Source organism: Varanus komodoensis, unplaced genomic scaffold (genome assembly GCF_004798865.1).
Source record: "Varanus komodoensis strain SLA01 unplaced genomic scaffold, ASM479886v1 scaffold29_1, whole genome shotgun sequence".
NCBI classification, from domain to species: Eukaryota; Metazoa; Chordata; class Lepidosauria; order Squamata; family Varanidae; genus Varanus; species Varanus komodoensis.
This window is the reverse complement of record NW_025335759.1, coordinates 6966536-7088613: the sequence shown is the minus strand read 5'-3', so window position 1 is coordinate 7088613 and position 122078 is coordinate 6966536. Positions and strand designations below refer to the sequence as shown.

The window sequence follows — 122078 nt, the reverse complement described above, 5'->3', positions numbered from 1 at the left end:
ATTTTAGTTTAAATACTACAGCTAAGTCCTCACAAGCAGTTTATTTACATCTGGGAAGTCAGCACCCTTGTATCTGCTGAACAAACAAAAAATCCTCTCAGATACTTGTTCTGATTTGTGCAGATCTAAGGTCCAAGTATACAGATCTACTATAATTTCTACAAATGGGATCACATGAGGATATTTTGTTGAAGGGAGATGATTTTGCTCACATGATCTATCTGCTTAAAAAATCAGCAATGGGGGCAAGACTCGTATCATCATCATCATCATCCTACTTACCACAGGTCTTTGGAGTAAGTCTTGGCCTGCAAGCCTCTTGCACTAATCTTTTAACACACACACACACACACACACACACACACACACACACAGAGAGAGAGAGAGAGAGAGAGAGAGAGAGAGAGAGAGAGAGAGAGAGAGGTATTCTTCCACATCCTTCCAAAAAGCCTCCATGCAAAGCTAATGGACAAAGATATGAACTTGGTAGGATGAATTTCTTCTAGGGACATAGCTACCATATATGCTGGAGTATAAGACAACCACTGAACACAAAAATAGCAATGCAAATATTGGGGGTCATCTTATATGCCTGACATATATAAACAGCCCAAAATATTAATCTTGTCTTATACCCAAGTTGCCTTATATACGATGTATACAGGAATTTTCTGAAACATATTTCTTGGTTACTTGTTCTGTATGTTATTACCATACAGCAGGACCCCTGTATCTGCTGTCTCAGTTATCATGGTTTCACTTGACCAAGGTTGACCATCAGCCCTCCACATTCACAGCGGTTAGGAGCACAGGTCCCCCATGAAAGTGGAACAGCCACAAATATCTCTAGGGAAAAGCTGTGAATATCTCTAGGGAACTAGACACTCTGTCTGGGAAGGCCATGCCCTTTATATTGGTATTGCCAGCTTTATTCATGTGTTTGTCTCTCAGTGGGTGCAAAGACTCTAGAGATATTTGCAATTTCCCCACTTTTCCAGGGGTCCTGTGCCCCTAACCCCTGCCAAATGTAGTGTTCTCTGCTATCCATGGTTTCAGGCATTTGCTTGGAACCTATCCCCATGGTTATGGGGGGCCCTGCTGTATTTTTCTGAAATACACTTCCTGGTTGCTTGTTCCACACATCATTACCTCACCTTATACGCCAATATATATGGTATTTTTCTGAAACATCCTTCCTGGTTAATTGTTCCACATGTTATTACCATATATATCAGCATATAAGATAACTCTTGAAACCAAAAATAGAAATTAAAAAATTGGGTATTGTCTTATACAGCCAACATATGATAAACACCAGAAAACCTGCCCAAAATATTGAGCTCATCTTATAAGAAAGTTGCCTTATACACCAGTATACTGGGGGGTTTTTTCCCCAGAAAAAGCAACAGGCTTGTAGCCCTTTAAAAGATAACAAATTTGTTATGAGATAACCTTTTGTTGACTCAAGTCTATTTCATCAAATGCAGGTAAATCTTATAACTCTGAAATAGTTGGTACCTAATGTTAGAAACAGAATAACATATAATCTCTCATCATGAAGAGAGGGTGGGGGCAGGGATACTGAGTCTACAAAGTGTTGACCTGATAATGTAATAAAGTTAAATAATAAACTTTTTAAAAATGCCAATGTTACTCAAAGTAGGTACTCATCAACTGAACCTTTTTACCTTTAATTTACATTTCTTCTTCTTTTTCCTTTTTTTTTTTTTTTGTGAATACTATGTAATGTTTGTGAAGCATTTTGTTTGCAACAAAGTTTCTTAAAAATAGGCACTGTACTTCCAACAATTCTCTAACTACAGTCCCATGGTCTAAGACAAGACTGCAGTCCTAAATGCACTAACTGTAAGCATATCTATATTTGTTCGGAAGTATGATTCAATGAGTCCAATATGGCTTAATCCCAAGTGAGTATGTATGGAACTATAGCCTGAACACAGCCAAACTTCAGAATAGACAGGCATAGGGTTGTACATTCAGTAAAATGAATGGTCTTTGTCCTCATATGAAATTAACTGGTAAAGAGTGTTGATACTTTAAAACACCAGTTTTATTCTTATACACTTCCATATTGTCACATTGTTGTAAACTCGTGCTTTTATTACCTCTTCATAAGTGCATTATAATTATGGAAGAGATAGGGTCAAGACTAATGCTTATTTTCTAAAATCAAGTGTTCCAAAATACTATCAGTAAACAAAGTGAAACATTTTAGCTTATAGAGCATGAATATCTTTCATGCATTCTGATGCTTTTTCACCATAATATATAGCTAGCAAGGTAAAATGTGTTATGAAACAAGGTAATGTGCTAATTAATATTGTACAAAATATACAGCAAAACCATATCTCAGTAGCCACATGTTGCTCACAAATAGACAAAATGCTCTTTCATGGGCAATTTAAGTGAATGCAAAGAAATACACATTGAACAGGTGGCTCAACATAATATTGGTTTTTCCCTTCTCTCTCAGTTAGATCTGGGCAAGGAGGAATGGTCAACCCCTGAAATTACCCACCCCCACCCCCGCCGCCCAATTGCATATGAGATGGAAAGGAGCAGCATGCAAGGGATGGCAGAGTGAAGGTAGTAGAAAGAGTTGACAGATAAAAATTCTGAGAAAATTATTGGACAAGTAGAAAGGTAAAGGTAATTTTTTAAATGTAGTTAAGGCTCAAGGATTAATATCTTGCCCTATGAACTTTGTCAGCTATTTATGAAAAATAAATTTTAGATGAAGCAGTACTAAATGTCCCCTCCTTTTTAACTGTGAAAACAGAAAACATTAAAATAAGCAACATAGTTTTGTATATGAATTGAATACTGTTGCAAGTAAAATGTATCAATGTCCACATAATTCAGGGAGTACAGAACATGTGTTTTCCCATTTGTGATATTATCATTTTCAAACTAAGAAACAGTCTTTCTGTTACTTCAGGATAGGTATTCTGTTACAGAGCAATTCTTGGTCATCTGTACCTCACCCACTACTCCTGTTGCATATGGTTGCTTAATGTTCTGCATTACTTGTGCTAGCGATATTTATTCAAATTTAATATCTTACATAGGCTTTTATAGTTTGAAAATGAAACTAATTAATCCATTACAGACTTCCATGCAATTAAAAATGGAGATAAAGAAAGGAGAGTACCTTAGCACATGAATGGGAAGAATAGATGCGGTTCTACTAGTAGATGTCTAGATGATTTACAGTGGTAAAGAGTTTTGAGTCACAAACATTTAACAATAGCAGCAAAAAGACTTCCCCTCCAAATATATTTTGCTAAAATTAAGAAAGCTTGGTTGTGGTGGAGGTAACTAAGTGATTTTTGGTGATGTTTGTAGGCAGCCATCTGCATGATATAATGGCAGCCTGTGGCCCTTTATATGCCTAGTCTGGGTGTGGCACTGTGATGCAGTCAATGCACAAAATGTGCATTTGGCACTGCTGGATCACTACCATCATTGTCTATCGCAGATGAGGCAGACCCTGTGCAACAAAAGAGGTGTGGGAAAACAGCAGGGACTTCCTGGCATCTGTATTTTCCTTGAAAGTAAATTAGGTTCGATGACTTAGTTGTTTCCAACCTTCAAGTGACTTTGTACCTAGGAACAGGCCATGGGACAACCTCCTGGAAGACTGCCTAGCACTGGGGAAATGGGATGTGAGTGGCAACCCAGGAAAGAGGTCCTTTCAGCCTACAGTTTCTAATACCAAGAAAACCTGTTTAATGGTTATCCCAGCAGCCAGTAAGAAAATGGGTTAACTGAATTTTCAGTGGGAATGGATAGGGCATCAAAAAGGTGTCTGGGGATGAAACTGTGCCAATAGGTACCATCTTGCCTCCCCTGAAAACAGGGATTAAACCATGGATATCTCAAAAACAGTGGCAAAAGGCAAGAGTGGTACATGTGAGAAAATAATTGGAGCAAAAAAAACCTTTTTAATATTTAAAGATGAAAACATATTAATTCAAAGATGTGGCAGATTAATGGAGTGAAAAAAGAACAAGCAGGAATATATCCACTTCCACCTAGGTTATAGGCCACAATAGAATATTAGGAAATAATACATTGAAAAGAATGAGGAAGGAAACAGCCAAACATTTGATCTTCTAGTTAAGTTAATGGAGAAAGATATAGTGCAGATAGCAGAGAATCAAAGTTGACTGAATAGGGCACAGCTAGAACTCTGAGCTTAAACTGAATGCAGAGTGTTATTGGAAATGGGGCAGCTGAAGTGGGGCAGCTGAATGCAGAGTATTATTGGAAATGGGGCAGCTGAAGTTAAAAACTGAACAAGAAGAATAAAAATAGATATACTGAGATAGAATGGATGAAGAACAGAACTTTGAGGAACCCCAACAGAAAACAACGGTAAGGAGAATGAACAATTAACACAAATTATTAAAAGGATAATTTAAAATAAAGTTAAATCAATTGAGAATTGAATCACACAATTTGGAGAACAAAATAAGGGAATACCTCTGTACTAAATACAGAAAAACTTGAAGATCAGAAGATAATTTTTGAACTTTGTACAATAATATTACAGATTTTGAGCAAAGTTTTTCCAGAGACTAGTTTAGTTAAAAGCTGGATTAAAGAAGAGCAGGAAGTTGAGTTACTAGATTTAAGCAAGATACCAAAGGTGCTTAAATACTAATGGGAGTAGAGAGATTTTCATTTTTTAAAGAAAAGAAACCAAATAAATCACTTGCTTTAAAACAAGAAGGAAAATGAGAGAATAAAGAACCAAAGGAGGAAGAAAAATGCAGGAAATAGTTACACAGAAAGGTCAGGACAGGGAGAAGTTGCTTGAGAAGTGAAATGTCAGATAATAAAATGGTATAAACAAAGAGATCACCAAGAAAGAGATCTCAGAAGAAATGGGAGATTAGGAATGTTGTAAAGGAAATTAAGCCAAAACAAATCAATATTGTCAAATGAAAATTCAAGAGGACTTACAGGGTAGGAAGAATGGAAGAAAGTTAAAGAGCAATATATAATTTTCTTCACCATTTAATATAACAGTAGGTATAATAAGGGGCTAGAAATAGTGCCCTTATGTTTAGCTTTAAGATCTCTCATAAATTGACCATATCTTTGAGAAGCTTTTTCTTCAATTGATTTTGCATTTACTATTATGCATTGATACATCTTGCCTGAATTGTACAATTCACAAAGATCTCACACAACACAAAACTTTACCATACCATACAAAAGCTTACCCTGAAGCTTTTCAAAACCTTGAAACCATTACATCTTTCTCCACTAACCTGTATTCTCACATGGTGGCTCTGACATGTCCATATACCTATAGATAATTCCATATCTACATTAACACATCATCAACATCATCAATGTACTTTGGCATCATGGAGCTCCCATATGCTAAGCATCTGTACCAGTTTTCACTATCAGCAGGGCAAAGATGCCATGTAGCTTCTTTTTTCCACCCAAGGTTGCCACTGCATGATTTGCCTAATTAGCTTGTGGCACACAGGATGTCGTGTCATCTGAAATCAGGTAGGTGTGTGGTAAGGGTAGTTTCAAAACCACCCATAACCCATGATTTGTTGCAGGGTTCTGAAAACCATCCTTCTCTGCAAACCTTGCCAGTTCCAGATGACATGGCAACTTGTATACCTCAAATCATATGGCACACAACTGCACGTGAGGAGCAAGGAATAGAAGCCACCATGGCTTTCTTCCCTAGCAATTGTGCAAATTCCTGGTGAAGGAGCTTAGCATACACGAGCCCAGGCCTCCTATGGGCAATTGGCAGGTGACATTTGAAATCAGTGGTGGAAGTTCCTTCAATAAGCATTCTACAGATGTAAATAGGGTGGCCAGATGTAAAGGAGAATAGGGCTTCTGCTCCTTTGTAACTACAACAGAGGGAATTTCAGCAACTATCACTTGTATGATAATTCACACCTTTTCTTCTACACACCCCTCTAGCACAAGGGGTGATCCTGGTCTTTTGTATCTGGTCATTCCAGGCCTACATGCAAGTATAGAAGGACACTCTCTCGCTAATATGGATCTTCTTGTGTGGTGTTGGGCATGTTATTCTGTGTCAGCTTCTCCTCTTACATCCCTTAATTTCTGCAGATATTATTGCCAATTTAGAATCAGGCTTTTTCAAATTTTCCCTGTCAAGCATCATATTTTTCTAAGCCATTTCTAACTTGAATATAGTTACATTCCTTCCTCAGGAATAGGAAGTAGACATACATAGGTTGCACTGCAAAAAGGGGGAAATGTAAGTTTGAGAGGAAATATAGTTGTGTGCTTCAATGTAAGCCCTATTTGGAGAGAGAACACAGTGTAGTTTAATGAAAACATCAAGCAACTGGGTGCTGCTGTGAAAAAGAAAAAATACATGTTAGGGATCTTTAGGAAAGGCATAGAAAATAGCAATGCCAGTATCATGATGCATTTATGAAATCCTATGGTATTACCACACTTGAATACCATGTACAGTAATGTTACCACAACTCAAAAAATATTGTAGGAAAAAGTATAGAACTGGGCAACAACATGAACAAAGGACTGGAACAACATATGATGAAAGGTTACAGCTTTTGGACCTCATTAGCTTAGGAAAAAGAGATGAATAAGTGGTGAGAGGGGCATGGTATTGGTAAATACAATTATGCATGATACGGAGAAGGTGGAGAAACTGATTTAGACCTGCTTGTCTGCTTTTGTTTCTTCCTCATCCCAAGAATCATAGCTTGTTGCATGTATTATGAATTCCCTGTTAGCAATAATAATTTTGGATATTTATCTGGCTATTCTATCAACTGGTTGAAGTCTAAACTGATGTCATTGGAGATAATATGCCTCATAGAGCATTAACTAACTGGCAATTTAGATTTTGTGCCAAGTTTATTACTTATTCGGGAATACTTGTTCTTAGAGATATATCTCAAATGATTAAATTAAATTTGAGTAAGTTGATTAATGAGACCTCATGGAATAATGATTAAATAGGCATTCTTAAAGCTATCAGCTAAGTAGACATACTTAAATTATTTATTTATTTATTTATTTATTTATTTATTTATTTAGAAAGCTTCTATGCCGCCCCATTCGCCGAAGCCTCGGGGCGGCTCACAACAATAAATAAATAATAACAATATAAAAACAATATAATGGAGACGTCCTGGCCAAAGAAGTAAATTAAATAAATAATATTAGCAATTAAAATGACATTTAAATAAAAAGGTCGAAAAATAAATAACGGCGCCAGGCAGACCTCTCTGGGGAGCGAAATGCCTCCAATCATTTTATGTTTTACATGGTATTACATGGTTCCACTCCGCCACAAGTGGATACAACTTTTAGTTGAAGAAAGTGGGTTTGGCCTGCTTGATCCTTATATTATCTGGCCTGCCTGTTGACTTGTACTTGTTCTTTTTCAACCAGATTAGATTTTTCTTTTTAGTCAGTTTGGGGATCTCCATCTCTGGACCCTATTCTAAAATGAATTGCATAGGCTTCTTGGCATAGCAGAACAGATAAGGTGCCTCCTACAGTTATAGCTACAGAGGTACAGTGCATATTTTCCTGCCAATTGCAGTTTGGTTTATTATCATATGCAAAATTAACTCTGTGGGAGAATTTGGACTTAAGTATTGGCAAGAAAATGTTTGCCTGGTGGATTTAGATAGAGAGGCTGATTTTTACTTTGGATTAGCTGGTAGGTCCTGATGATAACTTTCTGCCATTTTTTGTTTTGTACATTAATTATAAACTGCCAACTACAGCTGATTTGCAATACATGCAACTGAAATGTATATTATAATCTAGGTTTGGCCCTGATGCATTTACAGCTTCAGAGCTGCCTGTGTTATTGCAATTATTGACTGAGGCTGAACAGCTACATCAGCCTGCAATCTATGTATATAAATATTTATTATCAGTTAATAAATATGATTTACAGGGCCTTAAGTAGGAATGGAATAATGAATTGGAGCAGTTCATTTTGCCCAGTCAATGATGTTCTTCATCATCATTTCTTTCAAAAGGGGTAACCAATTTTAGGCTGTGTCTAATTTAGAAAAAATAGATATTTCAAGTGTACTGGATGACACAATATTTTTTGATAAGGACATAATGAAATTTGCCAATTGTTGAAGTTGCAATGCAACTAATGTCTCTCTGTTTCATTTATTTTAGTGCTACCCAGTGGCTGCTCCATTTGGGAGAAGGTGATTTCTTGGATAAATTTTGTGATGGAAAGTTCTTTAATACAGAGTGATACACATGTCCTTTTTAACTATCTATCCATCTCATGGAATTCAATGCAAGGTCAATGCAAATGAATTTTTCACACCCTTCTGATAGCTAAAAGACTAGTACCACAACACTGGGAGGATAAACAGCCACCTGCAACAACACAATAGGTGGAATGATACTTCAATTTTTCAGTGGTTGGTCTTTAGGCATGTTTTTTGAATGGACAAGTATATGAACATTTGGGCTGCACATTGTATTGTATACCTAATCACCTTAGCTTGCTACATATAAAATACACACAGATGTGCGTGTGCTATAGTGTTATGGATAATTCCATATTTTATGTACATTTTATGTATGAACCATTTCATTTGTTTTTTGGTCATCTTTTTATATACTATTCTTTAGCTTTTGTTTTGAAACATCCCAAACCCCCCATATTTTAAATAAATAAATAAATCCATGTTAACAATCTACAGCATCCCTCAGAAACCGAAGCTTCCATACTTGGCACACAAACAACTTATAACATCCTGTGATCTTGATTTTGTAGTATATCCCAGTTGGTTGCTATTTTGAACTCCCATCATAATTGTATCCTTTTAAAAATGTAATAAATTCCAAAAATAGACAATAATTCATTGAAACTGCTGATAGATTAGCAGTGCATTACCTGTACATTTCTATATAGAAGCCAATTCCATTAAGTTCAGTTGAGTATATGTCCAGGTGAGTGGATGTAGAATTGCAACCTTAAAAAGCATAGCAACCCAGGTTTGGAGGATACCAAAATGTTTGATTCAGTAAATATTTATTATTTATTTATAAATAGTGATGTACATAATTTTTATGAACAGGAATTGTTGACTGCCACAATATCAAATGTTCCTGAAGCTGAACAGTCCCTTGAAAGGCCTGCATTGAACGCTTTTGGAGCAAAGTTACAGCCTAAGTTACATGTTAAAAAAAACTAAAGTCCTTTAGGCAAAAACAGCCTTTTCCCAATCTAGTGCCCTCCAGATGTATTAAACTACAAGTCATATCATCCTCATCCAGATGGCCAACACATCTGGAGGACAACAGGTTGGACAAATTTTGTCAAAAGGTATATCTAAATGAATGTACAAAATAAATATGTAAATTTGCTTTTCTTTATAATAGTGAATAGGCAGAATAGCAGAATTCAGAGGAACAAAATCTATATGTAGTGAGCAGAAACAACATAGTGAATGATGTCACAGTGAATTTAGATTTTAGCTGTCTGAAGAAACCCTTTGAATACTTCAATTGCTGCAGTGCTCAGATCTAGCTAGAGAAAGGATCACTGTTTAGTTTTCCAAGTACTGTCTGACACACGGAATTTGCTGAGCATGCTTGTATTCTAGGGATAGGTCAGCCTAGCTGCTATTCATTCTTTGTATTTTATGCGTCTTTGCACTGTTGTAACCTGGTTGGATTTTGCAAGGGAGGGAAGCATTATATTTTGTTGTTTTCTTTGCAGTATTCCTTGTTCTGTTACTTTATATTGCTGATTTGTTCTGTGATGGATTAACTTAAATCAGAGCAATTTAAGTAATTGAATCAGATCCTTCATTTCACCTCAGTTACTTTCAGAAGAAGGGTATTTTCTCTGGCAGATAGAACATGTACAATATGTTGGTCTGTGCATAAATAGAACATTTGTATTGCATTTCAGATTGCTTTGTCAGTTACCAACAAAATACCTTGACTATATTTCACAATCAAACAATTTTACATGCTGATATCACTATTAACTGAGCATTTTATCAAGTGTTAAAAATAATGAATTAGATGATTGCTTGAAATAATGCAGAAATGAGGACTCACACTACTGAGCAAATAATTGTGAAATTCCACTATGAATATAAAATCAAATTTTCTTAATTAGAGCTAGGCTGTTGAATATATTGTTATGAAGCAGGTTAGTGATGTAGTGGGACCAGAACTCACAAGGATACAATTTGTGCTTTTTCAATGGAAGGGGAAACTTATGTCATCTCCCACACCCCAAGACGTGCTTTTCCTCTTGAGTTTAGGGTTAGGGTTATTAAACTTAAATTGTTTTTAAATAAGAAATTCTACCAGAATTTAAGAAAAGTTGGTCAGTCATATCTCTGTAAGCACCTTGTCCACTTCGTTATCTTGTATCAGAGAGGTGGTTTTGCAGGCTTTGCCAGGATAGTTCTTGGCTAATATCCTTAGGATGACCAGCATTTCAGCCCTGGTAATCCTATACTATTATACTTGTGCATAAGAGAACTTTTTGGTTGGGCAGAGGAAGGCAACATAATGGCTTGTTCTGCAATTCCTGTAAGACCCAGCCAGAGTAGCAAATGATAGGAATTTTGAAAGCTGTCACACAAATCGTCAGGAGAGCAACAGGTTATCTACATGACTACCTGTTCTCCTCTAATATCCTAGCCACATACACCTATGGCCAAAATGTAGAATAGTGCCTCTACTATGGCCACCTGCCACCCAATCCAGGAGAACACTGCTGCTTCCCAAAATTGTTGCCACTATGTCTGCCTTCCCCATCCCTGCCTGCTTGTGCCCCATGTCTGTCACCCTCCCAACCTAGACAACTTCTGCCCAGGTCAACTTACATTTTTGGCACCACATCTCCCACCCCATTGCTGCTCTTTGAAGAGCCTTATCAGGTGTCCCTGGAGATCACCCCCACCCACATTGACTGGCTCTGAGAAAGGGCCCTTCAAGCTTGGCATTTGAACCTGATCGGCTCTTTGAAGACACACTGTCCAACATGACACTTTGCAGAGCTAATCTGCTGACCACTCAGGATTTGCAGAATGAGTGCAGTTAGTAGCAGGAGCAGTGGAGGAGGAAGGTGTGATGGAAATGTGAGGGGTAGGCAGGTGGTACTCAGCAGCTGATCTTCCTGGAGCTGGTACTGGCAAACCAGGAAAGTAGCAATGGATGGTCCAATCTACTCACTTCAACACAGACACCACCCAGAGGTGGATACCATATGGGAGGGCCATCACTGCAGGCCAAACAATGAGAAGCTACCATTATTTCCAATGCAACAGATTCTTGTATTGGGCTTTACTTCTAGGATGCTCTTCCCCTCTTCAAACTGGAGCAACCTTGTACTAGTGTCCAGATGGCCTCAGTGCATGCATGCATGCATGTATTTATTCAAAGTACTTATATACTGCTCTACATCCAAGCAGATTCCAGAGCAGTGAACAGTGCAAAGCTAGAACAAATAAAATAATGAAAACAATGCATTTAAAACATTAAAACCAAACTGCATATCAGCAGTTTGCTAAAACAAGTTTTTACTGGTCTACACTAAACCAGTAGAGTGAATAGTCCTGAATCCAACATGCTGTTAGTGGAAGGAAAACTGCTGCACAAGTAGAGTTCAGCTTCCTTTTCCTGCTATGCAAGTGCTATCAGACTACTTCGTAAACTTAAGACGTTCAAGTGGTTGTGCATTTGGTTGCCCAAGCGGAACTTCAGTCAGACTCTCTGCTTATGCATAATTAGAAACTTGGTTTCAGTTAGCAGAATGTCATTTGTGCTAGCCAAATGACACCTTTGGATACAACCCAATATTGGAGCATTAATGCACCACAGAAATCATACACTTCACATTCATGTTTTCCCATATGGCTACTAGTTAATGCACACACAACATTCAAGATTTTCTTGCACTTACTTGCTTTCCTCTCTTTTCCCCTCCTGGTGTTATAAATATTTTCTCTCTAAGAGAAATTCTGACACTGCTACATGCTTCCACTATCACAAAGCTATAAATGTGATGCCTCTGAAAAGCAAAATATTATGACTATAAATTTAGCAAAAGCCAGTGTTTTTGCAAAGTATCACTACCATCAATACAGGCTAAGCAAAAGCACTCACCAAATTTGTTCTGTTTACCAACTTATTGGCATCAATGCTACAATGAGCAAGGCATCAAGGGGAGAACCATACTGGCTTCAGGAGGCGTCTATTAGAACATTGGACTGTCATATACAGAAGGTTATTTGATTCCTCAGGTGAGAAGTCCAAATGGTGCTCGCCTTCTACTGTACAGTATACAGCTGGTTCCCTGTCACTAATACTGATTGTATACACAAACCCAAATTTTGATGGGAAAAAGGACATGTCCCAAGCAGGCAAGCTCAGTATTCTCCTACTTCATCCCTTTAAAATACCAACAAATTAATTGTATAACCCTAATTCAGTATCATTTGCTAAACATTGTATAAAGATGGGATACTGCTCTTTAACCATGTCTAAAATGTATTGTCTGAGAGTCAGTTGCCTCATTTACCATATGATAAAACTAGTTCTGAGGTCCAGACCTTAAAATATTCTTCTTTCTTTAAAAATCACATTGTTCATAAGCTGTAAACCTCCTTAAAAGGTGACAAAGACATTTTAAAAATTGGATTGGCAAGTTGTGACATTCTAGATGTTATTGAACTGTAGCTCCGAGATCCCTTATCATTGACTGTGCTGGCTGAGGTTTATTTATTTATTTATTTATTTATTTATTAAAACATTTTTATGCCGCCCCATTCGCCGAAGCCTCGGGGCGGCTCACATCAATAAATTAAAATAATTATAATATAAATTAAAATATAAATATAAAATTAAAATACAACAGTACAGTATAAAATAAGCCGCCCTGGCCAGATAAAACCAATAATGTTAACAGTTAAAATGCCGCTTGAATAAAAAGGTCTTTGCCTGGCGCCGAAAAACAAATAACGATGGCGCCAGGCGGACCTCTCTGGGGAGCGCATTCCAAAACTTAGGCGCCACCGCGGAGAAAGCCCTCCTCCGAGTACCCACCCTCCTAATTTCTTTCATGGAGGGTTCCCGGAGAAGGGCCTCCCCCGCCGATCTCAAGGGGCGGCTGGGCATATATGGATGCAAGCGCTCCTTCAGGTAACCAGGACCCAAGCCGTTTAGGGCTTTATAGGTCATCACCAACACCTTGAATTGGGCCCGGACTTCAATGGGAAGCCAGTGAAGCTGACGGAGAACTGGAGTCATGTGAACACAATGCCCAGTCCCCGTCAGCAGCCTGGCAGCTCTGTTTTGAACCAGTTGAAGTATCCGGACCGTCTTCAGGGGTAGCCCCACGTAGAGCGCGTTACAGAAGTCGAGACGGGAAGTCACCAATGCATGTGTCACTGTCGCGAGGCAGTCATACTCCAGATAGGGGCGCAGCTGGTGGATCAGCCGAAGCTGGAGGAAAGTGCTCCTTGCCACTGCGGTCACCTGAGCTTCTAGTGAAAGCTCGGGGTCGAGGAACACTCCCAAGCTGCGAACCTTGTCCCTAAGAGGGAGTGCAACCCCCTTCAGAACAAGGTTCAGTTCACCCTCTCCAAAGCCAGAACCACCAACCAACAGGACCTCCGTCTTGTCTGGACTGAGCTTCAGTTTATTGGCCCTCATCCAGCCCATTACCTCGGCCAGGCACCGGTTCAGTACAGCCACTGCCTCACCTGGATTGGTGGAGAACGAGAGGTAGAGCTGGGTATCATCAGCGTACTGATGGTTCCGCAGCCCACACCTCCTGATGACCTCTCCCAGCAGTTTCATGTAAATGTTGAACAGCAATGGGGACAGAATGGACCCCTGCGGCACTCCATGGCATAGCTGCCATGGCGCAGAGCCATAGTCCCCCAGCACCACCTTCTGGAACCGGCCGTTGAGATAGGAGCAGAACCGCTGCAAAGCAGTGCCTCCAACCCCCAATCCCGCAAGCCTGTCCAGAAGGATACCATGGTCGATGGTATCGAAAGCTGCTGAGAGGTCCAGGAGAACCAACAGGGACGCACTCCCCCTGTCTTTCTCCCTGCACAGGTCATCGTACAGGGCGACCAAAGCAGATTCAGTACCGTACCCGGGTCTGAAGCCGGACTGAAATGGGTCCAGATAATCAGTTTCATCCAAGAGTGCTTGGAGTTGTCCCGCCACCACTCGCTCTAACACCTTGCCCAGAAACGGGATGTTGGCCACTGGTCTATAATTAGTGGCCATCTCTGGATCCAGTGACGCCTTCTTCAGGACCGGTCGGACTACCACCTCCTTTAAAGGGGCAGGCACCCGACCCTCCCTCAGAGAGGCGTTAATCACTTCCAAAATCCAGGTCCCAATCCCGTGCTTGGAATTATTTATTAACCAAGACGGGCAAGGTTCATGGAAGCTGCAGTCCACAACATCTGAAAGGCCACCAGTTGCCCATCCTTGGTTTAAATGAAAAATAAAATTAAATGTTTAAATAAACTAAATACTTTGAATCTTGTCATCTTGTTCTGAGTGCTGCCAAGTGCTTTCCTGACAGGCACAGAGCCAAAAGCAAGTAGACCATGGCATCTCTGGCTCCTCACCACTACCACTACCACCACCAGGGCCCGAATGAGAGGCAAGGGAACAAGCGGCTACCAAGGGTGAAGAAGAGGAGCAGTTCCAGGAACCCTTGCTAGCCAGGGCAGGGGGCCACTGGGATATGGGTCCTTGGCAGGTGCCCAAACATGACTATCCTTGAAGTTGGTTCTGTTTTATCCTTTTGTTGTATTTCCTGAGAACAAAGCTACAGTTTTTTCATCATATTAATGGAGTAAGGCAGGGGTGGCTCATCAGCTATTTCATCTTACAACTCCTGTCATTTCTCATCTTTGGTTAAGGCTGATGGGAGTTGTAGCTCTCCAGGTGTTTTGGCCACAGCCCTGAAATATAGGGTCTGGAGCCTTTTCAAAAGAAAGTTTGACAGGCAAGAAGGAGTACCTCACTCTTTCCCTGTTTGCTGACTTTGCCCTCCAAATGGCCTTCTCCTCAGGCACTTTATTTGTTTCCCCTTTTTAGCCCCCAGAAGAATGCCCAGCAAGATGTCTATGCAGTCATATGCACCAGAGGATTGGTAGCTACTGGATCGCCCTTGACTCCCCTTGCTATCTCTAGATTCTCTTTCCAAATTCCTACATATACATTTGTGTCACCTTAGCAAATGGGGTTTCAGGAACACCCATTTGGCACGATAGGCAAATTAGAAGTTGGTTTCAGCTTGCACTTGTGCTGGATACAAGCATTAGTGTACCACATAGTGTAGTGGATGTCAGTGCTGGATACAAGCATTAGTATACCTCAAAAATCATAAGCTTCACATTAATGTTTCCCCATATGGTTCGTAGTTGCTTGGTTTTCAAACTCAGTTTTCCAATTTCTTATTTTTCCAAGTGTACTTGGTTTTTGTCCTGAACTTTGTGATTTCTTGTTAAGTTTGTATGAAAGTTCATATACATTTTAGTGTGCACTTCTAATATATCCAGTTCAGCACATATATTTTCTAAATTATGTGCAATTTTGAACATAATTTCATTGAATATCCCCCTTTTTGTACATTTTCCCCTATATACAAAATTTAGAGAACTGCAAATTTTGTAACACAACTGTTTCAGTTCATATATTGGTTCAAAATTACAAATTTAAACAGGTTTGTATTAAAATGCAGATCAAACTTTCCCCTATTCTTAGATAGGGGAAACACATAAATTAGATGTGGTTCCATTTTCCTGTAAGACCTGTTTTGGGTGTAGACATAGCAATAATAATAATAATAATAATAATAATAATAATAATAATAATAATAATAATAATAATAATAATAATAATACAGTTTCATCATTGCTTCTAATATATGTATGTCACATATAAATGCAACTTCCTTGGGCTTAGGAATTGTGCAGCTCCACAATGACTTTTCTAGCAAATTTCTGTATCTCTTAATAATGGATTTTGAAATGGGAACACTGGCAGATGCTTAGCTAATATATACTTACTTATATTGTGCCTTATCTCTAAGGGTCAAGAATGGTAGGGAATGGAGTTAGAATTCCCAACACACATCAATTTGCATTAAGTTTAGAACTCTTTTCTTTTTGCAGATAACTGCTTTCTCCTACAGCATAGTCCTCTAAATAGGTTTACTCAGAAGCAAGTCTTGTTAAATTTATCCTTGGCAAAAATAAAGCAGGATTTCTCTAGTAATGCTCCATTCCTATTAGCTCCTTGTCCGTATTTTCTGTCTGCTTCATTTTGTTTGGAAAATGGCAGGGCAGAATGTGTTTGGTGTAACCTTAATCCTGGCCAGCATCTGGGCTCTGTTAAAAAAAAGGGTGGGGGGGAGAGCTGCTTTTAAGAGAGGCTTCTGTATACACTTGCATGCCTAAAGCATGAAATGTTTTAACATCCAAAATAAAATGTAGTTTTTTTGTGTTGTCATGAAACAAAGAATATACCCAGAGTCAAATATTGTTTGTAATTCTAGTAAAGTAAATGGGCTACAATAGCCTTCTTTGATATAGTATCACTCCTCTTTCATATCACTTAAGAGGTTAACAAAATGATTTAACAAAACTGGCATTTTCACACGAAACACTAGTTGTGATCTTATGCACCCTTCCCTAGAAGTAAGGACCATAGAACTTGGTAGGACCTAATTCCAGGAATGCATGCACAGGATGCTGTTAGAAATCACTCAGAACTTCTTTTTACACTATTTGCATTGTAGCTTTGCTATGCTGTTGCAGAATGAATTGCAAGAGAAATTTCTACATTTGAAATATACATCTGAGTCAGGTTATTTATTTATTATATTTATATCCTACTTTTTCCCTTTCAATGGATTCAAGGTGGCTTATATAATTATCCTCCTTTCAGTCTTATCCTCACAACACTGTGAAGTCACTTGGGTTGAAAATCTGTGACTGGCCCCCAACTCCTTACATAGACTATGGTCTGAAGGTAAATAAGGCATTCATGTGTTGAAGCTAAACAGGTTTGATGCTGGCCTGAAGTTGGAGGGGAGACTACCTTGGAACTGGATGTAACCCGGCCTTGTGGGATATAAATACAACAAAGTCAGATCAGCTGTGTCCCAGTCCTGCACTCATAACCTCAACATCACACTGGCTTCCAAACTAACAGTGTAACTCAAAATATGTTTGTATTGTATTTTAATGTAACATGACATTTATATACCATGTTTTTCCCTTTGCATGGAATCCTAGGTGGCTTATGTGGTTCCCATCCTCTCCATGTTATCTTCACAACTACAACCCTGTGAGGTAGGTTAGGGTGTGAACCAGTGACTGGCCAGTCAGCCAGTGAACCCCATGGCCAAGTGTGGACTTAGAACCTGGATCTCCAAGCTCTCCAGTTCAATAATCTAACCACTGTTGCCATACTGGCTCTCCTTTTATCTATTCCTCTTTTTGCAAGTAAGTCCCATTGAGTTCAATGAGCTTGTTCTCAAGTAGGTGGGCATACAAGTACCATGCCATAGAATGCAAGTGCCAACATGAATGAGACTTGGAGGAACTTCTTTGCCCCTGACATGAGTGTGGTGTGGTGTGGTTTGCCAGGCATGTAAAAATGCGTGGGGATATATTACCTCTTCCCCACAGTGGGATTTCAGCTCATAGCTTCTTCCCAGCTCCAGTCCTGTGCAGTAAACCATTGGATCTTGCTGCTGTCTGTGTCTCTCTGTCCTAGTCCTTTGGCTGCTTTCCTCCATGAATGGATTGTTTTGAATATTTTTCTCAGGACAGCTATATATGCTCTATACGTGTATCCTGCACAGGGACCTGTTTGTGTGTTGTGTGGACTCTGCTTCCTCCATATCATCTGTGTGGTGCTCCAAAACAATCACTGTTAGAAGCCTAAGGGGATCTGTACACTTGCCTGAACAGATGGACTTCCTGGAGTAGGAAGTGCCATAATCAGGATATCGCTACCAAGAAGCCTTAACAACAGTGATACTATATGCCCCCCATACTAGATGGGCTCTGTTGGGAGAATGGTGAGGCAGTTGTTAAGGTTCAACAGGTATAGTAACCTTTCCCAGTGTCGAAAACCTGAATGGATGCATCACCCACTCAGACAACTTGCGGGGGGGGGGGGGGGCATGGAGCATCCTTTGGCTTATTCAGGGAACCAATACAGCCACACAGAAGAGGACCATAAGCTTTCTTTTCCTTCTTTATATCCTGCATTCATACTACATCACTGAAATCAGCAAACTCTAATCTTTAACACAGATGGCTTTGTTTCTTCCTAAAATGTAAAGTGAGATGCCCTGGGTGGACCAGGCTGCTAGACCTTAATATTCTCCTAGGCAGAGTGTAGAAGGCCATAGGATTTTCTGGAGTCCCAGCTCCAACACTGGAGCTAGGACTCTGCACTTGGAGTCAGTGTGGAAAAGCTGCACTGTCGACTTCTCTGAGGTCACAAAAGTGACCTTGGAGATGGGATTTAGTTGGTAGGGAGGGAAGGAGACTGGTGAAACCAAGATACAAATTCTTCTGGAAATGCCTCAGCCTCCTCCTCTCTTCCTCCAAAAAAACTGCAGTTAGACAGCCAAAATTGCTTTGCAGCTGTTTTGCAATGCAGGAGAAGTGCAGAGGTGACCCTCCTCTCCATGCTTCTTCCACTCTGCATAGGATGACTATAATCCTCTGAGTTGAGAGGATTATGGGCAAGCCTCATTGGATTGTACCCCCAGATGCCACAGAACTGAATGATTTAAAAAAACAATGCAATACAAATATTGCAAGGTACATGGGGGGTGGGGGGCATTTTACCCTTCCATATGCTGGATTCCAGCCATTTAAGGGCCTTACAAGTCAAATCCTTTTACTTACTTGAATATTAAGACAGTTGTCTGAGGCCTTCCTCCAGTAACTGCACCAAATGAGGCAAGGTAAGTAGTTACAAATCAGAGGGCTTTTCACTGGTGGCACCTTCTTTATGGAACATGTTCCCCACGCAGACTTGCTGGACTCCTATGTTATTGCCATTTTGGTGTGAGGTGAAGACCTTTTTATTCTGCCAGGTACGTGTTTTGTAGTGCTTTTAGTATGTAATTCTGCTGCTTTATTTATTTATTTTTATTCTTTGCTGTTGGTTTTCTCATGGTTTTATTCTGTACTGTTTGTATTAGTTGTCTTAATGTTTGCACAATACATTTTACTATATTGGCAACGCTCAGAAAACTTTGTTTATTGGGCTGTTTAAAAGTAGGATAGAGATGGATAATGGATGGATAGATGGATAGACAGATAAAACTAGTGCTTTGAGTTGCACCCAGAATTGTGCCCTAAGCTAAGAGAGTTGTTTAATCACAAGTATTAGGTACACTCTTTGTTTGATTGTCTCACCAGCCAGGAGCTGAAGAACTGCTGAGCTGTGGACTAAGTGCTATTTCTGGATAGCTTTTGAAGGCAGTCTCTCACACAGTCTTCTATGCTAAAGGTTTCCAAGAAGTATAGAATGGTAGTCAAGTCACCATTCTTCAGGAAAGACTGCAACTAGCATACAAGATAAAAGTTATTATTTACAACAGTTGCCAAACAGTAGCTCCAGTGCAGCATGGATGGGCGACTGACCACCTGGTCCCAGCGTTCCTGATCGTTGGTTATGCTGACGAAAGTTGCCTACCCCTGCAAAAGAGAGGCAGGTCAAGGAGAATTCGCAAATTATATATCTGATCTTTAAGAGGAGTATGGTGGGTAAATGACTGTGGATCAGTATCTCCAACATCAGCCACACCTCCTTCCATTAACACCTCCATGTTATGAGGAACCTCAGGTTGTTTGCCTTCATTAGTCTATTTCCAACCCCAGATATCCAGTCTGGGATCCTGTTGTTACCCCCTTCACATGGACCTTAATGTGAGGACATGTGGACTTTCCTTTTGAAACAGACGCAGATGAGATCTTTTGGTAACCCTCTTTCCATCCTCCCCCAGTTTAAATCCTTGAGGCTGAAAACATAAACATACATACTTGGGAACCATTCTAACTGAACTTTGTGAAACTTATTTCTGAGTAAACATGCATAGGGCCCAGCCCTAAGAGCTGCAGGAAATCAAATGGGAATCTTTGGGGTTATGTACCAGTGCCCTGTGTGATGAGCCAGTGAGCCGCATGTTGCAGCAGATCCAAATCCCAGGGCCTGGACTGACCTCATGTCTCCCGAGGCTGGCCACTGAATGCTCCTGGACAGGAAGAACTATATAAAAACACTTCCTGTACATTTAAGCCTTGCTGAAGCAACAACTGTATGAACTTTGGTATGTTCTGTTCTTGCCTCAACCCTTAATCCTGACTTGTTCTTCAGTTCTTGACTTCACTGGAACCTCAACAGTACATTCTGATTTGTCCTTTGGTTCTGTCTTGCCTTTCTGGCCCTGCTACTGGCTTTATCTCATGGTTTCTAGTTCGCAGCTTCAAGTTGCTCCCTGTGGCATTGCCCGACCATCTTCCGTTTCCCATACTGGCAATTCACAGGGGCATTGCCACATAGACTTCTTTTGAAGGGATATATTTGGGTATTCATATTTGTATACAACTAATTTTTCAGGAAGATAGAAAGCACATGTCTTCTTTCATTTGCTTGATGTCCAAGAAAACTTTAGATTTCTAAGGGAGTCAAATGCAGTGAGCAGAGGCCTAGTTTGCACATAATACTAATCCACGGAATGGGTTGCTGATATTGAATTCTGGGTTCTCGTGATATGAATGTGGTTGAGTTAACACAAAAAGAGAACCAATGATTTGTTGTTCAGTTGTGAACTCTGAGTTGTTTAAACCATGGGTTGCCATTACATGCAACCCAGAACCATAGGTTGCTCTTGGGTTGTTTTGCCAGGCTTCAGGGGAGATAAACAAAAGCAGTCTTTAAAAACCTTTTGGTACATGCTGGAAGTGCAGTGCTGTAAAGTCATTTGGAATACATGGAGGGGCACATGAAGGAGGAGGGAGACCAAAACTCAGGCAGTTAGAAAACAAATCACAACTGTGTCAGACCAGTCTTGGGTAGGGTAAAAAGACCATGGTTTAGCATTATGGGCGAACAAGGCCACAAGCACTGTTTGGCACCTCTAGTTTGTCACTGTTCCCCCAGGAATCTGTTCCATTACCATCATATAAAAGATTGGGAACAGTTTCCCACAGGAAATTATTTTCAGTCAAAATTCACTCAGCTCCAGAAACTGTTTTCAGTTTAAGGGCTCCTTCCTTGCAGTTGTGAATGGGGATAGTTCACACATCAATTTCACAGGGGTTTCACCAGTTGAAATGTAATGCTACACAAATGTGACAATGTCATATAATGACTAGGCTAGCTATGGAAAATTAGCTTCGAATTCTTTCTCAGACATGCAATTAATCTGGAAGTGCTGGGGTTAATAGTGTTGGGGTCTTAACCTAGCCCACGTTGTGGATCACTCGTGAGGATAAAGTAAGAATAATCCATGTGTACAACCATTAACTCCTTGAAGGTAGGATAGGGGGACAAACATGCTGTTAGCTCTGTTTTATTAGCCTTTAGGGATAATCCTGCAAATTTAGACAGAAAAAATGCATACAACTGCCAGCATGCCCTTAATATCAACTACTGACTAATATGGGATGCTTTCTGTTTGTTAGCACCAAGTAGTTCCTGCATACATTTGAGATTAGGAATGGATATAGAGCTGCTGAAATAAATGAACTGGCTTTCAAGTGGGGGTCAGGCATAGCATTTCTTCTTTTACAAAGGAATACTGGCTATCTTCTTTTTTATTGAATATTTCCTTAAGCTGACATTATGTTTGTTTGTTTGTTTGTCTGGTGTGTGCATGTTCATAGTATGTGTTATGTATGTGTATGAAGTGAAGTACAATCAGTGTTTATGAGAGCACAGTATGCAGTGTGGATTTGGCTTCTTTTTCATTGTCTTCAGTTCAAATGGATCCATTTATAGACACAGTTTCAAAACTCTGTTGAAGAAGGAAACCAAGGGAGCCAGCTTGCTTGTGTGTAGATCAGATATTAAGCTGGCAATAAATACTGGAGGAGGAAAGGATGTCATGATTTGCTCTTTGTCAGTAATTTGGCTAGCCCACACCAAGCGTTGGTGCAGGTCCTCCTGATTGTATTCAAGAGCACAGCATACCCTATCTCCTTTTTCTAAGTCGCACAAAAACTGTATACTTTTTTTTTTGGTTAACTTTTGGGTGAGACTGCACTAACACTTATTAGTACAAATAGAACACAACTCTAGTGGTTAAAAAAATCCAGTTTTGTCAATGAGTGGACAGTGGAGGCTTGTCAATCCACAAAATGCTGAATGGATTTAACAAAATCTGTACCTTCCTAAGTAGCTAGACTACCTTTGCTGCCACAAAACAGAGGGTACATAGGAAAAAATACCAAAATAGTGAAAGGCAAAGAGTTTCTAAGTTGAGGTTTGAGTGCGCATATGTGTTGATAAGGAACAGTAACTCTGCTTGTAACTGAGCCTAAGGGTTTAAAACAAAACAACTGTATACTGATTTCGTGTTTCCCATCACCACTTCCATTAATTCACTTTTGCTGCCTTTTAGCCGGTGAGCTCCTCAGGGCAGGGGCCTGCTTTCTTGTACTCTTTTCGTAAAGTGCCATGCACAATGATTGTGCTAATTAAATTAATAAGGTAGCAAAGCAACTCGTGTTTCAGAGTGTTTGGACAAACTGAGGTATTACAAGAAAAGTTTTAAGAGTAGCTTGTAACTATTTAGTGTTGGAGACATCGGGTGGTAGGGAAGGTCCCAGCCTTGGCGAGGGGACTGTTCTGGAGCCCCAGTGGATACCTGAAGTGCTGGGTGCTAATTCCATGCCAGGGTGACATTTACAATTTCTAGAAATTAAAGATCCAAGAAATATTTTACAAAGGAGATCTTGAGTACAAAATTATTTAAAGAGTTAGGCTTTAAAGCACGTGTGCAAGTACACTGCTGTGAATTACAAATATAATTTAATTATTGTGGGTTGAAATAAGTCTTGACTACACTAGGAGGACTTCTAAACTCTGCGTGCCTGGAAATGGTTAAATGTGAGCTGAGGTTTATACACCTTTGGTTGGTAATATAAGCTAAATGTGCTCTTACTGAAATGTGCTCAGCATCTACTGAGGCTGTTATCTAAAGACTCATGTGTATGTGTCCGTCCGTGCGTGCGTGCGTGTGTGTAGTTTGATCATAAAGCACATTTTGTCTTTAATTGACCGTTCAAGCTAGATGGCTTTTAAACATTCAGAATACTCCCGGGTCTGATCTTGAGTCCATGTTTACTGGGCTAATCCAGTTTTCCATGCTGTGTAATGTCAGAGTTGCCCTTTCTCCCCATTCTCATTCATTCGAGATTTAGATGCTAAACGACCGCACACACTCTTGCATGTATATTATTCTAAATTATTAACGTCAAGACTGTGTAGAGGTCACGAAACAAGCGCATTAAAAGCTAAAAAATGTACTCGCATGTTTGGCATAGTGTCTGTTCTCTTACTTTTCTAGCTCTTTCAGTTTGCACTCCCCTTGGAGCCCCTGCAGGCTGGGAATTATATTACAGGAACTAAATGTTCCGCAGGCTCCATTCCATGTTCGTGGATTCCGATCTAGTTCAGGTTTTCGAGTTGACAAGCTAGGGCTGGTAAAATAATAGATTTTCTTGACTCAAGACTCAATCCAGTTTCTTGTCTTCTAATATGCAGCCCAAAGTTTTGGAAGTAGCTGTAAAATCATAGTCAAGCGTTTGTTCCCAGGTTTAGCAGTCTGGCGGGTCTGCTTCCGTAAAGCATGAGGTTAACTTTAATGGGTAATAACGCATTCTCATGTTAAAATCCATGCCACTCTTTGAGCGTTGCAACTTGCGCTCAGCAAATGTTGCCTTATACTCAAACTCCACATCAGTTTTCACTGTTAACACTTTCTCGCCATGTCCCTCTATTCCACCCCCCCCCCCACACACCCACTCCCGGGGCCTTGTGTCAGAGCTGGGAATAGGGGAAAGAAGGAAGGGTAGATCTTAGCAACCACGTCAGCCCAAGCAGCTGCTGTTGTCCGATCAGGAACCGAACACATTCCATATTCTTTGGGAACGATTCGGATCTTTCCTAACGTTGTAAGGAGTGCATTGAAGAGATGGCGGGGGTGTAGGGTGCATGAAGGTCAGGAAAATGAGCGTGTTTTAAAACCCTCGGAAGATTGTGTACATCGAACAAAGAGTACCGAATGTCAGCACGTATCCATTGCGGAATTTCTAATTTTGCTTCAAAACTACTTGGTGGCCACTTGCTTTATAAACTAACCCAACAATGCCTTGATTCCATTCCACATTTTGTAATTCACTCTATTAATTATAAATAATAGATGGGTCTCCTGTTCCTGGTTCTATGGTATCTCAGAAAGCAGTGCATTAGAGTAGGAAAACAGCAGCAGCCTTCTTTTTTTCTTGTGTGTATCTTTTCTCCCACAGCCCTTTCTTTTTTTCTTGTGCTCTTCCTTTCAACCTTGGAAACATTTATTGATGGAATATTATTCTATTCCTGCAAAGCACTCCATGCCGCGTTTGCAGGCGGCTTAGGGGCCAGGGATAATGATAAGGGATAGAGGTACATATGCGTGTACGTATGTGCGCCCGTCGCATGAGGCAGAGCGTGTTCCAATCCCGTTTCCATGTCAACGATTCAGTCCACATTTGCCATCGCACAGTTGGCAGAACTTATGTTTTATCCGCGTGTGTGTGTGAGCGAGCGAGCCAGCCAGCCAGCCAGCGAGAGAGAGTGCCTGTTCCTCTCTCTGTAAGCACCCTAATCTATACCAGGTTTGCAGAACTGCCTTGGTGCTGTGTTAAATGGCAAGGACCACTTTCATGAAACTCCACTGAATCGGAGCCAACCTAGCGGTGGTGGCTTGTACTGCCAACTGGGAGAGTGAAGCTAACTGAACCGTGGTATCAAAGCAAGTAGGAGCTGGCACGGCTACGCAGGCCATGTGCTCAGTATCTAGTAAAAGGAAAGCAGGAGGGGGAAGAAGGCTACTCCTTCAGCAGCCGAGTGTCCTGCTCAGAAAGGAGGCGCTGAATCTCTGTGGCATTCACCCTTTAAGGCACCCACCCTTACACTGGTAGCTACGTCACTTTTTAAAAAATGTACCACCATTCATCAAAACTTAGTCCACTGCATTTAGCAACAAAAGAACAAGCACAAAGTTAAAGTACAATCCAAAATGAAAGGCCATGGCTTGCTTCAGGCACGCTTCCTCTACCTGATGCTCCCATGTTGGTTAAAAGCATCCTTTGGGAACTGTAGTTCCATACCTCTGGAGATACTGGGCTGGAGGAGCCTGTCTTAGCTGCAATGCTTTGGAAAGCATTCCTGGTTCAATATCTGGCATTAGGAACCCCTATCTGAGACCATGGGGAACCATAAGAACGGCCATGCGGGAGCAGACCAAGGCTCCCGTATTTTGTTCATGTAGTGGTTGATCCACTGTCCATGGGGAAACTTGTGAGCATGATAGCTTGCAACGGCACCCTCCCACCCGTGTTCTCTAGCAACTGGTGTAGCTTGGCATACTGCCTTTGATAATGGCAGAACCATCGGGTAGCACAGTGCCATCAGGACAAATAGCTGTTGTCGCTTTATCCACCATAGATGCGTCCAATTACTTTTTAAAGCTATCCAAATGGGTTTCCATCACTACATCATATGCAAATGAATTCCATCGTTTAACTGCTTTTTAATTTAATTGATTTCTTTATTGACCAATAGCTGCAGCTCTTTGTGAAGAAGCTCTTCCTTTTATCTCAGCCACTGCCAGTAAGTAGATAAGACTGAGCTAGGTGGACCAGTGGTCTAACTCGGTATCAGGCAGCTTCCCATGTTCCCTTTGTGGTGTGCTGTCGTAGTCAGATTAGTAGCACCAGGACTGGAGGACCCAGGCTCAGGTCCCTGCCTGGTGGTGCCTTCTCAGTCTAACCTAGTTGACAGGATGGCTGTGAGGATTAAATGTGGCAGGGAAGCTCGTGGACTGCCTTGAGCTCCCTGAAGAAAAGTTGGGATAGAAATGAGACAAAGAAATAGGGGAGGGACCACGGCTCAGCAGGAAGAAGAGCTCAAATTCAGCCCCTGGTGTTTTTTGTTAGAGATTGATCAGAGTAAAGATGATGGGAAAGACCTCCTGCCTGAGATCTGGCAAGCTGCTGTCAGTCAGTGTAGACAATTAATCTGACTTGGAAGAAGGCAATTTCCTGCCACTCTAAAACAAACCAACAATAAAAACAGCAGATTTAAAAAAGGACAGAAACCTTTCTTATAAGATCTGGGAGAATAAAAAGTGTTTAAATGTGCTCTAGCAATGTGGGTGCAGGGGGAAGCCTCTGCGGGGAGGGTGTTTTATAATGAGGCCACCATCACCAAAGAAGTGCTATTTCTGGATGACAGCTGCATCCCTTTTGGAGGAGGCACTCTGAGGAGGACACTGTCAGATTACCTTAGGGTTTAGGAACCTGGCTTGTGTCTCCATAAACAAGCTGTGGTTTGTTGTTAGCTTATAATTCCAGGGAGACAATCCAGATTTTCTGGTTTGCATGTCGAACAAAGAGTCAATCATCTGTTTAGCTTCTCCTTACTGAAGGAGTCAAGCTTGCTTGATCCTGGTAAGTCAGAGGCAAATCAGGACGTCTAGTCTGACTCTTGCTTTTCCTACGGTTATAAGATGTACAAGACATGCATGGGCTTAGTGCAGGACATGTCGGGCACCCAATGGTACACCTTTGGATGACTGCACAGTTCATGCTGTTTTGTAATCTCTGTCATTAGTTAAATAGAAACCTATATTTAGGATTTTGTTTTACGCTGTTCTAGTCAAGAATTGCATTTTCCTGGAATTACATAGAACTTAATAATCTGAGTGTCTAATTCTGACTGGTACCTTTACAGGCAAAGCAGCACAAATGCTTAAATGTAGCTACAGTTGGCTTTATGCTTCTACATCTACAAATATAAACATTGTCATCCTTAGTTTGCAAAATCTTGATTTCTATAGAAAAATGTCTGCTCTCCTTTAGAATTTAGTGTTATTTTGTTGCCCAGGATGCAACCAGAATCACTACTGTTGACCTTTGCTGACTTAGATCCCACTTTCTACTATGGGTGGAAATCTGTTCTTCCATGCAGATATGCCAGATGTGTCACACATGGTTTAAATGTTTGTTCTGAATCTGCTTACAAATAATCCTAGTATGGAACTTGAAACATGTCATAAATGTACTAGGAGTGGAGTGTATTTATACTTTTTATTTACTTTCTTGTATTTATAATCTGCTTTGCAGCCAACATTTACTCCCAAGAGATTTGCTCTGAACAATTAAAATCCAACCAAAAGGTACCACAGAAGATGGCAGTAATACATGGTGGAGTAGGGAGGCCATTGCTATAGAATGAATATAGGCAAGAAAGCACCCTTGAAGAAGAAAAGCTATTCCAGAGCAGTGGGGAGTGATCTGGAGCTATTAAAAGGCTTATCAACTGTTTCAAGAAATGTTACATCACAATCCTGTGCATATTCAGACAGAAAACAAGTCCTGTAGTATGGCTGGCTGGATTATGCTGAGAATATTATGATTTTTTCCTGTCTAAGCATAGATAGGATTGCACCCAAATTTGTGTGTAAATAAAACCGTAGTTTTGAAAAGGAAGAAACCCCTCAACGTTTATTTTAAAAAGTGCATGTATATATAAGCTGCAACATGAATAATCTTTGGAGGCATTCCTTCCTGTTCAAGAGTAAAGAGACTGTCTTGCCTAAGATGTTGTCTACCATTTGCAGTGTTTGTAAGCACTTACGTGTACGTGTTGCTTGGTAGGTGCCATTCTGGTCAATCAAGAAGATTTGAACTGTATTTGAATAATGTTTGCAATTTACACATTGATAAGTAGTAGGCCTAATAGTAGATAGGAACCAGCCTTACAACAAGTTGCTCTTTATTCATCTCGGTATTATTTTTATTGATTAGCTGCAACTCCATACATTTTCAGATAGGAGTTTTTCCTGTTCTGTCTGGAGATGTTGAGGATTGGATCCTTTCAGACACAAAGCAGGTGCTCTACCACGAAGCTGTGAACCTTGCAGAACTAGCAAAAATTATGGATGAGCCACTGACTATAGATCTCGGGGAAAAAACTACTTTCTGAGAAAGAACAGGACTGTCCACCAAGGTGTTACAGTATGCTTTGAAAAATCATTCCTGGGGGAACTTCTCCATTAGATAAAGCATCTGTCAGTTGGAGGATCTCAGGCATAGGGAAAATAGGTGATAGTTAACATGAGATTAGCTACCCTGTCCAAACCCTTTGAAAATGAGAGATGGATATGGATATGGCTTTGAGAGACCTGTGCTGGAATACTGCTTCATATCTTTCCATACTAGAAGCTAATGTAAAAAGTGCTACACCTCAGTTAATCTAAACCAAGAGTTAAAAGAGGGATAAAAAAGAGTTGTAGCTCCTGAATGTTAATTATATAGGAGAAAGATGGCTTCTTGATTTTGTGAATAGTTGATATACTATCAAGCCCATTTATCTGATGAAAAAACATACTATAAACATTTGGCTTTGAAGGCATTCTGAAGGTGCTAATATACTAGTGATCATGAAATCCTTGCCTGATAGTCAAATGATGAGGAAGACAAAACAGTTTTATGATGAAGATGCATAAATATGTTAGTTGGAAGGTATCAAGTACTGTCAAAACAGACACAAGTCTAGAGCAGAATTTCAGGGTTGCCAATTAAAATAGCATCATCTGTTCTCTGACATATTATGCCCTTTCCTTGAAGTTTTTGTATGGTGGATTTTTTTTTCATGGTAGAACTGTATTTGTTCTTAAGATGTGCTTCCTCTTTAAGGTTTTCTCCCTCTTCAGCATGAAAAATGTTATTGAGTAGTTGTGTGTTTCTTACTCCCAATACACTACCATTTTTGGATGATCTGAATCTTTTCTTCCTACTTCCATCTTACCTTTTGCATGAAAACTGTTCTTGCAAAGTACACCAACTTTGATATTTTGTTGCTTTCTATCCAAACTAGAAAGTCTATTGCAATAGTGGAATGTGATTGTGCAAGTGTCTGTGGCATCACTGGAGAAGAGCAGTATCAGCTGCTGCTTCATAGAAACAGAGCGAGTCAGAAGGGACTTCCAGGGCCATCTAGTCTGACCCCCTGGCTCCAGCTGGCTCTGCTCATGAAATACCTACCATATGCATGTCCAGCCTATTCTTGAACGCCCTCACCGATGGCGCTTCCATCCCCATGCCTATAACGGTGGCCACTAGTTGCCATGACAGCTATATTCTACTTCTAGCATCAGAGAAAGTACCTTTCTGAAGAGGAATGTTTTCCTGGTATCCTACTTATTGGTTTCTGATGAACAACTGGTTGGCCACTGCAGGAAATGAGATGCTGGACTAGATAAGCTGTTGTTCTAATTGGCAAGAACCTCTAATGCTCTTTTGTGACCTCTTTTTGATATAACATTTTGTAAAGATGAGCACTGCTCTGCTCAAGCATGGATGCTGTCATAAAACTATAAAAACAAACTGCACAACAGTCTTCCTCAGACTTCAGCTCATTATTTTAATGCACTTTTTCCTATTTTGTTCAAAAGTAACACCCCAATTCAGGTGCACCCCAATGGAAGCATGTGGTGGGGTGGGAGCAGCACACCTGAATGAATGTAAGGTAATGGGGCCATCAACGTGATGGTATCTCAAGGCAAAATTCAAGACATTGCTGTGCAGGCAGAAGTGTTTAAGAGCTTGTTTTGAAGTGCTGCGTCTAGTCTGGACATACCAAAATACAACAAGTGAGAAATTCTTCACACTTAAAACTTTAAAAAAGGATGAACTCTACTTTGGATGAATGGAGGTGACCAGTGTGAGATCAGATATACAGTTGGGATTATTGGCCTAGCTTCTAGCATACCAAATGTGTGTATTAAATAAATCCTTGAAAAGGATTTATTTTGATTTATTTTCAAAAAGAGACTTTGAAAATAAATACCAAAGTGGGACACAAATTTTTACAAAGTAGAAGATAAAAGTGTAGACCACTAGTAATTAATACTTGCTGGATTATACCAATGGCCTTCTTGGCCCCGTTCAACACTGCTATTCTGTGATCCGTCCTGGCAGAGGTATCTTAATATTAACCCATTAAATGTCTCAGACATGTTGTGTGATACTTTACTTTGTGTACTAAGGAGTTTAATGCTGTTCTTTCTTTGGAGATAGCCGTAACTCAGCGGTGGGCAATTTGTAATCCTCACTGTTTTGATCTACAACCCCCACCAGCCTAGGCAAGGATGTCCAAAAGTGAGTAATCATGGAAGTTGTAAACTAGATTGGAAGGCCAAAAGTTGCCCTCTCTAGGCATAACTGAAAGGGGCTCTTGGGTGAGTGGATCTGTAGAGAGCATCTGATTGGGGGTACTTGGTGGTAGAATTTTGGTATTATATTACTGCAGTTTGTGTCTCAGTTTGTCCAGACAACATCCTCCTCTTCTGTAATGCATCTTGGCTTTTTGTTGTTATCCTTGTATGCTTGAGCAGCTGGAATTTCTCTTTGATGAACATATTAATTGCTCTTTTGTGTGGGGCACTCTTGTATGCTTCTGCTAATATGTAGATTTCTCTTGAGAAATTTGGATTGACAAAGGTCCTGGTTCAGTGCAAGGGAACGTATTTGATACTCAACAAGTTGAGCACACATGGGCCTCACACACTGCTTCTGATATCACTAATGCTGCATGTATTCATCCCAACATCTTACAATGCACAAAACATTGTGGGAAATCCTGGCCAATGCTGCCTCCGGACTCTCATGCTCTGTTGGTGGAAGAAGCTTATAGCCAAGAAGGATGTATCAGAATTCCCTGAAGTCTTCAACAGCAGTCCACAAGGGAAGTTAAGTATACTTATTAACTTGTTTGCTTGCATGAAATAACTGACCATTATCACAGACAATGAGCAAAGTGTGATCATTCATTTGGTCACGGTCCTTTAGCACCGCTGTCAGAATGTTTGTCTCGAAGTAAGTCCTCCAGAGTTCAGTGGCATTTAGCCCATTTCAAAAGTCATTTAAAGGACTATCGACACCAACATCCTGTGGTAGCGTTAAGGAAGCGAAGTGGGAGCCGTGACCTGAGCTTTCTTTCACCAGGGCAAATTTCCTAGAAGTTTTGAGCTATTCTAGCTGCCCTTCTCCCTGGCCTTTATGCCTCTGCCTCGCTAATCCCTCCTGCCCTTAAAGGCACTTTAGTCCTGGCCTTTCCTGGCCGACGTGAGTCTTTGTGCTCGGAGTAGGGCATCGGGAAAGAATTCCCCACCAAGCCGTCCAAGAACTGGCGGGAATTGAGGAGCGTGTGTTTTCCCTCTCGCGCGCTCGCGCGCTCTCCGAACAGTTCCCTTCACCTTGGTTCTTTGCAACGCGCCTGGTGTGTTTTGTCAGTACGGAGGAGCTTCCTTTTGTGGCTTAGACGAGAGGCTTGAGCTCGGCTCCCTCCGGCCCGGCGATCCGGGGCGGGTTTTGCGAGCGGCAAGCTGCTGCTGCTCGCTTCAAGCTTTCAGCCTTGCTGAGTTGAAAGCGTCCAGGGCCTAGCAGCTCCTCCTTTGTGAGGGAGGGAGGGAGGGAGGGAGGAGAGAGGAAGGAGGAGGAGTGGCGGTGGGGGGGCAAGAGAGGGGGGAAGGGAGGAGGGGAGGTGGGGGAGGGGGAGGAAGCGCCAGTCCGGGCCAGATTCCAGTCCGGGTTTGGCAGGTTGCCGCGGCGCTGGGTAAAATGGCAGTGCTGAGCCTCGTGTCGGAGTGAGCAGGACTCGGCGGACGAGAGTCGGAAGCCGCCGCCACTCGACTCGCCTAGTCTCGCCTCCCGGCCGCACCGCCCGGCTTCGAGGACTGGGGACAGGTTCCGCCCGGCTTTCCCTCGTCCGCCCGGCCTGGCCAGGCCACCCGCCCGCCTGCCTGCCTGCTCGCCCGCCGTGTCCCCCTTCTCTTCCTCCTCTCCCACACCGGGAGCCCCGTCCTGCCCCCCTCCTCCTCCCCTTCTCCTCCTCCCCCTTTCTTCGCCGGCTGCAACTGAGCGAGGAGGCACAGTGGGGCCAGGCCCCTCTTACCCGCGACCAGCCCGCCGGAGCTCTCCGCGCTTCACCCGCCGCGCCGGGGGAGGAGGAATGAGACCCCGTTGTCCCGAGGAGCCCGCCGCCGCCGCCGCCTGAGCGGGAAGGAGGAGGAGGACGACGACGAGGAGGAGGCGGCGGCGGCGGAGGAGGAATAGAAGAGCGGTGAGGCCTTGTGCCGGCCGGCCGGCCAGGCAGGGAGTAGATCGGGGGCGGAGGACGAGGAGGGAGGGGGGCTGGCTGGGTGGGGAGGGGGGATCATGGCCGCTCAGGTGGCCCCCGCCGCCGCCAGCAGCTTGGGTGCCCCGGCTCCGTCCGAGCTGAAGAAAGCGGAGGCGCAGCAGCAGCAGCGGGATTGTTCGTCGGAGGAGGCGGGGGGCGAGGCGGCGGCGGCGGCAGAGCGCGGCGGAGAGAAGCAGTCGGAAAGTGAAGGTCCCCCGGGAAAAGAGCTGCAGGACGGGGCCGAGAGCAATGGCGGGGGCGCGGGGGCCGAAACCGACCTGAAGAGCTCCAACGGGAACCCGGGCCCTAGGCCCGTCGCCGCACTGAACAATAACCTCCCGGAGCCGCCCGGTGGTGGCGGCGGCGGCGGCAGCAACAGCAGCGACGGGGTGGGGACGCCGCAGCAGCAACAGCAGCCCGCGCCGCCGCCGCAGCAACAGCCTCCCCCTACTCATCCGGCCGCCTTGCCCCCGCCAGCCTACGGTTTCGGGCAGCCCTACGGTCGAGGCGCCCAGGCTGCCGCGGCCGTTGCCGCGGCCGCTGCTTTCCACCAACATGGCGGACAACAAAGCCCTGGCATGGCAGCGCTGCAGAGCGGGGGCCTGGAGCAGCCGTACTCGGGGCCCGCCGGGGCCCCCCCGGGGCCGCCTCCTCCTCCCCAGAACTCTCATGGCGGCGGCACTTCGGAGCACGGCTTCCCCAACCACCAGTACAACAACTACTACTCCACACCCGGGCGCAGCGCTGGCGCCTACCCGCCTCCCCCTCAGGCCTACGCCCTGAGCTCCCCCCGGGGAAACGCTCAGAGCCCCGCGCAAGCCGGGGCCAAACCTCCGACGGCGGCGGCTTTCCAGCAGCAGCGCTTCGGGGCCATGGGGCCCTCGGCCGCCGTTGGCGGCGGCACAGGAGGAGGAGGCAGCGGCGGTGGCGCTACCCCGCAACCCACATCGACCCCCACCCTCAACCAACTGCTCACCTCCCCTAGCTCGGCTCGCGGTTATCAAGGGTACCCTGGTTCCGATTACGGGAGCGGTCCCCAGGACGGGGGAGCAACGGCCAAGGCCCCAGTAGCAGCGGACATGGCCTCTCAGTACAGCGGGGGTACGAGCCAGAGCTGGGCGGCAGCAGCCACAGGAGGCCAACAAAGGAGTCACCATGCGCCCATGAGCCCCGGGAGCAGCAGCGCTGGAGTAGGGCAGCCGCTCACCAGAACTCAGCAGGTAAGAAAAGGCATCAGGTTGGGCGAGAGGGATGTGGGGAGAAGACGCACATGGGCTGGGGGCTGGGCGGCCAGCTGGGCCGGGATTAGGGCAAGGGATTGAGGGCGCCCCTGTCCGTGGGAGGGCGAGGGCGCCTGTCTTTGGGCTGGGGTGCCCTTCGAACATGGCAGGGTTTCTATTGTCGTCTTCAGGCCCACATTGCTAGGGAGCTGCCATTGTCTGTCTCTTTCCTCTGTCTCTCTAAAATGGCTGCCTCTCTGCCTTCCCTTCCTCCCCTTTTCCAGCCTTTGTGTAAGCTCTTTTAGAGAAAGCTCTTCTTCTTTCCCGTGTTCCTCTCTCAGCTGTGAGTCTTGAAGGGGGTCCAGGGGGTGGGAGGAAGTAAGCTTTGCCGCCACCACCACCTCTGGGGAGGGAGGGGTTGGGGTGGCAAAAATAGCTCCATGTTGCTGGGTTGGGAAAAAAGAGGGTGTGCTGTGAAGATTGCTGCTGTTCAGGTTTGGTTTGCTCCACTCTTTTGCGGCTCCCTTTCTCCCACCCCCACCCCCGGTGTGGGCTGCAGTGAGCGGCCCCTGTCCTTCCAGGGGGTAGGAAGAGGGCAAGTGACCTGCTCTGACACCCTCATCTTGTCTGGGCTAGCTGAAGCCATTTTCTGAGCAGCCTTTCTAGATAGCCTAGTGCCTTGAGCTTCTGCTTGGAAGTGCTGGTAAACAGTTCAGTGATTGGAGTAGTAAGTGCAGATTGCTTTGGTTTGGGATTTGAATTATGGAGGTAAAATCCTTCTGTCAAAGCCAGGAGACAGTTGGTCTTAGGTTGACATCCTATCTGTGATCTGATTGGCTCCCCATCTCCTGCTCTTGGCCATTTATAATTGCCTCTGATGTAATGGTACAACAATCCTGATGAGCTCATAAACTTTTACACTCTGCTTTTTCTACCAACCATAACCCAGAACATCACTGCCACTTTTTGCCTTTTTTTATTCCACAGCTGAAATTGGCTGTGACCTTGAGGAGGTTCAGTAGGAGCAGATCCACAGACAGGCTGCCCTCCTTGCATTGTGCCTGAAACAAAAGAGGCGGTGATGGCATTCTGTTGTACCTTGGATTTATTTTGCTTGTTAAGCCTTATGCAGTCTGGAATAAATTGTATGGGGCTGAAGCAACAATGGTGTGTTTTTTCTGTCAAACCAATATATTTGTTTTGGTCTTGTGACTTTCCCGGGTATAGGCAATTCTTAAGTTTGGAAAGGTTTATATCTTTCCAGCACAACTTGACCATTTCATTTTGAAGCTGTAACTGCAGAACCAGGAATAATACAATTGCAGTTCACTATTTTCAGAATTACTGCCACCTGAATATCTCATTTTATTCTGGAAGAAAATTAGCCAGAACAAGGGCAAGAGTTGTGTGTTTGCTTTTAACATCAGAGATTACTTGAATAATATTTGCTGGAACAATATGAGGAATGGAAATGTATAGAAACTGTTGGTGTGTACCTGCTGGGGGTATATTAGTAAATAAATATTCCACAGCATTTCTGTTTGGAATATAGGAAAGACATTATTTTTTAAGTATATAAAGTGCACCTATATATTAGGCTGTATTCTATATAGTGGTCTTCTCTCAAGAAGTAGAAGTTCTCCCATTACCTAGCTACTTGCTGGGCTCTTACTAGTTCTAAGTCAAGACCTATGTCACTGAATTGATCAGCTCTGTTGCTGCTTTGCCCCTAAAAGTGGTTTGTGCTACTAAATTACAATTTTGAATTAGGTTAAGCCTCATTTTTCTTTTCAAGAGTGTGCATATACAGGTTTTTCATTAATTTTTGTTTCCATATGTACAGTAGTTTAACTACTACTTTGCATGGAGCTGTCAGTGTGAATGATGCTGTAGAATAACAATATACAGGCCTCTGCCCCTAGGCGCCTGCAATTCCAGAACATGACACAGGGAGGCAAGAGAGGGGGAGCCAGGAAGATGCTGAGTATTGAACTACTTTTACTGGAGAAAGGTTTTAAAATTAGTTTGGGGATTTTGATCAATTCTGGGTAGGATGCAATGTTTACTTGTGTTCATAGCTGAAGTTGGGCATATTTCTTTATTACATAAAAGCCTGGTACATTCACTAGGAAACAGCAGTCAGTGAGGGTTGCCTGCCTGGGTGATGTGTGTAAAAATCATCTTGTGCTTTAAGGATACAAGACAGAATGAGGCATATCCTTAGGTACATGAAGAGGTGCTCTTATTGGTTTGTATATCATGTTTGCATTGTAGAGTGCCTTATAGTCGAGAAAGTCTGGCTACTCTGTAGCACTCTTTCATCTTGCTGATGGCTCAAAATACTCAGTCCTGAAAGATGGTTTATGAGAATACCCATTTAGGGGAAAGGAAATATTGGTTACATTGTTATGTGTGCATATCTGGAATTAAGTGGGTAAATAGTACCATGTGAGCTGAGACTTACTAGTAAAGATGTCTAATGCAAGCAAACTACTTATATATGTCAGCATCTTTGAGTGGTGCTGGGAGAGAGAAGGGAGTCATGTATACCTGAGGCAACATGGAATAAGTGGGAACAAAATCATCTAGAATTAGGGAAGCATTCCTCCTGTGTTGGTGGAGAGGTTATTTGTTGAAAAACAGAATAGATGTAGAGACATTTCTTAAGATTTAGTTCAGTTTTGGTCTATGAAACCTTTAATAGATCTCTGTTCCAGGTGCTGAGTGTCTGGGGCAGAAATGAAATTCATTAATTTATGTTTTCTTTTAGGATTTTGCTTAATGTTTTGGTGTCCAATATCTATCTGAGGAAGTAATCTAAACACATTTACGAGGAAATACAACCCACTAAACTTGATGGAACTTCTTAAGCATGTTAACTCAGGAGTATTTTGCTGTTAGTTTCTTCAGATCACCCTTCTAACTTTGAATAAACCAGGATTGGCTCCTTTGTTTGCAGCTGTAAAAACACCACTTGTTTTCTGATGTTTGTCATCTTATAGAGCGACTGTAATGTATTTAAAATCAATTGATAACACTCTAAAAATAAAATACAATATTAAGACACGCTCTCCTCCCCCCCCCCAACATAGATCATGTGCTTTGAAGAAATCCTTTCTCATGGATGCAAATGTTCAGTATTTTTGTTTGCAGCTGGAATAAAAGCTAGTGTTCTCCCCCTGTATATTTTGGCATTTCTGGAAATATCAAACTGAGTAAAAAGTATAGTCTTTCTGTCCTGAGGTACAGAGTAGAATTTCTTGATTAACTATAATTGGCTAGCATAGAATTTGTAGGACAACTAGGAAAATGAGGATATTGAGATTGGGAATGGTTGGCTAGTCTGGATGGTACTACAACAACTGTATATTCTAAAGCAGAGTTGGGCAATCTCTGTCTCATTGATATTTTGGATTACAACTCCCATCTGCCTCAACTAGCATGGTCAATGGTCATGGCTTGTGGAAGTCATAATCCAAAGTGTTTGCAGGACAGCAGGCTGCCTACCCCAGTATGAACCGTTTTCTGCCCCTTAGATTATTTTTAAGTAGAGGAAGGCAAATCAAATCTTCCAAAACCTTTTAGATGAAATTCCATCCGTAAAGGTTGATATTTAGAGATTGACTCTTTTTAAATGTTCACCTCTTGATAAACTTTCATGTAGTTGTATTCTCATTGAGTGGTTTTCACTGCATCTCTTTTGTACTCTTCTTTAAAATGGTATGCTAACAAAAGATGCATTTTGGTCCTTTTGCCTTTGGTCTCTACTATTGCTATTCAGGTGTTGAGATTACAGTTAACTCGTACAACAAGTGAAGCAGAAAAATGTTAAAAGTGTGGCTTTCAGACTAAATTAGCACTAAGTGTATTTGTGCTGCCAATGAGCTGTGATAACTTTGAATCTGAAATTGTGCCCTATCTGCTAGTAGCTTTTTAAGATTCCCTGCTTTCATTATGTTGATTTTTTTTCTGTGTGCTGTCTGGAAGTTGGTATAAAGATTTGATTTGGTGAGTGGTCTCTCTCTATGACCTTCAGGATTTATACAAATAGGTCCAATTACTTAAAAGCAGTGGTAGGCAGAAAGCCATTCTCCAGATGTTTTAGACTTTTATTCCCAGAAGCCTCTGTCATCATAACCAACAGTTAGGAATGCTGGGAGTTGAATTCCCAAACTTCTGGAGATCTGACCTCCAATACCCAAAAGGAGATGTTGTTGAAGTAGTCTGTAGTTAGGAGCCTATCCTGCTTTAACTTTTAATAATGGAGTGTTTAAATGTGTTATGACTTCTTTTGAAAAAAGATTACACTGGGCCAAATTTGGATATGCTTTTAAGTCTCTAATAATCTTGCTGCCTACTGAATGGCCTGGTTTCTATATGAAAATAACCCTGAATTTTAAATTTCAAATTTAAAGGTGCAGGGAGAGTTAGGACCATTCCAGTAGCAGCAGTAGTTAAAGAGCTAGGGATCTTCTTTCCATGATTTGGTTTGCGTGTTGTGTAAATCAGGAAATATCTTTATCTTATTTCTCTTTTGTCAAGCCAGAAAAATAAGCTATGGCTTGTTGGGTTATTTCTCTGACTTGTCAGGGGAGAGACAAGCTACAGTTCCTGGTACACTTGTAATGCTAACTGAGCCTTGAAGATGCTTGCTTATCTTCTCCAGCTTTCAGTGGGAGTGATTGGGCAGTGTGTATCAGCAGGCTGTAATGTTCATAGTAACCCAGCATTTTAAAGAAGTCTGATTTATTAGAATCTGCAAACCAGTCCAGTCCAGTATCTTAGATTATAAAGATAAGGCTATATATACACAGAAACATGGAAGCCATGTCACCCAGTAGAAGAGCCATGGAAAATAAGTTCTCTGAGGACACAATCCTATGTATATTTAGGAAGAAAAAAGTTCTACAACTACTAGTATGCCCCAGTGAACTATGCTGTCTGGGGCATGCTGGGAATTTTAGAATTATTTTCTGTTTAAACATGTATAGAATTGTATCTTAAGTGTGCCATAGGAATATTTATGTATTATGCTTCATTGTATTTTGTTTTTTCTCCAAGAATGGAGGAGGTAAATATTCAAGTTAGGTAAAGTATCTGAGATTCCTGAGTGCTAGAACTAGTTCTCTGGTTTAAGAAAGGGTAGTTCCTAAAAAGATGCTGACGAAATAACAATAGTTTGCAGAATTATTTCAAGTTGATACTGTGCTGGAGTTAACTGTTCCGAGTAAGGCTACAACTGGAAATTTAAAAAGATTGCACATCTATATCTTGGTCAACCGGTCTCTCAGGGACAATGACTCTCAGTATTTTTCTGGACAATTTGTCCAGAAAAAATACTGCAAACCTCAAAGAGTTGCTCTGAATACATGTATGCACCTTGGACTTGTTCAAAATTCCACGAGCTGGATGTCAAACATAACATTGAGCCATGGGATGTATGAACCAATTGCTTAAGATAGGAGTATTTGCCCCTTTCTTCATTGCCTCTTTTAAGCTAGGACTCACAGCAGTGTTTTGATTAGTTGCTTTTGTAAGTAATCTACTCTTACTGCATTTTTAAATTTGCTGTGAGACATTTCTACACATTTGTAGGAAAGGTGGGATATAAAATTAATATAAAATTTTATTTGTTATATCTGAACTCAACTGTTTTACAAACTGCATTGTCTGAGAGGCTGTCAGGCTGAGATATCAAAGCACAGTTTGAAGTTTGTGCTACATCTGGCTTGCTGTCCCATCTGAATTAACAGACCCCTGGTGGGGGCATTGCTCTACAGCTGTGCCATGGATACAGGAGTGGATTAGGAATGTTCATAAACTCCAAATTTTGAACCACAGTGGCTATATTCTGAATCAGTTACAAGGAAGATTGTCATCTTTGATCCAGACACCCTGGTTTGTGACAGGATGAAATTTTGAGAAGTCTGTGTGCAGGCTTTATGTTGTCCATCTCTGAATGAAACTTTTCAAGCTTGAGGGTTAGAGGCAGCAAAGTTAAAATGCACTGTCTTGTTAGTACCAAATTCACCACTGGTAATGGCTCGTCCCTTCCTCTTGTTGCTAATTTAAACAGCAGTAATTCTTATAGTAATAATATTATGCCAAAGCTCTTAATCAAGTTATGTACTGACGAGCCAATGGGACCGTAACTTTATGAACCATTTCTGGTCAGAATCTCCTGCCAATTTTCTAAACTAATTGGTGTCTTTCCACTGTCACTTCATCTCTCTCTCCTTGTCTCTCTCTCTCTAGCTTAATGTTCAGTGGTAATGCCTTAATAGTTCATTCACAAATTGTGCCCTGTAGGGAGAGATCTCTGGCATCGGAAGCTTTTAAAAGTGGTGGAAAAGAGAAGGAAAACCTTCTGAATTTTTAAAAGCCTCTCAGATTCAAATTAGAAAATGAGGCTTAGTCTAACTAGAGCAGGCTAGGGCTTTAAGGACTTGCAGTTTTCATATTTAAGAGGTTCCTGTCTAAAGCAAGCCATTTAGTGACATAGTTTTTTTTAGTCCTGAAAATGTTAATCAAAAAGAGAAAATATGAGATGAGAACTGATCTTGCTTGCCTCTTTAATTTTAAAAATCTGTACTTTTGTTAGTATGCACCAATCTTTGCAACACTGTGCTTCATAATTCTGTTGTGGTTGGTTCACATTCTTATTTGAACAATGTCACCTTGGTTAAGATGCAATGCTTCCATCTTCTATCATGGTCAGTGAATAAGTTCAATGTAGACTTTAAAGATAAATTCCATTCTCTTTCCCTCTCTTGCTCTACATCTAACCATGGTGCACATATTGTGCCCACAATGACAGAAACATTAAACATTGTTTTCTGCAGAGTATGCAGTTAACAAGCTCTTGTTTGAATCACGGTTAACTTTCATGCAGGCAGAACAATCAGGGAAGAGAGGAGGATATCACTGGTGCTTGGGGTGGGCAGGGAAACACAGCTGGGAGATTGGGGGCAGGATATCTGCACTGGATCACTGTCTTTATGTTCTCTGATGGGATTTCTGTTGTAAATGCACGACTATAAGAATTGTTCAGATGTATATGTATTTGTAAGACATCTAGACTTACAAATAGACATTCACCTATTTGTTTGTTTATTTTTCAATTTATATCCTGCCTTTTTCCTACAAAGGGCTCAAGGCAGCTTACATCATTCTCCTCCTCCAGCTTATCCCCACAACAACAACCCTGTGAGGCAGCTTGGGCTGAGGGTCTGTGACTGGCCCAGAGTCACCCAGTTGGCTCCATGGCTGAGTGGGGACTCGAACCCAGACCGTCTGAGTCCCAGTCCCATGCTCTTAACCACTACACCACACTGGCTCTCTATGTAGTAAGAATTTGTTTCTATGGAGTAAGAATTACTTCCAAGTGAGTGGTAGATAAACTTGTAGCTGTTAGTGTGCCACAAATGATTTCCACAGTATGAACAGACAGTCTAGTAACTTTCAGTAGACTTACCTATATGGACAAAAAGGTACCTTTCTCTTTACCCACCTCTACCAAAGACTTTATGTGGCTGAAATGGAACACTCTTGTGTAGTTAGTACTTGAATTCAGCAGAGGCTGACCATGTAGAAGGACATCTCATTGCCATGCTTAATCAAATCTGTGTTTCCATATTGATATTTTAATGAGGTGGTAGTTGGGATAGATTTCTGGCTATCTTTGCTGGTAGAATTATTCTCTTTGTAGTTAGCTACTCCTTCATTAACGTGGCCTGTGCTGACTATAGAGATGCATTTCACAGGGGTGTATTCTCTGTAAATTCTGTCTTAAACCTGTTATTGATACATTTGATGTATGATCCTTTTGAAAGACCACTTAAGACTACAGTCATTTATATACATATGTTTGTGTGATGGCAAGTGCTTGAACTATTTCATTCTTTGGAATGGGGTGCTGACTTGTTATTGCCCAATCACCACCTTATTCTATATTTTTTGCATTCCTAACTCCAAAATGTGGCCTTGGTTTCCACATCGACTTTAGTTGTGGTATGCTTGCCTCTCCTACTTTCACTCAGCAACTAAGTGAAAGTGTGAGTGTGATGTCTGAACCCAGATCACTGGCTTGTTAAATTATCCAGCAGTTAACCCAGCCATAGACCACGTGTTATCCACTGGGTTGGGGTGTTGCTCCAGGACAACTCATTGTTTTTTAAACTAATTGGTTGCCACATGCAATCCATGTTGATCTACGTTAAAAACCCTTGGGTATTATGTGAATGAAGTATAGGAAAGATAAAAGGTTATGTTTGCTTACATATAATGCATTGAATGTAACTGGTAAGGTGCATCTTAGCCTATTTGTTTTATTTCAAGTGTGCTTACCTAATCTTAGAATGCATAGGTCAGGGTGGTCCACTGTTTTGTACCTTGAAGGCCGCATGAAGACTTGTACATGGAACCCAGGGGCTTCATAGGTCCTTCTTTCATCACAGCCCAAGCACAATGACCAATCCCTCTGGGGTGGTCCATCCCTTTTTCCACTGTTTTTCCTGCCCAGAAACCTTCCCATGTGACCCCCCCCCCCAGCCCCTCTTCCCTTTCTAGAAGTGGCACGCTGAGCTTCTTTTACCTGAGTGGCAAGCTTTCCCCAGCCTTTGCGCATTTCAGCTGGAGCAACATGGGGCATGCTGGGGCAAGCTTTCATGAGGCCACCAGCCCAACACCCTCTCATCCTAAGCCTCCGGGAGAGAGCAGGTGAGCGGGCAGCCTTGGGAGAGTTCACTGCAATCATGCTCTTGCCACTGCTGGCCTGAGGTGGGTATAGAGGGGCTCCAAGCAGCAAGAGGGCCACAGGACAAAGTCTCGGAGGCCACATGTGGCCCGTGGGCCATGTGTTGGACCATCCTAGTATGAGCAATAGCCACAAGATAGCTTGTAAAAAAACCAATTAGGAACCTATAAAATTGTGATTAAAAATTGAAAAAACAACAAAGCACTGCAATGGAATGCAACAACATACACATTTCTGAAGTAGAAGTACAGCTTTATCATCTTTTCTGTTTAAAAGCTATGGAGGCCATGGCTGTTCACTCATAATCCAATGCTTAAAACTAAATTTGGTGTTAGGCAAACCTCAGCTAGGTAGGTGTTCCATAAACGGGCATGGTGACAGCAGACAAGGCTGATCTTCCTGGTTATCAAGTGCTGCTTTTAAAGGCAGAGGCACCTGTTGGAGTATCTTCATAAGTTGCCTCAATATACAGGCTGATTCTCTCGGATACCCCAGTCTCATGTTGAATTGGGGCATGGAATTTGCATGAGAAAATATATGTCTTAAAGAAGCCTTTTCCCAATCTGGCTCCTTCTAGATGTCTTGGACAACAGTTTCCAATTTCGTACTATCAGCTCTGCTAACTGGGGCTGATAGGAATTGGTGATTCCAGTTGGAATTGGATAGTCTTCCAGGTTGGAGAAAGCTATTGTAGCCAGTAATCTAACTGAGCATTTTTTAATTTTTTAAAACTTTGTTGTTTGCTAAATAGCAGTACCCATGTTAATTTTTGTTTCAGTATGCCTGAAATATTTGAGGAAAAATCTCAAAGTACACTCAAGGTGATTTAAATGTTTTACTTCGTAGATTTTTTAATTCGAATACTTGTAAAAATAATAAAGGCAATAGAATGTAGTCTCCTTGTTTAAATGTAAGAAAAACCCAAAGTACTGAAAGCTGCCGTACGAATACATTTAAGTAAGCCAGAAACTGTGCATGAAATGCTGATAACTCATCTGTGAATTTGGAATTTTCATGCTGACCTGATATTTTATTTGAAGTTGGCATCTATTTATTGTTATTAATGAACTTATAAAATGGAAAATTTTAGGTGGAGAAATAAAGATGTAGCTTTATTTACTATTTAAGGACAACCCCATCTTGTTTTCATGATTTCCTTGTGTACTGCTTTGGATGGGAGAAAAGTGTGGTTGTTAAACTTAAATGAAGGTGGAATATAGCTATCCAGATGCTACACTTTTCTAAAAATTTATATTGTAAACAGCTTGAAGAGAGTAAGATGTTGCAGAATGTGTGTGCATGTTTATAATTCTCTCTGTACCTGAATTTCAGAGGTAGGTGTGGATCCTTAGGAAGCCAAAATGCATCATCCAAGCACAACAGGGAGGTATTGTCATGTTTGAGCTTTGCAGAAGTACAATTGCAATATTTTTAAAAAATACAACATAAAAAACTTGGTTGGGGAAGGTTTCCAGAACAGGTCAGCGAGAATTGCGTGTACTGATGATAGAATAAAATATGGAAAACCAGGTAAGAGGGTGAATATATTCCAAAATACTGAGTAAAAGTATTGTGTAGTTGGCTTACACTGGTTTAAAGACATTTATGAAGTTGATGGTTTAAATCGATCGGTTGTACCTTTTTTACTCTCCTCTCCTTGACGTACTCCCTGCTCTGCCAAGTCCTTGGTTCTATATGACTTCTTACTGCTTTGTGTTCATGAGGTGTTGGGCAGCAGTGGGAAGAATCAAAAGTCTTTGGCAATTAAAGATGCAGAATTTCCCCCAGTAGTTTTCTAAATGTTGAACCAAACATTGCTCTTTCAAGGCAACAGATCTGTCAATTCAACCATCAAACTAAATTTGTATGGAAATGTTCAGTTAATGGCTTTTTGTCGAAGAAAGCTTACTATGGATTACTAGCTTTTTGTGCAGTGTTCTTGTATACTACTTCTACATAAAGGGAAACTGGAGATCCAGAAGTTTTAACTTGCCTAGAGTGATTTTGTGAGCTATACAACAGCTGGGAATAGAATCTAGGTCTTTGATTTCTTGACTTGCGCCTTAAGGACAAGGTCACTGCTTCTTTATGCAGCACTCATTTCTTTCTTTATGCTCTGTGTTTAAAGTAATAGTGCCCAAACTTGCCTTGTGAGGCACGCAAAGGGAGGAATAAGCACCAGCAGGGCTGGAACAGGAAGAACTGCTTCTCTCAGGATTAATGTATTGCTTGTTACAAAAGGGTATAGTGATCTGCCCATGTGATATAATTAGGCAAGGGTTGGAGAGGGATGCATATTTCTCTGTGCACCTGGACTTGCAGGTCTTGGCATTGCTCAGCAGTATATCAGTGCAGCTTTGGCAATAAGCACAGCTTTGGTTTTAGAGGAGTGAAGTACTTCTGAGTTTTTAGAGTGAAATAGTGCAATAGTAATATATTTTCTTAATCTTTCTGAAAGCTTATTTACCTTTTCCATATCCATGTGAATTACTCTTCCAGTTTCCCAGTTTGGAAATGTAAGTTTACATGTCCCAACAAGCCACTGTGGGTTAAGCAACCCCTGAGCTACCACAGTGCATGCTGGTCACCATTTTGAATGTTTGAGCCCCAGCTGACATTTACCATTGCTTGTCCTGTTGTATGAAGGATGTGTCATATTACCTGTACTACCTTGGTTTGCATGACATGACAAAACATGGTAACTACCAACCAGGGCTTGCATATTCAAAATGGCAGCCAGGACATGCCGCAGTGCTCCAAAGGGGGCTTGCTATGATGGGTAATCTAGCCCATGCATGTGTGGTTCTTTATTAAAAAGAATCCAAGCCTCATCACCATGTTCTAAGTGTTGGGCCATTTTTATTTGAGTTTGACATCTTACCTGGTATTAAATGAAAGTTAGGTATGACTATGTTAGCTTGTGCTCTAAAATACCTAACTAGTAATTGTAGGAAGCTTCAGCCAGTCATAATCCGCAGAAGTTCGATAAATGTTACTGAGATGGGAGTTCCTTGCCAAATACCAGATAATCTCTGTTCTCCTGCAACTTAGATTTTTGTACATTCACTAAGTATGGCAGTAGTAGATGTGAGGGCATGTCCCGTCTCTTGAGTGAGCTGGGATATTCAACAGTGCTAGTGCCTGACAGTAATTTTTTTCCACATATCTCCTTCATAAGCTCATACTGACCTTCATTGAGGAGGTCCATGAAGTGGAAGGAATGAACAACAGATCAGAGAAATGCAGCATATGACTGTTAAGGAGTGAATACTGGTTTGGAAAACCATAACGTGCTTCAGACTTTCCACACAGTGAAAGTTGACTTGAATCTAATTCAACTTCCCTGTCAAATGCGCTTTTACTTTGTAAAATCCCTTAAACTTTTAATATGCCTTGATTTTAGTTATTGCAAAAATGCTAGGCTACACATTGGCTTGTTTTCATAGTTTGTATCCATTAAGATTCTAAGTTGAAATTGCATATATTACAAAACATGGATTTTTGTTTGAGTCTTGGTACACAGGCATACCACCTGGACTGAACATGAGCTTACTTGAAGTCCTGGTTTGCCTGTAGTGACAACTCAGTGCTGTTTCTTTTAAAAAAAAAAAACAGATTGTCATGAAAGAGCCAATTTACTAGTCCCCATGGCTTTAGTATGCCTGACTTGGCTCTTCCTGGTTGCAGGAGCAGCTAAACCAGGTAATGTTTTGTCCCCAGGTTGTATATTGTGAAGTGAAAACCCAAAATTCTGTCCTCTGACAAGCCAGAGAGCTAGGACTGCATGTTTGCGAGGAGGCAATTCTTTTTGAGTACTACTTCCAGATGATCATGCATAGGGCTCAGCTGCATGCCGCAGAGAGTCCAAAAGCAAGGTTCTGGTAAGCTACTGGTCAGAATAGTGTTGTCTTGTGTGATGTGTAAATGGTAGGAAGAACTGTAAATCATCATAATTTGACAAACTGCAGTTTGCCTAGTTAGAGGACATAAAAAGAGAAGTTGTCCATCACGAGCTTGGTAGGATACTCTGGAGAAAGTATGACTAGTTTTCTCTGGGCTGGATCCTGCTCTCTCTTATCACATACTGTTGGGACTTGGAACCGAGACCCATCATTTTCTGTTCCTCCCCCTCAGCATTCTTTAGCCATACATGATCTTCACTGTATTGCTTTTGGGTTTCCCTTTTGTTTTTCATAGAAGAAAATAGACTTTTTATGCTTTTGTGCCCCTCAGGGTTTCCTCAAGCCAGCTGATACCTCCTTGAGCATTGGTGGTGCTGTTTTGGTTACTTGAGCACTTGCAACTATGCCTCAGAAATAGAAGGGATTTGGATGAATTGTGCCTTGTTTAAACACTTGACCTATTAAGGCAAATATTTACCCTGATTTGGTATTGGGTGAAAGCAATTATAAATGTTTTGTGAGCCACCCCGAGGCTTCGGTGAATGGGGCGGCATAGAAATTTTCTAAATAAATAAATAAATAAATAAATAAATAAAGTCCGGGTATTGCTACGGGATACATCTTGTGATTGGCAGTAGAAAATCAATAACAGAATATATGGTTTGTTCTTACTAGATGTGAGTCTCTAAGTTCAACTAGTCTTTTGGGTGGCACTCTTACAATTCTAGTTTAATTGCAGCAGGGACCACTGTAAGGAAAAGCCTACCTCAGTGCGTGGGCAAGGAAGGTGCAGGGAATGCATTTCATAACTATTCGCTTGATCAGCTAGTTGGCTAGAAGTCTTATGATTGTGGGGTGGCAGGGCCCTAATTACACCCCAAAGTCTTACCCCTTGCCTTCCTATCAACTTAGTTATATGATGGAAAGTCCTGGCTATTCTTCTATCTTTGCCTGGTAGCCTTCATGCATGATGATGAATGGATTTTGGTCTAAAAGGATGTAGCTCAGTGTATCCTAAATAGCTGTTAAGAGAAATAGCAGGTATTTATTAACTTAATGTTAACATTAAAATAAACAAACAGGAATACAAAGCTTGGTATGCCTTTCTTTATAATAGAGTTGTAGCTATTAAAAGCTATTTGCTTCTGAGATAATCAATATGGCAAATATTTCTACAGGTTTTGTACATTGTTGGGTAAGTCCATGGCTGGTCACATAGTCTGAAGAATTTGTGTGGTGTTCTAAGCAATTGTCCAGTGCAGTGAGCTGTACTGTTTCTATTTGTTTCTGTTTCTGTTTTGTTTGTCCTCATATTAGGTTGTTTTTTTATGTTACAGATTGGGGAATCTTGTTCAACCTCACTGGGGTGGGATTTGCACTGGCATTGGATTTGATTTAGAAGTGTGTGTTGTCGCTGTCAACTGGAACACAGCGCTTTAACAGTGATGGCTTTAAAGTTTTAACTGGTACTGTGGTAAACTTAGGTGATACTGTCCAATTTTGTGGGTTTGAAATTCTCCCCAAACATCCTTACAACACTCACAGAGAAAATTGGTGTTACTTGCTACATTTCTCTGCACAGAAAGAAAGCCCCTTTCCTTATGCAACAGAGAAGCTAAGCAAGTTGCCAATGGAGGAGGAGGAGGAGAGAGCGTTATTTCTTCCTTGTCAGCTCATGGCTTTATCCTGCTGAGTAGCAGGGGAGGGGATGCTATAGATTATGGAAGGGAAGTTCAGGGGATGAGTGTGAATCTGGTGTCCCTGCCTGCATTTGGCTTCAGTCCCACCAAGCACTAGTATACCTGCATTGATCAGTTCCCTCAAGGATACTGTCTTCCACTTCAGGAATCTTCTGATTTAAGGGGTACTTGATCACATTTGGAATAATATTTTCTTTAAAAGTGTACCTTAAGTCTGACCACCAAGATCCCATATTGTCTTTATTTTGAGGAGAAAATGAAAGTATCATTTCTCGTGAAGGACTGGAGGCTGACAGACTGTGACCCATTCCTTTGAGTTGATGGCTAAAGCTGTGAAAAGAAAACTGAAGACAAATATGTGTATGCTGTAATAACATTTTAGTTTCATGCCTGTCCTACCCTTTTGCTTCCAAAGGAAAGCCCAGAGTGTCTGCTAATATATCAAACAAATGAAATACTAGAAATGTGAAAACGGTCTAACAATAGTTTTATAATAGTACAGTGTCTTTCAATACAAAATATTAACAATTCCCTGAGTCTCTTTTTTAAACAATTGAAAGAATGAATAACAGAATGTTGGTGCTCTGGTTGCCCCAAAAGAAAATAACAGTGGAAACTAAACATAGAATTGCAAACAAATTGCATCCTCTGTGCCGCAAATGTGTGTTACAGCTGATGTAATGACAGTTAAGAGTTTGATTTGGAAGATAGAAGACACCAATTCATATTTGCAGCTCCAGCTGCAGTACATGAGGTTACTTTCTCTTGCTTTGCCTGAGCAGGGCCACCCTCCCAATCTGCAATACAGTGTGAATGGCCCTTCATGGTTGTTGCAAGGCATATTGAAATGTATGTAAAGCACTCTGAGTCATGATCTGTAGTGACATCTGAATGCAACCAATATGTGCTTATCCAGAAAAAGGCTTCTAGTAGGTACAATACATGTTGTCTGAAAACCAGTAGGAGAGCTGTGCTTCAAGATTTGCTGTCACTTAAAGAGTAAAATTGGCCCCGCCTCTTGGTATTATGGTTTCTTGCCATACTTGTTCTTAAAGCTTTGCAGCATCGGCTGTTCCTCCCTTCCCCTTGGCATTGGCATAGTATGAATTTCAATATCTGCTCATCTGCAGCTAGTCTTTCTTTCTCTCTCCCCTTGCTGAACAACTCTGGTGTTCCTCAACTTTGCTTTTATAAGCATCCCAATTAATCCACTGGAACTGATGTGTAGATGACTTGTGCAAGCTTGTTGCTACAAATCTAAACCTTTGCGGTAGCATTCAATTTTAAAGCTCATGGAATAGAAATTTGGTTACTTTTTCTCTAGTACTCATGCCACTAGTTCATGTGGTACTCTCCAAGGGTAGCAATGCCAGCTTTTGAAATACTGAAGCTAAATTGTCTTTGAGCCAGGACTGCATGTCACACTTGCAGGCCAGTTGGCGATAGAGTCCAGCCTCCTGGTATTATTTACTACAGACGCTATGCAATAAAGCTGATTTGAGCTATGATCTGTAAATCGTAGGAAGCTCAATGGGCAGTAAGAAAGTGCTTTAATTCCAAGGTAGTAGAGTCTTTATAATTACAGCATTTTACAAATACACATCCCATTAATGATCCAGTTTGTTGCTAGCTTCTTTCTGGAACTACTTGCCTTGATTGGATGTGAATTAAAAGAGTATGCAGGGGCAGCATCCAGATTTGTACAGAGCCTTGTCTAAGAATGTTGTCTTTATTTTGCTACAGGAAATGCTGCTTCTCTTTTCTGATCTTCCACCAGCAAATGGAAATTGGAGAGCAGCTGCACCTTGAGGCTGATTACTTAAGGGGCAGTCCTCCCCATTGTTCAGCAGCAACCAGTTTTGAGGCTTGGGGGAGGGGGTTGGCCTCTTGCTTTGGGAAAGAACTGGAACTGGTTGTTGTCATGCTGGGTTGTGTTTCTGGTAGACTTTCTGCCTAGACTAGTGTTCATGGTGCTGGATGATTGACTTGAGAATCAGAAACAATTGTGAATTACCAATAACGAACAGGAAAACATGAAGGCAGAAGGAACCGGGCATGCATGGCATCAACAAAAAATTAAAGAGTATCTACAGATCAAATCCAGAGCACTGGTGCAATGATGGGAAAATTCTGTTAAGAGAAGGAGGGAAAGAGACTGTTAGTGTGCATCTCTCGTGACCTATTAGGTTGGCTTGCCCCCCATCCAGTACCACAGCTCTGAAACAGCTTGCATGTGATGGAATTTTGTTCTTCTGGTATTCCTTGCTATCCATTCCTCCTTGTTTACCAGATTCTTCACCCAGTATCTGCCTCAATTCTTATCCTCTGTATCTGTTGATTTGTCTGAAGAAACACTGCACCTATCCATCTTTCCCATAGTTGCCTTCTGAATAAAAATCTAATGAATTTCTGGATGATTTACTGACAAATGGTAAGGATTTTCAATTCCCAGTTGTTCAACAATAGCAACAACAAAAGGCAACCTTATACTGTTGAAAAGAAGGTATAGGCAGGTATGAATGGTTGTTTGAGGAATAATCAGCTCACTGAAGCTTCTGAGGTCCAAATTTGTTAATTTCATGCCCTTGTCTCTTTTCTGGTTGGTGGGTCTCTTTCTAGACCTCTGAAATGCACATGACCTTTTTGTAAATTCCTTCTGTGAACACGCTGCCTCACCATAAAAGCATTTGACCTCTAAGATGTTTTAATATCCTGTGCTTAACAGAAACAACAATCTTTTTCCCACGTAATTGTTGGTTCTCCCCATCTTTGAATGTAGCTCCAAACTTCATGAAAGCATGGGTGAAACACTGTCAGTTGCCTACTTTCTATTGCTTCCGATCCTTCGAAGTTGCCTTTGTCCATCTCCAATCCCTTTTTGTATCTCTATGTTAATGTATTATCCCCTGGCATGCTGTCAGCCTTCACAGTGGCCCTTGTCACTTGACTTGCCTTTCCTCTCCCAGATATTCATCTGTTCTCTCCCTGCTCCTTGGTGACTTCAACAATTAACATTATGATAACCGCTGACAGAACCGTCTCCTGCTTTCTCTTCCTTGACTTTGGTTTACATATGTTGGATTGAGTCCATCCCTCACCCATTGCCACTTATTGAATCTCATCTTCTCTAAGAATTGCTAGTTTAACTTTTCTGTCTCAACCATTGCCTGAGAGATTTCCAGTGTTCAGCATTGTACACCTTCTCTTTGCTAGCCCTGCTTTTTTTCCAGGCATGTGGCTTTCATAGAAGCATCCATCCCCTCTCCTGCTTTTTCCTTACGCTTTAAGACCCAGTAGAGTTTAGTGCTTCTATATCCCCAGTGCCTCAGTTTGCTCTCCTTTTGCTCCACTGATCTCATGACTACCATACAGCCCTCTTTGTTACCTCCAAAAGCAGAGGCATTCAGCAGCATGAGAACAGGATGCTAAAATCTGCTAAACCTCTCAGTTCTAACACACATACACAACAGTTTTTCTGGTCAAAGAATATGAGTTCACCTCCTTGATCCATGGCATTCATCTTGGATGGTATACTGAAGACCTGCCTTTCCCACTGCCTCACTTTCCCCACATAGGATCTTCTACAGCTATAACATTTAAGCAGCTAGCTATGGCCTCCTTTTTCCCTTGATCCTCAGTGTCTTGGGAGGATTGTACTTTTGTATGCAAAGGCTGGTTGATATTTTGGGATTAGTACATATCCATTTGGCTGTGTAGACATAATGACAGGAAGCTGCTGCAAGTTGAGGTGAGTGAACTTGGAAAGTTGGGTTTCATATAACTGCTAATGCATCTGGTGATGTCAGTTGGTCTGTTGTACTCCTGCACTTAAGTTTCTAGTCGTGAAATCTGGCTAAAGTTTAAGTGTAATAATTTGAAAGACCTTCTGTTAATCATTTCTTCTTTGTTATTGCAAGTCTAGACATTGATTCCAGACTTTTATTCATTAGGAAGGAAGGAATTGCAAAGGATCTTGCATATTTATCAACAAACTCTCATGGCTGTAGTTATAATTTTGGTGTTTTTTTTTTTTTTTGGTATATGATCTTCCTGCACCTGCTCCCCAGTCCCATAATCATAACTTTAATATTACATGCTTCTTATAAAAAGCACCCAGGCATGCAGCTGTACCAGGTACAGCTCTTGTGATTAACAGGAAAAACTTATGCTATCAGCAGTAAAGAGCCATTGATACAATCAAATGTGTGAAATAGTCTCTTATACTAATTGCTATAACAGAGACTAGTCACAATCATTGACTCCTATTATTACTAGTAGTAACTGACTTGGTCCTCTGTAAACATACATAACTAGTAAAGGAAAGAGCTGCCACATTCAATTGATTTTTATTGATTAGAGGAGCATCCCTTTAATCATTTTTAAATCATTTTAAAATTGTTTAATTAGCCCCCAGGAGGCTGATAGTTCAGAATGGTTTCCTGATGCCTCTTGGGGATTTTCCTGTTGCCTCAGCAGGTGACTGCCAAAGCTCTGGCTGATCTCCAGAATGGAGAAATCATCGGGGTGGTGGGCACAATTGTCATGAAGCAGAGCCATCCTAGTATCCTGCCTTTCTGGGGAAATGGTAGTGAAGAAACAAGTGAGATGATAAGTAAAGCGACATTGGCAGAAAATCGAGCGAATTTGATCTAGAATCTGTTTGAAGGCATACTCTGTGTCAGTAGAGGCAGCAAAGAAGATTTTTTTCAGCTGCTCTTGCATTTGCAAAGAGTTCTTATGCATAGCTTTTCAGGTGGTCAGGGGTCTTTTTACATACTAACCCGCAAGAGAAAGACTTAGCCTTCTATGAACAATTTGATCAGCATTTTGCAGGCAAAGTCATTCAGTTCTGCTCTGACTGAAATGCTGAAGCTGATACAGACTCAGTTGTTATAATTTTTGCTCCTGCTTGTCTGTGTTATTGGATACTTTTCAATTTGTGCAGCTGGATCCTTGAAGAGGTGAAATCCACCACTTGTGTTCTGAATCCTTGCCCCTTTTGGCTCATAAAAGGAGCAGAGGGGAACTAGCCAAATGAGTTGAAATGGGCTAATGCCTCCAAGGTTCCAGCCTGCCTGCAGTAGGCAGAGTGCGACTTTTGTTGAAAAAGCCCTCCTTGTATCCCACTATATTTGCTAATTACTGGCTGGTACCATTTTTGAGCAAGGCAGTAGTGTGTGTGATAGTCCCCAACTCCAGGGATTTCTGGCTGGAATAGTGACGAGATTCATTTCACTCTTGGTTATGGAATGGAAATAGCTCTTGTCTTGGTAGATGACCGACACTGAGAACTAGATGGAAGAATATGTCTCTGTTGATTTTGCTGGGCCACTGGCTTTTGATACCATTGAACATAGTATCCTTCTCAACTGCCTCATTGGGATAGTAATTAGAGGTGGACCTGAAGGTAGTGCTGAGAGATTCAATCTTGATCTGGGATACCCAGGTTTCAGTGGTGGGGCAGAAGTGCACTACCAAAATTAAAACACAGTTAAAACTAGTATGTGAGCTGTATCCCTTCCTGGAGATGTCTGATTAAGGCATGAATTACTGTGGCCTAGTTATATCCCATTTGAATTCAATGGGACTACCTCTAAAGGGTGTTTGGGAACTCTCAAGCTGGTTGAGAGATCTGCTCCCAGACCATTGACTGGGATTGGCTACAGGGAGGTAAAAGTCCTTTGATGAAACAGTTTCACTGACTCCCAGTTCATTTCTGGGAACAATTCAAAGTGCAGCCTATAATCTACAGAGGCGTATACAGTTCGGGCCCAGACTGTCAGAGAGACTGTATTCTTCCCTATACCTAAAGATACTTGTGGGAAGACCTCTTGGTCACACCCGCTTCACAAGCATGCTTTTTGGGAAAGTGAGAGGGGGTCTTCAAGATAGCTGCCCCAAGGCTTTGGAACTGTCTCCCTGTTATGCTTTTGGAGATGAGCAAAGACTTTTGTGTCTGGATTTCTGCATTGAACTACCTCTTTTGTTTATGTCATTTTTACTGCAGTTTTAATACTGATATATTCTACAAATTTAATTTCTACTATTTTTGTATAAGTGTTTTCACTGTATAAGATGTTAATGTTGTAAGCCACTATGAGTCCCAGTACTGGGAATAAATGAAATACAAATAAACATAACAATAGATTTAAAAATAATTTGTTGTTTTAAAATAATCAAGAACTTAGAACAATTGAGGGTGGTATGCAGTATCTCGGAAGAATCATTGTTTTGTGAAAGAAGGAATGCCTCTTCTCAGATGGTGCTTGCTGTGAAACGTGTATCTAAAAACATGTGTATCATTTTTTTCTTCAGAATTGTTGATTTTTACTCATACAGAGACATAATACAGTCTGTTAGAAAGTCCCCTCTTTGCATAAGTCCTTGAATTGTAGGTATTGTATTTTATGGGCCTTTAAATAGAGATCTCTCACCTCCTCTGCATCTGAAATGCCTTACATACTTGTTCTTTCTTCTTTCCCTTCTCTCCACCCACCTCCATATTTAATTATATAGATCAGGAATTGTTCAGCCTTTCCTTTCCTGAACAGACAACTGAAAAATTGCTGGGGACCTCAGTGAACTGCTTAATCCCCTTTTTCTACCATTCTTATGTTAAGCTTTTGTTGACATTGTTATTTTTGATTCAGCACTGCCATCTTCATGTGCCCTATTTCAGGCCTCTGAGAAGGGCGCTGCAAACGACCACACATTTAGATAAAACTAGTAGACTGCACCTACACTGTACTATGAAAAGTGTGGGCCAGAACCTTGTTAGTCTGTTTGATACATCAGTTCTGTATAGAACTGGCTTAATTTCTGTGATGAGAAATAAAAAATCAGTCAGATACAGGGTCAAGTACAAACATTGACCTGGTTCACGTATCATATTCAGTTCCTGACCAAAGAACAAATCATGGGTTAATTCCAGGTTGTTTAATTCCTGAACAACCCAGAGTTTCAGGATTTACACATCAGAACCCAGGAAGGTGTTTGAGCTGTTACTTGAAAGCAGGCAAGTGGGTAGGGGCCAGCAGGCTTGTTTGTTCCAGCATGCTCACAAGCAGTCCATGTTTAACAAATTGTACATTGTTTGATTGTACAAATGGGGTCATTTTCCACTATTTTGCAAATGCAGTGAAGTTTTCGGACCACAGTTTGAGAACCTCTGATGTGGACTTCATCCTGCCATTGCTGCTGCTGAGTTCTCTTTTTTTGCTTTTACTATCACCAAGCCTAGTTGGGTGCAGGGATGAGGAAGCTGAGAACTTTCATATAAATTGAACTGTTCTGTACCTTCTGGGTTAATGTATGGAATAGAATATAGCTATCCATTGTATGTCTCACTTTTTTTTTGCATTTTTGATGTAATTCTTGTTCTAAGAAAAAAGGAAGGAAAGCACAAAACACTTCTGAAAAAGCATGTGTTGAGAAAAACAAACTTCAGAAATGCTTATTCAAATACAAATTTTATGTGGATTTAGAAAACAAGCTCAGGTTAATGTAGAAATGGGACCAATCGTGTTTGTAATGAGAATATGCAAAAGTGACACAGACTGAAAACTGATTCATCTATCCCTAGTTGACAGAAACTGCATTAGCCTTATCTGTTTCTCAGTCATCCATTCACTTTGGGAAAAATCCCACCCGCTTTTTATAGTTCTGTGCAGTTTGAGCTACACATCAGTAAATTGGCAGAACTGTGGCTAACATAGCTCAGTTCAAAAGGCCTTGTTTGAAAGGAAATGATTCATGAGCAAGAACAAGTAATTTTTACCTTATGCCCTTATCTTTCAGTGGCTGTGGTGCTTTTCAGGACACCAAATATAGGTTTCTTATGAGGAATCTGCGGTCTAAAATTTGACATACCTAAACATAGAGAGAGGTGGGGAAGAAAATGAGAGCATTTACACACATCTAAGCGTATTTTCAGGAGATGATGCAGACCACAGGTGTGCCCCGAGGCTTTATGGAAAAGGTAGGTTTGAGGGGGCCAGTTGATGGAAGGATATGCTAAAACCTGGCATCCTTCAGTGTGTTTGAGTCTGTACCATATACCCTAGTCAGTTCGAGTGATTGGGAATTGCAGAATACACTTAGAAGTGTCCAAGTCAGGGAAAGATGCTTGAAGTTAAGGGGAGGAAAGGAGAATTGAAGTCATGGGAGGGGCAGGGGGACAGATACTGCCCACTTCCAATTATCAGTTTGAACAAGCCAGGTTTCCAAGCACTAGCATGTCCCCATTCAGGATCAATTCACAAGCAATATGCTCTCTCTTCTTGGGGCTTCTGGATAACTTTGTATCTGGTTGTTGTAAGGTATAAAGCAAGCATGTATGTATCAAGACATTGGCAGAGAATCTCGTAAGTTAATGAGAAGTAACTAGATACCTAAACCCCAGGCATATTTAGTACTGTGCCTGGGGTTTAAGACAAGTCTGCAGTATTTTATGTCTGTCCTGTAAGTTGGCAGTGTGATCTGGGAGTGTTAGTTCAAGTGCCTCCATCCTCCCTCCACTTACTAAAACCTTTGATCTGGGTGGTTTTGTTAGATGTGTTTCACTTATTTGATGTGTGTACTTGAAGATATGCTACCTCCCAAGTCCTGGTTGAATTATTTAGGAGTACTTGGAGAACTTCAACAGATTTTTAACTGTTAATCTTTCTGTAAGGAGTCATCTTATTGCTTGATGAGCCACTTTTCAAAAATGGTGTGCGTGTAAACATTTCTGTTTCACATAGGCTAGAGAGCATATTTAAAGTCAGGAGCTGTTGCACTACTTACATGCACTAGGTTCTTGGGGTTATTCCAGGAATTTGGAAGAAGGACAGAAGCACAAAAATGGACTTGAAGGAGAACCATCTGTTCTGTGAAAGTGGCTTAAGCATAGGCATAGTCTGACCATGGTAGTGCCTCCATGGTAGTGACTACCCCATATGTTCTGTTGTGCATCTCTCATCAGCCCTAGTCTGCAAAGCAAATAGTCAGGGATGGTTGGAGTTACAGTCCTGAGCATCTACAGGATGCTATGCTGCCTGTCCCTGAGCTACCGATTCCTCTTCTCAGAGACACACATTAAGCAGCTGTGTTCAAGCAAAATTCAGGATGTATCTTGGCCTTTTCTGCCTTCATATAAAAACGTTTGGGGAAAGGTTAGGTAGTATCTTCTGCTTTTGTACTTCCCTCTGTCTTTCCTTTATTAGTAATCATATCCAGAATTTTCACACCTAATTTGAAGTGCCTTCCTGTACTGTGAGTTTGGAGGGGAAGTTCTGAATGACTTAGCAAAGGGAGTTAGCATTACAGTACTTAAGGATTCATCCTCTGAAAGCTTGGGATGCATTTTAACTTTACAGATGGAAAAATGAGGCTAAATAGTGCTTTTGTGAGTTAATGTTACTGGGTCTTCTGCTTAGAATTTTGGGGCATGCACTGTATGTTACTTCGATGTCTTCTTCAAGTGGAACTGTTTTTGGTTTATACTGTGGAAGAAGGCTGCTGCTTAAGATTTTTTTTATAAAGGTAATACTGAGTGAAGGAGCAGGTGTTCGGTTAGTTTGGTTCAGTCATGAATCTTACTGGATGATGCTGGCCCAGCCACTTTGAAGATACATCTTCCCTTACAATTCTGTAGTTCTAAAATAATACAGCTATATGTGTCCTTCCTGTTTGTATGGGCTCTGCCTTTTGGAGAAATTTCAAATATACCCCAAGGAATCCAATAAGCAGTTTTTTATTTCCCAAACTAGCACAAGACATCTAAGTGATAGGGAGCAACTTATCGAAATAAGATTTCGTTCACAAGTATTTTTCCTCTCCAGTGAGGGGGTTTGTAGTGCCCTTTAAAAGGTGGTTAACATTAAAGCATAGCCTGTCACTTATTCATTTTACAGCTTAGACCTAATCAGAAATAAATGGACTTTTCTGAAAGTATTATTTCCTTTAGGCATAATGCTAAAACATGGTGAACATCAGGCTTCTGTGTTTCCCTTCCCATTCTTCCTTCAGTGTAACCACAGGGAATCTTCCACATCGTAAACCATAGTTTGCTTCAATAAGCTATAGTTAAGTTCAGCACAGTATAGGGTTTGGATTATACAGTGGTACTTTGGTTCACAAACTCCTCAGTTCATGACCAAATCTGTTTACGAACAAAAATTTCAGGAAAAAATTGTCTCTGTTTGCAAACTCCACATCGGGTGATGACCACGATCGCATCCATCTTTCCTGCATGAGCACGATCGCAATTGTGCCCATCTTCCCCGCTCATGGTCACAGACAGACCTGTGGTCACTTGCTGTAAAGTATTATTCAATAATAATATTGAATAATGGCTCCAAAATAAGTGCAGAGCAAGCATGGTGAATGTGCAGAGGGGTAATGAAGGTGACCAGAACATGCAGAGCAAGAATGGTAAGAAGAAGGTTTTGAAGAAAATAACCATTGAATTGAAGAAGGAAATTGGAGAAAAGTATGAGCGTGGTATTCATGTGACTGATCTGGCCTCTGAGTACAAGATGGCAAAGTCGTTACTTTGTTGTTGTTTGTAACTTTGTTTCAAATTTTTGTGATAAAAATATTTACAGAACAGATTCACCTTATCTACTTTGAACCTTATGGGGAAATTTGACTTGGTTCGCGACCAGAGTCATGGAACGGATTAAGTTTGTGAACCAAGGTACCACTGTAATGCTAAACAGTGGTTAAACAAAAATGGAAGTGAAATCTCCTGATTTTCTTGTGGCTGTGTTGGAAGAAAGGGAGGGCATGTCACTGTGGCTTGTTTTCATAATGCTAAACAATTGTTTGAACACCATCACTCTTTCAGCAATTATGCTGAAATCTTGAACATGTTCTACTGAAACAGTCCCACCTCTATGTTTTATAGTTCCTGTTTTAAACCTGGCTGTGTGAACTGCAAAAGTTACTTGATCGTTTTTCTGGAATCTCATCCTCCTATTTTTTTTAAATCTGGTAATGTCCTCCCTGTATGACAAACACAGCAACACTTCTTTTTTGAGCAGAAATCTAATTTCTTCCTCCCATTTGTCCATGATTCCATCTGGGTTCAGCTGTGGGGAGCTGATGGAGGCTGCATCTGTGCATTTGCCAAGCTGCATTAAATCTGTGTGGTGTTGGTGAGCGCTTTCATCCGTTTGGTGGCTTCCAGGTCCCAGGGGTTCAGTGGTCTCTATCCTCTTGACTAGCTTGAGCATGGCAGGGTCCAGTAGCAGAAGCTGCAGGAACAGCTGCTGCTTCCCCTTGAATTGCATGGGAAGCAGTCTTGCCGTCTTTGTATGGGAGCCCAGCCGCCAAACAATAGTTTGTGCTTTCAGGGCCATGTGGAGAGTCATGTGACCGCCGCTGTTGCCGCTTGGGGTCCTTACCCATCTGTTCTCTCAGCTCATTCTGGGTTATCAGGCGTGGGTCCAAGTTCTTTGAGGCAGCCAGCCTCCTGGTCAGAGATTATGAAGTGCTAACCTTCCTGGCAGGGGTGGTGTGGCTTTGCTTTTATGCAGATGAGCCCTGTGCTTCTCACTTAAAGGCGTTTGGAGGAAAAGGCATTTCCTGTGTTTAACTCTTAGTGGGTGGTTCCTGGCTTTAATGTACGGGACTGCAGGGTTGGGGCCTATGAACTCCAGGCACGCCAGAGAGGGATTACAGCGCACTGCCCCCCTTCCCATTCCACCTCTGCTGCTACGTCACCACAACACAACCACTCGTGCTCTTATAGTGTTGGTGTCATTCATTCTGTGCCAAGATTGCTTTAAAAAATTCCCTTGGCCCCAGTTCAAACAGGAGTACAGCTGGGATGTGTTAGATTTTAGGCAGTCTGCCCTCAATTTGAGATGAGTTATAAATAGCTGTGCTGACTTCCTTAACTAGCACACTCTGAGGTAAAATGCAGGTTAATTACTGTGGGAATCAATTAGGGCTTCTCTCCGTTAAAGAACCAGCAAGACTCTTTTTTTAAAAAAAATCTTTTTTATTATAAATCAAATGACAAATCCGGTCAGGAATAAATTCCAGACCTGAGGTGGGTTTTTCATTTCCTCTGTAATCCAAGGGATGATTCTACTTCTGTTTTAACACACACACAGCCATTTTAAAAGCACTTCTGAATTCTTCTTTTTCTGTCCCCACTTTTACAATTAGTTGTAGTAGTAACCATTGTCTTGAATTATGAAGTGTTGTACATTTGTGCCTCTTTGCTTTATTTTGCTGTCAGAAATTGGATTTGTAGTACTGTCAGAGCAGGCTTGTATATCCAGAAAACAATATCCTTAAACCAGTAATTGGGCTGCCAGTCCTAGGGCCAAAAGTTGTATAGGTCCACAGCCACCTACTGTTCTTGTACTACTATGCAAATGTGGATTGGGGATGGGGAGTTAAGTGAACTTGGCTTCCTCTTGGAGGAGAGGAGACCAGAGTGCATAACAGTAATTCACATGCAACTGCTAATGCATGTTTTAGGTAGCTTTGGGTAAATTTCTGAAAGAGCCTATGTAAATTGGCACCTGTGTGGGTGAAGCTCACTCACAGGTAGAGAATGAATGTACTCTTTTGCCTTAAATCATATTCTGTTTGCTTGATGGTTATACTAATTGGCCCTAACAAATACTAGGAAAAGAGTATCCATGTCCACAGAGAAACAGACTATGCCATGCTTAGAAGAGGTCACATTGCAGTTGGAGAATTGTGCTCCAGTCTCCAAAGTCTGACCTGCTCTGTTTGCATATATGTTGGTGTGCATTGGTCAGCAGGGGTGGGTAGCAGAGGAGAGCAGTGCCGGTCTGGAAATACTGAGGCTGCCTTTTGTGCCTGAGTGCAAGTGACATTTCACAGACTAATCATGCCCTTTCTAGTTTTGCTTCAGTTACACACTTTTGCATTAGGAAAAGTATAAAATTTGGTTCCTTTTTGCACCATGAAATATAGAAGTGTATTTGACCCACTGGGACTGACTACCATGTGCATGAAAGGAGAGCCGCTTTGAAGATTTGTGCAGTGGTCAGTTTGTTCTGATTTGGATTTTTGGAAAGCATTGTGGAACCAGCAGTCGTGAGATTGCTTCCAGTTTCTTTGAATGTAAGTGAGTTGTAAGCCGAGAGCCAGGATTTCAATGAAGAAGTAGCAGCACTATCTTCTGTTACGTGTGTCTGTGGAAGGCCCTTTAGTGTTTGAAGTGTAATCATGGTAATCTGTTGCTGTGGTTTCCTCTTTGAAAGGATTTCCTGTGTCAGTCCAGAAAAGAGTCTCTAGCTCTTTACAGAGTTTGGCATTTCCTTATTTTATCCTGAAGCACTCTTGCAAATAAGCCGGTATCACACTTTGCCTCCAGTAGCGTCTTCTGTCCTTTGTATACTATCAGACTATATTCAGTGTTCACAGCTGCTCCTTGCATCAATGTTTATTGATAAACATTATTTTCAAACTTGCTTGAAATTTTTGAACATTTATTTATTTCTATACTGCCCCACAACTGAATCTCTCTGAGTGGGTTACGCAGTCCATAAAACCAGATGATAAAGATACAATAAAATACCATAAAATCAGAAAAATATTTAAATATTTAAAACAGCTAAAACAGATAATAAAAAACAAACATCAGGGAATAATAAAAAAATGACTCTGATGCAAACAGCGACGGACTATATCAGAAGATCTGAGCAATGGCTCATGCATGTTGCTGCTGCAATTATGAACCAAACTTTAATATCTTGAAGTTTTAGATCTTTCCTCCCTCCCATCCAGTCCTGCACACCATTCAGACCATAATTTGAACATAGTCACTCATACTGCACATTGCTTTTCCACACTGAAAGTGAGCAATATGGTTTCATTGGTAGTCTTCCCCTCTATGAATTTGAACATTCCCCTTCTAAAGCCTTTCAAATTGGTCATCACTGCATCTCATGGAGGTGAATTTTGTTGTTTATTACACCTCTATGCTGTCTGATAGCTGAAGGTCTTAATGATGGCACCTTAACTGTTCCTTGGAAATCTAAAGCTGTCAGTTACCCGGTATTTTAATATCTTAGTGACTATACTTTCCTCATGTTTGTATAAAATGTGTATTAGTACATTCTGCTAAAACTTTTGTTTAACTCGCGGAAGCAATCCTGTTGTATTAATTTGCTTTTTAGATCTCAAAATTTGCCTTTTAGTCAAATGAAACTATTTTCTGTCTTTGATAAGCAGACACATATGTTTAGTGATCTAGAATACTAAATACCATCTAAGAGAAGATAGGAGTGCTGTGTCAGTTTGTTGGCAAACTTGGAGACCTGCTGGATGTTGAAAAGATGAGGATGGTAATATCTGCTTGATATAAAAGATCATTGGACTTTAAATATTTCTTTGGAAACCTGAGAAAGAAGCTTCTTGATTGACAGTGGTAGCTAAATATCAGTAGTAGACAAGAGTCAAAATATTTTTCTTTAGGATTTTACTTTTGCTTTCAATTTATTTATACTGTTTGTAAGCTCTTGTATTAGCAAAAGTGCCTCTGCTTAAAACACGCTAACCTAAATACAGTTGAGTGTACTGTTATGAACTTATTAGGAGTGGATAAATTCTACACAGGTAATGCACATTTTGAGCAAAACCCTGTCTAAGGTGGATGCAGCAGGAAGATTGCTTTGAGTAGTTCAGGAAAAGACACGCACTCAACGTACACACACCCATCCATACAACTATTGAGGTACCTTGTAGGACTGTTAACTTTAGAGCGATATTGATAAAGGTTTTCTTTGTACAGAATAATTTAATAATGGGGTTGTTAGAGGGACATCTGCATTGTTAGTTTATCTTCTCTTGCTTGTGGGATGTATCTGCTTTTATGATCTCAGAAGTTGCTTGACTTTCAGTGCTGGAAAAATAGAAAGTCCAGATTCTGTTTTTATTTCAAGGCAAAAAACATAGTTCTCAACTTCCAGCCACATTATTGTAGTAAGTTAACTTACTTTAAAGGTGTACTTAGACTAAGTAGTAACATACCATGATGCCTACATGTCAGTTAACCAAGAGTTGGCTTTTCCTCTTCCTTCTTAGTTTGCTGGTGAATTCTGATTGTTTGGACAATTTTTGTACCACGCTTTAGCTTCTGCTCTGTGTGCCTTTTTTAACTGGTATGACAGTCCTTTGTGAGAAAGGGATTATATTATGTGGAGAGTTCCATATGAATATATTGTAACAAGTATCGCTATTCCATTTCTTAGCCATCCAGCCCAATGGATCAGATGGGAAAGATGAGACCTCAGCCTTACGGAGGAAACAACCTATACACGCAACAGCAGGGACCTCAGTCAGGGCAACAGCAAGGCCATGGATATCCAGGACAGCCATATGGGCCACAGACTCCCCAGAGATATCCAATGGGAACTCTAAGCAGGACGCAGACAGCAATGGGCAGTGTCTCCTATGCACAGCAGGTACAGAGAAATGCTCCTCATACATTTTATGCTTGCCTTCATGAACTGAGAATAGATGATTAAAACCTGAAGTATGATCAAAGAGTTCCTGATTTCTGTAAGGCCGGTGTCCACACAGACACATAATGAACAAGGAGGCGTCATTGTATGGTGTGGTGGTAGCTCCACTGTCCTGTGGCTGGGGTTGATGCAGCGCATCTGAGGGCCCCAGGTTGGGGAAGGCTGCATTAAGTAAGAAGCAGAACTGTGTGGGGCAGGGTGCCTTGTTTTTGCACTGGGCTTAATCCAGCAGTGGAGGTAGCCTTCACAGTATCCTTGTCTTCTAGGAGTTGTGTGTTGGATGCTCCTCCCTGAGCACCTCCCTGATCTGCTGCCCTTTTGTGTCTCTTTCTTTCCTCCCCTGTACAGATCCCTCCATACGGACAGCAGGGCCCTACTGGGTATGGGCAACAGAGCCAGACTCCGTATTACAACCAGCAGAGCCCTCATCCTCAGCAGCAGCAGCCGCCTTCCTATGCCCAGCCACCACCGTCACAGACTCCGCACGCTCAGCCTTCTTATCAGCAGCAGCAGGCGCCGTCTCAGCCTCCACAGCTCCAGTCCTCACAGCCCCCGTACGCCCAGCAGCAGACGCAACCCCCGCATCAGCAGTCTCCATCTCCGTATCCTCAGCAGCCCGCCAGTGCCCAGCAGCAACATCCCCAGAGTCAACCTCCCTACACACAGCAGCAGTCACAGTCGCCCTACCAGCAGCAGCAAGCTCAGCAGTCTGCTACCTCGGCACTTTCCCAGCAATCGGCGTCTTACCCTCCGTCTCAGTCACAGCAGCAGCCACCATCGGCATACTCTCAGCAACGCTTCCCACCTCCACAGGTAGGACGCCTTCCACAGACTGCCCTGTTGTCAAATGGCAAGCCTCAGATGAAATCAGGCAAAGCAACATAGTTGACTCCATTGTGACCTTTTCGAATGTGTGTTGACTCTTTATGCTTTTAAGGCAGAAGTAAAAAATAAATGCAGGCTAGCGAGGGACCAAGTGACCCCCAACATATTTAAAAACATGAAAAGTAGTTAGCTGTGAACGCACAACCCAGCAAGCCTGGCACAGCTCCTTAACTGTGCATGCTGCCCACCGGGAGGTTCATTAAAGCACCTTTTCTTGCTGTGTGTGACTGCATGAATGAGACAGGGTGAGGAGCTGTCAGATCTCTGTGACATTCATACCCCACGTTTCCCCCAAGGAGTACAAGCCAGCATAAATTGTACTCTTTTTTCTCCTGCTCTTCCTCCCCACTCCCATTTTATTGTTATAAATTACAATTTATAGGTCCGCAGCCTGGGAGTGCTCTTCGACCCAGAGCTTTCATTGGAAGCTCAGGTGACAGCAGTGGCAAGGAGCGCTTTCCTTCAGCTTCGGCTGATCCATCAGCTGCGCCCCTACCTGGAGTACGACTGCCTGGCAACTGTGACACATGTGTTGGTGACTTCCCGCCTTGACTTCTGTAACGCGCTCTACGTGGGGCTACCCTTGAAGACGGTCCGGATACTTCATTTGGTTCAAAATAGAGCTGCCAGGCTGCTGACAGGGACTGGGCGTTATGTTCACATGACTCCAGTCCTCCGTCAGCTTCACTGGCTTCCCATTGAAGTCCGGGCCCAATTCAAGGTGTTGGTGATGACCTATAAAGCCCTAAACGGCTTGGGTCCTGGTTACCTGAAGGAGCGCTTACATCCATATACGCCCGCCCGCCCGCCCGCCCCTTGAGATCTGCGGGAGAGGCCCTTCTCCAGGAACCCTCCGTGAAAGAAATTAGGAGGGTGGGTACTCGGAGGAGGGCTTTCTCTGTGGTGGCGCCCAATCTATGGAATGTGATCCCCAGAGAGGTCTGCCTGGTGCCGTCATTATTTGCTTTTCAGCGCCAGGCGAAGACCTTTTTATTTAAACGTGATTTTAATTGTTAATATTATTTGCTTATTTTATCTGGCCAGGGCGACTTATTTTATATTGTTAATTTGTTTTATATTTTAATTTTATGCTGTGAGCCGCCCCGAGGCTTCGGCGAATGGGGCGGCATGTAAATGTTTGAATTAAATACATACATACATAAATTACTCTTAGCAGCAACTTAGGCTGAGGGTAGTCATTGCCCAAAAATAACCCAGTGTGGATTTGAACCTGGATCTTGTTAGTCCTTGTTTAATGCTCTATCCACTAAACTGGCTCTCAAAGGTAGGATTTTAGATTACATGAAATGTAGATGCAAGCAAGTGGACAAATAGCAGATATAGCCCTAAGACATATAGCACACAGTCAGTCAAGATAAGAGAGGAGAAGGGATTTTATTTTCCTAGTGCAGAACTGTGTTGAAGAAAAATAGGAGCATACAAACCTAGGAGCGCTTCTGCCTCGCAAACTCCCCTACATGTGTCTTGTGCAGTCACATCTTGCCAACCTGGAAAAGCACAGGGAGAACCAGAATTTGCCAGGACAGTAGTTTTTCTCCATAGTTAAGGCAAAAGTCTGCCTTAGGGCTATCAGTACTTTCGGTTTAATGTCAGGTTTAGAAAGTTCAAGATAGGGCTGTTGCTTCCACATTTTCATGCTGGAAGAGAGAAGTAGTAGGTTCTGTGCCACTGAGCTAACTGCTAACTGTCTGAGCACCCGCAACTCCAAGCAGTAAGAGATGGTATTGTGATTGTGGATGGGTTCCTGGCCATTGTGCTTGTTCTTATCCCTTTGCCAGAGAAGAGAACTCAAAAGCCCTTCCTGCATTGTTCAACTGGGAAGCACAATAACATATTTTAGGGGTGTGTGCAGGTGCTAGAGGTAACTGATTGTTGCTTGTCTTAAAGGGCCAGTACCTGTAAGTCAAGCAGAAAATGCAGATTTTGGCACTTTCCGCTTGATCCTGGCCATCTTTATCTGTGTACACCACTGGGTTTGGTTGACTGCTGCTTATGTAGTTGTTCCTTAGATGCCCTTCCAGGACACAACAATCCTGTAGTTGAAGCAGTCACGGGGAAGAGACTGAACTTGTGAAAGTGCTTACAAGACAAACACTTTAAAGTAGGGCTAAGAACTGCTGCTATAATTCTAGTATAGCCTTTTATTCATTCACGCAACAATTCATGCACCTTTTGACTGTTTATTGAAACTGCAGCCATCATGTGTAGCAGTTGAGTGGAACCAAGTATGGAGATCGGAGTTTTCCACTTGTTATACTGAGAGTGGAGTGAAGATAACATGGCTTTCCTGTTTTATTTTAATTGGACTGGTCTTTTTCTTTATAGGAGTTATCGCAAGACTCATTTGGGTCCCAAGCATCATCGGCTGCCTCAATGACTTCCAGTAAAGGGCAAGAAGACGTGAATTTGAATCTTCAGTCAAGACCTTCCAGTTTGCCGGTGAGTTAAAGAACCTTTCTTAATAATGGCTTAGGATAAGATATTAGAGGCACATTAGGATACTTCATATGTGTAATGGGGTAGATGGAAATGGAAAAGGAGGACTTCCATGTAAAGTAGAACCCCAAAATTCCAATCTCAAACATTTCAGTTTACAAGTAGAAATTCTACTTAATGCCTGGAATTCAAGAGATTATATGAGTTGAAATTTGTTTTTGTTCTCTTATGCTTGTGGTAAACTTTGTTGACATGTGTTGTATTCTGGTGGAACTTGCTGCTGTGTTAGAAGTGTATTAATTTGGCTGCTGATTTAGCTGCTTCTGAAATCAACCAGTTGATGAAGTCAGCAAGGCTGACCTGAATTTCTTCAGATGGAGGATGTCATTTTCTACCTTCAGATGCTTGTCAGCTATTGCCTCTGAGTCTCGCGTATTCTCCAGCCATTTGTTAAACATTCATAAGTTTTACTGGTGGTCAAATCATTTTTAGTGCCCATCAGTGTACAGTAGTGGTTGATGTCATAGATCATACATACAGCTGCTTATTTATGACAGTTGCTGTATCTTGTGCGTGTCTTGTGAGGAGCATAATTAGTAGGTTAATGATTTCATATGTATAGCTCTTCCTTGTTTCTGAAAAGACAGCTTTCTCATAGTGTTTGGAAAGACTATTTAGTACCTTGGTTCAGTGCCAAGTCTCTCCTCAAGAGACTGTCCCCAGCAGGCTCAAAGGGGAGCTTGAGCTGCTGACCTAGAATTGTTCTTCCACTTCTGCTTGAGTGCTGGTTTTTAGAGTAATGAACACTCAAATTTGCAGTTGCATGAACCAAATTCCGAAGAATTTGGTGTATAGCAGAAACTGCATTTACTGTATGTTTTAAAGAGTTATCAGGTGACTTTTTAAAGAGGAAACCAAAATGCAACATGAAAGGTTGTACTGATTTTTTAAAAATATGTACTCTTGTGTACTACAGAATGTAATTCTTCTCTTCCCAACCTTTAGTGTAGCAAGTTGTAGAGTCAAACCTGGCCTGCTGGGAAGTAAGAACAAGCTTGCTGTTAACATTGCTTGTTTCTATCTCTTCCATTTGACTAGATTTTGGTCTTTGCTTCCCCTAGGTTTGCTGTTAAAGTGGCTCAAGAAACTGCTCTGATGTTGAACTGGGATTGGGGTAGTGGTTTCATTAAGCAGTGTGTGACTCTTCCTCCATGAATTCTTCCAGTCAGTGCTTTGGTAATTGTTGGGATTAAGTTGCTTTCTATCGAACAGGCTCCTGCCCAGAGCAAAGCAAGCATTTTTTCAGAAACAGCTGGAGTTTAGCGTCTTTAAGAAGGTCTCTTATCTGTATGACAACGCTTGGACAGATGGAAAACCTTCAATGCTTTAAAGAGTTACTATTTATTAGGTATTGGGATTTTCTGTCTAGCTTCTTTTGACTGAATTTGGCAGCTTCTTGTGTTCTCCAACTTAGCAGTCTGCAGGTTCTTTAGATTTTAGAGCACAAAGTGCTGCAAGATCAGGTGCCCACGAATTTTGTCTGGGATTGATAACCAAACCAAACTCATAGCTGTCAGGTTTTTTCATTTTCCTTTCAAGTGCAGGACTATCCACATCTTTTCAGAGGTCAGTCCCCATATGTACAATGCGGTTGCTACCATGTAATTCTGATTCTCTGAATGCTTACTGGGAATGAGCCCCACTGAACTTGGTGGGATTAATTTTCAGGTAGACATGGATGAGCTTGAGCCTGTACTTCCTGAGTTCATACTGTGCCACTGTGAGAGGTCCGAGTAATGCCTTGCTTCCACCCCCGACTTTGGCACAGGGAAATGGGGCTGACGCAGTCCAATGGTTGTGGGCATCAGAGGATCTTGGAAATTGGAGCTTTAGCTCAGTGGGTAGAATACATGCTTTGAATGCGGAGGGAATCCTGCCTGAAACCCTGGAGAGCGAGTTGTAGTCAACAATTCTGGGTTGGATGGATCTGTGATCTGTGATTTCAACTTAACCCAAAATCAGAACAAAGAAAATACACTGTTGATATGACTGACCTGAGGTTAGGGCATGACCCACTGACTGAAGGCCTTTTCTCTAACTTGAGCATAGAACTTCCTAAGGCTAGCTGTTCATCCAGAAATCCTTTATCATGGCCAGGTTCACAGCTGGCTGTTTTGTATATGAAGGACTATTTTCCCATACACCTACCTCCACAGATAGATATTGTAGATGTGCAGTTGAAAATGTTGCTCAGCTCTGGGAGTAGCTGAAGAATCCTATCCCTAATTCTAGACTTCTTAAAAATAGAATGCTCCGTTTTCTGTTGCACACAGTTAATTTGTCAAGAATGGCATATAGGTCAATTTAGTATTGTTTCCCTTAGACTTAGATGCAAGATGCAACTTAATTCTGTTGAGGGCTACCTGTTCTGGTGTGGCTTTTCGGGCTCTGGGTGAAAGTGTGGAAAAGGTACAGGGATGTCTATAGGAGTTGATATGAAGAATTTCTCACCTTGGTTTACCTTCTTCCTCTCCCCCACCCCCATTCCTGTCCTTTGCTTTCATTAATTCATTTTCACCTTTGTAGGGAAGACTGTACATTTAATAGTAAAGAAGGCGGGGTGGTCTGATTGCTGGAATTCAATGCACTGGAACATCTTTAATTTTTGCTGCTGTCAGCTAGCTTTGCATACTGTGAATTGTCCATAGCAAATACCACTTTCAGGTTGTGCTTTATTCAGCTATATTCAGTCTGACCTCTTTGGTACCCATTAGCTGGTTTTCTCCTAGTCCCATCTAGTTGGTTGGCCAGCCTTCTACAGCAAATGGTGTACTGCAGACATAACACAATGTGAGTTTACCTGAAATGTTAATAGAGGCATTATATTTCAGCAGTGATTCTAGAAAAGCCCAAGAGCATGTATCTGAAGAAGCACTATGATAAGCCTTTGGGGGAAGCTCTATTCCAGAAATTCAGGGAAACCCCTGGATTAGAACTTCACGATTATGACAAGAACGGAGTATTTAGCAATTTCCTGTTTTGCTTTATAGGCTTGTTGTTTCATCTTGAAAACTTTCAGCATTCTTTTCAGTTCCTTGTACTTAAAATCCTGTTCTTTTGGAAGGGCCATGCTTGAGAAGAGTGTATATGGCAGCAGTCCAACTTGTATTACCTGCCAGCGTGTTTTGTTGCTTTAAATGCTATTCTACTGCAACTCTTCACTTCTAGCTTGGCAGCTCTCAAAGGGCTGGATTTGAAACAAGCATTTCTTATTGCTCTAATTTGAAGGAATAATTTATTTGGTCAATAGTGTTCTAGGAGCACATAATTTTGAGTGAGGATATCATCTGTTGGTGGTGCATGCATAGAAAAATATTGCACACAGTGAAAACAAGGCTGTGGTGTTTGTTAGGTTGGAATGATTTTGTCACTGATCAAAGCTATATAGGAATGTCTTAGCATCTCAAGACTGCAGAACAGGCTCCGAATTGGCTCATAATTATTTCTGTATTAATAAAATAATTTTATTTTATAGTTTATATTAAGGCACACTACTTGGAGTAGTGAAGTGATACGAAGATCTGATTTGTGGGGAGACCAGGATTTGCTCTTAGGTTTCTGATAAGATAGTAAGGTGTCCTGGCTAACTTACATGTTTCCTTTCCTGGCTTCACTTCTGTGATGTTTTGTGGCTTAGGATTTTGCAGTCTGACAAATATTATTTGTCTCAGTATGCAAAAGGAGATACAAAAGGGGCTGTGGATTGCTCAGGTTGTACAGTGAGTGGGCACTGCCAGAGCAAGGAATCCGTGCAAACCAATTCTAACTTCACAAATCTGTGTTCCAGAATTTACCATTATGTGGTTGACTATCTCTCAGCAGCATGACAGTGTTGCACAGAGACCAACAAATGCTGTTATTGCCCATCTTTGATCTACTGGACTCATGCTTCTGATTGCTGGCTGGTATATTCCTCATTCTGAGACACTTGATTTATTGGTGGCTTAAAACCTTTCTGTCGTGTATTTCCTTAAGATAGCTAAAATCACTAAAATCAAAACCAATTAGAATTTGGCGCAGAATAATCTGCAGGCTTAGGAATCTTGGTGTATGTAATAACATGTCTGGTTTCTTAACCATTGCTAAGCAGTTGGGAATGTGTCTTTGGCTATCACACCCCCTCTCCATTTGGTAATCCAAATTGCACTATCATAATTGCAATTAAGTATGGCATTGATACCAGTATTGATCCTGGCTTTCACTTAAACAGATCTGAAAACTAGCTTTAAGTTTTGGAATAAGAGGACCGGATTAATTGTACTCCTTTTAATGGACTGTGCCTAGGATAATCTGAAGCACCCTTAGAAATAATCAGTGGCATTTCTGTACTGCTTTAGGATATTCAGGTTCTTCATGTTACCTTGTTGCAATTCTTAAAACAACCATGTAAGTTTATTTATTATTATCCGTACATACTGGCTTTGAGAGCTGAAGCTGGACTGAAGTAGTGCATTAGCAGAGGCAGGATTTGAACCAGGAGCTCTGTGATTTGTAGCTCAGTCTCCTGGCCTTTCTGCTACACAAGCTATAATTATCACCAATCTAATATAACATTTAACAATGATGTAGGGTAGGTGAAATTTGTACACCAGAAATAAGCAGGTAAGGGGGAGACAGGGTACTATCTGTCAACTTCAAGTCACTTAACAATGGTCAAGCAGGTTGTGACTGTATGCTTACATTTCATGTTCCGTGATGCCTAGACATTCTAAAAAGCATAATGGTATGAATGTAAAAGCCCTGGTAACCAGTCACATCCCAAACCAGGGATGGCTGAGGTGCAACTAGAACCAGGGGCTTCCAGCTTCTGCTGGAAAAAGAAAGGCATGAGTGCTTCATCTTGAAATTACTGATACAGCTATGTTGGTAGAACAAAATGTCCACACAACCCTGAAACTAGCCAACATCAATTTATTTGCTTTGAATAATCTCTTTTATTGTACATGCAGATTCTCCTCATTTTCAGCATGAAGAAAACTACCTCTGGTCAAATACAAGTTCCATGCTTACTGAAAAGATCCCCACCACCACCACCACTGGTTTGCTGATTTTGGTGCAGAAGTTATCACAAGAGGGGAAATGCTGTCTTACTAATCCAAGGCACAATAAAGAATATTGTTAAATTTTAAGTGCAATTGTAAGGAAAATATTTGAAAAACACCAGTGGACTGGAGCTGTGCTAACTCTGTGTAGCCACTTTTTAAAATATTATTTGCCCTGGAGTCTGTTGCTAATACTTTTTAAAGCGCCATTGCATCCAAATAACCTGGTTAGGTATTCGTTTGAAAAATTAGTCTGAAGTCTCCTTCAGGCTACTTTACATTAGAAGTGCACTAAATATAAACTTGTGTAGAGGGGAATAAAGTTTAGTGTGGAATGTGTGAATAAACACATAATCTGTGTTGATTGGAACCACATTAGTATTGTGCAGGATTTGGAGAGGAGGGAATATCTCACCTTGTTCTTTAGGCAATTCCCCAGTAATGTTGATGTGTTAATATTATTAACAGTTAATAATATATTATCACATCAACATTAACAGTTTATGTGTGAATATTATTAATTAATATTTGAAGTGATTTTTCTTTCAAACATGGCAGCTGAAGGCCAAGACAGGGCAGGTAGGCATCTGACACTTTGAAGCTACTTTTATTTCTTGGAGAAAAATTGGGAGGCTTTTCTGCAAATGCATTGACTGTCTTAGTTAACTGAAATCTGAATTTGTGCTTGCCAAAAAGCCCATTCTTGAGACCAGATTAAGAATGGTGGTGACTGAGCCTCTGTTACATTGGTGCAAACTATGCTATATTCAGTCAACAGCGATTGCCAGTAGTGTAATAGTATCAAAATAGTCACAAATGCAGGAACTGCGACATACCTGCTATACTCCATAACAACTGTGTAATTCTTCTCCTAATCATATCTTACCCAGGCAACTCTCTTGGCAACTATGCATGAAAACACCAATTACTACTCGGCAACAGCCTGACATGAATGGTTGTTGATGTTACTGCTGTTCCCTTTTAGTCTTCACTGAGATGGATTGAAACAATCCCCTTGTCTTTTGGGTCTTCAGGCCTGATACAGTAGGGGAATGCTGTACTATAAAGATCTGGGAGTGTATTTCTGGTAGTGTTATGATGTGGCACCACTGGGAACTTGCCAGGATCCAGGCCTCACATCTTCCTGTTATAGTCCCTACTGCAACTCCAGGCTCTTCTTCTTCTCCCCATAAGCAAGATGCGAGCTGCAGCAAGTAACCTAGTCTGCTAGTATATTGCCTGAACTGTATGCCTCAAAATCAGAGTGGATTGGCACGAACATCTTGAGTTAATCATGTGTGCACACCACCTCACCTTTACCTTCAGATGCTAAAGTACTGGGCATTAAGCAGATAAGCCTCTTGCATGTTTCATCCAGGCATCAGTCTGCTCCCCTCTTCACAGACGGGAATACAAACTGTAAGCATGTCCCATAACAAGAAGCAAACTCAAACTTTGAGAGACTGTGGTAATCTTTACCCACTGCTAAAGAAGACCTGGATCTTCTGTCCCTCAAGCATTTGAAGTCTAAGGTAGCTTTCCAGTGCTCTAGTAACAAGTGTTAAGCAAAGGCCTCTGGTTATAAAGAGACTCTCGAATACAAAGAACCTTGAAATAAAAGTTGGTTGAGATCCAGCTAGCATCCTTATAAATCAGCCCTCCCCAGTCCTGTGCCCTTCAGGTATTTTGAGCTTCAGTTCCCTGCATAGCAGATCATTGGCCATGTTGCCTGGGCCTGATCAGAGTTGTATTCCAAAACATTTTGGCAAGGCTGCTGTAAAGCATATGAATGAAAGGTTGAGCAGTAACCCATCACGTCTCACCTGCATCTCAGCAGATTGAGAACTTTTTTTTAAGTGTAATGGGTAACTTTTTCTTTCTCTGCACCTATTTGATGATAAAAGACACTTTCACTTTTTGTGCCAATTACTTCTGCAATACCCACAAACAGTAGGTGCTGGGACTGCAGCTTGGTATAGAAGGTTAAATTGCCAGTATACAGTACTGGTATGAAGTATGCAAATACCACATATTTTAATAATTCTGATTGTCAGGTTGATGGCCAAGAAACTGCAAAGGGCCTTGAAGTGCTATTTGTAGCCACTGGAAAACTCAGCTTTCGAGATTTCACCAAGCATTACTCAAGCATTTTCCAGCTTGCCATCAGTGATGTAAGGCCTCAGTGCTTGCAGTTTTTTTTTTTAAAGAAAGGGATCTCTTGACATTGGTTTGCATCAGATCCCACATTCTGCACTTACTTGCACAGAATGAGGGTATATGCATAGCAAGGAAATTATAAATGCATAAATTCAAAGACCACAATTAAACAGCTGTCATTCACCACCTATAGTTGCAAAAGATTATGTTCAAGAAGCAGTGTGCCTCAAGTTCAAAATGGAAGATTAGTAGCCCCCCTCCCCCATTTCTCAGCCTGTGAATTACCAAGCATAACTCTGGCATGTCAACCCAATTTTGCCTTGTATGAATGACCACCACCAGATGCAGTGGCACTGTTACTCTTGCTTAAAGGTTTACTGCATAAAACTGGTATGCCTTCAGCCATTTTCAGCTTGCATCTGTTAAAGAAAAGCATTAAAGAAAACTCGTTTGAGGCCATCTCTTCTGAAGATAGTGTAATTGAGTTTACGTGGTTTTATTGACACCCTTCGCAGAATTCCTGTGAAGAAGCCATAGCAATGTGTTAGCTTGAGCTAGAGGACATCTGCTCTCTGAAAATCCATATTTGAGCTGTGAATTATGTAGATGGCTCAGGTTACTTGGGCAAAGCAAGCTCTTAAGGTTCTGTGCTCTCCTCAATTCATAATGTGGAACAGGGCCCAGCAGTTCATACATTCATGGGAAAATAATATCTCTGTGCTAATTACAACTTGTCTAGGCATTGCTCTGAATGGTTCCCCAGACCACAGTGCCAGAGATCCATATGGTGTTTGAAGGATCAGTGACTCCCAAATTGTTTTGGCAGAAAGGTTCCTCTAAGACCTGGCTGCTGAATGACTCTGCTCATTTGCATGAAAGGACTAATAGCAAAACAAACTATGCATGTTACTACCCATGTCTTATTTTTTATTTCTCTGGAGCCTCCTCCCTTTCTCTCCTTTAATAAAAATAACAACACACAAGTAGCCTTTATGCATTTGAACAATGTGTTCCAAAGCCACTAGCAAATCTCTGGCTAGGAATCTTTGCGTCATTCTAGTGACATGGTTTCTGGGTATGACCTGCTGCTTGGAACAGTTCTGCTGTTTGTCCATGTGGCACTCCCCAGCTCCCACTTCTGAAGTGAGCGAGTCTAACCTGGAAGGAAATTCCCCACCCCCCACTGCTGTGTCAGTCATGGCCGTTCCAAGCAGCACGGAATGCTGTGTGCTCGATTCTCTCCAACGGGGCGGCCAATCAGTGCCTGCCTTATAAATCATGCTGCTGAGCCACTGATGCAGTTTGCTGTCCCTGTGCTTCGTGCAGGAGGCCGTGTTTGCAGCAGATCGCTCTATGCTCGATCCAGGGCCCGTTTCCTGTTTCTATTCTAGTCATTGGTGGCTCGGCATGGCTTCCTGCCTGTATACGTTACAGATTCCCCTGATGGGAGTTTTTGTTTTCTTAGGAACAATTTCAGTTAGAAAATTAACTGAAATATGAAGCCAGCTGCGACTTGGAAAGGAACTGATTAGACAACAGGCGCATGCGCTCTAAACAATGCTGTCATTTCTTTCTTCTGCTTTAAGCCCAGCTTCTGTAAGCAGGGCAGACTGGTATTTAATCAGAAAACTGCTAGAGGATACCCAGTTCTGAAGTTGGATTCCCAAGAGTGGCTTTTCTTAATCTTGTCGAATCACTGAATTGGAAGAACCACTGTGGCATTGGCGGTTGCTCCATATAAATAAAGTAATGCACTGTAACTGTACATTGCAATGAGTGCTTGGCTGCTATACCCTAAGAAAAATTAGGATGAGAAGAAGAGAGTGACAGAAGTGGATAAACATCAGGTTTTAAAATGGGGTCTTGAACATTTTAAATCTCATTTAATGGTTTTATGAATCACACCCTTCACCTAAAAAGTACCCAGGGTGATATACAGTCAGAGTACTATTGCAAAGCCACATAATAAAACAGGCATAATGAATAAATTCTGAGATTACAATTAAAGACAAAGTTGCAGAGGAAAATAAAACAATATCAAGCAGCGTTAAACACTTACAAACCCATTTAAAGTAGCCAGGGAGGCAGCCTTTATTTCCTTGGGAATTAATTACACAATTGAGATGCTGCTGCTGAAATGACTCTGCCCTTATGTATTCACCAACCTAACCTGCCTTACAACGGAGCCTCAACTGATGGTAAATATGGATAGGTTCATATGGAGGAGAAAGGTCTTGAGTTATACCGGCCCCAAACCATTTAGGGCTTTGTACATCAAAGCCAGCATTTGAATTAAAGCTGAAAACAAAATTGAACCCAGTCAAGTGGATCTAGGGTCCATTATAATGTGGTTTCCACAGTATGTTCCAGTCAAAAATATATAGCCTTAACATGTTGGACTAGCTAAGTCTGAACACTTTCCAAGGGCAACCTTATGGAAAGTATGCTACAGTAGTCTAAGCAGAAGATCATTAAATCATGGCTTAAATAGCCACATCTTTCCCCAAGAAGAGTTTAAGTTGTACACCAGCCTAAAGATGGTCATCACTGCCACATGTTCCTAGAGGAACAGTGTTGGATCCAGTAGTACCCCCAGTCTGGGTACCTTATCCTTCAGAAGGAGTACTATGTCATCCAAAACTGATTGTACTCTAGATGTCTGCTAACCAATACGACCTCTGTTCTGCCTGGATCTGTTCAACCATGCTAGTCTGTTGCTGCATTTAGGCAATAGCTTAATATTTTTGCATCCTCCATGGCATCAGAAGAAAGGAAGAGGTAGATCTGGATATCATCAGAACAGTGATGAAACTTAGCTTGAAATGTTATCTCCTCCAGGGGCTACTCTGGGAAGGCCCCACCTTCAGGGGCTGGGAAAGCAGACTTGATCAGAACTTCTTGGAGGAACTGGGGTCTCCCTTGCAAGCTTCAGTTGCCCTTTGGGGTGGGAGTGGGAAGCAGACTTTAGGAGACTTTGTACATGTCGTGAGAGAGGAAGAGGGGAGACTTTACCAACAAACTCATGTAGATGTTGAATAGCATAGCATAAGTAGTGCTGAGGAACCACAAAGACCATGGTGCCTATCAGTAGTTCTTCAGCACCACCTTCTGGGAATGTTCAGCCAAATAGGATTGGAACCACTGCCGAACAATGCTCCTAAAATTCCATATTGGCCAAACATCGAATTATAGATACGGACTTCTTTTTAGTGATCAACATTAGTATACTCTTAGAAAAATACCCAGATTAGACTGAATTCAATAAGTCAGCATACATTTAGATGGAATCCATGATCTTAAGCTGCATGTTCCCCCACATGACACTCTCTAGTAGTTCTGGACTGCAGCTTGCGGCGTTCCTGATCATTAACTGTTTTGGCTGGTGCTGATGGAATTTGGACATACAATAGGGCAGCTTTCCCCAACCTGGTCCCCAGTAGATGTTTTTGACTACAAGGACAATTTAAGGAATGTTATGGCTTAGCACTACCTACATCTTTGAAGAATCCTTAGCAGGACAAGGGAACTACATGTGTATTAAACTTCCAGTTTCTGTGAAGACCCATTCATTAGTGTGATGGTGATGTCAGGGTTTCATGACCAAGCATAAACATGTTTCTAAAACCTGAAATGGTAAAAAGTGATATATCTGTAAATGACTTTACCTAACCACCTCTGACCTCCTATGGCTAATAATTAGTTTGGTGTATGTCCAATGTACAACTGTGGGTTGGTTACCATAGTTACATAGAAGATGTCTTGGGAATATGGCTGTTGTTTCTCAACTAACCTGTTCCATTAAGACCAGCAGTTTAATTTCAGTTCTGTGGCCTTGCAAGATACATGCGGTCAACACAAAATAGCTAAAGATGCAAATATGTTAAGTGTTCTCTTATGGAACAAGATGACTACATTGCAAATCGTTTGTATATAATATGCCCCCAACCAAAGTAAAGAGGGGCAGGTATGGACAACCCACCAAGATGAAGTTGAAGAAACCAATTAATTCCCTAAGATTTTATATGCTGAAAATTGACTCCTCAGCATTTAGTGTATTAGGAGGGCAAGGAGCTGGTGACACTGGCACTTTTTTGGACTTGGCTTATAATTCCTGGCCATTGGTCATGCTGGGATGACAGCTTACCCAAAATATGTAGAGATCTATCTTCTGCCCATCCTTTCTTCAGAAAGTTCACAGACATTGAGGCATGCTTTGGCTAAGCTTGTACCCTCCCACCTATAAAACCCAAGTTGCTTAACCATTAGAGGGCAGACTTCCTCTGAGCCCAAGTCTACCTTCTCTTTCCAATTTCCATGGTTCTATGTTTTTTAAAATGCTATTTATTGGTTTACAATAAAAGGCAAAGTTTATAAAAAGTAGTTGCTTGATACACGCACTGTGACATTTTTCATGGCCCCCACTTGAATTTGAAAGAATAGGGAAGACAGCAAAAGCTATTACCATAGCAACAGCATATCCCCCCTCCTAGCAATCATTTCTTATTTATAAAATTTCTGTTGTCATTTCAACAAAACAAGATAATATTAAAAACAAAGCAATAAAATCACCTTAAAATCCAGCAAAAAGCATTAGAAAACACAAGGCCAGAAGTTCTTTGGCAAAAAGAAATAGGCTTTACCAGATAATAGAAGCTATACAGAAAGAGGACAATTTAATTTTCTGTGTATAGTGATGGAGCAGGAATGGAGAGTTCTGTACAGTGGGATCACACAGTTGGAAAAACCCTACTCCAAACCCTCCTTTTTCTTGCCAGTATAAAAGAGGACCAAGGTCTGGGCAGAAGATTTAGAGTATTTATTCCCTCATTATCTATCGGTCCATTAAGGACTTTATAAGGGAGGGGACCAGCAACGTAAATAAGTCTTCAGAGCCAATAGCCAGTTCTGCTGTACTGAGACAAAGGTAATATAATAATTCCTGTGGGGAAGCAGGAATTAAATCCATTCAATCTGGCCTTGCTGATCTCCAAACTATTTTCAAGGGCAGCCTAGGATCTGAGCATTCCAGTATTCTGTGTGTTCATTCTTGGATGACAGATAAAAGCAAGATCCTGATGTAAGGGAAGGAGTGGCAGAAGATGATCCTGTGAATCAAACATTAAAGTAGGATGCCTCCATGACCAGATGCCCTCTTTTGGGGCAATATATTGTCCGCAACAGGTCATACCCTGAGTCCTACATCTCCCTCTGAGGTAACCATTAGCTGACTTCAAATCTCAGCCCTCAATCAAGATGTAATAATGTCCAAGCACTTGTTCAAAGAAATTGTTCTTTCTATATCTTTCGTAATGAAAAGAATTGGGTGTCATTTGAATACTAATGATTCCAAGATAAGTAATTTATTTTCTTGGTTTTATATAGATGATTTTTTAATTAAATAAAGAGAGGGTGAAACTTTGCTATATACCAGGGGATTAAATTTCATAGAATAGAGCTGTAATCCTTTGAAAACTATTTTCTGGCGCCATTTGGTTAAACAGGAGCATAGTAGTGAAAGAACAGTGTCCCCAAGCCCTGATTGCTCTCAGCAGCCCAGAAGTATTTGTTGGCCAAGGATATCTAATGGTGCTCCAAGTCTCCTCAGTACAGTCCTCTTCTGTTGAAGGCTAGACAAATACTTTTTATTTGATTGATTGATTGATTTAAACCACAGCCACTGGTCCCAAAGAAGATCCTGTCCAAAATATTGTCCGTATGTTATAAACATGGTCTGTGTTATGAAATCCTGACTTAAATGGATCAAAAAATTACCTTCCAGGGAACGCTAATGATGTCCCACTCTCTACTCTCTGCCCTTAAACATGGGAGTTTCAATTAGTCTAAAGCTTTTCGCCACCACTGGATGGGTCTGGTGTTAATGCTAGCAGCTCTCCCTGCAAGAAAGCCTTCCTGATTTTGCTGAACAGCATTTGACTCAGTTATCTTCCACCTACTTTTCAGTAAGGGTCAGTTCAGCAAATGGTTGAAAGCATTTTCCCAAGGATTTTGTCCAGTTTTTCAGGCCATAGTATCTAAATTGGGTCCCATGAAATTAGACATCATTCCATAATAAGCATTGTGTTAATTGTGGTTTCCAAGTCAGAATGGATATTATCAATTTTATTGCATAAGTGTGCAATCTTATAAATATTAAACAGAGAAAATCTCTTGCAGATCACAGAGTTGTCCAACCAGCATCAAACCATGGGTTAGCCATGTGTGTTTTTTAGCCTAAATAATCTAGTAGTCTGGGTTCAGATGTCACACATGGCAAGAGCCTATTATGTCTTTGTTGAGTAAAAGCAGAAGGTACTCGCACCTGTCCATGCATGATATAAAAATGAAAGACCTTCTTCCATTCATGTACAATGGCCGATTCGTTTTTAAATAAATGAATGTCATGAAACCGTGTCATGGTGTGTGTTATATAGCAGTCCCTAATTAATATCCAGTCCCTAAACAGGCTGCAGTGTGTCCAGTAGGTGTTGCAGCAAATAACCGGTTAATTAACCCATTATTTGACGCTGTTTGGTGCAAAGGGCCTCAGTATCTTTGAACATTCCTTTTGGCTCAGAGCATGAGATGATTCCCTGACTTAAAATGCTTGCAGTGTCAGTATCATTAACAGATGTAAACTTTTAGCAATATTGTCACCTGTATTTTCTATGCTACATTTCCGTCTAACCTCATCACTCCAGTATGAATAACTAAGTTTGCATATGTTTGCCAGCATAGTGTAACACTCCATGCAGCTGATGAAGTAAAGCTGCAGACTGTGGAAGATTATGATGCAATACATTTGTCGCACTTCAAGGGACACAGATCTAACCCTCTAGAAATCTGAGGATTACGGCAGTCAGTGCAGTTGGATTACTTCTTGTCTCTTTGTTTTCCTCTCCTTCCTAGCTTATTTTGACAGACAACAGTAGTAAAGCAGCTTGTTCACCTTGAGCCAGGTCTCCAGTTCTCCTGCAGTGGGAGGCACCAGCTTTGCCACTGGTGAGGCTGAGCTTGCGCCTCTGTGGAAAGTAGCAGAGAATGACTTGGAACTAGGGAAATCCCCACAGATCTGCTCAGGGTCAGTTCTGACAGCCTTCTCCAAAAGTTGCCGCCAGCCAGACAGCTGGATAAGAATTACTGCTGGCATCAGATGCTCAACTACTCCTGGCAAGGCAGAGTCAAAATACTGAGGATTTTTGATAACTGCTGTAAATTACATACCATTTCTATTCCCTGTATTTTACTACTAGCTTTCAAATAGGGATTCTTGAAGGGTTAAGCAGAAACTAGCTTTTGGAATGTGGCTGTTTGCAGAAGAGATCCATTCCCTACTGTCCCAAAGGAGGAGGAGGATGCTGGTTTTCCTGCATATGGTGGATTTTTTTTCTCCAGTGACATCTTGTTGAGTGTATGAATCATGATGCTTTCCCTTCTTACTTTGTGACTTCAACCACAATCTTAGAGTTCCTCTTTAAAATGAAGGGAAAGGACATGAGTATTACCGATCTCTACTTAGTGTTGGGGCTTTGAGAATGTATTCTTATGGGTAATTCTTAAAAAAAAACTGGATTGGGGTGGAATGGTGTTGAGCAGAAGCAGTGGATGTGATTAACGCGCCTACTGAGCAGATCTGTGGGAGTGGAGTATCGACCTCTGAAAAATCAATGGCTGCTGCAGTAGCAGTACTGGCTCCCCCACCCCTATTTCTCTCAAGGTCTTTAGTTGAAGGAGTGTGGTGAAACCAGCTGCTCTTCTGTCTTCCCTTTTCTGTCCCTACTTTCACCAAAACAGCTGAAGAGACCATTCGTTCTCTTTCTTCTCCCCAGGACAACTTGCTTAGATAGGGGTTTTTTTGGTTTTTGTTTTTGTTTTGCAATTATAGTGAAATTTCTCTTGTCACACACTCCAAGCTCCTCCTCAGAGCCTCTTTTCCAAGCCCTTCTTCCCTGCACTGCAGATACAGCCAGCAGCTTCTACCAGTTTTGTGTAAAGTCTGACGAGAGGAAGGAGCTTTTGCTTCCTTTCGCAGCCTCAAAACCCTCGGCATGTTCTGGTTTCCATCCTGAAGCAATCAATGTCAGTGCAGATACACTGTAGAGAAGCTGGCAACTCCTGTTGTGAGGGAGGACAAATGGAGAGTTCTCTCTGTTGAAAGAATGAATGAGTTCAAATGCTCCTTATATCAATTGTGTCTTCCTTTCTTGAAGGACACAAATTTAATTCAATGCATGTATAAGCTGGATGGGTAGGGTGGTATCAATGAGGAAATAGTCTCACTGCATTGTTATTTTGCACAAAAATGCTAAGGACCTTTCTTTCTAAAACTCTAGCAGCTGTATACATTTGAAAGAGGAATCTCTAACCACCTTTATTCTTGTTTGTACGTGGTTCTTGTTCAGATTGGTAGACTTTAACTCATAATGCCATTGTTGTGATACAATTGGGGATTAGGAAGTGTAACATGCATATGCTGAGAGTTGTAGTTCAAAATATTAGGAAGGCATCTAGTTGTGGAAAGTATATGTAAATGATGCCATTGTAGTGCGAATTGCATAGTGTAGGATGCTTCATATTGCTTTCATGATTATGGTACATGCTTGTTGAGTAGGCTCACTGATTTCTCATGTGGAGATTCTTTATTTGAAAATGATAGCCATTGAGAATAAAAGTCAGGCTCGAAATCGTGTGTTAAAAGCATCTTGGATGAGGTTTGTCTTACTCTGTTTTGCCTCATTTCTTACCCATTAGTGGCATTGTCATTGCATGTATCTCCACCACCATAAAGACTAGGTATTTTAATTGAAATTAGAGATTGGCAAAATCATTCACACAGCCTAAAATTTAAAGGTGTTTTGAATATGCTTCTGGTTGTAATGGAATGTGAATGCTTAGTCACGTGAACACCTTTTATAGAAGATGAGAGGGCCTGAATGGCTTCTAACAAGTGTATGCTTATACAATAGAATTAAGGTTGTTAGAAAAAAGTGTGTAGGTTGTGTGCGTGTGTGCATTTTCAAGCATGTTTGTGCCCATGCACTTTCTCTCCAAATATTTTAATATAGGCAGGGCACCACAGCTTAGGGTGGCCTTGGAAATCAACCCCCAAATTGTTGTGGCCATGTTCCTGTTGCTGTCCTGCCTACTTGGCAGGTATCAAGTAGCTGTCAGGTCATTTGAGAAAGAGGTAGGGAGTGTGTTGGCTTGGCTACTGCACAGCCAAGCTATGGCAGCTGCTGCCTCCTCTTGTACTGTAGAGCAGAGAAGGGGAGGCAGCCTGTGTTTAGGCTTCTGTGATCTAGAAGCGCCCTCAGTACAAGCTTGGCAATGGTGGGGTTGTGGGGACAGAATCGCTGTACCACTGCCTGGATGATCCTGGAGCATCTTTGTAGATTCAAGGTTAGAAGGGAGGCATCATGTGAACCGTGATGTTGAAAATGTGGGAACTGTGTATAGTTTAGAATCTTTCAAAGCAGAAGATTCATTAGTACAAGCAGATTATTATGAATCTGGTACTTGCTTTAGTTCAAGTACAATGTGCTTTATTACATTTCCTGGCATTTAAATTGTATTTCTGACCTTTTTGAATGCTGATCTAGCTAAAGCAACAGTGCAGACATGGCCTGTAAGATCTGTAGAAGCATTATCAAGAAATTACCTTGCTTATACCATATAGCTTAAAGGTCCAAAGCAGTAGTTTAGAACAGGTATGAATGTCCATGCTGGATGTTCCATGATTGTTGTACCATTAAGCATCTGACTTTATACCACCTTGTACTGTTTCCGAACGTTTGTGACTAAATATTGTCTAATATATCCATACACATGTGTAAATCTTGTTTACTGTGCTGCCTATATAATTTATGCTAGGACCTTGCCTGCAGAGATTATAGTGGCTGTTTCAATCTCGAATGCTTTATGGCTGCTGCACCTAGCCATATGTGGCTTTCCTTTCTGTCCATTCTCCCTCTGCAATTTCTTCTATCAGATTTTGCCCTCCTTCCAGCCTTCCCTTTAAATCACTCCTCCTTGCAGCCCCCTTGCTTCTCTTTTCCAACCTAAGCAAGTACTTCTCAAAGTGCTTTTGTTCCTCTTTAGACTTTGAGTAGCTCATCAATGAGAACCAGAAACCCTTACCTCTGCTGCACTCCTGTGACAATAGAATGAGTTAGGCAGTCATCCCCAAAGGTACTGAGTCTGTGGGTTATCTAGCATTAAAAATGTCACATACAATATGTTCCAAGAGTATTCTGCTATCTTGTATTTGTCTGCATTGGGAATTCCACTTTCATCTTGGAGGCAGCCTTAGCCCCCCCTTTGTGGGGAAGTGCTGTTTGGTTTGATTTCAGGCATGGTTTTGTTTTGGTGTGAAAAGGTGGTGTTAGCAACTGATTTCATATTCACCAACAGCACGAACAGACTCCTGCTGGCATAAGGTTGAATTGGGCAACCAATCGCAGCTGGAACAGTTATAGTTTCGGAGTCCCTGTGGGCTTCCGCTATCAGGTCACATCCCAAAATAACACTGGGCAGTATTTCAAGTGAAGAAATGAAGGCTTTGGGGTTGGAGCCAGCCTGGAGTGTGAGATTTCTGTGTGAAATGCTTGGAATCCCTCCAGCATTTTTGATCTGCATGGCAGATGAGCAATAAAATGCATTAAACACACACACACACACACACACACACACACACACACACACACACTGGAAACACGTGAGGAAATTATCCAGACCAAAACGATTCCTTCATGCTGGCAGAGTTACTGCTGTTGATTTGCACCTCCTGTTTTCTCTTGCCTTATTGGCTTTATCCAAAGAAGGAGGGAAAAAAGCTTTGCTGAGCATTGACATTGGGTAGTTCCTGACAGCCAAATAAAAAGATCTTTAAACTACCCTACCCATTTAATCCATAAGCACTGCAATTTTTAATTTGGGTCTGTTAAGAAACTTGAAGTGAAATTTTGTATTTTTTAACTGCTTGTGGTTTGTTCCTCAGAGGGATGGAAGTTCTACACTCTTGACCTAATGCAAAGGTAAATCTAGATGTTAATAACCTAAAAATGACCTCAAACCCTTTAAAATGGTTTTATTAGCACGCATACACATGTTCCACTTTAAAAGATGGACTTTAAGGAACATTTTAACATGCATTTTTCGTTAGTTAGCAACATGAGTGGAATCATAGTTTTGAATCATAAGGCCCTGGTGCAGGATGCATTTGTGATGCCTAACATCGACAAAAATTTTGCATTGTCCACAGTTTACCTTCTCTGGCTAATGTGAGACATGGTCACCATGGGAGTCTTGAATCATACGGTCACAGTTCTGTGCTGATCACTGTTTGGGAAGCCCCCACCCAGCAAAAAAAAAAGAGAGAGTGGTTTCCTGTGTGCAGTTACAGTCAGCTTGAGCCCTCTGGTGCCAGTGTGTACAAGCGGTTCATCTTGTGTGCATTTGGTAGCTCTCCATGAAAAGGCTTTTTGTCTAGGATGAATGGCAATGTCTTCTTCTCCCTTTATGTTTGTCTACTCAGACCATTCTTGAATGAACACGTCCAAGGTAGGATTGCTTGGAAGGGTTACCCCTGCTTTTTTTTATTGAACTTACTAGCCTAGTCAGCGTGGCAACAGTAGATTTAACTGAGCACCACTTGTTATTGGATCTTCTCCTACCACTTAAATATTCTTCTCCATATTCCTAGTTTGTTTATTTTATTGACAATATCTGGGTTTTCTGACAAAGGCCTTTGTTTTTATAGAATTAGCTGTCACCCCCAGACTAGTCTGAGGCCTGCCCACATGCAACTCACAATAATTGCACCAGGAAGAGAGGCCACTTGTGTTCCTCTCGCAGCAATAGATGAAATGATACGATTGAAAGCAAAGTAATAGTGGCTGTGTTGTGAGTGGCAAGATTGGGAAATCTTTGTGTCATCTAATGGTACTTTGGTGGGTAGCTGTGTGCCTCGGGTAAAATATCAAGGGGAAAGATAGATTTCTCTGGAGAAGATGTATTCCATAAATGGGAAACTATTACTGAAAATAGCCACCTCAGCATGAAACAGGGCTTCTAATAATGTTCTTGGGGCTGGGTAGGAATATCATGGAAAAATATGTGCCTTCAGATCTGGTGGTTCCAAGCTGTGATGGCTTTTGTAGTTTAACACCAGCACTTTGAATTGGACCCAGGAATTAACTGGGAGCTAGTGAAGATGATAAATACTGACATGGTGTGGTCATATTGCCCAGTCCCAGCCAGTACCATAGGTGACATATTTTCTACTAATTGAAGTTGTCAAACCATTTTCAAGGACAACTCTGCAAACAGTGCATTGCTGTAATCTAAGTGGGAAGTTACAAGAGCAGGATTACATAAGTGAGGCACTCTGTATCTGGAAATGGGCCTAGCTGGTGTACAAGCGTAAACTGGTGAATGATGTTCCATTTCACAGAAGACACTTGTGCTTCTAATGATAAAGGTGGCTCTGTAAGCATCCTTAAGCTGTGAGTTTGAGGGCTTGGGTAGGCAACTGTTTGGGGTTGAGGCACACATTTATCATCCTGTCACTGTCACAAAATGGACACACTGCAGATGAAAGCATGGCCTTAAGACATCTGCCTTCTTCATTTCCTGAGTACCTCAAGAGACCTGTTGGGTGCCCAGAGATGTTCATGGGCAAAGAAGATGGGAGCGGCTAGAGGTCTGCCCCTTGCTTTGAAGCAATCCAAGCTTCTAATAAAAAATGTTTTTTAATGATGAAGAAGAAGAAGTGGTGGGAGGGTAGAGTACTACAGCAGGTGCCAAAAAGGGTGTCCAGGTTTGTGCTGGTGCCAGCAAGTGCTATACTGGCTATACCTACTTTTGGAATCTCCAGCCAGAGAGATGAATGTCTGGATTACATGTTATTTAATTGGTCCTCCCTCAATCCATTGCCGTTGCCAGGCACTGATTGAGCATTTTTACTACCTTATCTGTTGCTGATGAAAAAAGATAAGACTGCATGTCATAGCATACTGATGGAACGACATTCTAACTGTCCGAATGTCCTCACTCAGTGGCTTCATGTAGCTTTTAAATAGCATGAGGAACAAGATAGAACTTTGTGGGGCCCAAGATCATAAATAGAATGGGGTCCAACAAAAACCCTCCAACAAGTCTTCTGGAAATGGCTATCCAATAATTTCTGTAAGTGTATGAAACTCAGGCCGGGCCAATTTATCTTCACAGGTCTTTCCCATCCAGTTAAGCATTTATGGTCATCCCTTTATAACTCTTGCTCAACAAATGTGTTGGGCTACAACTCCCACCATTCTCCCCTTTAATAGTTATGTTGCAAGTGGAATTTAAAGTTGTGTGAAGAGTGTGATTCAAGGATTTAGAGTATTTGCCAGCTTTAGGGTTCAGTCACAAGAGCATATTCTGACTGAGTTTTGCGTGTATGTGTACTGTGAAGCTACTCTTAACAGTGCCTGTGAGTATACTGCAAGGGAGAGCATGATGCCTGAGTCTGTACGGTAGTCATTACTAGATGCTTGGAGCTATCAGTGCTTCTCACCTTTATGCTGTACTTGGAAGTTTCTCAAAGGGATTTTGGCCGTTGATAGAAACGATGGACTTTTTTCAGATCTAGCAAGGCGCAGTGCTTATGATCTCATGTATGCACCCCCTGCCTTCAGTTCATGGACTTTTGTCCTCTTAGTTTTACCCTGATATCCTATCACAGTGCCATAGGACAGGGCCCTTTAAAACAGTATTACAGCTCTGGAAGAAGTACTTTTCCAGAAGTTGTCTTCCAGTACATGTCCTCCTTAATGTCTGTGGCAACCTTTGAAAGACCCCGTCATGTGAGTGTGGATGATTACACAGACCTTCACCATGGAATTGGAATATTGCTGGGATGCTTGTGGCAGGGTGCTGAGTCTTCGGGAAACAGTTAGCTAGCTACCATCCACATGGTTGATTGACTTAAATATCACCCCAGCTTTACAAGAGCTGCTCATAGAAAGCAGACCAGACTACAAATAGAGTAATATTTCTCAGAGTCTGCCTTGAAGATGTGGGTAAGGCAAAGCTGCAGTCAGAGAGCAAGACACTCAGCTGCTTGGGCCAGAAAGCTTTATAGGGGTTCAGTGAAACTCTGCTATCCACATGAGGTGCCTAGTGTGGCTGGCCTCCCTTCTGTTCTTCCTTTGGCTAGAACTAGGTGGCAGTGCAGGGTCGCATCCCACACTGGCACCAGGTAACCAGTTTGTGGCAAACCGTGGAACTGACTTTATGCGGACTTTAAAAAATGATCTTCCATGGCAAAAAAGGAACAGATGAGGGCTTTGGCTGTAAAAGACAAGAAGTAACTCAATTTTAATTTGCAGACCAGAAGAAAGGTAATTCCTACATGGTCAGAATTGTGATGAAACACTTGCATCATTAAGAAATACTGTACAAAATGAAAACCAGGTCAGGTCAGCCTAATACTTTGGACATCTATGATGTAAGATTCTTGGAGTCCTGGTGAGTGTTGCCTTATAGCTTATCTTTCTCAGTGTAAACTGAGAACATTGTTTTTCCATAATACATGTACTCATCAGTAGAGATCATAGGATCTCATAAAAGTCTGTTTAGAGGAATTTTGTACACAAGCCCATTTTTCATAGCAAATATTTTGCTTGGGGAAACCTAGCATTCATAATCTCACAGGAAATGGACTGCACGCAAACTGTTCTAACAAATATTCTGTTGAAGCACCCAAGTCGCCTTAATGGATTACAGTGGAGAGTAGGGTATTGTTTTGTTCCGCTGTACTTCTTCCCGTTATGTGCATGTTAGAGGCACAAACTACTTTGATAGCTTGATTTTCAAGGGGGCTTCCTCTCCGCCTTTTCGCTTTAAATAAAGTTTGTGTATCTTGTACTATCATTGCTTACTATTGTCCTGCCCATAGTTTAACTCTCTAAGAATGGACTGCTCTTGTTATCTGACCAGTGAGATACGAGAATGCATGCAATTTTGTTAGCAGATCAGCATTGTTTTTACAGTGCCTGTACAATTTGTGAAACATGTTGCTTTTGTGGTTTTGGAATTACAGACACCACCAGATTGCTTTCTCCATAGTTTCAGAGTGCATACTTTCTGCCATAGAAATTTGTGAGCACTCACTTGCTCACCCGTACATTTTATTGCCTGACTTAGATGTTGGGAGTGGGTTAGTATTCAAGTTGGGAGACTTGAAGAAGACAGCCTTCTGCGCAATCTGCTAGCCACCCCTTGCACATGTGCACACATGTGTGCGCACACTCATATACACACTTCATTAAGAAGGGGAGGAATCCCTCACTCTGGGATGAAGCTGAAGGCAACATGCAGCAGGTGAGTGGGCCAGGCCAACCTGTCTTGTCATCTGCTTTCCCCATTGCTATCTTGGAGCGGGTAGAAGGAGGACACGAGTCCCAGTTCAGGTTTGGCCCCACTGGAGCTAACTTGAAATGGGGTCTGTTGATTCGAGTGGAGTTCGCATTTTCAAGAATTCCTGTTCTGAATACTTGACCCCACCCCTACTTTTGCCATTCATATCTCCCCTTAATGTTCAACTTCTGTAGAAAGCCTGTGGACTTAACCTCCCATTTATGGCAGTTCTAGTTTATTTGGCTCTGTAACAGATTACTAGTTTCTTATAATATAAGAATGTTTTGCTAGCTGTATGTAACTTCTTAGAAATGTCCTTCCATAACCATGTTATGAATGTATCTTTCCCAACCTATCAGCTCTTAAGATCACACCAGTGTTTCAGCAAAGCAGCTGGCCTTAATTGTAAGCTCACTTGATTATGTGTTTGCAATGTGTTACACTGATAATTAAAAAGTGGGTGAGGGGGGAGGGTTGAAGATTCAAAGTGCATCCTGGAGTTCTTGTGGTCAAAATACACTAACCCTAAGGAAGAAATTTAACAAAAGAAAACAGTTCCATAAATACGCAGTTTCTCATACAAGAACATTTCGTGTCATTCTGGTCAATCCACCACAACAGGGATTTTTTATATAGAATTGAAAGGCAAATGGAATTGTCATGGCTTGCATTATGCTGGATGAGGAAGAGAGCAGAAGTGCAAATCTGCCTAAAAGGGTAATTGTGGTAGTGTGTGATGAGTGGAGGGAAACACAGGTAAATAATGCTGGAACGCTGAGACATCTGATGGAAATGAATAGAAAAAACTTTAGAGTGAGCACTCTTTTGTGTAACATGCTTGTTGCTAAGTAATGCTGTAAAATAGCAGTATAATAATAGTTGTAAGTCGGATGGTTTTGTGAAAGATGTTAGTTGAAGATCTGGCAGTGCTTTCTCTTAGGATGTAGCCAGGCCTCATTCATTGTGAAGTTAAATGTGATGGGCTTTGACTTCCCCTTGGCATCCTTTGATATTCAACCAAATACACAAATACGTGGCCTTAAAAATGTGTTCACTGTCTGATACTGGTACAGAAAGGGAACCATAAATCTTAAAGAAACAAAGGATTTCTTGAATTTGTCCTAAACAATTTATCAGCTTTTAATCACAAAGTAGTGTTGAAGTTAATCATAAATTCTGAAAAAAAAAGTTTATTCTTAGTTATGTCCCAACTATTTGCAGAGCCACTTGTGATGTGCTTTCCCGTCTCTGTCTTTCTGTAGGATCTCTCCGGTTCAATAGATGACCTGCCTATGGGTACAGAAGGAGCACTGAGTCCTGGCGTAAGCACATCAGGGATTTCCAGCAGTCAAGGAGAGCAGAGTAATCCTGCTCAGTCTCCTTTCTCTCCACATACCTCTCCTCACTTGCCAGGCATCAGAGGACCTTCTCCTTCGCCAGTTGGATCTCCTGCTAGTGTTGCTCAGTCACGTTCTGGTCCACTTTCTCCTGCTGCAGTTCCAGGTAACACTTTTTTTTGGTGACAAGCACATCCTTCTTGTGTTGAAACTGACCACCTAGGTTCAGGACCCAGGACCCTCCTCTAGATGGTGTGAAGTCAGTGGGTTGATTAGTTTCATCCTAAGTGTAAATATCCACTTGGCAACAAAGCCTGCTGGATGACCAAGGACAGTCAGTATTTCTTGGCCAAACCTGTATCACAAGGGCTTTTTGAGGATAGAAGAAGAGGGAAGTTGGGATACAGATGTAATAAATTACATATAAAGTAAAGAAGATTTGGGTTTAGAATCCATTTCAGTCATTTGTTGGTTAGCTTTGGAATAGTTATTTGCCCACTGTTTGTAAATGAGAATAATGAGGCTTTATAGGTAAGTGATATAAGCAAAATATTAATCATATTATCAGTTTGGGAGATAAAACAGGCTATATATCAGTGTTTTCTCTCTATAATGTGCTGTTGTAGGGTTCTTTCTTTCAGTGGTGGGTGGGGAGATAAGGGATACTTCATTACCCAGAAATGTACTTACAGATAATTCATTTTCTCTGTGGCACAGGCAACCAGATGCCACCTCGACCACCTAGTGGCCAGTCAGACAGCATCTTGCATCCCTCCATGAATCAGTCAACCATAGCCCCAGAAAGAGGTGTGTGCACGATTACAGTTAAGGCCATTTCTCATGGCTTTTTATGTATTAAAAATAACAACACACTGTGATTGAAGTATCAGTCCTGAAGCCCATGCCCAGCTTTGAAATAAATTTACTCCAGAATAAAGTGTTATATTTTAGTGTTAGACAGAGTAAGGAATTGAGATGTATTAAGCTGAAGACATATAGCTGGGCATATAATATTTCTGTGATAGAATGTTTCACAGCTGCCACAGATAATGCCTATCTCCCCCCCCCCTCCAATTATATTAGTTTCTTGTACCACACCACCTCAAGGCTATTGCTTGCAGGCCTGCAGCAGCCCCCAAAATGACTTCTTATCTTTTGCACCCAATGGAAATACTGCAGTGTGGGTATGGATGCTTGGTTGTTTGGACAGAAGTGATGGAATGCTTCCAAGACTATATTTATAGTGAACTCTAAATTTCAAATAATTCCTTAAAGAACAGGAAGCAGGCAAGAGTTCTTCTTCATCTCTGAAGTAGGGCATTTATTGAGAATAACCTATCTAGCACCATGTGTATCTATATCTCTTATTGCATCTTTATCATTCACAGTGGATACAGGAAACTTAGAGGACATTGCAGAAAACTTGCAGTCATGGCTGGAAAATATAGTTGTGCCATGCCCGAGTTCTTGTAAGATTTGGAAATTACCATGTGGGAACTGAGTATTAAAGTGACACCTCTAAGAGGTTTTAAACTGTAATTTCTATAGAATTTAAGGGTTCCAGGACTTGTAGGGGTATGCATTTTTAAAATGTGTATTTCCATGCTGCATAACCCACTTTAAAATTTATTATTTCAGTAGGTTATATACAGAGAAATCCACAGATGCCACAGTATAATTCCCCTCAGCCTGGCTCTGCCTTATCTCCACGTCAGTCTTCTGGAGGACAGATGCATGCTGGGATGGGACCTTACCAGCAAAACTCTATGGGCAGTTACGGACCTCAGGCAGGTCAATATGGGCCTCAAGGTAAGGACATTAGACTTGTACTTCTGTTACTAATAAAATGAAAGAGCCTTGGGCATGCTCTACATACCTTTTTAAATGAACAGCCCTTTGCTTCTTTTTTTTATTAACGGCAGCTTGTTATGTCCCAAGTCTGAAGAACCTGGTTAATCTTAATTATGGTTTCGTGAAACAGGCCAACTTAAAACTGTAGGTTAATAACGAACTTAACCACAATAGGATTTGGATAATCCACTAAACTATGGTTAAAATGGAAATTTCTCATCTCCACATGGCTACACTGGATGAGATAAAGGGGAAGATGCAATCAGCCCCAAAGCTTGTCTTTATGACAGTAAACTGCTGTCCCAATTAAATGTATGGATAAAGAACATGCAAGCATGTGTTTACTGATTTGCTATCTGCACTGTCTTTCCAATGGTTGAGGTGAAACAATATGCTGGGTTTAAATAAAGTGGTGTGGTGAGTTGTACTTTTACTGAATCTGAAATATGGAATGCCTGTCCGTAATTTGCAAATCTGTGGCAAAAATAGCACTTTTTAAAGGTGCTGTTTAACGGTGTTGGGTACCAGAAGGAGGTTATGTGGGTACAATACTCTACATTGCTGCTTGGACTTCTTCATAGTTCTTGGTTCATACTTTGGTAGCTCAGTGAAACTAATAGAATTTGTTTTAGTGACTAACTGTAGTCATAATTTGATGGGCATCTTCACTGGTTGGTTCAGTCTTTAGCAGTGGTTCAGTCACAACCTCTCCTGTGGAGCTACGCACAGGAAAGTTCAGCATGATTTTGGCACTGCAGTGGTTCTGATGTGGACTAAATTGCATTCTACTTTTTCATGCGCCTTTTACATTCATAGAATGAACTTGTAAAGTAAATTAATGCCAGACTATTATGCAGTCTTGTTGATTGTTTTCTCCTTTCCTCTGTAGGTGGATATCCCAGGCAGCCAAACTACAATGCTATGCCCAATGCAAACTACCCCAGTCCAGGAATAGGAGGAACCATGAACCCCATGGGAGCAGGGAGTCAGATCCATGGTCAGACGGGTGTGCCACCCTATCCTGGACTTCCTCCAGGGAGAGGATTAAGCCATGCTGCCATGGGGAACAGGCCCTATGGACCCAACATGGCAAACATGCCTCCCCAAGTAGGGACTGGGATGTGTCCTCCACCAGGAGGCAGGAAAGCACAAGAAGCTGCTGCTGCTGCTGCTGCTATGCATGCTGCTGTCAACTCAATCCAGACTAGGTAGGCAGTACGTGCCTGTTGTGTGCAGCTTCCAGATGCTGTCTCTGCACTGGGTCTCTTGGGAACAGTCTTTCCCAGCCCAGTGCCCACTACAGCTCCCATGTGCACAAACGTCCCTCCTGGCCCACCGGCTGTGCTGTCTGGGTCATGCTGGGAGGTGTAGCACATCACATCTGGAGAGCACCAGTTCGTGGAAGGCTGCCCTAGAGTTCAGCCATCGTACAGTAATGGGTCTTGTCAGTTACCATCAGATCTTCCTAAATCCAGGATAAAACCCTCTTAGTTACCCTGCTTGAAACAGAAAGACTTTGGGCTGGTAGGGTTTGTTCTTATGTTGGGTGTGAAAAAGAACCGAGGCAGGTACATGATGATCTTGAGGATCCAAGCATACAAAATATATCTAATTTGGTGCAGGGGGAGGTGTTGCTGGCAGCTTTTAGTACTTCCAATCCATGGAACAAGATGAAGAGAAGAGTTTCATAGTATCACACACTGGCAAGGCAGAAGGGGACGGGGAAGCACTAGCTTTGTCTGTCTTGCTCCTCTTGAGTGTGTACAATAGCTGTCTCCTGAGGGGATGAGAAGTATAAATCACTCCTGGTAACTCCTTGCACCTGTTCAGTCTTTTTCTCTCTTAAAGAGGTTCTAGGGGTATATATTGGTGTGAGGTAAAATAATTATCTATCTGCTGCCCTTCTGGGGTTGTTCACATGACACAACCAAATGCTATAGGTTGTTTACCCCATGCTGAAGCTGTGCAGCTGCCATTTTGAGGATGTAGTTGTTGTCAACTACCCAGGGAACCTTTGGATGTTGGGCAGTGTAGCAATATAAATGGATAAATCAATACCACCACCCAAAATCTGCTTGAGGGTTCTCATTTAATTGGAACCCATCAAATGGAGGCTATGCAAGGTTGAACAACCCTCACACAACACATGGTCTGTTCTGGTGTTAAATAGATAACCCAGGCAGCCAAACTGCAATGGAATGCCCAATGCAAATTACACCAGTCCAGGAATGGGAAGACACACTCCATGGGAGTAGGGAATCAGTCATGTTCCACTGTTGGAACAGACTGCTGGTTATGTGTGAGGGTCGGAAGTCATGCTCACTGATTTCATATGGCACGACAACCCCTAGGCAACCTGTAAGTCACAGCACATCTGAACCAGGCTTCTTTTGGCATTCATCTGTTCCTCTAACCAATAAAAGCAGTAAAATATTGCTTTGGTTACATGGGGGGAGGGGAAGGTTTCATCTAGAGCCTCTATTGCCAGTGAGGTGTATTGGGAAGAGCACCTGAAAGCTGAATTTTTAACCATCAGGGAGAGCCGTTGCTCAGACCAAAACCATATATTAAGCCAGCAGTTGGCAGTAGGCCAGACCTACAATAGCCTATGTCAGCTGTGAGGAGAAAGGGATTCTCTTTCTCCTGGAACCTCATCAGAAAAAAAATCCATAAGTCGAATATGTTTTCTAAGTGTACACAGTCAATATTGCTAATATAGTCATGTTGTTTACAGGCCATCTGGTTACCCCCATATTAACCAAGGAGGAATGATGGGAACTGGACCTCCCTATGGCCAAGGAATTAATAGCATGGCTGGCATGCTGAATCCCCAGGGCCCACCATATTCAATGGGTGGAAATATGGCTAACAATTCTGCAGGTAAGGCATGCTGTACTCAGTCTTCCACTAAGTTTCTTAGATTTTGAGATGGACCACTGGAAAACATGCTCATGTTTGTGCTTGATTCTCTAGGGATGGCTGCAAGTCCTGAAATGATGGGACTTGGGGATGTGAAACTAACACCAGCTGCAAAAATGAATAATAAGGCAGATGGAACACCAAAAGCTGAATCCAAGTCAAAGGTAAAAAAAAAGTTTCTTGTATTCATTGTGAAAGTCAGACCACTTGTTTCATATAAAAGTTTTTAAGGTGAGAGGATTTCTTGATGTGCATTTCATTTTAACTTATGCACTTGGATTATGTTGAAGGAATAAGGCCTTTTCTTGCTAATTATTTTATCCCACATTCTGTTGCTTTTGAAAAGTATCACTACCTCTTGTGAGACTTTTGTTCATTCATCTTCAGAGCATATCTAATAGAAATGATAGGCTTCTTTAAAACTAGTTCGCAGTGTACCTGGGGAGCATACTTGGTCTGTGTCTCTCTTATTACTCACTTTGTATTATACCTTTGGCCTGGGATTTACTTCCAATAGATGGCCTCAGGGCTTGCATTGCTAGCAGGGTACAGATTTTTGCTCCAAAGCACTTGATTTTACCTCTGACTTGATCTGTTACACCCGTGAACCTTCCCTGTGGAAGACTTGAAATGGAATATCTCACCCATTCAGTGCAGAGCTCTTATGTATAGAAAGCAAACCACACACTAGCTTACTGACCAGCATCAACTTTCAAAAGTGCACAAAATGCCTCTCCGGCTATAGGTGCCAGCACAATCTTCTCATGTGATCTTTATAGGGAGTGTGCAGTAATAACAGGAATACCTAATCATATTGCAGATTGAAATGGAGAAACAGCTGCGCTGGAGTTAAGTAGCGTGAGCTGCTAGGGACTCTTTTTTTTGCTTTTTAACAATGAGCTAATTTCCACTGGGTTCCTCCTTGGTTATGCCTCATTTAGTAGACATACGTGATTATATTCCATACAATGACTGGGTTCAAACAACACGAGAACCTGGCATTGGGTCACTAGCCACAATGGGTTGTCATGTCATCCAAACCCAATAAGCCATCCTGAGAGGCAGTGGTCTGGCTGGTTATTCAACCCAAAATGGCATGTTGCTTGAATCCAGGAGAGGAATTTTATACTGGGTCAAAGGGATCCGCTAACAAGAGCTAGCACTCTTGCCACTTTTGCCTGGCAAGAGTGGGAAAACTCTTGCCTTCTTTACAAGTTCACACCTGCCACCACCAGTGACAGCCCCTTTGCAGTGATGCTGGATTACTACCACTACCTTCCCCCCGATAATTGCACAACTCTGTCATTTTTTAAATGTTTGTCAATCTTTCATGGGTGTGCAAGTGTGCACTTATGTCTGTCCAGTTCTGCCTTGTCAGTGGCCATGCAAGTTCCAGTTTTCAGGGGAAAGTAAAAGATTGACAAGGAGAAATGCTGAATGGGCTAATTTGCATACGGTTGCCATCTGTCACTTGAAAAGTAAAGGGGAAAAGGAGCAAAGTAGCTGAACAAAAATGTGCATCATCACATTCCACATAGAATGTCCCATCCCTATTATACATTAAGGTGGCATCTAAACACACTGTGAGTGGGCAGAACCATTTCTGTCTGGCTGACAAACTTGCCAATCCTGGCTTCATTTCACTAATGCAGTTTTCTTACTCCAAAGGATTGTAATAATTCTCAGATGTTAACTTTTATGATAAGAGAAAGTATAGCGAATTCCTGTTCTTTTTAGTATGCTCCTTATGTATAGCTCTTAATTTGGCTTTTTCAATACAATCTACCTGTACGTTTGGCAGTTGAAATTGCTTAATTCTGTTGCATGGAGGAGTGGCTTGGCTTGTCAAGAACATTGGTAGATAAAATCTCTGTTTGTATCAACCGAAAGTGCAGTTTTAATAGATCGTACCTAATGGAAGAAAGCCATTCAGTGATACCCCTTCTTCCATCTGAGGGTATAGAATGTCTTCTATTCCTGGATGTAGTACAGGTGTAGTGTTCTAGAACTGGGCCACACCAATTGCAGGTGCAGTTAATCTGGAGCCCATGCTGAAAGGCTCCATACACACTCCTTTAGTGTGTCCAGCCCTGCATTTTTTTCCAAATGAGAACTTCCTGGCAGTGAACTTGTGTCTTCCCAAAAATAAATACAACAGTTGGAAGACACATAGTCAGTCTTCCAGAAAGGACGCTTGTACAATATTTGATTCCTGGTCTTATCAACCAGAAGTGGGATCGAAATCCAAAGTAGGCCAGCTACCAGGAGATCATAGTTCTTGGAGCAAAGCCTTACAGGATTCTTTCTGTCCACCCCCCCCACCCTCAAATTATCAGTGTGTATGTTTAAAGGCAGCAAAGTAAAGGAATACTTGCGTTGAATAAAATTTTAAAATCCACTTATAGAACACCTACAGTAACCCTGTTGCTCTGAACAAGAACCCAGAGCAGTGGCACTACACAACCTAGCAGCCAACCTCAACACAAAGAGAGTCTTCCATGGCACATGAGATACAAAAGCTCCTAGCCTTCTGGTAGCCAGGGATCCTGGACAATAATGGCTGCCCACGTCGTCAGACTGCAAATAAGACCCCTGCAGCTGTTCATCCACACCTACTGCGCAGAGGACAACCCCACAACACCATCCCGAACATCCCCCTCTGCCCAGAACCGCCTGTAGTGATGGAGCAACCCACGCAGCCTCATAGCAGAGATCAGTTTCCTTCCCCAGAGCTGATGATCACCATCACCACAGATGGATCCAAGACAGGCTGGGTGGCACACTGGTGACCTGCAAACCCAGGGATCCTGGAACCATGGACAAACTGGCCACCACAGCAACTTCCTGGAGATGCTGCCTGTACTGAAGGCACTGATCACCTTTCAAATCTCCCTGTGCAGTCAATGCATACAGGTTGCTACAGACAACTCAGCTGTGATGCTCTATCAGAACAGGTAGGGGAGGCGCAGTCCATTCCACTCACCAGGCTAGCCAGAAGCATATGGGACTGCTGCATTGCCAGAGATGACAATCACAGCAAATCACAGGGCAGGTAAAAACATCAGCTTGGCAGACACCCTTAGCAGTGCAACTCTTGACTCACATGAGTGAGAGTTGAACAAGATGATCCTCTGCGACCTCCGCGACAGATGGGGGACACCATCAGTGGACCTCTTTGCTACAGCCCACAACATGATATGCTCCCAGTTCTGCTCCAGGACCCGACAGGGAACTGGCTCCCTGAGGGACACCTTCCTCCTCTGATGGGGTGGAACCCTCTTCCACATTCTTTTTCCATTCCCGTTAATCACCAGGACAGTCACCAAGATCAGGAGGGATGGGATGGGACGGACTACATTCTCATCACCCCATGGTGGCCATGACAGTCATGCTTTGTCCAGCTCTCCCAGAGTGACTTCATCCACTTACCACACTGCCAGGACCTCATCTCACAGAACCTGGGCCAAATTCTTCACCCAGATGTCAGAACCCTATGTCTCACGGCCTGGAGGATCACCCCCTGGAGTATGTAGGGAATACCACTATGGCCAGAGGTATCATCCATACTGTATGCAGCCCTGAAGCCACCCACAGGAAGGTCCTACTTGGCAAAGTGGAATACCTTCACAACCTTTGCATGTCCAGAAGATTTCAATTCACAGCAGGCCACCTTTGAACACTTCCTGCAAAGACGTTTCTGGAAAGGTCTCCTCCCCTCAATGATCTGAGTTTACCTGGCAGCCATCTCCTTCCTTTACCCGGCAATTGAGGGGACATTAGTCTTTGCCCACCCATTGGCACACAAGTTCCTGAGGGGACTGCGAAACCACCACCACCCAACCCCACACCTTAGCATGGAGCCTGTCAGTGGTGCTACACACACTCACCAAACACCTTTCAAGCCCCTGGCTACAACTGACTTGTGCCTCCTATCCTGGAAGGTGGCCTTCCTAGTGGCCATCACATCAGCCCATCATGCCAGCAAGCTCTGCACCCTCCATGCTGAACCATCATATCTGACTTTCCAAAAGAACAAGGCCATCCTCTGCTTGGACCCTGCCTTACTTCCTAAGGTCGTCTCACTTTTTTATCTTGTTTAGGACATTGTCCTCCTCACCATCTTCTCCATCCAATCCACCCTAATAGAGTCCACCCTGCACCAGCTCGACATCAGGAGGGCTTCTGCCTTCTACAAATCCAGAACTGAATCATTTCACCACTCCCCAGACTGTTCATCTGTTACAGCGGACATTAAAAAGGATACCTCCTCCTTTCACAGGGATTATCCAACTGGGTCTTGAGCACCATTTGCCTAGCATAAAAGATGGCATCCTTGTGCCTCACTAGGTGACTGAGGGCCCCTTCCATGTGTGTACTGGCCATGTCCACAGCCCTCTTGGTTGGGATCCGCCTGCAGCCACATGGTCCACGCTTTCAATAGTCATCAGGCACTACTGGCTGGATGTCCATGCAAGGGCTGATTGCTCCTTCAGCAGGGCAGCCCTCTCCTCCATCCTCCAGTGATGAGAGCATCCCTCCATCCTTCACAGGGTAAGCCAGCTAATTACCCATATGAGGAATGCGCAGAGATGGCAACGAAGAAAGGCAGGTTGCTTACCTGTAACTGTCATACTTCGAGTGGTCATCCGTGCATTCACACAACCTATCCTCCAGCCCCACTTGCTGTCGTCCCCTCATCTACTGCCCTTACTCTTCTGAAAAACTCCAGGCTGGACTGGTGTTCCTCTTCTCACCTCTCCTTAGCCAGATATCATTGGCAGGCTCCTTAGAACTAAGAGAGTTGTATTGTATGGGGAGGGGCTCCCACCCAAAATGAACGCTTAGTTATAGAAACTCCCCAACAATAGCCTCTGCAAAGGCACAAAGCCCGTATGTGTGAGTGCACAGAGGACCACTCAAAGAATGACAGTTGCAGGTAAGCAACCTGCGTTTTTCATCAGAATATCTTGTTTTTCCCTGGTGTCACCAGCATCCTTCACTCAAAATGACAAGAGTGTATACACCCTTACATCCCACCTCAATTGATTGTCAGCATCATGAGGTATCAGTTCCCTGCTCTCCTGTGAACACCTACTGCTGGAAAATACTGACCCCTCTCACTTCACTTCACTACACTTTGCCAAGTCCCGCCATCTCTTCAATCCCTTGCGTCTACCACAGAGCGCCTTGTCTGTTCCTTGATTTGCACCGTGATTGATTGGTTGTATTGCAGCTTCATCTTCATTGGCCCGTTCTTTTGTCACCTTTCACAAATTCAGACTTAAAAAACCAAACACGTACTGAAACTCCTCTTTCCCCTCATTGCTTTGAATATGTACAATGCTTTTCCTATTGGATTCATGTTCTGAAGTCTGATTCTAGAAATACCTTTTGTTGCGAGGGAGCAGAACAAATGCCTCTTTTCAGAGATTTATGTTTTGAGGTATGCTTTTATACTACAAGATTTGATGTTTGAGAGCAGTTGAGCATACCAGTTACCTTGCTCAGTACCACTCCATGGATGCTGGCTCTCCTCCTTACTATGTATCTACTTCCAGTGCTGAAGGCTGTGTTTAGAGAAAACAGAAGAACTTGTTCCTGAAGATTTCTGTTGGGCTCTGTAGCATCTTGTTCTCGGAGTTGGGTCAAGGGCTGTCTGATTGTCCTGAGGAATGTTAGTTACTACCTGGTCTTCCTCCATTTCTGTGACTCAGAGAGAGAACAGTTACTGTTGCATGCGAGCTTTCTTTCTGCAAGGATCAACTGATGTAATAGTTTTTTCTGAGTCTTTTGTAAGACTTTTAAAAATTTTTTACTCTTTCCATAGTGGTAGGCATAGAGTCAAACATTCTACTAGGGCCAACTTTGATTGTTTTGTTCTTCCTGACTTCTGACGTTGCATAAAAACTGAAAACAGCTGGACTAAATGAATATGCTTGGGGTAGTGATACATTTGGACTGGGTGAGCCTTATATGGGCCTTACATGGCTCCCCCCTAGCTGGCTGAGTTCCACTGCCAGGGTGGCAAAATTGGGGCAACTTTGCTAGCAGCAAATAAGCCATACAGGGAACATGTGCCTTGTAGGCAAGCAAAATTGTGCTCCCGGACCTTCCTCTCTGATTTAGCAATTGTGTGGGTTCCTGTGGGAGAAGTGGTTCCTTTTGGTAGCCTAATCCCAGACTGTAGGCTTTGAATTCTGCTTGGAAAAGCAGAGATGTTGAAATGCAGGTGTACGTAACTTGTTAATTCTAGTAGATCATGGGTATTACCCTTGCTACCAAACTCTGAACTAGCTGCAAGTTCCTGAAGAATTTTCAAAAGCAGACCCACATATCATGTAGCTAAATGTAGGTAACTCTGACAAGAGCATGCCTTCCCAGGAAAGGATCATATCTGTAAAGATCTTACAACTTAAATTGTTGGCTAATTTTTGACAGTATTGTATTGAATAAAGCTGCATTTCAGCACTTTAGCTATCATCATGTATGACAAGCAGATTATTTCAGAATGGGAAAACAAAGCTTTGCTCAAGTTGTGTTTGAAGTTGCTCTGTGATTCTCTAGCCTGCTTCTTTCTCTCATTTTTCCCTTAGAAATCCAGTTCCTCCACAACTACAAATGAGAAAATTACTAAACTATATGAACTGGGTGGTGAACCAGAAAGAAAGATGTGGGTAGATCGCTATTTGGCCTTTACAGAAGAGAAAGCAATGGGCATGACCAATCTTCCAGCTGTGGGACGGAAACCCCTCGACCTGTATCGGCTGTATGTATCTGTGAAGGAGATTGGAGGCCTGACTCAAGTAAGTGAACAGTTAATGGAGAGCAGTTGGATGATATTAAGGACAATGTTTATATTTGCTAGAAGTCTTTCCTAGGGAGCTCTTGAGAAGACACATAGCTGTATCTAGCATCATAACCAGGATTTGATACACAGTGCCATACTTCTGTCTGTTTCTATGACAAATTCTAGTACTCCTAAGAAACATTCTCAAAGGTTCTGTGTTGAAGATAGTTGCTTATTTTTGCAGTACTGGTTATCAAGTTGCTACTTATCTGCATCCTTTCATCCAGCTCAGGGTTGCCCTACTATTTACAGCCACCTAATTTTGATCATCTGGTGCATGTGGCTTCTCTTGAATGTGTTTGTTTATCCCCTGAGAAGGATAGCTGAATTGCTCATCACTCCTCTTAAATTGTTAAAAAAGACCTGTTGGGGAGCCTTCCAAAACTCAGCACCCTCCAGAAGCTTTGGACAACTCCCAACACTCCTTAACATTGGCCACGTTGGCTGGGGCAGATGAGAGTGCAGTTAACGTACTGAAGCATTTGCTTGGACTAGGGTGCGAGTTTTCTTGCCTTCTCAAACCCTTTGAGGGAAGCCTATTTCTTTACCTGTTGCAAGTTTAGGAAAGGGTATGTGGCCTTGATTTTTTAAAAAGTTGTTCCTTCTGGCTTTGTGCAGGTTAACAAAAACAAAAAATGGCGTGAGTTAGCCACCAATTTGAATGTGGGCACCTCCAGCAGTGCTGCAAGCTCCCTGAAGAAGCAGTACATCCAGTGTCTCTACGCCTTTGAGTGCAAGATTGAGCGAGGTGAGGACCCTCCCCCAGACATCTTTGCAACCGATTCAAAGAAGTCACAACCCAAAATACAGCCTCCATCTCCAGGTGAGTCAAGCTTGGCTTCTGAAGTCCATTTGTATTCATACTGCCCTAAATGATCTAGATCAGTATCCAATAGACCATGGCCTGTACAAACAAACCACAAATGCTGAACAGAGTACTAATTTCTGCTAGAAATTAGAATTGTGCCATTTTCAGTTAGGTGTAAAGGCACACTTGCAAAATCCTTATTTAAGCAGGCTTTTTTGTGTTTTGCTGGCTATTTATAATATTTGTAACGGTGTTAACGTGTGGATGAAAATCAATGGTGGTTCTGCTTGCTTCAGGCAGAGTAGCTTTTTAATGTTGTATACGGATGCAGAGACAGGTGGCCAAGTCATCCAGTTGACTTTTCATTCTCTGTTTGGCTTCAGGCATGAACAATTCTTTCAGTGTGTCTAGATGACATCCTAGCTGTTTAAACTAAAAATTTATAATTGAACAGTCTGGGAAGATGGATTAAGCGTCAATGCATATCTGGTTGCTCATAGGTCTCCAGGTTTAGATTGGAAGTGTTGGTGTCTGATCTAGATCTTTAAAAGGAAACCTGATTTCAACAGATAATAACTCACATACCGCATGTTACGTTTTCTCTTAACATTAGAAATGGGCAGTACAAGTTTTTGTCTGTTCTATAAAGTACTTTTATTACTTATGAACTGTATTTTGTGTTGTAGCCTTGTGTCTTCTGGAGACTGATGTATCATTAAAAAATAGTCAGAAACATCACTAGTGATAAGGAATTTTCTTTAGTTGCAGAGTGCCCCTGAGGAAGGCAGCATTCTCTGAAGCATTGGGAGATTGGCACAAAATAAACTGGCACCCATATGATCTTGTTTTATTTTTATTTTCATGCTTTCACTTTTCATTTGTCAGAAAAAGGTAGTCTGTTACCAGATGTCCTCATTTACATGCATGCATGAACTTGCATATTCTACACTTGTACCCAACAAAACTGAAAACATAGGGGGCTTTGGCAGAAGTATTATGCATACAGTAGGTTGATTCTACACAATTCCTTAACAGAAAATGGGGAAATTATCTCACTGAGTAAACAGTTTTATTTTACCGCAGATAACATAATTAATTTTACAGAACATAATAATTTTTGATCGCTATACAACCACTGGATTGGCAGATATTCCTAACAGAAATATAGAATTAAGAAATAACTTAGAATAATGGTCTACACTCCCAGATTATCCAATGCCTCCCCCAGGGGGAGAGATAATCTAAAAATTAAGCAATAGATAAAGTTTTCCACTTATTTCCTACTTCAAGGCATAGGATTTCAAGAGACTCATAAGGCATCAACTGCCCCAAGGTTGTAGGACCATACTTTGTACCTATTTATTTATTTATTTATTTCCTATACTGCCCCCATAGCTGAAGCTGTCTGGGTGGCTTACAACAATGTATAAAACAACAAAATACAATACAAATACTATAAATTCATTTTAACATTGTTTTAACATTAGTTTAAAATAGCTTTAAAATATAGTAAAAAAAGGACTCTGCAAAGAGAAAACATCACCTGAATAATCCCATCAGGTTTCTGGATAACCAAGGAGATCTTTAAAGGCTTCCACATAAATGGCTGCCTTGACCTGGCACTGAAAAGGTGGCAAGTTCGGCTCTAGATGGGATGCAACAGGCAGGTTGCTCCATAGGTGGGGGGCCAGCACAGAAAAGGCTCTTCTTCTTCCCCCGAAGCTCCCATGGGGTTGGCATTTGGAATAAGACCCCAGAGGTCGAATGTAGAGCCTGAGACCCTTTAGTGTCCCAGGCAGACTTTTTGAGCTCACTGCATGATTGAATTGCATCAAAGACATGGAAGCCAGCTATAAATCTGCGGTGGGTGCTTCACAGGGGTAACGGTTGCACACAGGGCAACAGACGGTTTCAGCCAGGTGAGGAAAAGAACCTCTCACCCTGGAAAAGCAGGGTAGACTCTAGAGTAATGAGGAGAGAATGCCAGGAAGCCACATGAATCCCAGCTGGATCTGGAGTTGTGCAACAAATCTGTTCATACTGAGCATCACTATCTAATAGTGTATGGGATTCCTGAACTGAGAGGTTCAGGAGCACAAACTGGTGTGAAGTAGAACAAAGAGATAATCCTTTTGAATGTAGGTAATGAAAAGAACCTTTCCTTTGGTCTCTTGGCTACTTGACTGAATTAAAGCCAAATGACTACACAAGTCATGTTTCTGAGGAACGGTAGAGTAGAGATGCTTAGAAGAAGGATACCATGATGACCAGGTGATGCTTCAACTGCCTGCTTTAATGGGCTGATGTGTCTTGAGATGAGGAAGCTTCGGGACAGGGTTATCTGTCCTTCCAAGCCTGTAGACTGGCCCATTTAAAGATACCTGCATGGGTTGCTCGAATAGGAGGACAACTTGATAATCCTTAAATTTGGCTTAGAAGTAATTTTAGATACATTTTGATAGGCAGGCATTTCCTTTCTCAGGAATTCCTGGGTTTCCCATGTTGTAGAAGGGTAAATCCTTTGTTGCACTTTGGACACATCATGAGAGGGCAAGAAAGACAACCATGCTAGGGAAAGTAGAAGGCAGAAGAAAAGGAAGATCAGATCAGGATGTCAGGCAAGAGACCTTTCCCATCACCTGCAGCTTGAGCATTTTAACTAAAAATACCAGAGATCAAAGCTGGAATCTTCTACAGTGATGGCATGTGCTCTACCGCTGACCCATAGTCCATCACCTGGAACAGTTCTGTCTGCTTGAACATATTAAACTCCAGCAGATGAAAGCCTTCTTTTGGGGCAAAATTTGAGGAGCATGGTACTCCCTGGGAGTACGATGTGCTTTCCACCCCACTGATTAACCAGCCTGAAATCCAGAGCTGGAATGTGGATTGGGTTAAACAGAACAGAGACTATAGGTACCCTACATCATCCACTTTGTGCAGATTCTTGTTCTTTGTGGTGTGTGAATTCCTTTCATATTTAAATTATGTCCTATGGCTGTTTACCCTGAGTAAATCTTAGCTGAGGATCATTTTGAATTCTCAGACTAAATGTTGCTGCAGCTCCTGACCAGTAGCAGCTGTTGTGAAAAGGTGTGACATGTTGCACAGAGGATTTAACATTATGAAAGCTCTCCCTTTCCGTATCATGTGGGATATTCCACCCCACTTTGCAGATGATATGATGGAGGCATCAGGATGTGTTTTGTACAGCGGCATTTCCATGAATCCCAACACACCCCACCTTGAAAAACAACCATTGGTGAATTTATTCCTGGCTGTTTCTACATTTTGGGTTGGATCCAGTATCTGCCATCTGCAAGGGGAAGGGCTTTGAGTTTTGGGTAGTTCCCCCTGCCACACACACACACCATAACTAATTCCATTCAGCAGGGTCTTCTCACTATAGTTCATCTTGGAACAACCCAGAGTTTACAAGCTCTGCAGTCTTGAACACAAGTGGAAGGTGAGCATGCATGCTGGTTCTTGACCGCTCTCACTGAGATAAACAGCCCAGGAATGCTGTATCCTTAGCTTGTTTGTTGTGATGTTCAAACCTAGAACTCTGGTCTGTTGAGAGACAAGACAACCCGGAATTGGAACCCATGGATTGGCTGTCCTCAGACAACCGAGAATTCTGGATTTGGACATCAGAACATTTGCCTCAGTGGGAGATACCGGGCAACTGGAAATCAATGGGATGGTTGCTTTCTTCTTTCCTATGGCTGCAGTGTGTGAATTTTTTGGGGTGCTTTTAGGGGTTGCCATAGGAAGGAGTGGAAAACTAGTTATCTTCCACCAGCACAGTTGAGTCAGCATAATCTGGAAACTCAGCCCCAATTTACTGCATTTCATTTTTTTATTGGAGAGGTGGTTTGATTGTGGCAGTAATTGGTGATAACATAATCATCATCACAGATTTTTCTGTGTCAGTTAGCATCTGTTGTGGGATCAGGAAACCATTGCCTTCACTAGTCATTATAGTTTATGCTACAGTAAAACTGATAGTTTTTAAGGTGCTATGATAGTTACTGTTTGGTTTGCTACTGCTCTGAAACTTAATATTGGGCCAGAGGCGCACAGCTGCAAATACTGGCTCTTGGCTTTAAACAACCTGTCCTGGTTTAGTTCTTAGTTTCCATTGAAAGGCTGATATGTGTAGCTAGGACTGCCCTCTGCCCTGGGGTGCATCTCCAGGCAGTGCATGGTCAGTGAAAGGCCTTGCTTGCTGAAGATGCTGGGTGCTCCCAAGCGGGACGAACCAGCAGCACCCTCCCTTCTCCTTGTCGAAGGGGCATCTCTGTAAGGCACGTAACGGTGCCAGCCCGTGCTACGTCAGCTGCATCTTCTGGCTTAGACGCTGCCTCCTGGACTGCTGCAGCCTGAACTTTCTCCTCCGCTCCCACCCCTTCCATCCTCCCCCCTTTCAGCTTTTTCTGGCTCCTGGTTATGAATGAATAGTAACATGTGCCCTGGGAAGTGCAGCCAGTTAGGGTTGAATTCACAGTGTATGGAATTGGCACCCCTCCAGCAGTTTGTAAATTCGCGAGTTGGGAGGGCCAGCAGGGGGTGGGGACGGACAACAAATGGCAGCGACGCAGGGAATGTCTCGAAACCTCTTCCTGCTGATGTCAGTGCATTAGAATGCAGCGGAGACTTGGCTTGCGGGATTCCCTGGGGAACGGAATGGAGCTGAAAGGCGAATGAATGGGGAGAGCAGGTGGGGGAGGGGTTATGAATGGAGCTCCCTGCTGGCTCGCCTCCGCCCCTCCTCCTTGGGAGATGTCCCCAGACTGGGAGGGAGCAGAGGGAGAGGGTGCCAGGAAGGTGGGGCGTAAACAAACATGACCCGCATGTGACCTCCAGAGGATTTTAACGAATAGCTGAAATGACTCATCAACTCACAGGGCTGAGGCGAGGGATATCTGTGCCGAAAGTGGTAACTAATGGAAAACTTAATTAAGAATTTGTCTCTGCTCTCGCGGGCTCCGAGGTGTGTGCACCGGCCTGAGCGATGGCACTACCAGAGACTGCAGCCGGGCTGGAACCACACTGCATCCTAACTTTCAGGCAGACTGTCCAGTGACTTTGTGTCAAATGGGAGGCAAGTGGCTGCCTGCTCCCTTTTGCTTGTCCCTGTGCAGGAGAGGCTGTCTCATGTTCATGGGAAGAACCCAGTGGAGGCGAAAGATGTTGTGGTCACAGACGTGGAGAGTAATGGTGGAGCGTGGATCCCCCAATGAGGAGTTGAGGGGTTATCTGCCTGGCCTTCCTTACTGTATCAGGGGACCTCAATTAATTAATTAATTACTTCTTGCACCACCCAATAGCTGATGTCTGGCCAGTTCACAGCAATTAAAACAATAAAATACAAGACATAATATTAGAGTTTTAAAATTGCAGGATAGCAATAACCAAATAGGACCTCTAGCTATTGCACTGCCAAGTTTTATAGTATATACCAGAATTAAAACAAATGATGAAAAACTAAAATGTCTGTGAAAATAAAAAGATCTCTTTACTTGGTGCCAAAAAAAGCAAAGTGTGGATGCCAGATCTGATCTACTTCTGAGTAATGGTGTAGAACTGCCTCCTCCTAGAAGTGCTGTTCAGAATGTTGCTCCTCAGACATGAGTCTGCATAACCTGGTCTTGGGAAAACAGTGTTTAGAACTGTGAACATCTGATCACACAGTTGGGCAGAAGAGGGAGAATGCTGTGTGGCAAAGAGGAGGTTCCACCATCCTGGTGAAAATTCATTTCCTGTACCCCAAGGTATGTAAGGTCCCACAGAGACTGCAGTGTAGATTCTCCTCCACTTGTGTGCCCGCCAATATGACTAAGATCCCTGAGGGTTTTGCATAATATCTTCTACTTACCATGGAGCTGATGTCTCTCCTCTCCACTTGCAGCGGGTTCAGGTTCCATGCAGGGTCCACAAACACCTCAGTCCACCAGTAGCTCCATGGCTGAAGGAGGAGACTTGAAGCCCCCAACTCCTGCATCAACACCACACAGTCAAATGCCCCCTTTGCAAGGCATCAGGTATTGTACAGTCACTTTTTACTACTCATGTCAAACGACTGTTGTGCCTTGTCAGAGCTTTGCTTATAGGCATCATAGGACTGGTGGTTGTTTGCATCAATATGCAGATTAAAGCAGTTCCTCCTTTCTGTTGGGCCAGGAGTAATTCAGTAGGCCTTCAGGATGCCTTTCCCGATGGCAGTGACCCTACGTTCCAGAAGAGGAACTCGATGACTCCTAACCCAGGGTACCAGCCCAGCATGAATACTTCCGACATGATGGGCCGCATGTCCTATGAGCCAAATAAGGATCCATATGGCAGTATGAGAAAAGGTGAAAATGCTTCTTATGCTCAAGTACACTTGCTGAGTTCTCCAATCCTATGGAAGCAATGGGATGAATCTGTTCAACTGGCTGTTTGTTTGCGGTTGAAAAGAGGAATGGATCTTGTATTCTGACAGCTTTCTTTCCTCACTTTCAGGAAGTGATCCCTTTTTGCCCTCAGGGCAGGGCCCCAACAGCGGTATGGGTGATCCTTATAATCGAGCTACAGGTCCAGGGATGAGTAATATGCCCATGGGGCAGAGGCAACATTATCCATATGGCCCATATGACAGAGTGAGGTGAGTCTAGATGCTTTTGATCTACACTGGCACATAAGGGATTGCTAGATGGTGACAAGGTGGCCTCAGCAGTGCCTGAGGAGCTTGGGGAGGCTGAAGTCTGGCACCCATCCTGCTTTGAGGGGTCTTGTGGACAGCTGGTTTGCCCCCATGTGAACAGCATGCTGGACTGGATAGATTATTGGTATGATCCAGCATGACTTTTCTTACATGCAGATGTTTTTATTTTGCCTTTATTTCATTTAATGTACATGGTCACCTGCTTCCTCTGAACTATGGGTCGCTGAGGTTTGGGTTTGTGAGTAAGGAAAGTTTTTGAGGAGCAGGTTGGTAGAAGGAGAACTAAATATGGACAAGGACGAAAGGATTAAGATCTTCCATCTGGTTTACACACGATGCTAACCAGTTATCCATTTAACCCATGATTAACCCAGGGTTGTGCTACCCAGGGTTTGTCTAACAGACAGTCAGACAAACTGCAGTTTGATTTATCAATCACTGGGTGATTGCTTCCCTCTTCTTCCCCCTGTCCTTCACCCCGTATGTAAAATGCCTCTATGGCAGTGTACCATGTAGATTGACCGGTGTTTGTTTTTTACCACTCTTGCTTGTCACCTCTGGAGCCTGTTCTGGAAACAGTTCATGATCAATCCTCTGTTCTGGATTCACACAGAACAACCTATATGTTAAACAGCATAGACAGTCCAATAACAAGCAAGGTTTGTTTTTGAGGATTGCTTGTGATTAAAATCCATGGTTTATTGGTGTGGCTGGGTTTGAACGTAACAAACCATCAGTCAAATAGACCAAGAGTTAGTATTTCATATGAACAAGGTCATAAGCCAATATGACTGAAAATTATAAAGGATATGATGATAGAAGCTGTCCCCTGTTTCTTCAATTACAAAAGTTTATATAAATGCTCTCAACTTTGCCAAATAAGAGCATGTTAATGCCTTTAAAATTCTAAGAAATTCAAATTTTGATTATTTAAATAATTGCAGAAGGCTGAGAGTTCTGAGTTTAAACAAGAGGTTTGTAATTTGTATGCATATTCCCAGTAGTGATTGTCCTGTTAATTTCCAAGTGTTATAGAGGAAGACCAGAATAGTATCTTAGGAGTATGTGTGTTCACCTGTAGGACTGAAGCAGGAATGGGGCCAGAAGCTAATCTAGGAACCGGAACGCCCCAGCCCAACATCATGCCTTCCACCCCCGATTCAGGGATGTATTCTCCAAGCCGCTATCCTCAACAGCCGCAGCAGCGGTAGGTTCTTCTGTTGTATCAGCAACACAGTCTCTGCAATAAATGAACGTAATGATCTTCTGTGTATCTGGAAGAAAGTTAACCATTTGATCTTTTCTGTAGACATGATTCCTATGGCAATCAATTTTCCACTCAAGGTACATCCTCGGGCAGCCCCTTCCCCAGCCAACAAACCACCCTCTATCAGCAGCAGCAGCAGGTGAGTTCCTGGAGCTTTTGATGTTTGCCTGGGAGCGCATGAGCATTTGCTAGGAAACTCCTTTGTACCAGGAGGGTATGGCTTCGTTCAGAAGGCAGTGGGCTTTGCTGGCTTTACGAAGGTGCACCTTCTGTCACCTGCTTGAGTTTTAGCGAACCTTTCCATGTATATTTTGGATCCCAAGAAATTGCAGGCCTTGATCAGGCTTTGCCTGTCTTGGGCAATGGACTCTGGAGGAGAAACAAAATGCACTCATGTTAAACAAAGAGATTTTTCTTTTTCTTTTTTTATAAAGATTTTTATTAAGATTTTAAACTAAAAACATCAATCATCAAATACATTGGATGTGCTGGGTCAGCCCCTTACAACATATCTTTTTAACATTCTATAATCATATTCAAATCGATTTATAAAAATTTAAAAACATCTTTAAATCTAAGCCAAGTCCTGTTTCTCCAGCCAGTCATAAAAAAGGTCCCAAGTATGATAGAAGTCAGTATCTTTCTCCTTCAGTGATAGAGGCAATCTGTCCATTTCTGCACAGTCCAGAATCTTTTTTAAAATCAGTTCCTCAGTGGGTAATTCCTCACTCTTCCAGTATTGAGCAAGCACAATCCTCGCCGCTGTGATTAAATGTAGCATCAAATACATTTCTTGTTTGCTAATATCTTCCGGTATAATGCTTAACAAAAAAATTTCAGGTTTAAAAGCTAAGGGTTTTTGTAGAATTTCCTCAAGCCTAACAAAGAGATTTTTCTGTTGGTTGAAAACTAACATGCTATCTGGAGAAACTGTAGTTTTGAAACATAGCAAGAAGAAACCAAACATTAGTACGGACATGTTCAGACTGACCCATACATACCCTTCCCTAATGATCTGCCCTATGTAGGAAATCCCATTTCTAGACTTCTTAACATGCGCTTGTCACAGTGTGATTTTGTGTATGGGGTATGAAATTGTATATGTGTATGAAATTTCAGTATTTGGCCAGATTTAGGTTTAAAAATCTTCAAACACAGCTTATTGATGCTTATCATTTGGATGAAGGGGTTTACAGTTGGAAAATGTGGTCCATAGACAGAAAATCCAGATTATTCACAGAAAGTTAAGAATGCATTATAGTTGGAAACTTGAAAGTTAATAGTTAATAGTACAAAACATGCAGTGGAAGCTTACCTTGCTGTTAGCAATAGGACCTGTTAGGACAGTCTGTCTAGAAAAGAGAGCTGCTTAAAGATGACTCTCTCTTTCCCCATCCCCAGAATTACAAACGACCGATGGACGGCAACTATGGCCCCCCAGCCAAACGACACGAAACGGAGATGTACAGTGTCCCGTACAGCACAGGCCAGGGGCAAGCCCAGCAGCAGCTGCCTCCGGCACAGACCCAGCCAGCCAGCCAGCAGCAAGCTGCTCAGCCTTCCCCCCAGCAGGAGATATATAACCAGTATGGAAACACCTACTCTGCCACAGACCGCCGACCTGCTGCAGGGCCGCAGAACCAGTTCCCATTCCAGTTCGTCAGAGAAAGGGCTTCTGCTCCCCCAGGCCCCAGCACGCAGCAGAGCATGCCTCCTCAGATGATGGGGGGTCCCATACAGTCCACTCCGGAGGGCCCCCAGCAGGGCACCATGTGGCAAGGGCGTAACGAGTTGGGCTATAGCTATCAAAACCGGCAGAGCACTGGCTCTGCATCACAAGGGCCGGCATATCACGGCGTAAATCGAACAGATGAAATGCTGCATCCGGACCAGAGGGTCAACCATGAGGGACCATGGCCTTCCCATGGCAATCGCCAGCCTCCTTACGGTCCCTCTGCCCCAGTGCCCCCGATGACGAGGCCACCCCAGCCCAACTACCCAACCCAGCCTAGCATGCAGAATCACATTCCTCAGGTATCTAGTCCAGCACCTCTTCCCAGGCCGGTGGAAAACCGCACCTCTCCAAGTAAATCGCCATTCCTGCATTCAGGAATGAAGATGCAGAAGGCGGGACCACCCGTTCCTGCCTCACATATAACACCAGCAGCTGTACAACCTCCAATGATACGACGGGACATCACATTCCCACCCGGGTCGGTGGAAGCCACACAACCTGTGCTGAAGCAGAGGCGACGTCTGACCACAAAAGATATTGGTAATTGAATGTTTCCTTTTTTTCTCTCTTGTGTTGATGGAAGGGCGTGTCTTTCAGGGCACGACTTATCCTTCTGTGGATCACTGATGCATAATATTAAGTGAAGGGGCTCTCAGGTGCTTACAGTTTGGAAATTTGGTGGTTGTCGTAGCTGTCTACGACACCCAACATGTTCAGGGATGCTCATATGCATGGTTTTTCTCTCCCTATGAAAACACAGTAAAAATACCTGAGAGCCACACAAGAGCAGGAGAGATTCCTGTACTTCTTGCAGAATTTGGAAAGTGGAAGTTAGGACAGTTTGAGGAGCTGCTGGTTATCAAACCTTGTGTTGCATGTTCCAGGAACTCCGGAAGCATGGAGAGTAATGATGTCTCTGAAGTCTGGGTTACTGGCTGAAAGTACGTGGGCCTTAGATACCATAAACATCCTGCTCTACGATGATAACAGCATTATGACCTTCAATCTCAGCCAGGTGGGTCAATACCTGCTAGTCGCATGGCTTTGCAATCTGAAAATGGGATTGGAAGAATGATTAGCAGGGTAGATGTGTGCTTCGCTTCTGGAGTATGGAATTGGGAGCCTTGGGGGTGGTTTAAAGAGAAAAGGATTCTAGACCCTCAGGCTGAAAGGAAGGGTAGGCTTGCGATCCATTAAGGTGGATAGGATTTCTGGTCAGGCCATGGAGATCCCACACTGGTTCCTTGTCCCACTGTTTGATCAGAAGAAAGAAGAAAAAATACGTAGTGTAAGCAAATTTGCATCATTGATGCTGGTAGTAAACGTTCAGCTTTTTTCTAAGTGGATTGTTAAATTTGGGACGTAATGCAACCCAAGCCACTCTGTGGTTGGGTCATGCCAGTCAGTAAATGTACACTGTGTATATGGAGCCTAGGTAAAGATGTATTCAGCTCTCCTTGTTTGTAAAGATAAAGGGTTTCTTGTAGCACCACCAAAAGATTTAACAAATGTATTATGGAATCGGTGTACAACAGCTTGTATTCATTTAATCATACCACATTGGATTCATCTGATGAAGTAGACTACGGTCCACAAAAGGTTATGTCATACTAAATAAGTTAATCTTTAAGTTGCTTCATGGTGCTTTGTGCTTAGTGCAGCATATCATCTGGAAATCATCTGATCTGCACCAGCTCCCCTCTAATACAATTGTCTGTAATTAACTTGGGACTCAGGAAGGATGATAGCACAAAATAGTTTTTCCACTTCCTCCTTCCTTTTTAAGCATTCATACTCCCTTTTAGATTGGCATTTGGGCGAGCTGCTTTCTAGAAACAGATTCCATCCAGGCTGCACTTTAAGCTTGTGTATATAAACACCAAAGAAGGAACAGAACCTTGTATTGGTATCCTGGAATAGGCATGGTGTAGTAATTTCATGCATGTCAGTGTATACACTAAAGGCTTGGCACAGACTCAACATCAACCCATGGTTTGGTGTTACATGAACAAACCTGAAATGAGCCTAGGAATTGTGCACTCCCCCTGTCCTGCACATGCTGTGGATCTCTTCTCTGCGGCAACCACTTTCTGATAATACATCTGAACTGGCAAAACCCTGGTTTATACCTGTCCTACAAACCATGAAGAAAGCCTGAATTGCAAGGCAAATACACACCAGTATAATAAAGAAAGCTTTGGTTTGTAGAGCAGGTTCAAATGGTAGATGTCATGCCAAAATTGGATTTGATGCAAACTGGGGGGGGGGGGTAGAGAGAAGTGCTGCACAGGAGGAGGAATTGCATAACCCCAGGATGTCTACTAAGCTTACTACATAGCACCAAACTACACCTGAGAGCCAGGGTGGTGTAGTGGGTAAGAGCACAGGACTGGGACGCAGGCGACCAGGGTTCTAGTCTCTGCTCAGCCATGGAGCCAACTGGGTGACTTTGGGCCAACTGCAGATGCTCAGCCCATCCTACCTCACAGGGTGGTTGTTGTGGGGATAAGCTTGAGAGCAGCAGGAGGGGAATGATGGAAGCGGCTTTGAGTTTGTTGTAAGAAAAAAGCGCGACATAACTCAAATAAGTAAATGACTTGACATGATGTCTAAAGGGAGTTATCTTCAAGGGCACGAAATTCTCATGCTATCTTAGTACACTTGATATTCTTAGTGAATTGCTGTAATAACAAATGAGAAAGTGAAAGACTTTTTCTGCCTCAAAATATAAGTAGAAATACATTGAGCACAGTTCAATATATTTGTTCCTGTTTTCTCACTAGCCAGTAGTGAGGAATGCCAGTTGTCCGGCTCCTTTTCCCATCTAAGCATGTTTGGATTGCAGCATGAGAGTATCGGGCAATCTTCTGTGAAGAGTATTTGAGCTTGGGCTGGGGTGAGTGGACATGTGGAAAATAAAAATAAACAGTGGTCGGAGAATGGAGGAGTTTATATTAGCATTACCAGCACCAGCACAGAGAAAGCAGTTAGAAGGACAAAATAACTGTCAATTCTTATGTTCATATTTTCATTTACAGCTCTGTGCAAATCTGCCTGTATCAAGCCAGTCTTAATCTGCTCATAATTCTTTTGTCTTGCAGCTGCCAGGGTTGTTGGAGCTACTCGTGGAATATTTCCGGCGTTGCCTGATTGAAATCTTTGGAATCTTGAAAGAATACGAGGTGGGAGATCCAGGGCAAAGAACACTATTGGATCCTGAAAGGTTCTGCAAGTCTTCGAGTCCTCCTCCTGAAGAAGGGGAGAGGGAGGAACCACGAAGTACTAACTGTGAGGAAGAGGAAGAAGAGGAAGGGGAGGAGGAGGCTGCCTTTGCAAATAAAGCTACGGCACCACTAGAGAGTGAGGAGAAGCTGGTCAGTAAATTTGACAAGCTTCCCGTCAAGATAGTGCAGAAGAACGACCCATTTGTGGTAGATTATTCCGACAAACTTGGCCGGGTACAGGAGTTTGAGAGTGGGCTGCTGCACTGGCGGATTGGTGGGGGCGATACCACTGAACACATTCAGACCCACTTTGAAAGCAAAATGGAACTCTCGTTGACTCACAAACGAGTGTCCTGCAACTCCATTTTGCGGAAACGTTCTGTAGCTGAGGCCAGCCCAGTCACCCGAGAGGGAGAGTCCCCTCCATTGGAGGGTCGTCCAGAGAAACGGATAACGGCTACCATGGACGACATGCTTTCGGCACGGCCGGGCTCCTTGCCGGAGGAGGAGGTCAGAAATGTGGAGGTGACCAAGGAAAGCAGTAAATTCCCATTTGGCATCAGTCCAGCTCAGAGCCACAGAAACATAAAAATTCTGGAAGATGAACCTCACAGTAAAGATGAGACCCCGCTCTGCACACTTCTAGACTGGCAGGACTCATTATCTAAGCGCTGCATCTGTGTGTCTAACATCATCAGGAGTTTATCATTTGTGCCAGGCAATGACTTTGAGATGTCTAAACACCCTGGCCTGCTGCTGATCCTAGGGAAACTGATTCTCCTTCACCATAAGCATCCAGAACGCAAACAGGCACCGCTAACATATGAGAAGGAAGAGGAACAGGACCAAGGAGTGAGCTGCAACAAAGTGGAGTGGTGGTGGGACTGCTTGGAGATGCTGCGCGAAAACACTTTGGTCACGCTGGCCAATATCTCTGGCCAGCTGGACCTTTCACCATACCCAGAGAGCATCTGTTTGCCTATCCTGGATGGGCTCCTCCATTGGGCGGTGTGTCCTTCAGCGGAAGCCCAAGACCCTTTTCCAACCCTTGGGCCTAATGCTGTCCTTTCCCCTCAGAGACTGGTTTTGGAAACACTCAGCAAACTCAGCATCCAGGACAACAATGTGGATTTGATCCTTGCAACACCACCCTTCAGTCGCTTGGAGAAACTCTACAGCACCATGGTGCGTTTCCTTAGTGACCGAAAGAACCCAGTGTGTCGGGAGATGGCTGTGGTCCTGCTGGCCAACTTGGCGCAGGGTGACAGCTTGGCAGCTAGGGCCATTGCCGTGCAGAAGGGCAGCATTGGCAACTTGTTAGGCTTCCTGGAGGACAGCCTGGCAGCCACTCAGTTCCAACAGAGCCAAGCCAGTTTGATGCACATGCAAAACCCTCCCTTTGAACCGACCAGTGTGGACATGATGCGTCGGGCAGCTCGGGCGCTGCTTGCTCTGGCCAAAGTGGACGAGAACCACTCTGAGTTCACGTTATATGAGTCACGGCTGTTGGACATCTCCGTGTCACCTCTGATGAACTCGTTGGTTTCACAAGTTATTTGTGACGTACTGTTTTTAATTGGCCAGTCATGACAGCCGTGGGATGCCTATACCCCTGTGTGCGTGTGTGTGAGTGGAGGACTTAGAAACTGATTGTTGCCCTTTATTTATGCAAAACCACCTCAGAATCCACTGTCCGCCCTGCGCTGTCCTGCTTCTACCTTGGGGAAAAGATATTCCCCCCCTTCACCTCTGCCCTTCAGATCTGTCCCAATCCCCTGTTCAAGGAGACAAAAGCTCTGCCTACATTTAAAAAAAGACTTTTTTTATTTTAACCAAAGTTGCTGTTGTTTACAGTGAGTTTGGGGAAAAACAACTTTGTCCTGTTATCGCATCAACAGGCGCTACTTTCATAACTGTTTTTAATGGTAAACTCTGAAGGACAAAAAAGTGACTGCTGAACTCTTGTGTGGTTTATCGTTGTACATTCACAATCTTGCAGGAACCAAGAAGCTACCAGTTGTGAACAGACCTTTGTCCAATGGAGGCCTGTGCAGTAGAGTGTAGAACTTCATGTACTGTACACCTTAAACTGTAAACATACTGTAATAATGTCTCACATTGAAGAAAAAAAGCTGGATCAGCAGCAAGCTGTAGTTTTTAAAAATGTTTTTAGTTAATGTTGAGGAGAAAAAAGGCTTTTCCCCCAAAGTATCATGTGTGAACCTACAACACCCTGACCTCTTTCTCTCTTCCTCCTTGATTGTATGAATAACCCTGAGATCACCTCTTAGAACTGGTTTTAACCTTTAGCTGCAGCCTGACAGCTGCCACGTGTGTATATATATATGACGTTGTACATTGCACATGCCCCCAGACTCCTTGCAGTTTTGTTCCCCTTCTCCCCGCCACCCCTTTATAGTATGACGAGTTAAACGAGTTGATGACCTGCAAAAGCGAGACACCAATTATTTAATCTCTTGCCAGACATCTCTCTTTCTCTCTCTTTCTCTTTCTCTGGAGGATGCTGTACAGGTCTCTGTGTATAAAGTCATTGCTGTCTCAGCAGCCAATCAACTTATAGTTTTATTTTTCCTGGGGTTTTTTGTTTTTTTGTTTTTCTTTCTAATCGAGGTGTGAAAAAGTTCTAGGTTCAGTTGAAGTTCCTGATGAAGAAACACAATTGAGATTTTTCAGTGATGAATTCTGCATATTTGTATTTCAGACGATGTAGCTAAAAAAACTTGATGTAAATTCCTCCCTTTTTTCCTTTTTTGGCTTAATGAATATCATTTATTCAGTATGAAATCTTTATACTATATGTTCCACGTGTTAAGAATAAATGTACATTAAATCTTGGTAAGATGTTTGTGAGAGCTTTCATTTTGAATGACTGCCTGAGGCTGCACATGGGCCAGCCCTTACATTTTGTAGCCAGGGCCGACTTCCCAAATGCAATAATTTTTCTAAGAAAAATATTCTTGGAGCAAAGGAGGCGCTTCGTTTTCAAAGGAAAGGTCAAAGGATTTCTGTTTTAAAATAAGGAAAGTGGATTCTAGCATTAGAAAAGAGCTCAGATTTTGGTTTTGGAGTAGAACAACTTTAAACACCCTCTCCCCATAGACCCAAAACATACCGAACATGTTTTTAAGACTGGATAAATCAGTCCTGCTCGTGACATCTGCAAATGTTAAACGGATGTGTGCTGCTAGAAAATGCATACTACATGGGAGAATCTGTTCAGAGTGCTGCCTCACAGGAAACAAGTGTGACAATTTTGTGGAGTGTTCAACATATCCTTCCCCAACCTGGTGCTCTTCAGATGTGCTGGGACTACAACTCCACTCATCCTTGATAATTCATCATGCTGGCTAGAGCTGATGAAGATTGGAGCCAAAAACATCCAAGGGCTCCCAGGAAGGGCAGGCTGCCTCATAAAGATGGAAACAAAAGCATTGTAGAGCAAAAAACCAAACCAAACCCATGTTCAATAGAAGTGAGAAATCTTGAAAAAGATGTCTGCTTCTTAAAAGTGAGATGGGCTTAACTTGAATAATATCTGCTTCTTAATAGCATAACTCTCCTCCCCTTTCTCAGCATCTTAGGGAATTCTTCCAGCCTTGCAGGAAGATTCTTTCCTAGATTTGGCTAAGAGAACATAAGGCCACAATGGCCTACTGGATGCCTCTGGAAAGCCCACAAGCGAGAAGGCAGTCTAACCTCCTTCCACTGCTGTTCCCCAGCAATGTATCCAGAGCCAAGGTGGCTTCAATCCTACTAGCAGTGTATTATCTGCACATCCTGAAGAGTTTCTGAACAGCTTCCACAGCTTGTAGCCACTAATAGATACGACCTCCACAAATTTGACCATTCATCTTTGAAAACCATCTAAGCTTGAAATAGTCCATGAATTATGCCACACCACTCCATGAGCTTCATGGCTGAAGGCAGGTTTGAATGCAGGTCTCACCCTATTTAACACAGCCCCCCATACACCATGGCTCAGATCTCCTGCCTTTCATGTGATGAACTGTGAACTGAGCACTAACTTACTTCTGCCATCAATTCCATTGCTGCCAGCCATGTTGCCACACAAGAGCAAATCTCCATTTTAAATGCTCAGTAGTCAAGCCAAGGAACTTTAATGCAGATTATAAAAGGCACTGAAGGAATCCTTTTAAGAGAAGCTGGAATGAGAGATCAAAGGTGTCCTAAGCGTTCAAAAACAAACCATGAAGCCAAATGTACATTAGACCCCAGTCCAGAACAGAGAAGATTGGAAAATAAGAAATTTAAGTGCACCTCTGTATGTTAAAAACCAGGAGGTGCTGAAGTATTCTGCTGCAGTTGTCTACAGAGACAGTTTCTTAGGGAGAAGAAAAAACAGCAAGACCTCCTTTGGTTGTCACTGCTGCCTGGGGACACAACTGCTCCCTACCCCGTTGTGAAATGTCTGGTTGAGTGTTCTGTTCTGCCTGCATCAGGGTAGTCAGACTGAGCTCAGCTTTTACCTCAGCTAGGCAAAAAGAGGGATAGAATGCAAAATAGAACTGCCCAGATCATATGCCCCTTATACAAATCTTTTGATGTGACCTCATTTAGACTATTGTGAGCAGTTCTGGTTAAAAAGGATATTATTTAGTTGAGAAAATTACAGAAAACAAAAATGATCAGGGGGCTGCAGCAGCTCCCCTGTGAGGAGTGGCTACAGCAACTAGGATTGTTCAGCTTAGAAAAATGGTGGCTAAGGGGAGACATGATAGAAGTGCTTAAAATAATGCATAGTTTGGAGAGGGTGGCATTTCCTTTCCCTCTCCAATAATCTAGAATGCAGAGCCATGTTATGAAGCTGATTGGTGGGAGGTTTAGGACAGATGAAAAGCCCTTCATGCAGCATATAGTTAAATTATGGAATTGGCTGTCACAGGAAGTGTTGATAGCCACCAATTTGGCTGACATTAAGAATGGATTGGGCAGATTCATGGAGGAGGAGGCTATTGGTGGCTACTGGACTTGATGGCTACGCACTACCTTCTTTTCCAGAGGTGACATGCCTGCATACACAAGTTGCTGTGGAGACTGGACAGAAGGAGGCCTTGCACCCATTTTGCTTGAGCAAGCTGGTGGGCAGCTGGTTTGCTGCCATGTGTACAGAGTGCTGGACTAGGAGTAGGTGAACCCTGGTTTGATCCAGCATACCTTTTCTTTTTCTTTCTTCTAGGGCAGAACACCCATTCATCTATGGCCACCATGGGCCTTTTCTGTCATCAGTGCAGCCAGATACTGGGTAGTAGATCTTTTTCACATAACTATTTCCCCAGGAGTTTCACCAACCCCTCTACTAAGAGTAGTGAGTGGCAGGACTGAATGCTGAGTGATAAGGCCCGCGAGATTCTCAATGCAAAAAGTATATATGAAATTCTTCTACAGGAGTTTCCAATAGGTGCCTATTTGGCATCCCCCCAACCCATTTTTAACGTAAGTACACAGATTTGTATGAAATGCATTCCACTGTCTAGCAATTATGCGTAGGCATCACTAGGCAACAGACCATGCAAGCCTCTATTGGAGCCTGTGATCTGCATGCCACCCATTCACAGATCAACAGTGGTGTAAGGACCTCAATCCATTGCATTCTAGGTGAGTTGTTTATCCTTCCAGTTTTGTAATTATACTTGCAGCACTCAAAGGTGTGTGGAACTTATTTCCTCTTCCATTTGTTAATTTTTATGACTCAGGTAAACTTGGAGCACACACATTAGTGAATATTAAAAATGGTTCCAGCATGAA

General features: G+C 42.3%; 1 protein-coding gene across 3 annotated transcripts; it reads left to right on the top strand.

Annotated features, from left to right (window-relative positions):
* The first annotated feature begins 32552 nt into the window (after positions 1-32552).
* Positions 32553-119151, top strand: ARID1A (AT-rich interaction domain 1A). Of its 3 annotated transcripts, none has more exons than XM_044435342.1 (20): positions 32553-33749; positions 63328-63540; positions 63949-64413; positions 66832-66945; positions 90860-91100; positions 91652-91741; positions 92576-92743; positions 93675-93993; positions 95520-95665; positions 95759-95868; positions 102298-102507; positions 103170-103374; positions 109271-109403; positions 109543-109715; positions 109864-110005; positions 111147-111272; positions 111375-111471; positions 112734-113607; positions 113952-114082; positions 116169-119151. In XM_044435342.1, the coding sequence occupies exons 1-20, from the start codon at positions 32568-32570 to the stop codon at positions 117879-117881; spliced, it is 6852 nt and encodes a 2283-aa protein (XP_044291277.1). In that variant the 5' UTR covers positions 32553-32567; the 3' UTR covers positions 117882-119151. The 3 variants fall into 3 exon arrangements, with proteins under 3 accessions (XP_044291277.1, XP_044291276.1, XP_044291278.1); XM_044435341.1 differs by having other exon boundaries at positions 92573-92743; XM_044435343.1 differs by lacking the exon at positions 91652-91741 and having other exon boundaries at positions 92573-92743.
* Positions 119152-122078: the final 2927 nt, after the last annotated feature.

Bases quoted from the DNA above. Each gene is read 5' to 3' on its own strand.
- ARID1A (XM_044435341.1), top strand. From the start codon at position 32,568: ATGGCCGCTCAGGTGGCCCCCGCCGCCGCCAGCAGCTTGGGTGCCCCG. The intron at 95,869-102,297 runs GTAAAAAAAAAG...TTTTTCCCTTAG, and splicing joins AAGCTGAATCCAAGTCAAAG to AAATCCAGTTCCTCCACAAC. The intron at 109,404-109,542 runs GTATTGTACAGT...CTGTTGGGCCAG, and splicing joins CCCCCTTTGCAAGGCATCAG to GAGTAATTCAGTAGGCCTTC.